Here is a 125,379-nt window from a genome sequence, read left to right as displayed (position 1 = left end):
AATATGTAAAAGGAATTGGAGTAACTGGTGTCCAACAAAACTTTATTTACAAAAGTAGATGGGGGGCTGGAGTTGGCCCATGGTCTGAAGTTTGTCAACCTTGATTTGTACACTAAAGCCAGGGTGGAGAGAGGCAGGAATTAATACTAAGAGACAGAGGAAGATAAAATTTTTATCTTGTGACTTTTGGCGTTGCATAAAATTTTTAAAAAACTCTCTCTATATGTATCTCTTTAATTTTTCAAAATGTGATTATTAAGCAAAGAGATCCCAGTACTCATTTGGGAGGCAATATCATTGGTCAGATTTTTGGATTTGCAGACTGGCAATGTTCCAGATTCATTTCTGATATATATAGACCAGTTCATACAGGGGACACAGGCTTTGCTGGTGAGAAAAAATCTTGTGGCACGAGCTTCAAAAAAACAAATTATTTCTATTAGGACTTCAATGGAATTATGGTCATTAATTACAAGTAATTTAAATATTAGCTTAGGGCCATTGGGTTTTTTTTTTAACTCTACTTATAGAGTTAGTTTTAAAACGTACAATTCAGAGAAGCTGAAAGACAAGACAAAAATTGGAAACTATTTCCAGCTATGTGGCAAAAATGTTGATGCCCTGTATACAGACAGAATTCCTCCAATCAGTGGTCCCCTGCCCCACTGTGGCCTGGAAACCAGCTAAGATAACCTGGAATTTAGATTCCACTATGGGGGGAGACAAGTGAAGGATGGTTACAACCTTGAACTGAGTTTAACTCTGGTTGTCCTCATTGCTTCTGAGTTTCTCTTAAAGCAACTAAATTGTTTTTGATATCAGATCAAATGGGTGCTCAACATAGAAATAAAAATTCAGTCAGAGAAACATTAAAATTGCATATTTTGCATAGAGATTGTGTAAGGTTTTTTTTTGGTATAATCTTATCCCATTAAAAAGAAATATGTATGTGTAAAATCATTCTTAAGGAAAGACACCACTGATTTAACAATTCATGGAATTACAGGGGATTTACAATCATTACTTTATAACTTTCAGTATGTAGCCTACTTTTTTTTTTTTTTTTTTTGCGGTACGCGGGCCTCTGACTGTTGTGGCCTCTCCCGTTGCGGAGCATAGGCTCCGGACGCGCAGGCTCAGCGGCCATGGCTCACGGGCCCAGCTGCTTTGCGGCACGTGGGATCTTCCCGGACCGGGTCACGAACCCGTGTTCCCTGCGTCGGCAGGCGGACTCTCAACCATTGCGCCACCAGGGAAGCCCTGTAGCCTACTTTTTAAATAATGATCTTGTCTTACTTTTAAAATCTGAAATTGTAAATAATAAAGTTAGTTGCATTTAAAAAATATTTATTTAGAAAGAACTTCAAAGATACAGAAAGGTTGTGAGAATAGTATAAAGAACTCTGTATAACCTTCACCCATCTTCACTGATTGTTAATATTCTCTCTATGTATGTTTATGGAAAGCTTTATTTTTTTCCCTGAACTTTCTGAGAGTATATTGGAGTCATTATGCCCATTTACCCCCCCAGAACTTTAAGGTGTATCTCCTAAGATCAAGGACATTAAGTCACACAACCACAGTCAGGAAGTTGGATGTTGATACAATATCATTATTTAATTTCCAGATCAAATTTAATTTTTTCTCATTTTCAATAATGTCCTTTAAAAAATATTTTATTTTCTGGGATGCAAAACAGAATCACGCATTGCATTAAGTTTTCTTTCCTCTTTGGTACAACAGTTCCTCAACCTTTACCAAATAATGTCAACGTTTTGAAGAGTCCAGGCTATTTATTTTGTAGGCTGTCCCTCAGTTTGGGTTTGTCTGATATGTCCTTATGATTGGCTCCATGTTCTGCATCTTTGGCAGGAGCACTACATCAGTGCCAGTGTGTCCTTGGTGCTTCACTTCTGGAAGCACAAGATGTTCAATCTTGCCATTATTATTGATGCCAAATTTGGTCAGTTGGTTAAGTTGGTGTTCACCAGTTTTCTCTGCTGCAAAGATAGTACTTTCTCCTTATAATTTAGAGGTTATTTGTGGGGAGATACTCGAGCCCCTATAAATATTCTGTTTCTCATTAAATTTTCACCTGTCTTTAGTATCCATTAATAATTCTTCCCTGATTCAATTTTTACTATGACAATTGCAAAAGGGTGATTTTAAAAACTGCCATTATTCCTTCTACATTTATTAGCTTTCTACTGTAAGGAAAAGCTTTCCCTTCTTATTTTTGTTTGTTTGTTTATTATTTGTTTCTTTTTTAAATTTTATTTTTAAGTTTATTTTTGGCTGCGTTGGGTCTTCGTTGCTGTGCGCGGGCTTTCTCTGGTTGCGGTGAGTAGGGGATACTCTCTGTTGCGGTGTGCAGGCTTCTCATTGCAGTGGCTTCTCTTATTGTGGAGCACGGGCTCTAGGCCAGCGGCCTTCAGTAGTTGTGGCTCACAGGCTCAGCAGTTGTGGTGCATGGGCTTAGCTGCTCTGCGGCATGTGGGATCTTCCCGGACCAGGGCTCAAACCCGTGTACCCTGTATTGGCAGGTGGATTCTTAACAACTGTGCCATCAGGGAAGCCCTATTATTTGTTTCTTATTTATATAGACTCATGGATTCTTTTTTATTCCAATTGATTAAAATGCACGGAATCATTGTTTAGTTAAGTATTCAAATTGCCCCAAATTTGGCCTGTGCAAGCTCCTACAGGTGGGTTCTTGTGTCCTTTTGACATATCCTCATTATTTTCTGAGCAACTTCCTTACTTTCTGATACCAAAAATAATGTTTTATTCTTTATTCTTTAGTTATCTTGTACTTATCTGTGCTAACTCTGGAATCAGCCATTTCTCCAAGGAGCCCTGGTTCCATTTACTGGGTGCTGGTACCCTAATTACTTCTGGCATATCATTGTATCTAGGCTCCTTTAGTCAACAAGAGTACAATCTATAGCTACATCTCTTTGTCTATGTGTCTCTATTTATATCTCTATTTATATTTATAATTACATGTGTAAAATGCAGTGAGTTCAATTACCATTCAGTACTACATGGTTCTTTCTAACCCTTTCCCATTTCATAATGGTATCTTCCTTCTCCAACAGTGAGAAACTTGGTTCCCAACATTATCAACATATTTACTCATTTGCTCAATCCTATAATACGAAGAATTACTAACCAACACCATTGAGAGAAACAAATCTACTACGTAGAATTCAAGAAATGTTTTTAGTTCTTTGTGTCTCAAGACTAAGAATTTATAATCACAATTCTGTGTTCCAAAATGACTTGTATTAATCTTTCCCCCTTCAGTGTAGTTATGTTATTCTTTCATGGATCAGGCCTTTGGTGTTGTATCTAAAATGTCATCCCCATACCCAAGGCCGTCTAGGTTTTCTGCTATGCTCTCTTCCAGGAGTTTTTAATTTTGTGTTTTACATTTACGTCTATGATCCATTTGGAGTTAATTTTGTGAAGGGTGTAAGGTCTCTGTCTAGATTAATTTTTTTTCTTTGCACGTGGATGTCCACTTGTTCTAGCACCATTTGTTGAAAAGACTACCTTTGCTCCATTGTTTTGCCTTCACTCCTCTGTCAAAGATCTGTTGACTACCATAGTTAATTAAGTCAATCTCCTATGTAAGGGCCTTTAACGGTTTCCAATATTTTGTAGTTACAAATATACAGCAATGAATAACCTAATCCATATGTAATTTTGTCCAAAGTGTATCTTCTGTGAAAATTCCGAGAAGTTGGTAAACATATATATGGCACTTTTATTTTTTAAAACTAAAAGTACTATATTGGCACAACTTTAATTCCTAAATTGGTATATTCAAAATCTGAATTTACTGAGATGTAGTTTTTCCCCACCAAGAATGGAAATAATTTATTTTTTCTAAATCATAAAAGAAACACATACTCATTGTAACACTATCTAAACTACATGTATATATTTATACTATTTAACTACATATATAAACATTTTATATATAAACTACATTTACATATCAAAAATATATAATATATATTACACATTATTAAAATCACACATAATCACAGCAACCAATGATTATAACAGTTAAACTCTATTAATTCATGGCCCCTGGGCATAGCTCGCCTTTGAATATAATATTTGAACATAGGATTTGGAGAAATGTCAATCCACATTACTTTGGTTCAGAGTCAAATGTTTTTCTCAGGTGAATTTCAAAATTTTCAGGAAAATACTTATGTTTTAAGGATTTAAAAAATCCTTTCTATCAGAAAATTTAACTTATTGGAGTAAGTCGGGAAATGACTACTTGATATTTCAATAAATGCCTTGATTTTTTACAAATTGGTACCCAAAATGTGTAGCTGAGAATTAATGGAGCCTTAGGTGGGTGTAGTAAGAATCCATGTTAGCATCCATGACCAGTCATCACCCCAAGTTTCTTGAGTTATTTTTTGTCTTTTGGCCAATAGAACTATATCATCTCTCAGGTGATGCAGTTGTCTTTCCTTTTTACTCTGCTGACATCAAAGTATATGATCAACTAAAGTTTTGACAAGTGCTTTGTATATAAATGATAATTTAATACTACAGAATTACTTGCTTTTTAAATAGAGGAAACTCGTATTACTTCTGTTTTTAGTTGTACGTGTTTTGGTAGACAGGCATATAAGAAGGACATTTTTGTGAGTTCCAGTGTTACTGAATCAAGGACTACAATTAATTCTTGTTTGTAGAAAGAGAACATTCTAACCCAAATGGGGTCAACTAAGGTCTTGGGAGCAGACTTGGAAAGAAGGGAAATTTTAAATGTTGGCTTATTTTCCAGATTTAGTTAAGATTATGGAAATTTATTTTTTCAATGCCTTTCTCCATTTGTTCTTCTGTTTTTTTTCTTTCTTTCCTTCATCTCTTCCTCTCTTTCTTTCTTCTTTCCTTTCTTTCTCTCTGTCTCTTTCTCTTTCTTTCTTTCTTTCCTTCCTTCCTTCCTTCCTTCCTTTCTTCCCTTCCCTTCCCTTCCCCTGCTTTTCCCTCCCATCCCTTCCCTCCCTCCCTTCCTCCTTTCCTTCCTTCCTTCCTTCCTTCTTTGCCTTCTTTTTATGGTTTTTAGTGCCATAGTCTGAATTAAGGAAGCTCAGATTCTGTTCTTCCATAAAATAATCAGAAACAAATGAGTTTTCTGGGCAAGTAGAAGCAGATGGGTGGAGATGAAGGGGATAAAGAGGTGTACCTATTTATGTGCCAAGAATTCATCTTTAGCCATTAACTTAGCTGGCATTTAGTATAAGAATGTCCATCAGTGTTTGATCATTTTAGAGTAAGTACATGAAATTTCTCTCAGTCTATATTTATGCTTATAGATTTGACTGATCTTGATGCTATAAATCCCATCTGGTTTTGGCACTTGAGTTTATTTCCAAATTACATTTGGGTTCTTTGAAAATCTTCTTGCCCTAGGGACATCTCTTTCCTTCCTCCACCTCCATCCCCACCCCTGCATCACCACTACCCTACCACTACTGCTTGTCATCTGTTTACTTTGAGAGGGCTGGGCCTGGGAATGGAGACAGGACATAAACTGAAACAGTTTTCAAAAACACAAACAAGGCTGTTGGAAGAAATAACTTCCTTTTTACACAGCACCCTTGGAAGACCACAATCACTCCCTCAATCAGTGGACTCAACGTTTGAACAAACTTCAAGAAAGGAACAAACCTCAGCCTTCCAACGACAGGATTCATGCAATTCTGACTTCTCCCAAATCCATGTTGTAAACGTAGCTGAATAACAACTAGTAAATCATGACACCAGACTTAGACCTAGGCTGGTTCTGTTATTCTATGATATTATGTTTCTCAGTGTGTAAATTAAAGATGTATAGGTGTAGAAGAAATCTGGAGCGGCTAGCTAGTTCATCTCATATGGCTCACTCCACTAAAGTATAATGTTTTATATGTCTAAGGGATAAACAAAGACCTTAAACAATTTTTCCTATTTCTTGAAATTAAGGAATTTTGCCTAATGATTTGCATAGTGTCTTCTCTATTTAATGTGTTAGCTGTAAAGTTTGTTTATAATAGTCTCCCAAGGAATCATCTCTTCTCGGTTGTGTTATGAGATGGTAGCGAATTGATAAGACCATGAATCCCTAAGTTACAGACACCGGGGTTTAAATCCTGGCTTTCTAGCTGTGTGACCTGGAGCAAGTTTCTTAAACCTACAACTTAGTTTTCTCACCTGTAAAAGGGGAATCATTTAGTACCTACCTCATAGAGTTGTTATGAGGATTCAATAAGTTACCAGATCTAGAATATGTGCAACAGAGGCTCTGCCGTGGTAGCATTGCCCTCTCTCAATCACATAGAAAGTTCTTCTTGAATGAACAAGGCAATTGTTTCTGCTTCACTTGGGTTTGGGCACAATTTCAGTGACTCAAATTTGTGGATTGTGTCAGGTTGATCTTTGCCCTGTGATTTGGAGGTTGGACTCCTATATTTCCTGCCAGGATGAGTTAGTCACATTAATAGCATCCTCCATTATGGTTTGTGGTTGCCCTGATCTTTCAATTTGGTCTGCCTCTATTACAGTCCTTATTCATTGGTTAGGTCCAAGAATATTTTTATCAGTTATGCACACATTAGCAATTTAAGGGGGAAGAAAAAGCAACCGTGGCCTGCTTAATCTTGTTACTCTGGGATACCGAAAAAACCAGAAACAGATTGTCCACAGTGTCTCTGATCAACTGGCTTTGGCAGTAGAGTCATATGTTTCCTCCTGATCTGTCTGGATGTCATCTCAGAAAATGGACTTATTCTGATGATTTTATCATCAGTTATCACCTCAGATTGTGACTTCAGTCTCTTACAGCATTTAAGCAGAGTTTTCCACAAATTAAAAACAGAAATTTAGAATCAAATGTGTAATCAATTACTTTGATACAAAATATCTTCCTCTCTTGCTGTCCCTTTGAGACTGGAACCAACTACCTCTTCCTAGTCATTCAACAACATGTCTTTCCTGTTCAAGATCTTCTCATTAAATTTATTTATTCAACTAATGTTTACTGAGTTCCTACTATGTTCCAGACACTGTTCTAGGGGCTTTGGATAATCAGTGAACAAAATCAACAAAGATCCCTGCCCTTGAGAAGCTTATATGCTAGTGAGGAAGATAAACAATAAATAATAGGTACAACAAATAAGAAAATTAAATTATATATGTTAGAAAGAGATAAATGCCATGGATAAGAAGGAAAAATAAGGCAGAATAAAAAAGGACCAGGACAATGGGTAGTGGAAATGTGGAGGATAGTTTGCTAAAAATAATATATAAGGTGGTCAGGGTAGGTCTCCTTGAGAAGGTGAGATCTGATAAAGAATTGGGGGACACGAGGTGTTAGCCAGGCAGATGCATGGGGGAAGCTATGAAGTAATGTCCCTGGTATGTTCAAGGAGCAGTAGGAAGCCAGAATGGCTATTAAGAAAAGTTTCTTGTCCCCTCAGACCTCTCATAACCATTTCCTGCGATACACAGTAAGAATAAAAAACTAGGGCTTCCCTGGTGGCGCAGTGGCTGAGAGTCTGCCTGCCGATGCAGGGGACATGGGTTTGTGCCCCGGTCTGGGAAGATCCCACATGGCGAGGAGCGGCTGGGCCTGTGAGCCGTGGCCGCTGAGCCTGCACGTCTGGAGCCTGTGCGCCGCAACGGGAGAGGCCACAACAGTGAGAGGCCCGTGTACCGCCAAACCAAACCAAAACAAACAGAACAAACAAAAAAAACCAGATAAAGGAGATTTTTTAAAAGTTGCCACCAAATCAAAAAAGTGATCAAATTTTTTTCTTTCAGCTCTTTTTGACACTCTGAGTCATTCTGTCCCAGAATAAGATCTTCTTGGAGGCAGAGACAATAATGAATGGGGCCTACCAAGCCCTAATTAGCAATAACAAGTCTGTTAGCTATAATAACCTCAAGTATAGCCCTGCATTTTACCACCTATTCGTATTAGGATAAACCAAATGAAATTGCCATTCTTGTAACTCAAAACCTGCTAAATGTTGACAATTTCATATGGTTTGACCTATACCCCACTTTGGTAACATTAAAATGACATGTGTTTCACTTTTGGCTAAAAAACAAAATGAATAAATATTGATAACAGAAAAAAATAACATGAAGTGTATTGATTTTCAGAGATATACTTTGACATTGTCATGGAGTTTTAATTGTTTGCTTTATGAAACATTTAAAAATTCATAAGTGTGTGTACCAAACACTTTCACATATCTTCTCATTTAATTTGATATACTTATGATTACTCCCAGTCCACATGTAACAAACCTGATAAGAATAGAGATTGAATTATTTCCTTGAGGCCACAAAGTTACTAGAATGTTGAGCCAGGATTGGACTCCACGTTTTTTGATTCTAAGTCCAGTGCTCATTCCATTTTATCATAATTACAGTCTTTTACTATCAATTAATCAAGATATTGAAGGATACAAGAACTTAAAAACCCAGGTCTTGCCTTTAAGGAGCTGATAATACAGCCAGGGCAGTGTTTTCTAAGGTGATTTCTGTGGAATCCTAACGTACTGGTGTGACAGTTAATTTTACGTATTAGTTTGTCTGGGTCTCTTCTGGGTATTTCTGTGAAGGTATTTTTGCCCCATTTAAATCTGTGGACTTTGAGAAAAGCAGATTGTTTTTCATAATGTGGTGGGCCTCATCCAATCAGTTGACGGACTGAATAGAGCAAAAGTCTGCCGTCCTCAAGCAAGAGGGAATTCTCCAGAAGACTTCCTTAAGACTTCCTTTACAACATCAGCTCTTTGGACTTGAACTGTATATTGTCTCCTCCCTGGGTCCCTATAGTGTTGGTGCACCCTGCAGACTTTGGACTCGCCAGCCTCCAAATTGTGTGAGCCAATCCTTAAAATCAATAGATCAATAAATATTACATATATTTAATATACATGTAATATATTATATATGTTATTTATATCTTATTAGTTCTGTTTCTCTAGAGAAACCTAATAGACCTGGAAAGCTCCATTACAAAACAGTCTATATGTTTAGAAAGTACTAAGCACTATTATGTCCTTTGGAAATATACACAGTACACATTAATATATCAGAAGCTTCAAGGATTAGTTTTACTTAAAAAAAACTTTAATCAAAACAGAAAGTACCAGCAACCTATGCATGTAGTTCTAGCGTTCTAAAGAATACACTTTGGTAAATGTGGAGCAACAAAGCCAATTTGTATAAACTAGTACTACATGGAAAGACCTGCCAAGTACTTTAGGAAAAGCACAGGGAAGAGGAAGTGTGCACAGTGGTCAGAGGCAGACTCTTGCATCACGTTGCGTGAACTCCGTGTGGTTCATTTTCATTGATAACATGGGATAATTTAATGCCCGTTGTAAGGATTAAGTGAAATAACACATGCAATATGCTTAGAAAAGTGAAAAGTGCTTCAATTATAGGTTGATACTTGCTCTGAAAATTTACAGCAAGCCTATAGGTTCCAATGTGATAGAATTTAGACTAGTCTTAAAATTAAGTTGCAGAAAAAAATGTATTTTAATGACCATGTAAAACAACCCATGAATTTTAAAATATAATTTTTTAAACCACAGTAGAGGTACTATTAGACAAATTATTGAGATTCAGTTACATTGTCAACTACAGTCTTAGTGAAAGACTGGCTGATAGATCTTTGTTCTGTTCTGATGGACCTTAACTTCAGAACTTACGATGACATCACTGTCTCTTAAAGTAATTTTAGTGCATATATTGTATCACAATGATTTACTTAGATGCTTGTGAGCAATTTGAGAGTAAGAACCTTGTCTTACTCATCTTTGTACCAGTAACTACCAATGTGTCTGATTGAGAAGGGCTCAATAAACGCTAAGTTAAACTTATCTGGACCCGTTTAAGCTTATGTTAGAAAAACGCTAAGAGTTTCGGCTACACTAAACTACGCTTAGAGAGACTTTAGATGTAAGGATGTAATAACATGATTTGTCCTGCCATATGTTTAAACCTGAGTGAGAACAAATTCTGCTCAATTCTGATCTTTCTTCTTTTCTCTAGCCACCCAGGTACCCTGTAGATTGCCTGTAGTTTACAAGACACATGGACAGCAGACTAAAAAATTTATCTCATAATTAATTGCATTATATTCAGGTATGCAGAGGAGTCACCATATGCTGGTTGACAGGGAAAAAATTTAACAAAATCCAGTCTTGTTTAAAACCTAGTGTGACCTTATAATGTAAGTGATATTTTTGGGTAGTGTTCAGACACTCTAGGATGAAAATATTTAGTTCTCATATAGTGTCTCCCCTCTTCTTCTCTCTTGGTTGGAGTCCAGGTTTAAAAGAAGTGGAGTTTCTGACCTTGTGGGGCTGCGGGGAGAGATCCCTGGCCTCCTGTTGTCCATGAGCATGCGCTGGCTGGCATCTTCTGGCCTCAGAAGTAAGTTCCTTTCTGCCTTTCATGGAATTGCCCTATTCATCTCCAGGCTTGAAATCTACAAGTGGTGATCTCAAGGTCCATCCATTTGGCCTGGCCACCTCAGTCTCTGAGTCTCTCACGACATCCTCCGTCTATCTGGCTGGCCCTGAAATCCAGTCTTATCCCCTATTGTGGGATTTCCTCTCTCACACTGCTGGCCCTGAGCTCAGGATCCAGGCCACAGGGAAACTGAGTAGCTCAGGAAAGCTAACTTCAGGGGCTCCATCTGTCTACCACTCTGCTCTGTGTCTATGACTGCGCCTTACATTGGATCAGGATAGCTTCCTCCCCAAGTTCACAATGCAAGACCACCTCCCCTGTACCCCATAAGTTATTGCCTCATGAACCTAACATGTTTTGGGTTGCCAGAGATATAAAAACTGCTACAAATATCTGATTGCTTCTTCTACTCGTTCTTTATTCTCCTCCTTTCTGCAGTTCACTGAGGCCCAAAAGGAGCAGTCTTTTCTCCTTCTGGAGCTTCCTCAATGGAAACTCTATGTTTTGGCAATCAAGTCAGTCCCTGAATATGTTAAAGGGGAGATGGAGGAATTTAGACAATCGTTTCCCCAAATAATAATCTGCCGTAAAGGTCTAGTTGTCTTTATGCAAAGTCCTATTTTTGAATATTAGAACATCAGCTTTTCTTTTGGTATTTGATAAAAGAATGCAAAACATTAATTTCTCCACTTCACCCGTATCCACATTTGGGCAAGTCAGGATGACGGCTTGTGCTCAAAATAGGCAAAAGAGAAAAATCACCTTAATGCTTTTCAAAATGAATTTTTTTGGAGAATTAAAGATGCTTCTTGCTTAATGAGTTTATGGGGGGTAGTTATTATTAGTTACTTAAAAATGTTGCACACAGTACTTAGGGACATAAAAGATACTGGAAATGAGGCAGGTAAAACTTTAGTATTTCTTTAATGCACTGTACCTTTCTAGGAAGACTTTAAAATCCTTTCTCACTTTTTTTCCACGCACACACAAAAATTATTTTTGAAATAATTATAGACTCACAGGAAGTTCAGAAAATAGTACAAGAGTCCAGTATACTCTTCACCCAGCTTTTCCCAACGGTAACATCTTACATGACTATAGTAAAATACCAAAACCAGGAAATGTCATTGTACGATATTGTTAACTAGCCCAGTGGCCTTATTCAGATTTCACATGCACTCATAAAATATTACTTGTTTATATTTACACAGTACCATTTTTCTACACAACCCTGAGAGTAGGTACAGATGCAGCAAGTAAGGTTCAGAGAGTGTAGAGTGTTGTCCCTCTTCCAATATGATACCCCCTTCTGAAGAGTATATGGTGGCCAACAGGGTGAAACCAACTGGTATTAAGGGCCCTGCCCTGAGACAATTTCCTTCTGGAGTCTTAACTATGCCCATCAGAGATTTGCTAAATTCACCTGAAAGCTTTGCGCCTTTTTTGAACTGCATATATTCCTAAGAGATTGACTCACTCAGTTCTTTATTTTTTTCTGGGATCTCAAGAAATGACAGATGCCCGAGATGTAGGTAACGCTTGGAGGATAAGATGCTGATGATAATGGGGAAGGACTAGCAAAGGGGAGTCAGAGGCTACCCAGGGCTAACATGCTCTCCTCCTTCACAGATTTGCTGTGGGAAAGCTGTATTCATTAGGTACTTCTGGGACAACTGTGGAATGTGGCCGCCTCAGACAGAGTGGGTAACTTGGGTTTTCAGATGCAATGGCATATGAAAAAGTCGGCTATTAAAACCTAAAATTGTGATTGTCTTTATTTTAAAATAAGAATAACGTAGATAATACATGAGCATAAAGTTGGAAACCCCCAAAACAGCAAGGATGAAAGTGGAAGAGTTACACTCATGTTTCAAAAGGCAATTAGGGAAAAACAGCACAGTGCACCATAAGGCTGGAAACCAGTGGTCTGGAGGTTTGAGCAGTGCCAATGAGGAGAAAAAATTTCCATAGAATTTCAATAACCAAGCAGAGTCAGAGTGACTCAAGACACGTCTGGAGTTCAGACTTATTTGATGGAAACTTTGTAGGCTGGGTTTTCCTTTTTCCCACTCTGACTTTACAAGCCAGAGCCCACATACTTGGAAACAGTAACTGGGCAATTACTAAATGGTTGCTGAGTGATGGCGTAAATAGTTGGAAAAAAGCTTGAATTTGGATTCATGACAGCTATCAAGGTAAGTCTTCCTACCCTCACGTTATAGTTTATATACTAATAGGACACATGATTATCGAAGCAAAGTCAAAGTTTGCTATGTATTTCCAGTTAAAATTCATCTTGATTTGTCAAGTGTTATACAAAAGTATAGAGGAAATTTTTTTTTTAGATTTCTAGAAAAGTTTTCTTAAAAAAATACTTTGCATTGGGAAGCTCCACGTGTTCTCGGAAGGCACCACAATGTGCTTTCTGAGAGGGCATACAGAAGGCTCCCACGTAGAGGGAACTTAAGTTAAGGAGTTAAGTTAAGTTAAGTTAAGTTCTGTCACCAAGGGCTCCAGGAATGGCCAGCTCTTTCTTCTCGGGAGCCAAAGCTTGGGACAAGGACAGGCTGAGAGCAGAATTGAAAGAGTCCTTGTCACTTTCATATTGTATATTTATTCATATATGTTTATGGGTATACAATGACTTTGTGTATTTATCCATCTGGTGGAAATAATATTCTCTTAGCTATGAAATTTCACTTCTATCACCACCACCACACACACATACCTGTTTTATTGGGTGAATATTTTGATAAACTGCCTGAGAAGGAACATAAAACACCCACGGGCCAGACTTAACCCGTGCTAAGTAGTTATTGGTCTGTGTTTTATTGCAATGGTGAGGGCTGTTGTTTGTGGAGGGTATTGCTGGCAACCAGCCCAAGGCTGGATTTCGGACAGTACCGAGGATTTTCTGATTGACACAGGAGAAGGGGGCAAACAGTGAAGATTAACTTTACTAAGTTTTGCTGGGTGATATGTGATGTAATTTCCTTTCTTCATCTCCCCTAGAGATCTTCAGTAAAATTGGCATTACTTATGAATGAATTTTAGTGTCGGATTTCTTTTGAGGATGTGGCAAAGAGCTGAGTTTAGTTTCAGAGTAGACACAGGGTGAGAACAGAAGCCACCACAGAATTTCAGGCACACCTGGGTTACTTAGACTTTCAGGCAGTGATCCATCTCTCAATTGAAAATGTTGTTATGATTATCAGGTTATCCGCTATTAATACTTGTTTTCCAACCTAGAATGTTGAAGCAAAAAATGACTTCTTTCTGATGAGAAAGTATTTTCTTTCATGTATGCTTTACGGTTCTCTCTGTGCGTCACTAACAAAAATTTAAACACATGTTAAACTTGTAATGCTAATAGGACGCTTTTTGCAAATGGGTATTTTGGACTATCCACTTAACAGGGAAATTTCAGGTGTAAAGAGAGATGAACTAATAAACAGTAGCATGGAATTTAAAATATTACCTTAAAAGCTAAAAATAACTTTTAAATTTTACTTGTTATAAACCTATAAATGTTTACTGTAAACAGAGAAATATAGAGAGGCAAAAGAAATAATACTCGAAATACTACCAAGCAGAGCAAATCACTGATAATATCTGAATGCATATCCTTCAAGTACTGCTTGTATAAGGCCATATCCTGTGTATTATTATTTGTCTCCTATATCCAAGTACTGAGCTAAGTGCTCTACATACAATATTTTATTAAACCTCTTTCTATACTATGAAATAAATGCAATCTTACATAAATGGAAGCACTTGGTTCTTCTAACGGGTAGAAATTAACCCCTTTGGAAGTTTTCCAAAGAGCATTCTTATTTATTTATGGCCTATGGTACATGAAATAGGTAAGCTTTGTTGTCACTTATGTTGCAGTGCTCACCATAATTCTAGCTGTCCAGACACTGGTCTAAGTTGAAGAATTCCACAAGAAGGTTTCAGGAATATAAAGAAATTCAGACCAAATCCAAATCTCCTAATCTACTGAGGAAAGAATTTGGGAATATCCAACATACAAAGAGTTCTCTCTTTGTTAACTGGAATTGGAGTATAATATCCTTATACTTGACTCACTTTCAAATATGAAAGTGTTAGGATTGCCAAAGGAGGAGCTTAGCCATCCCAAATAATCAAGACAGTGTGTTAGAACCTTATATATTTTGGGATATTTGTTAAAGCAGTTAGCAGTCCCATAATTAATGCAATTACAATAATAGTTGTGGTTAAGAAATGAATATAGAGACAACATGGTGATGTGAAAATATCTTATGCTACAAAAAGTATATAACATAACACTTTTTAGTTTTAACAAGCTATGCATTCTTTTACCGTGTTTCAATTTCTTAACAGACGCACTGTACATTTGGGAAACATGAAAACTTCTTTCCAAATGAAATTGTTAAAGGCAAAATCTATGAAATATGAGTCACCTGCCAGACTTCCAGGAAACCAATACTGGGTTTACGTACACATGGTGATTCACTCTTTCAGGATGTTTAAGCGGATGTCCTAGAAGGTGGGTGGCAAAGAAGTGAAGCTAAGAGCAAGAACAAGAATTAAGGAGTATAATGTGTCTTATTTCACACATATGGGTTCTCACCTGAATGTATGTTCCTGGTATTTTCACCCATTTTAGGGAACTACTTGATCTTTTGGTTTTTCTCGTTTCTACTCTGTGATCGGTGGTAATTTGCTTCAAGATGGAAGTTATCAGGAAACAATGGGACCACTGAGGGGCTGAGTCTTTTTAAGTAGCTAAATTTTTCACGTGCCTGGAGGTTTACCTTTAAAAAGCAATATTTAAAACCATGTAACCATCCTTGAAGGATTGCTTTATAAAATGTATTACAGCCTTTCCTGCTCCATTAAATAAGCTACTCTACACATAACCAAATATTTTCCTAAAGACCCTGTGTGTTTTCACGAACAGCAGTGCACGCTGCCCTTTGGTCGGTATCCTTTTATTAATGTCTTATGTTTGTTCTTCCTCCACCACTTATGGTCCCCACATCCACCATGTTCTCTCCCTTGGCTCCAGGTGGTTGGATATCACTTCTCTTTCTGCTGTTGAGTGACTGCTTAGACCAGACTTGCCTGCCATTTTTCTCATTAGCATGACAGAGATTGTTTTATAGGCTGAATTGTGTTTCCCCCAAATCCATATGTTGAAGCCCCAATCCCTGTTACTTCAGAATGTCATTTCATCTGGAAATAGGATCTTGGCAGGTATAATTAAGTCAAGATGAGGTCATTACGATGGGCCCCACTCCAATACGACTGGTGTCCTTATAAGCAAAGAAAATTTGGACACAGATACTTACAGAGGGAAGATGATGTGAAGTTAGAGAAAGAAGATGGCCATGTACAAGCCAAGGAGAGAGTTCTGGAACAGATCCTTCCTCCAGAGCCCTTAGAAGGAACCAACCCTGCTGACATCCTATCTAGGACTTCCGGTCTCCAGAACTGTGGGAAAGTAAATTTCTGTTGTTTAAGCTACAGAGTCTGTGGTACTTTGTTACAGCAGCCCTAGCAAACTAATACAGGTTGACTTGGAAATCATTAATACCATGAAAACTAGCTATAAATAGACTATGAGAGAATGAAAGAATATATCTTCTGTGAGTAGCTCTTATGAGCTTTATGATATGAATATTGGCTACCCTGAGGCCTAGTCACATTATGTTGCCTTCTTAGATGCTAATATTCATTCATCCAATTATGTATTTAATCAGTGAATGCTTATTGAACTCTTTCTGTGTACCAGACATTGTGCCAGACATGTCTAGCACAATGAAGTGTTTGTACAACCTTCAGAAAGGAAGACGGTCATGTATGAAACTAGTTACAGTAGAGCACTACAGGTGCATAGGATGTTGGCAAGATTCAAAGGAAGAAGTGATTTATTTTACTTGAAATCTGTCTATGGAAATGGTGATTCTTGAGCACACAGAAGAGAAAAGAGGCAATCCCACTTGGGGCATGATTTGGACTGAATTGTGTCTCCCCAAAATGCATAAGTTGAAGCCCTCATCCCTAATGTGATGATATTTAGAGGTGGGGACTTCGGGAGATATTAGATTTGGATGAGTTCGTGAAGGTGGGACCATTATGTTGGGATTAGTGCCCTTATAAGAAGAGACACCAGAGAGCTTGCTCACACTCTCTCTCTCCACCATGTGAGGATTCACTGAGAAGGGTAACCATCTATAACCCAAGAAAAGAGCTCTTACCAAAACCTGACCATGCTGGTACACTGATGTTGGACTTCTAGCCTCTGTAATGGGATAAAATGAATTTCTATTGTTTAAACCTCCCAGTCTAAGGTATTTTGTTTTGGCAGCCTGAATTGACTAAGACAGGGCATGAAGCACAGGGCATAAGCAAAGAGTCAAAAGAAACTCATGGCTAGAGGGCTTAACTGTTCATTAATTTGTTCATTCATGCATGCATTTATTCATTTGTTCTATGTGTCAGGAACTGTATTAAACCTTGGGAGGTCAGTGGTGAACTAGCAAAGTCTTTGCTCTTACAGAATTTATATTCTAATGAATATGTAATAAACTAGTAAGCAAATAAACAAGACACTTTGAGATTGTGAAATGCTATCAAAAAAAGAAACAAGAATGAGGTGAAGAGTAACCAGGGGCTACTATCGATAGAATGCCCAGAGAAAGTTTCTATGAATGAGTGACATTTAGCTAAGTTCTGAAAAATAAGGGTCAGGCAGCCATTCAAAGATCTGAGGGAGAGTGGTCCAGGTAGATGGACCTGCAAATTCCAAGGCAGAAAAGAGCTGCATGCATTCTAGGACCCAGAAGGAGGCCAGTGAGGCTGCAACACAGTGAATAAAGGGAGAGATAGGTGAGAAAAATTGGAGAGGTATAGAGTGGCGAGGTTATGGACAGTTTTGTGTGCCATGCCAAAGACAATCTTGTGGACAATGGGGAATGTTTGAAGATATTAAGCCAGGAATACCATAGTAAATGTTCTGCTCACTTTGATGACAATATCGAAGATGTGTTTGTAGGATCGCTGGATAAATTATAGTCTTCCCATCAATATTTGGAAAACATTTTCACTAAAAATATTGATTGTTTATCTGGAATTCAAACTTAATTGGGCATCTTGTATATTTATTTACTAGAATTGTCAGTCCTGGTTGGAAAGCATAGAGCAGAGGTAAGGCTGCTATTGTGTTTTCCCAGAGAGAGATGACAACGGCCTGAAAAGGTAGACAAGTGAAGGATTGAATAAAAGAGAAGGGAAGGGCTTCTCTGGTGGCGCAGTGGTTGGGAGTCCACCTGCGGATGCATGGGACACGGGTTCGTGCTCCGGTCCGGGAGGATCCCACATGCCGCGGAGCGGCTGGGCCCATGAGAAATGGCCGCTGAGCCTGCGCGTCCGAAGCCTGTGCTCCACAACGGGAGAGGCCACGGCAGTGAGAGGCCCGCATACTGCAAAAAAGAGAAGGGAAATAGACCTAATTGGATATGGTAGTTGTTTATTCTGGTGGGAAACAGAAGTGGAAACTGAGGGAAAGGGAGGAGTCAAGAGTGACTTTAAGTTTTTTTGACTTGAGTAGATGACATTGCCTGTCTCTTAGAGATACAAGAAAAAGAGATTTGGGGGAAGGAGTGAGTTAGGTTTTAGAAATGCTGAATTTAAAGTTCCAGTGGCCTATTCATATGCAGGAGGTCATTGGATATAAAGGTCTGGAGGTCAAGAAGAGAATTCTGTGTTCCTGATTTGTGAGCCATCAGCACACTGTTTTCAGTTTTAGCTATGAAAATGATCACACACGGAGTGCACATTAGAGTGATAAAGGGGCCAGGACAGATTTTATGATAATTCTGATATTTAAGGGGCAAGAAATGGGAAGAGAAACAAAGAGGAAGAGAAGCAATAAAATGTGGACACATCGAAGAAAAGGGAAGTTTAGAGAGAAAAAGAATAACTTCGCTTTTCAGGCAGTAAGAAGGACCAGCTAACCAGAAACATCTTTGCTAAGTAACACCTAGGTATGTTGGATAAGATATGACAAATAGGCTTTAAATGTGTAGCTAAATTTGCAAAGATTAGCTGCAACTAATAGGTGCGTGCGTGCACCTGTGGGCGTGTGTGCTCGTGTGTGTGCGCGTGTGTGTGCGTGTTTATGTTGAAAGAGACTGAGAATGTTTTGCTAAGTTGTGTAGAAGACACCAGGGCAGGTTTATAGAAGTGAACATATGAATAAATGAATGAAAAGTGGCCTTAACTTCCTCTGTCAACTGCAGAGAGAAAAGAATCCAGAAGACTTGCGACGTGTGAAATTTAAGAATAGTTCTGTGGGGCTTGGAAAAGAAAGATAATTGGTGAGCAGATTGATAGATAGATAGATAAATAGATAGATAGATGATAGATAGATAGATAGACCAACCAGGTGGTTTTGAGTTCTGGAAGGTGAGTTCCCCAGATGGTTGAATTCAAAATACATGAAATATTATGATGTGTGTGTCTAGATATTTATCTATCTATATAACTACCTATATCTTTAAACCTAGTAGCATGCTGCCTCACATCTTTCCTTAGTTTCAACATCTGCTGCAGGCTTATGGATGCTAGTAGCTAGGACAGAGTGGGGAAGTAGTGAGAAGCCATGCATTATGTCCTGCCTCTGTTATTTATCTAGCTGAGTGACCACGAACAAGTCACTTAGCCCTTCTAAGCCTCAATAACTTCCAAAGTGGTTGTTTTGGGGATTAAATGAGATGAAATATGTCACAGGGCTTTGCAAAGTATAAGACCTTACATAGTCCAGTTATGATTTATTAAAGAAAAACGAATCTTTCCAGACAAATAAATAGTTAAAATTAATAAGTGACAAATGAAACCAGGGCTAAATCAGGTACAGGGAACGTGTTGCTATCTAAAATTATCTTAGTTATTTTAGGTATTAAGTGGCTTTTTGTGTACAAAGTTCGGTTGTTTTTACTGTGTTGTTGTTTTTACTGTGTTGTTGTTTTTACTGTGGCAATACCAGTTAAACGGTGCTTCCTGCTTGATTGGAAAATTGAATGCTTACCACCCTTGTATAAGTGGAAGCAGTTGGAGATGCTCTTAGTGGGACTGGGGACATTCCCTGACGGGCAACATTACTTTGTAGTTAAGACTCACGGACTCGAAAACTATCCCCAACAATTTACATAACCTCCTTGTAAAAATGAGGCTAAAAGTGGTATCTGCCTTATTATGGGATTGTTAGGGGAATGACATGATGTGAGATTTATAAAGCACTTCGAGTGGCTGGCACATAATAAGTGCTGTGTAAGTATTTGATTAATAAATACTTTCTGCACCTCCAAACCGTCAGCTTTTATCAACTGCTGCCCCCGAGCTTTTCACCAAATGCTGGCTTTTCCTCTGTTTTCTTAACAACGCTGCGCACTGAAGCAATGCCTTCTCAGAAGGCCCCCGGGACTCTCCATTGTTCCGGATAATAATCTAACTCTGCTGCTTTCTCATTTTACAAGCTTGGGATGGGGGCAACAGAGCGACAATCATTTATATTATCTCAGTGAATTGTCAGAGCCCCAGTGGAAGGGCTTCCTGGCAAAGCAGCGGATCTGCCTCTTCCCTCTCCTAGGATTGTTTTTGGAATCACTGGTTTGCTCTGCTCTTTGAAAAGGCTTTATGGGACTTTTCAAACATTGCTCGTGAACTGTTGGAGATCATCTTTCTGGAGGACAATGTCTCAGAAACCTCAGTAAATGTGCCGGTTTGAGTCTGGCAATGTATTTTGAATAATTGGCAAGTGCTCGAAAATGTATGAATGATGCTGTTGTGTTGTCGCTTAAAGTAATAGTGAAAAATGAGGAACTACCTAAATGTTCAACAATATTGAACAAATTAATGAATGATGGCATGCTCATCTGTATAGATAGCAGTAAAATAAGAGAAATTTTAATTTGTATATGAAAAGATCTATTGCTAAGTAAAAAGCAAGTTACAAAACCATGTGTAGGATTTGACACTTCTTAAAAGAGTTAACTTTTATATGTTTATATTTGAATAGAAAAGGCTTGGAAGAATTGGCACAAAATTATTAATGATAATTACCTCTGGGTAGTGGTATTTTGAGTGGTTTTAATTTACTTATTTTCTTTTTGTTGATCTATATTTTCTAAACTTTCTTCAATGATCATGAATAGAATATACAAGGGCAAAAAAAGGAGAAAAATAGTTTAAAGAGGCATTTTATAACTTTGGCTAGTTTATGTCATCGAATTATTTGGGAAAAAAATGTCCATGCATCCCAAAAGGGCTATAGGAGACGAAAAACTTGCTTTTACCCGCCTAGGTTCTGTGGACTGAAATTGACAGAAGACAGAGTCGCAGGAGAAAAGCATACATATTTTTATGTGTATACGGGTGTCTTCTAAAGGAAAATGACAACCAGAAGAAGCCATTGGATCCCAAAGCTTATATGTCTTTTTAAGCAAAGAATGATAAATTGTAGGAATACAATAAGACAAAGGGGTTTGGGCTAGGGGGAGTAAATTGTGAGATAGCGATAGAGAATGTATGCAGGAACTGATGGAAGATAAGGGTTAATTTAGTAGGTTTGTTTGTACACCAAACCTACTGGTGATGAGGATGTTCTTCTCTTCCTGGTGTGGGGGGGGCACCTCCCTCATGGGAAATTTTATCATGTGCTTTTAGGTAGAAAAAGGAGGTCACAGAGCCCTTCCTGTACCTGCTATTTCCTGAGTGCTTTCAACTCAAAATAATCAGTATGTCAAAGCAGCATATTTTGGGGTGACATGTTCCGAACCCCTTCAGGGCCATCACTGGCCTTAGGATTGCCATGTTTTTCCCCTGACACTACTGGTGAGGGCCACATACCTGCGGGTTTAATGAAGGCTGATGGGGTAAACGCAAGTGCCGAGAAGGCAGTACAATGGACACGTACTTCTTCCCGCCTCCCTCCCCTTCCTCCCCACATTATTCTCAATGGGAAAGAAGATCTCTATTGCACAAGGTCAAAAGTGCTTTACTATCTAAGGTCTCAAGAGGGAAAAAAAGAGAGAACAATCTTTATCTCGACCTAGTAATCAATGGTGAGCTCTCCAAACCACAATGGCTCCCTTTTGCTAAACTAATTATCTTGGTTGAAAGAGTATCTTTGAGCTACTCCCAATGGACAAGTCTCGGTGATGAGGAGAGGATCTGGAAGCTTTTGGCTAACAACTCCTAGGGGTGCTGCCAACAGGTCTCCTAAGGCTGTTTGCAGGCTCTGCGGGCAGATTCCCAAAGCCCAGAAGCCTAAAAAAAATAAAAATGAACAGAAAAAGACTAGATTCTTGGGCTTCCCTGGTGGCGCAGTGGTTGGGAGTCCTCCTGCCGATGCAGGGGACACGGGTTCGTGCCCCGGTCTGAGAAGATCCCACATGCCGCGGTGCAGCTGGGCCCGTGAGCCATGGCCGCTGGGCCTGCGCGTCCGGAGCCTGTGCTCCGAAGACTAGATTCTTTTCTCAGGGCTTAGGCAGCCAGCCTTGCGCTCTTCTCTCAAGCCAAGGCTGGGGGGTGAACCTGCCAGAATAACTGATGTCACACGTGGTATTCTCTGATACTCCTGCCAGGGGGTTCTTTTTGTTTCTAGTGGCCAGAGATTTCAGGTTCCACTAACTCATTGCCTAGCTGGGATTTTCCTTTTCATTAGAACACTTCTGATTAAATTCAGGCGTCCGTGGACCCAGTGTATGCAGAAGGAACAAGGCAGAGAGACGCATTTTAGGGTAACAGTGAAGGACTAGGGCTCTGAGCCTGAGTCACTACTTACCAGCAATATTTTAAGCAGAGCTTCTAAGTCTCAGTCTCTGTCTTTGTGAAATGGGGATACAAACAGTACTCATTTCAAGAGGTCACTGTGAGGACTAAATTCAATTGTGTCCTTAAATGCCTGGCATATAATAAGTATTTAATAAAAGTCGACATTAGCAAAGAACGGCTGTGAGGGAGTTCAGGATTGGCCTGATTCTGTTTTGAGGGGTGGTGGAAGGACAGACTGGACTGAGTTGATGACCAGACTCCATCTCACTGGGGAGTGTGACCACCCTACTCCCCTCCAGTGGAGTCATCTAGGTACTTATGTCTTCAGTAAATGCACTTCTTTCTATTCCAAAACCCCAAACCATAGTATGTCAAACAGCACTACTGTTTGGAGGTTATGTTTGGATGTCTGTTTTCTTGAGTAGTTCATAAAATTTATGCCTGTAAATCTATGTTCTTTAACCACAGAGCTTCAGATGTGCAGAAATCTGCTGGGAACGTTACCAGGGGAAAAAAGAATGCTTCTTCTCATGCTGTCAGTTTCCTGGTAAAGCGAATACCAGAAAGCTCAGAATATTTAGGTTATTTGAGAATAGTAGGAAAAAGTGAACTATGAAACACTAAAAATAAAGAAAAGCCATTGAATCTACTTAAACTGATCACTGTGGCTGGCAGCAGCTCTTTGAAAGTCAGTTGCAAAATGTTATAGCTTTCAAAGAACCTTTTCATATATTTTCTGAGGTTTCCCTGAAAGGATTCCTCTTTTCGTGAACATTGCTATTTAGGAGATTTCTATAAACCAAAATGAATTTGAAGGTAAGCATGGTTCTTAAAGGAACAGAAGCCTGATTCAGAAATGTTTATCGAACTGGAGAACCCCAACTGACTTTCCCGTCCAGACACACCAATTTTTCTCATTTTCAAAGCAGACTCCATGTTTTAAAGTCCCATTTAGGAAATCTGCCAACAGCTCCTTGTACACAGGTTAGTGCTACGTGTCTACAGTTTTCTGTGAGATTGGGCTTCTACCTGTGACGTTTCAGGCGGCACACACAACCCGTGTCCTTTCAGATTCTGAAATCACTTTTGATGGCCGGAGTGGCTTCTCTACCTCTGCTTCTCAGTTAAATGTTTGCCTCTCAGGCTAAAAGCCCTTTTTTCTTCCTCTTTGGAATCCTCACTGACTTTAACTGTGAGGAAATTTTACAAACAATGAGATTCTGTTAATACAGAAGCAGTAATTCAAAGCCTTGGAAGATGAGCCTGGATGTACAGAAGTGGGGACTTGCAGTGTTCCCGATGTACTTGGGGAGAGATGTCAGGTGCGTGTGTGCATCAGGGATCAGGCACTTTAATGCTAAATATGCGGATTAGATGAGATAATGTACCTGAGGAGTGCCTGACTCAGAGGTGGGCCCCAAGTGTTCTGCCTGCTCCTCAAATTCCAGCCCACCCTGGCAGCAGCCTTTCTATACTAGAGGCAGCTATTATGTGTCCCCTGATCCTTCTTTCCTCTCAGGGCAAACACCTGGGGCTTTCTCCTTTTCAGTCACTCCCGATATGAGTCTCTGCACTTCCTCGGCATCTTTGTATTGTCCTCGGATTAACAATATTTCTTTCCATTTCAATTTTGGCACCTGGAACTGAACTCAGTACCCAAGGTGAGGTGACTTCCACAGAAGGTGGCCTTTCTATCCTTTCTGAACAGGATTTCTCTACCAAAGCAGATGGAAATCACTCTCTTGGTTCACTCAGTGTGCTACTGATCTACATCAAGTCGCAGAGTCTACCTACACATTCCACCATTCATCGGTCAGGGACTCGTCCTTCAGTCTGCTGAGAAGATAACTACGTAATTAGTATCCCATAAAAGGTGTTATCAAATGCTTTTTGGAGATCCAGCTCTGCTCTTATGGCATTGCCTTTATTTACCAGTCTCCAAAAAAAGAACAGGGTGTTATTTTCAATGAGGGTGGGAATTTTTTCTCATTCAAAAGACATTTATTGGGGCTTCCCTGGTGGCGCAGTGGTTGAGAGTCCGCCTGCCGATGCAGGGGATACGGGTTCGTGCCCCGGTCAGGGAAGATCCCACATGCCGCGGAGCGGCTGGGCCCGTGAGCCATGGCCGCTGAGCCTGTGCGTCTGGAGCCTGTGCTCTGCAACGGGAGAGGCCACAGCAGTGAGAGGCCCGCGTACCGCTAAAAGAAAAAAGAACTCAGGTTTGCTTCCTCAAGGCTTCTACTCATCCATTACATGACCCTGCCTACTGACTTTCGTTTATCTATTTGAAAAATATTTATTGAATGCACACTAGGTGCCAGGCACTGTTTTTAGTGCTCAGGATACATCAGTGAATAAAGACAAAGTCTCCTGCCCTTATGAGTTTTAGATTCCAGTGGGAGGGACAGACAAAAGAAACAATATAATTTCATATAAAATTATATACATGTTAACAGGTGCTAAGTGCTGGGGCAAAAAGAAAAAGAGCACGATCAGAGGAATCAGGAATGCTGGGCAGTGCGAGCCAGGGCCCGTTGCCATATTAGAGAGTGAGCCTCATTGGAAAGGTGGCATTTGAGCCAAGACTGGAAGGTGACGGAGTGAGAGAACCAGGCAGATCTCTGAAGAAAGGATTTCCAGGCAGGGGGAACTGTGGGAGCAAACGCTCTGGAGAGGGATGTGCCTGTCCAGTCCGAGGACCAGCAAGGAGGTCAGGATGCTGAATAGAGGGAGTGAAGGACAGAGGAGCAAGAGGTTAGGTCAGAGGGGAAATGAGGCTCCATGTTGGGCTGTGAATTTAATGGGTGGGTAGGAGGCACTGGAATGTTTTGAGCGGAAGCGTCATACATTCCGCCTTAACTTTGAGCAGGGTCACTGCATCATCCACATTGAGATCAGACTGTTAACAGGGAGAATGTAGAAGGCAGGCCATTTAGGAGGTATTGCAAAACCCAGGCAAGATTTACTATCACTTGTATTCTGATAACCCAGACGTCAGTGGGATCAGTGGAGGGAATAAGTGGTCAGATTCTGCATGTATTTTGAAAATAGAGCCACAGATCTGCTGAAGGATTAGATAAAAGGATTGAAGTAGAAAGAAAAGTCAAGATGACACCAAAGTATTTGTTCTACCTCAAAGGATAAAGTTGACATTAACTAAAACAGAAAAGGCTAGGGAGAAGACGAGGAGCTTAGTTTTGACATCTTGAGATTCAGATATTGATCAGACATCAAAATGCAGTAGCTGGGTAAGCAGTTGGGCACATCTCAATCAACTTTATGCATCCAAATACAGTTTATCAATAAAAGTCATTTACCATATATATGCTTGGAATTGTTGGTAAGCCCTGAGTACCTTTCCCCCATAGTCCTTATTTGCTTATAATTATATTGTTGGTACGATTCATTTATTAGCACCTTCATTAGACTCTAAACTCCAGGAGGGCAGGAATCACCTTTGTTTGTGCTCATTTGGTCACTCAGTAGTGCCTGGCAGGTGGTAGGTTTCAAGGCACATATCAACCACCCAATAAGTATTTGTTGAATGAATTGATATTTGTTAAAAGAATGATTTTTTTTAATTTGGAAGAGGGATGTTGATCTGTAAATATTTGGAGATAAGAACAAAATATTTTTTGAATTTTTCAAATCTCATTGCCATGCTATTTTACCAGAAGTATCCACCAACTTTAATTCAAGACTAAAAACACAATTTTATCAGAAATTATATTTGTCCTAGATGTGAGATTTCGACAAGTTTGAGGCATCAGGACATGTGACTATTAATATAGCTTGTAAATTAATATATGTATATTAAATATTTGCATATATAAAACAAAAAGATATATGTATACGTATAAATTGTCCTCTTCAAGTGAGATGGCATGTCTGAAATGACAGTGCATCCCAGGGAAAAACATTAATAAGATTTATAAAAATTGCAAATAAGCAAATCAGAACTTTTCTAGAATGCTACAAGCTTGTAAAGAAAGACTCACTTTATGTAAACGTTATGGATTTAAGTAGATGGTACTGAAGTAAGTGAACAAGGAAATGGTGTGGGGTGAAGTGGGTGGAGGATCTTGATGCAGAAACCACGGGGAGATTGGATTCTGAGATACTTGGCCTTCTGTGTGCTTCTGAGGGACTCGACCACAAGGAAAGAAAACAATGTGTCCTTGGATTCACCAGTGTCCCCACAGGGGAGTTTTCTGGAGTCTCAGAACCACTTCTCTGTCTGCTGAGGTTGAAGAAAGGAATGGCCAAGACCCAAGTGAAACAAGTACATCCTACTTGTTTCACTTCTTAGACATTTCTGAATTCCTCATCCTGAGATAAGGAAAGCGCAGCTAAATCCCAGAGGAGCAGTGCTGCGTGAGGCCCAGCAGGACAACGGTGTACCTCAACGTATCTCAGTTCATTTAGCTTATTTCCGTGATTTTTCCTGAAGCACACAATTCTGACCGTGGTTGAAACCGGACCCTGGTGTGGAAAAAGTGAGCTAATGTGTCTGTATCTATTTTTCCAAGGTTTTCAGGCCAATTCGTGGGTCTGTAAAACCTGAACAAGCCAAGATTTCCTACAGCTTTCCTGACCTACACCCAGCTCCTAAGGGAATGTCTCCCTCATGCATCAGAGAAATCCATCAGGGACTAAACTCTTGATAGATTAAACATCACAGACAGAGCTAATGACATTGGTGTCATTATCTAATGATAATGGTATTGCTTATTGCGATTTGAATATATTTTACCAGTTCTCCATGCCTCCCTCTGCAGAGTGAAGGAAAATGTGTGCCTTTGGCAGTTACGCATAGCAACGCAGTGAAAATTTCTGTAACTCTCTAAGCATCGATTGTTTCATCTTTAAAATGGCATAATAGAATACATCAGACATTTTTATGGATTAATATATGTAAAAATATATGCTTATCAGAACATCTGGTACAGATTAAGTGTTCTAAATAGTTGCTTTTAATACAGAGAAGTTGTATGAAACATCTTTGTGATGCGATCTAGGCACCGGGGATCCCTAGCAACAGATGTAAGCCCATTGTGTTCCTTTTAGAACGCATCACCACATTTCCCATATTCTGTGGGTCACTATCTTACCTCAATATTCTTAGTGACGTGCCTGAAAAATGCATATATCTCTGGTTGTGAATCCTCCTATATACTTCCTTTGACCTTGAATTAATTGACTGAAGAGTCAACAGAAAACAAATCTCCACATATTTCTATCTTTATGGCAACTGTGAGCAAAACAATTCCTGACAAAACCTATCAATGTAACTGCCATTGAAGGAACCAAGAAATGCATAAGTGTTTTGCCTTAAATTGGCAGAGGTTCCAAGTGGAGGGCAGAATGTCTAGAAGTGAACAGCAAATCCTCTGGCTGCTCTCAGGTATAAAGGATATAAAGTCCCTGTGGAGGGCTCCCTAGAGGAATGCTCCACGTTTCTGGGATCTGGGGATGGTCAGAGTTGTTTCTCACCTCCAGGACCCATCATCTTTACCTCTTCCACCCCATCTGCTCTGATCTTCCCTCACTAACTCTGTTCCAGCCACACTGGCCTCCCCAGCATCCCTGGGACTGGCCAGGCAGGCTCCAGCCTCAGGGCTGTGCACTTCCTGCTTTCTGCAACGCTCGTCCCCAGATGTCCCCCCTCTTCTCCTTCAGGTCTTTACTGAATTGTCAGTTTCTCTGTGAGGCCTTCCCTGGCCACCATGGTTAAAACTGCAGCCACCTCTCTCTCCCCACTTATTTATAGCCACAGAATTGACCCCTTGCTAATATACCAGATATCGTATTTATTTATTTTCCTTGTTGTCTGCATTCCCTCCACTAAACTGTAAATGCCAGGAAGACAGGGATCTGTGTCTCTTTCAGTCGCTGCTACATTCCCAGTGCCAGCCATGTAGCAGTCTCCCAATATCTCTCTGTCTGATACATGGATGATGCCCAATAAAAAATGGGTGTAAGGGCCTTGATGGTGGTGGTGATGGTAATAGTAGAGATTCAAATAGGTATCAAGGTGGGCAGATTGATCATGAGGTGGGAAGACTGAGGGACTGAGAAGGTCTGATGGGCCTGCTGAGATTAAACATATTTCTGACCTAGTTCTACAATGGATGTAGATTAGACGTCTGGTGACAATTCCTGGGCCACCATGTCACTGATATTAAGTAAGAGCACAGTTTTCTGAAAACAGAACCCTGAGGAGGACAACCCAGGAATCCCAGGGTCATGGGGATGGAGGACATTATAAGCTGTCGGAGTGTAGATGTGACAGCCCTAGGAGGGTAGGAGAGCAGAGAGAACACTGAGATGCAGTAGAAACTAGGGCAACCTGAATACTTTGGGAATATGGATCATCATTTAATGCCAAGGCTGTGTGTGTTCTTCGAGCGTTTCCACGTGTGTCCTCTGTAACACCTTCTCCAGGTGTGCCTGGCCACTTATCCTGGATTTTTTCATCCCTATTGACCAAGGGATATTCCATTTTGTTCCACTTGCCTCATCAGATGCGGGATCCTGGTTCATCTAGCTCACTAGTTTCTGCTTTCTTTTACCCAGATAACGAATGTTATCGTGAAGGGGGAATGCTGTCAGGGAGAGGTTCAATGAAATAAGGCTGCTGTATTTGTTTCCTAGGGCTGCTGTAGCAAAGTACCATACACTCGGTGGCTTAAAGCAATAGGAATTTATTCTCTCACAGTTCTGGGAGGCTAGAAGTCTGGAATCAAAGTGCCAGTAGGTCCGTGCTCTCTCTGAAAACTCTAGAGGAGGATGCTTCCTTGCCTCTTCTGAGCTTCTGGTGGCCCCCAGCAGTCACTGGTGTTCCTTGGCTTACGGTTGTGTAATCCCAACCTCCATCTTTACATGATGGTCTCCCCTCTGTGTCTTCATATTTTTCTTCTCTCTGTGTGTTCATGTAGGAAAAGCCTACACTCATCTTCCTAGGTTTCTCCTTTACACTCACACTACTACTGTCCTCACAACACTTCTGACACCAGATGTGTGTGGGGTTTTCCCACATCAAGCAATTCTGTGACACCCGCTGGGTCTCTTATGGTAAAACTCACTTCTGACGCTGTCTCTTTGGAGACAGTATCAGGTCCTGCAGGTTACGTGCTCAGTCCCAGAAGACTCAATCAACCCCACCTGAGATGGCAATTGCAAGTAATAGGTTCCCAGGTTACCCCAAAACTCTGTCCGACTTAGCTATGAATTGGAGGTTCCTGTGACCTCCTCCTCTGGTTAGATTAATTTGCTACATAGGCTCACAGAACTCAAGAAAACACTTACTTAGGTTTACCAGTTAATCAAAAATAGGATAAAGGATACAGATGACCAGCCAGATGAAGAGATACATAAAGTGAGGTCTGAGAGGGTCTTGAGCATAGAAGCTCCTGTCCTCGTGGAGGTGGGGTGCCATCTGATACATGGATACATCTGATACATGATATGTGGATATACATGGATACATCTGATACATGATACATGATACATGGATACATCTGATACATGATACATGGATACATCTGATACATGGATACATCTGATACATGATACATGGATACATGGATACATGGATACATCTGATTCATGATACATGGATACATCTGATACATCTGATACATGATACATGGATACATCTGATACATCTGATACACTAATCTGGAAGCTCCCTAAACCTTACACTCTTGGGATTTTTATGGAGGCTTCCTCACATGGGCATGATCAATTATTAACTTCATTTCTAGCCCCTCTCCCCTCCTAGAGAAGTGAGGAGGGCAGGACTGAAAATTCTAAGCTTCTAGTCATGGCTTGGTCCTTCTGGTGACCAGCCCCCATCCAGGAGCCCAGCTAGAGTCAACTCATTAGAACAAGAGATACTCCTAGTGTTTCTACACTAGTAACTGGGGGCAGATATATATATATATATAATGTGGTTTTGACACCTCACTTCTAGAGGTGGATTCTGTGTTTCCTTTCCTTGAATCTGTTTTATTTTTCTTTTATTGTCCATTAGATTTTATTCTTCATTCTGCTTTTGAACACTAACACATTTTTACTATGTTCTGTTTTTGCCACTCCCTGTCTCATTTGGGGGTTGTTTCCTCCAGGTATATTCCTTTTGTGTTAGTCAAAGGGGTAAGTTTGTACTGACTTCTTAGGCAGTACATGGGGTGGCTTCGTGCCTAATGTGGCAGTGACACTACATGACTTACCAGCTAGGTCATAAAATTCAGTAACTGCCCCCTGGCTCTCCTGGGAAGTTTGCTCTCAGAATTCAGCCACCATAGTCTGAGGAAGCCCACGTAGACACATGAGAGAGCACAAAGAGGCATTTTGGCCAATAGCCCCAGCTGAGGTCCCAACTAAGAGCTAGTACCAACTGATGAGTGAGAGTACCTTCAGATGATTCCAGTCTCCAGCTGTCCAGTGACCCCAGCCCTCACTTCTTTACGACTGAGGCCCCAAACACTGTGGAGCAAAATAAACTTTATTCCTGTGACATTTCTGAATTCCTGACCTAGAGAACCTGTGAGCACAATATAATGTTTTTTTTATTTACACCACTAATTTTGGGGTGGTTTATTAAGCAGCAATGGTGACTAGAACGGGTAGGGGAAAAATAGAGTATTCATTAAATGGTTCTGGAAAAAAGATAGGTGGCCATTTGAAAAATAAAACCCATATCTCATACCAAAATAAATTTCAGATGGGTCAAAGAGTGAAATGCAAAAACGTAAACAAAAATGTTACTAGGATAACATTGGAGAATTAAAAAAAAAAAAAGCTTAGAAGGAAGATTTTTCTAAGTGTGATATAAAACCCTGAAATTATAAAAGATCAATAAATATGACTACATACAAAAATCATATGTTGCTTGGGAAAAAATCATAAGCAAGAGTCATAAGTAAAGTCAAAAGATCTTGACTATATTATGGGTCAGTAAGAAGAAAACTGACAACCCAGCAGAAAAGTGGACTAACAAAAGGAGTAAACAGCCAACTCACAGAAAAAAGAACAGCAAATTCTTATATAAAGAATGTCAATCTTACTCATTATCTGAGAAATGCAAACACTACAGTGAGGTACCCCTTTTCAGCCAACAGACTGACAAAAATAAAACTTGAACCATAGAATGTGGGAATTAAAAGTATGGGCCCTGGAATCCAAAGCTGCCTGGCTGACCTTCAGCAAATTTGTTAATCTTTGCCTGCCTCAGTTTCCTCATCTGTAAAATGGCGATGATAACAATAGTATTTATCTCTTAGGGTTTTGTGAGGATTAAGTGACTTAATGTATGTAAGCCTTTTAAAACAGTGTCCAGCATTATAATAGACATCAATAAGGGACTGCAGTTATTACTGCTAAATTGAGAGGCTGGGGGTGGGGACTGGAACACATGCATTGCTTGTGGGAGAGTAAATTCACTTACTCCATGTAAGGGCCATGTGCCAGGATCTTTAGAAACGAAAAGAAGTGACAATCCAGCATTTCCATGTGTTTAAGTATATTCTACAAATGTGGTCCACATTTGGGAAATAAGGTGTATGCAGAGGTATATTCATTGTAACATTGTAGTGGCGAGACTGGAAACAGCCTAATATCTCACTCCATCCACAGGGAATTGGTTTAAAAATGTGGTTCCTTGGTACAATAAAATCTTGTGAAACTACTGAAAACCTTTCAGTCTCCTCAGAGTAAACAGATAATGAGAACTGCCTCATGAGTAGGGAGGGAGGGTGAGGGCACAGCTCTCTAGCTGTCACTGTCTTGTAAACAGTGAAGGGAAGGGAGCAAAAGCAGTCTGCAAATTGCACAGCTCAGTGCCTAGCGTATTGTAAAGGCCCCCAAAGTGGTAACTGGCATTGTTTTATTATTTGTCATCATTTATTTTCTCCATATAATAGAGCCACATTGCCACGGGCCACCTGGAGTTGTATCAATGTCTATTAGAGATATCATTGGCTTTAAGCCTTTGCTCAAAAAAAAAAAAAGCATCTCTCAGCTGCTTGCCAGACAGGTTTGTCACAAGCAGCTGTTTCCCAGCCAGTCCCAGTCATGGCTTACAGCCAGGGAGCTGGAGAGCATGCTTGAGTGAACCCTTAAAGTTCTTTTCATCTCTGCTTAGGATTGCTTCACTCTTGTTTACAGTACAGCAACTGCTAGAGAGCAGGGCTGCCCGTTCTGCTCACGCGGTAACCTCCGCTCCCAGCTGGGAGGCCAATCGCTTCCCTGAGGACAAAGGCCTAACATTGTGACCCACAGAGTCCGCATCCCCCAACCCCGGTTGGAAAGACACATAATAATTTACGGAAATAAAATTTTGATACATTTTACAATCTGTGAGGAGGTTCAAATACTTCTAGTCTGAAGAAAGTGTAAAAATAACCAGGATGAATCTTTATGTTGTATTTTTTCATTTTGTCAAGCACGCATTCCTCTGAAATGTTTTTGCAAGTTTAACTGTGTAAAATTGAGGAGAAAAGGCACAACTTTCAATTTCCTTATAACCTATTATAGATCACCTGTTACTTAGAGTGTCTTAGAACTCAAGTTAAAACAAGAAATATTTTTATTGATTTCCTTCCTCAACATCATTCGGTCATTTGCTTTCTTTTCAAATCTCTTTTCAGAGGTACAACACCTCATTTACTGGGATAAAACCTTATTTTCAAATAGATATTTGAATAGATTTTCTAATTTACTGTTTCCTATGTTCAAAATGTACATACCTGAATCACATTTCAAATGTATATTATTGTTATCATCCCTTTCAAGTTTTTTTTTTTTTTAACTTGTCAATTCCAGTGCTTCCCTGTTCTCTGAATTACCAAACTGTTTCTGGCATTGTCGGGGTGGTGGTGGGGGATCTTGACTTATTCTCATTTAAAAAAGGGAACCCATAAAACTGGTGGATTAAGAACTGATGTCCGAATAGTTTCCAGTTTATGACTCATAGTCCATATGTCTCATTTCTTCCTATACACAGATCTTACACAACTAGCAAAAGCCATATTTCAAAATCATCTAGGTCTGTGGTCTTATTTCTACTTCTTCCTTATTTTTCAAATCTCAGCGAAAGCATTCCATCCTCAAGGACCCCTTCACTGACCACACATCCTACTCCTACCACAGATTGGTTCAGACATTCCAGTTATATATTCTGCCCTCTTATACTTCACCATAGTGTTTATTACCATTTTTTATTATAGTTCTCAGCATTTATTTGATTATTATCGATCTCCCTTCACTAGACTCTTAAATTCCTTGAGGAGACTGATATTCTCTTACTCATGTATCCTGAGTCTAGAATAACGCTTGGCTCATAGTAGGGATTCAACAAATATTTAGTGAATAAATGAATAAATAGAGATGAAAAAAATGAAGGCATGACTAAAGTCCCCAGAACTGTGACCAGTATATGGTGGCATTCAATAAAATGATAGTTGATATGATTATTGCTGGTCTCCATTCCAGATCAAATCAATTTGCTGAGTATTTTAGTTTGTTGAAGTCTTGATGGTGGCTTCAGAAACAAAGTTATGTGCTCTTTCAAATAACTTTCTTACAGTTGAATTCTTTTCTGTAGTTATGCAATAGACAAATATGTAGATAGAGATAGAAAGAGACACGTGTGTGTATGTATACACGTGACTGTGTTAATAAGGAATAAATCAGGGCTTCCCTGGTGGCGCAGTGGTTGAGAGTCCGCCTGCTGATGCAGGGGACACGGGTTCGTGTCCCGGTCCGGGAAGATCCCACATGCTGTGGAGTGGCTGGGCCCGTGAGCCACGGCCGCTGAGCCTGCGCGTCCGGAGCCTGTGCTCTGCAACGGGGGAGGCCACAACACTGAGAGGCCCGCGTACTGCCAAAACAAAAAGAAAAATAAACCTACTAAAATCAGATCATGGCCAAAAGGAGGGGCATTCTTTTGAGAATACAACAACAGGTAAGATCCAAAGACAGTAAGTAAGGTAGAGCTGAGCCACACCGGTAGTGGGTTAGGGTGTTGAAAATCAGGAGGTCACTTCACGTTTTCTCCTGACTCTGCTTCTCTCCAAGTGCCCACTCCATACTTCCCTGTCTGTATCTACCAGAATCCTCTGCTGACTCAGCTTGCACGGTGAGTCCAGCGTGGTCTCTGTCAGCTGCTCTTTCTACATTGTGACTTTTGGCTCTGTCTGATTGCAAACTTCTCAAGCCACAGCAAAGAGCTCAAGCCAGAGAAAACCCCGGTCACAGCAGAGTGAATGGATGGGCTGGATTTCTGTGAGGCATCTGATCAAATCATTCGTGACCGCAAGAGCAGGGCCATGTCCCAGGATATGTAAGGCTGTCCTTTCTAGTGGCTCTCAGGAGAATAGGTTTTCTAAAGTAGACTACAGGAGGTATAAGCAATGATAGTCATAAGGACTATAGCCCTCCAATTTGGGATTTGTACCTTTCTATGGGCTCCCAATACATTGTGCTGCCCTTTCATAGTTCTCAACATACTGTATTACAATTAACTGTGAATATTTCTGGCTTCCACACTGGGCTAGGAGCTTCTCGTGAGGTTGGACCATTCTTGTTTTTCTTTCTTTATCCCATGTTTCTGGTACAGTCCTTGGTATACAGTAAGTAATCAATAAATGTGTGTTCCAGAGCGCAGGCGGATTAGCATTCAGTATGCATATTTGCAACCTATTTTTCACACTAAATATATATTTTGGGTAAATATATGGTAATTAGCCAAATATGATGATATGGTAATTTCTCGCCTTTCAGTTCTAGAGCCCTAGAGTCCAAAGGTTCTGTTTTATTTTCTCCACAAAATAAACCTCCAGTTTTCTGCTGACAAGGGGGAAGAATAGTCACCAGCTGCATGGAACTGGGGAGAAGATCTGGCCCTCTAACTGCTTCTTAAACAGACTTTGAACCAATTTGCCCGTTTTTTAGTCCTACCTTCACAGACTCTAACAGAAGTACCTGGTGTAGCCCATTTTGCATATGTCTGGTTACATCTTGGTTTTCTTCACTTTTGGTTTAGGGTTAGGCTTTCTTTGGTCTGTTAAAGCATTTATCAAGTGTCCACCTGTTTTTCCATCCACTCTTGTGTTATTCTTGTCATGTCTTGCCAATTCTCTTTGTCCCCGAGGATTTATGCCTTTAAAAAAGGCATTCTTTTGTCTTAGTATGGTCTGGGGAGAAAGTGAAAGCAAATGTACCCATTTGATCCATCATCTTTTTCCAGACGTCCCTGTTTGCATGATTTCCTTTTTTTAATTTTTAAAAATCACTTTTATTGAGGTACATTTGATACATACTAAAATTCTTTGATTTTAGGTCTACGATTCAATGAGTTTTGACAGATATATGCAGTCGTATAACCACCAATATCATAATGTAGAGCATTTCTATCACTCCAAAAAGCCCCCTTGTGCCCATTTATAGTCAATTTCCTCCTCTCACCCTGATCCTAGCAAACACAAGCCTGCTTTCTGTCACTACAGTTTTGTCCTTCTAGAATTTCACATAAAATTGTTTATAATATTCCCTTATCCTCCTAATGTTTGTAGAATCTGTAGTGTTTGTGCCACCTGTTTCACAATATTAGGAATTTGTTTCTTTCCCAACAAGTCTAATTAGAGGCTTATCAATTTTATTAAGCTTTGCAAATAAATATCTTTTGGTGTCATTGAGTTTCTCCATTTCTTTCTGGTTTTGATTTCATTAATTTCTATCCTTCACTATGTTTGTTTCTTTTATATAAAATATAACAGTCCTTAGCTACCCATTATTAATATGATGAAAAGACATTTTTAATATGTTTTGTCTAATTTTATTTTATTGGTAATATAGTATTCCTTTGATTGGCAGTTCCCTATTATTAGTTAGGGCATTGCTTTGAATGTTTTCTTGGCCATATGCTTTTCTATTTCTGGTAAGTGCCTTTCTTTTTTAATAAAAAGAGTTGGGTTTTTTGTCATTTTTTTAAATACTTAAGTTTTTCAAAATATCATTAACTTTAAATGATTATAAACTCCCTTGTATATTAAGAAAGATCATACTTCATCTCTCTCATTTATTCATTCTTTTAAAAAACGTTTGTTTGAAAAACCAGGAGCTATGAGGTAATTTTTGATAATCACCTATATTTTTTTTCATATGCATTTGAGGGGTTTTTGTGCATGTGTTTATGTTCACGTTTTTATCTTTTAGAAGTTTATACTGGAATAACATATGAGATATCTTTTTTCATACTGTTTTTCCAATATTTTGGCTTTAGGGGGCTTAAGGTATAAAGAAGTACAAAGCTTTTTCCCCCACTATTCTCCATATTACGAGAATGAACAAATCTGTCTCACACTGGGCCAGACTTAAGCATCTGACGTTCTGGATGATGTCACCAGCACAGTGAGGAAGAGGAAATTCTTACTCTTTGGGGTTCACAGCTGCAGTATTCCTCCTTGTCTCCCAAGATTTTAGACTATCCTGCAACTATGACATCTTTGTAGCAAATGTTCTCTCAGATGAGTGAGAAGGAAAGCCATGTGCTTGTCTCAGTCTTGGTCCTGTGTGTCCCATGATCATACCTAACCAGCTTTGATGACCACATCAACAGAAAAAATGAGATTCCCCATATTGATGAGTCAAAAAAATGTCAGGAGCTTTCCTATATACGTGTTATATGTGATTATATACTTGTGGGGGTAAATATGGATAATAATTTTGAAGAGAATGGTGAGTTAAATTTTTTTTTTCTGTGTGAGGGATCTGATACCTGACCAACTAGAATTATCCACTTGCCTCAGAGCTGGGAGAGGAAGATAAGGTGGGCAGCCTTGGCTTTATTATGTCCAATATACAAAGATAAAGGAATTGCTACCAGTTTTCAACTGCAAAAATATAATTGTAATACCTACTTCAAGGATATGTAACACCCACTTCAAAGCCAGGTGTCGTTAAGAGACAAAACAATTTCTAAATTTTTTAAGCTCTCACAAACAAATTAAGTGTGAAGCCTGAAAGACTTGAATGTTCAGTGGACTATAAACTGTGGGAATACAGAACTCAGGAGATGATGCATGAAAAGTCCCTGCTACACTGCAATGAGAGAAAGTTGACTCTTGGTTTCTGTGGAGTGTGGAAAGGAGAAAGGTGAGAGGGAAGTGCTCAGTTAGACACCTTTCTGATGGCTTTACCTTTTGTGAGCTGAAATCCTAGATGGGAAGGTAAGTGTTAGGCAGGTTGAATAGAAAGGCTGAAGCAGAGATGCTTCTACCCTACTTCCTGATTGGGCCTCTGTGGGCAGAACGTTCCCCTCATCGATATGGAGGGCCTTCGTCCAAATGAAAAATGTTTACACCGTGTGGCTAGGCAGAATCTGATGTAGCGGATGAAAGCTGGCTCTACTGTAGGAAGGGAGCAATACTGAATTTCTCGCATGCTTTTGGGGATGTGGAAGTTACCTGAGTTGAGAGCCAGTGGAGTTACCCAGTGGGCCTTATAGTCAAAGATAAGATGACCCTAACAATCATCTCAGGGTTCCGTAAACTGACCAAAGGCAGACAATTTGAGAAAGCATTTACTCTTGAAAAACTGCTAGGGTTGGATAAGAACAGTGGGAGTTTGTAGCCTTTAGCCATCAGAGGGGCAGACTTGATTTCGTGAGATGATGGTGGAGTGTGAAAATGGCAAAATCTATAGAAAACAGCAGGAACAACCTGAAGTTTTAAGTCCAGGAGAGTACTGAAAGAAAAAATTCTCAGAAAAATAATCAGAATCCAGAGTAGCTATAACATATTACCTACAAGTCCAGTTTTCAACCAAAAATTACAGTACTTGCAAGGAACCAAGAAAGTCTGACTCAGATTCATGAAAAAAAAATCAGTGTGTGTGTGTATGTGTGTGTGTGTGTGTGTATGTGTGTGTGTCTGTATGCATACTCTGTTTTCTTAATTTCTTTAAACAAACCTAAGGTTTAAAACAATGATTATAACACTGCATCATTGGCTTTATAACATATAGATTAATACATATGATAATAATGGCAGAAATGAGGAATCAGAACATGGAGATCTATTACAGAAAACAATGTTATATTTTACCAGAATGAAGTCAGTATTAATCTGAAGTAGATGGTAAATTAAAGATGCATATTATAACCTCTAGAGCAACTACTAAGAAAGTAACTCTTTAGAAAAGGTAAAATTCAACAGAGGAATTAACATGGTATAATAAAACATATTTGAAATACAATTTTAAAGAAGTGAAGGAGAAACAGAAGGACAAAAAAAACCCCATGAGGCATAGAGAAAACAAATAGTAAAATGGCAGGCATGAATTCAGATTACTTGGTAACCCCAGGTTTTGCTTGACATGAGGTATAAAAGAGACAATGTGGGGTGGCAGAGGCCGTGGACAACCAAAAAGTGAAGACTGGACAGCAGTTCCCTTTAGATGGGGTCTGCATTTGCCATTTTTCCACAGTTTCTATGACTCAATTGCATTCACTTTCTGCGCTCACTTCACTGACTTTGTTACTTGACAACGAGGTGTGTTTTCTCCATCACAGACGGGTCAGTATCCCTTCCTGATCCCATGGGCTCTCCCTTTGCAGATGCATATATCCAATGGGAGCTCTCAAACCTTCCCAGAAGTTATATTTAAATCATTTATAGTTATATTTAAATATTTAAATCATGCATAATTTATGTAAAAATTAAATCATTTTATTCTCTTTCTTAGGGGTAGGGATTGAGTGATTTAAATATGGAACGATCTATTTAAATTTTTATGTAAAGTTAGGAAAATTTTGTTGACATTTAGAGATACTAGTGTAATTTTATGTTATTATTTGTAACACCAGTTTATAAATGAGGCAACCAAGGCTCAGAGAGTTCTCGAACTCTGTACATGGTCAAATTGCAATCCAAGCTTCTTCCAGGGGAAGTATTTTTGCACTTACAAAAAAGAAAGAGAAATCAGGAAGTCAGGCAAAGTCTTAAAAATAAATTAATGCCATGGAAACAAAATTTTTTTTCTAGATCTCATAAAAATGAAAGAAACTTGTTTTTTCATTTTAGACTGGGCTAGATGTCTTCCATGTTCCACTGGAGAATTGGAGGGATTTCAGCTGGAGAAGCTCTGGAGCCGGTGCTAAAATAATTACTCTATAGTATATTTCATTTTTTAAAAGCTGAGAAGAGAGTTGTTTCTCAACTTCGAGAAGTCATAGTTCAAACATAGATAACAAGTTGGTTGTGTTTGCTGTTTTGGCCTTACTCATATCCAAAGTTTCAGGCACCGAGGGGCAAGTGTTTACATATTTTTGTACAGTACAACTTAAGGAATCATAAAATCTTCCACCCTTATCTTTTCTGCTGTACTAGATTACAGTTCTTAATCATTGAATGACACATTCATTGTTCACCTTTACACTAACCGGAGAAGTTTTGTTGCAGTTTCTGTCTCTTGACCTTATTGTGCTTTGGAGTGTGAAGCTGTCCCTCAGATCATTTTGAATATAAACAAGATGGAGACAAGACTTGTCTATAGCTCAGCGTGTGGCTAAACAACATGAGTGGCCCACTTGATCCACTTTTATTCTAATTTTAGGGTTTCAACTGGATTTTTATAGTTACCCATAAAAGTCCCGGTTGGGTGCTTCCCTGGTGGCGCAGCGGTTGAGAGTCCACCTGCCAATGCAGGGGACACGGGTTCGTGCCTCCGTCTGGGAAGATCCCACATTCCTTGGAGCGGCTGGGCCCGTGAGCCATGGCCGCTGAGCCTGCGCGTCCGGAGCCTGTGCTCCGCAACGGGAGAGGCCACAACAGTGAGAGGCCCGCGTACCGCAAAAAAATGATTTTTTGACTTGGGATGCAGACAATACACTTATTTCATTTGTTTTCTCAAGTTCAAAGCCACTTTGAATGACTCTGTTGAGTTGCTTTTAGAAGTTTTTACACTCATTTGACCAGTCTCCGTAAATCTTTGTCCTTGACTCTGATTTTTGGAAACAGTCAAAGGAAAATTTAGAGCCACGTTTGGGGTAAAAAATTGTGTGACTATGTGGTAGTGAAAAACTGTTTCTCTTGGGTGGTTTGGTTTGAAAGCTACTCAAAGGTAATTTAAAAAAAAAAAGAGCTCAATAGTGCTTTGAGGGATGGCCTTTATTTCTTCCAGATGTCAGTTACCCTTTCCACTAAGCTCTCATAATATACTATGTGTGATTCTATCACGCATATATAATTTGGGTTTTAGTTTTTTGTTTACTGCCTTCACCCTGTTTGATCAGCCTGAGAGCCACTTGGGAAAGATATACTTCTGTGCATCTTTGATATTGTTGGAGACCACTGACATTGTTGGAAGCCAAGAGATTGAACTGAAGGATTCATTATTAGAATGAATGAATCAATCAAGCAGTATAAATGGAAAGCATCCCAAGTTAACTATTTTAAAGGGGACAACACACACCTTATATGTTAAGCATCCATTCTCATTAAAAAAAATATTTGTATATATTCCTGAAATCAAAATGAATTGAAAATTAATTGATATTGGATGGTATAACTTTCCTTGGTCACTAAAGTCAGTTCCGGGTATGGAAAGTCATTGTTTTCCGCTTGACAACCAAGACTCACGTCACTACACACTTGTGGTTTTTCTAATTGATGAGCAAGGAAATGTAAAAGTTGTAGAATCAAAGGTGAAGCAAAACCCACCAAGAATTATAGCCTACTGTTCTTGTCCTAGTTCAAAAACAAAGTATCAAAGTATTCCAGACTGTTGAAATTTTTGACGGTGCTAACAAGTACTGGCGGCAATCTCAGGAGAGTGCAGCGCGTACACTTTGAAGCTTTCGATGTATAAGGTCTAAAAGAACTAATAAACAAATAAAGCAAGAGCAGCCCTCGCCCCCAGCACAGAAACCACAGAAAATTATCTCTCTTTTATGTGTGCATTTGTAAATTCAGGTATTTTAAGGTTGGATAATCCTGAGTAGGTAGGTAGTGGATAGCAGGGCTTTGAGCGAATTCTTGTCTGTTTCTACGTAGGAGACAAAGATCGCTTCCCCCAACGCTTGACCCCATAGCGTCTCTGCTTGTCCATCCAGAAACACACAGGTCTGTCCTGACTGCACTCTCCCGCCTTTGAGAAGCTGCACTGGCCCGGAGGCCGGATCCTTCCTCTCCTACGCTCTATTTTGAGGCCCCATGATCTCATGCCCTCTGCAGACCACGCTCTGCAGTTCCAGTCCAGCCCGCGCCGCGAGACCATGCAGGGCGATTCCTCCAAGTGTTCGGCTGGTGGCCGGGGCGCGAGGCGGGTAAGGCTGGGGGGTGGGAGGTGGGGAGTTAAAGACGCGTCCACGTAAACGACCCAAAATAACCCACACGCAGAGCGACCGCCATCAGACAGGAAGCCAAATAATCCGGGGCGTTGAGCTGCTTTCCCCTCATTCGCAGCGCCGGGCTGCGGGGGCCGAGCCAAGGGTCTGGCGGCGAGGGGCGGGCGCGGCGGTCGGGGCGGGGCGGGGTGAGGCGGGGCTCGTGCGGAGCCTATTAAAGGCGCGGCGGGGCAGTGAGAGCCGAGTGCCCAGCGCTACGATGGAGCGTGACGGCTGCGTTGGGGTTGGGAACCGCGGCGGCGAGGGCGGGCGCGGCTCCCGGGAGGGCCCTGCGGGGAACGGCCGCCACCTGGGCCGTGGCTCTACAGCCGAGGCGCCCGGGGAGCCGCTGGCGGCCTCGTCCCTGCTGGCCCCCATGGACCTGGGGGAGGAGCCGCTGGAGAAGGCGGCGCGCGCCCGCACGGCCAAGGACCCCAACACCTATAAAGTGCTCTCGCTGGTAGGTCCCGGCCGGCCCGGCGCGCGGGAGGGCGGGGAGGGCGGCACCCGCTCCTGCGCTCCGAGCGGGCGCGGTCAGCACCCGGGGCCCGGAGAGAGACAGCTTTTGTGCCGCTCCTCTTCGCCTTCTCGCTCTCCTCTACCGGCTTTATCGGTGCTCATCACCGCCGAGCCTTCTCTTCCCCCCGGGGGAATAGTTCACTCTCACTTGTATTACTGATGCTCAGAAGGGCCTGTTTATGAAACCAGGCTGTTAAAAATCGAGATCTTTAGAAATCCCATCTTTCCCCCGCCCCAAGAGAGCACAAGGTTTTTCGTGGGGAAAACTGACCAGCCCGAAAATTGTTGGTCTTAGGAAGGACGGACAAGGTGTTTTTGTTTCGTTTTGTTTTTTTAATTTTATTTTTTAATTTAATTTTTTACCTCTTTTGGGGGAATCTGGGTGCAGTATTGATGACTTTCCTTGCATTAACCGATTCCACTTGAAAAGATTTAACAGAGCTCTTTAAGTTGTATCAGGAACTCTAGAAAATACTTTTTCTCTTGGCTCTGTGTAGGAATTTCCATGCAGCTGTTCAGAAATTCCGTCAATATTCATGTTATGTGAATGTGAAGAAAAGTTAATGATTCTTCGTCTACTCTTTCAATCATAGGTTACACGGTTTTCGTTGCTAAAAGAAGTACTCACTCTCCCTCTGCTATTTTGTCGTGACAGTTGCAGGATCCACAGTCAATTTTATGAAGTGTGGGGTGGCTTTTCATTCTACATGTATGGTAGGAAGTGCTGGGCTGAGAGTCAGAAGCCTGGGTTCTTGCTTTCATGGCCGCTATTAATTGCTGGGGCCTCCTATAACTCTCCCCAAACCTCAATTTCTTCTATGTTAAAATGAGGACAACATCACTTCTATGTGCATCAGATAAGATTATTGTGAGGGTCACTGTGCAACATTGCATGTGGAGGAGTAAATTCGAAAACTACAAGGAGATACAATCATTTTACTGTATTATATGCAAGTGACAGTTCTATGTATAGTGTACCTTAAAGCATATAATCACTTACATATTATGATTAAACAATGCAGTGTAGAGGATATCTTTTCTGATTTTTGAAATCTTTCCTTTCATAAGCATTTCCATTTTCACTACGTCTTGGGTATCGTGGAGATGATACAGTGCTCTGAGGAACCAACATTCCTAGACTAAAGAGATGGTGTCATAAAATTAGTACTTAAAAATAAGCCTAAGATTCAAAGGGTAAGTGTCCCAAAACACATACTGTTTGTATCTCAAGATACATTTCTGCATCATATATCACTGTTTAAGAACACCTGATATTGATGAGAACTTAGTTTTAGTCTTTTGAGTCACGTTTTTTGTTTTTGTCAATGGAAGACCTTAGGTTTTGCAACACTATCACTTAACTTAGTATCAGTACTTTTCAGTGTTTGGCAGGCATTCAATAATTGTACGTCGAATCTGTAACTCCCGTGTGAAATCACTTCAACGTGCCAATCTACAGTCTTGAAAGTTTGGTAAATTGCCAGTTGCTAAATTCCATTTTAAAATCTTTCCTATTCATTTACCCATAAATCCACAATAGGTATCAGCAGAGATCTGCCTTTGGAACATGCATTTCAGTCTTTGACACCTGCAGTCAGCTGGTCAAAAAGCATTTCTTTATGCTCTGATGATGCAACTCTGGGCTTTGACATGGAAGTGTCTTTAGTACTTTTACAAGTAGGACAATCATGAATATTTTTTATGCCATTAGGAGGGGGTCTCTTGCTGTAACACACGTTGAGTTGGACAGAATTCTTACTTCATGACTTTTGATGAAATACAGTGGGCCATTAATGTACACCAAAACTCATTGCTGTATTTTTGAAACTCTTAATTAATGGTTTCAGGTGAAAGTGAAACCTCTTACCCATTCTTCTTTCCCTTCCCTACTTCAATACCCTTCTTCCCTCTAGACTTTCCCAAATGATGCATTTCTAAAGGGAAACGTCTCCAAGAGGAGCCTGACAGTTGTCATCAAAGAGCTCTGGGACATGTCTTCTAGAGAGAAGCTGTAATTATGGGATTCCTTTTTCAGGTGAAACATCAGCACACTTTTCATAAACCTGAAGAAATGGGTTGACTAGTTGCATCTGGGATTGGGATTACAAGAGCCCAACCACTGAGGTGGTCCTCAGCCACACGGTTGTTATCTAGTAGGATAAACACAAGAGTTGCCTTCTGGAGAGATAGGCAGTAGTGACACGACTGTTGCATTTTTCTGAAAATGTTTCGGATAAACTTAAATGCCGGAGGTATGTGAGAGTAGATGCAGACGGGACGATCCCGCCCTACGCTGGCTTCTCCCCATTTGATCCGTAGGAAGACCACAGGCTCTGCTCTGGAGGCTTTGGCCCTGGGCTCTGGAAGTACTCATGCCTAGGCACTAAGCCAGACTGTGGAAAACCCCAGAAGGGCAAATAAGTACATGCTTCAGTAGATATGTTAGATCTGGATGCCTTTACTGGTTCCAAGTTAAGTTTTGAACTGAAATGTCAGCTTCCACTGAGGTTGGCCACGGACATTTATTTGAAATAACTTTCCTGTTCCCTGGCAGGTATTTTCAACCACGTTGCAGTACACTTCTCCACTGTACAGTAAGCTCTTCCACGGCATCATTTTGTGTTTGTGACCTTCTGCTGTCCTTATGAATACATATACCTGTGTGTGTGTTCACAAGGGGCCTTGTGTGTGGGTGGCTGTGAGTGAAGACAACTTTCACCTTTTGATGAAACAGTTCTTTGTAAGTGGCAGAAGTTGCCTTGTTTATTAGAAATTTGAGTGTGAAAGTTATTAATTCTGTTAGCTTTTCTCTCCCTCTTGCATCGTATCATCTTATTTCTAGAATACAGCATGGAGAATATTCAAGACAGTCCTCTGCTCTTAATCTGACTCAGAATTGACATTGCTTTTTGGTTTGTAAAATTTTATATCTGTCCAGCTATAGTTGAGCATTTTATTTCAAAAATGACCAGAACATCTTAGGGGCCAGAGACATCTCCTGTTTTTCCTTATGGTGTTTGTTGCACGTGTTCTAATAAAATGTACCCAAGGTTTTTAGGAACCCAGCAAGACTGTTGTGTTTACTTCTGGGCCTAAGATGGTACCTCACACTCAGTGTCAGCTTTTGGTCGAATGAATGAAGTGCACTTTTACTTAGACTGAGTAACACTTTGACTTGGAAAAGGACAAGATGGGAAGACTAAATACACAACCACATACCCATATGGCCAGTTGAAAGTCAGGAATCCAAATACAGATGCATTAATAGAGATGACATTGGGTATCAATTCAGGGATAAGATCAACCTGAAATATCATTTGTTTAGCACATAGGGAGACGGAAGAGGCAGTGAATGAATGATAAACAAAAGTTCCCAACTAAGGCCAGCATACTGAAGAGGCCAGCAGGGCCTCCACGATAACTTGGATTCAGAATCAAGATCTAGCTACTGGGCACGCCCTCAGAAAGAAACAAGGCAGGTGCAGCCGTTTGGCAGTACAAATAAGGCCATCCTTCAGGTACAAATGGGTCTCCCTTGCTTATACCAAGGCATCTTCTGTTTTGGTGACTTTGCTGTCACACCCCAAATGCAGTCCTTGTGGCTCTTGTAGGGAACTGTTTTCTTCAGCATTGCTTTCTGTGACTTCCTTTCTTCTGCTTTGAGTCATATTCTGGTGTTTCTCTCTCTCACCATTTATATTTCAGCGGTTTCTACTTCATGCAGCCTCTTAGGAATACACAGGCACCCTTTCAACCCCCTTTTTTTTTTCCATTCTATTCCACTTTTTCAGTTACCTCTGGGCACTCAGTTTTGCTGTCTCCTGCCCCATCATATCCTAATCATGACTGTGACTCATGACTTTCGCTAGAGCCATGTTGAGAGACCTTATGCATTTTGTATAATAAAGATCTTGGGACCATTAGCCTTTTTAGAATATTTATAGAAATTTTTTTATCAGCTTCTTATCTTCCTGCAGGCAACTCTTTTTCTCAGATATCAGCATTAAAGGCAAATGAAAATAGTTTTAAATTCAGTTTTGTTTTTGATCATTTCCATTGCAAAATATCTGTGTTACTCTTAAGACATAGCAAATGTATTTCATCTCTATTATGGACATTTTAGACAAGCCAAAGAACTTAATCATGATTCATAACTTTTTGGGAGGGTAGGTAGGGGGAAAGCCACTTCAAGTTTCAAACAACATAGGAACAAAAACCTTTTGGAATACAACTTGTAATTAGAGATCTGCCTCTGGTTAAAATAAACATGCCTCCATCAACCATGAAATATCCCCCAAACAACAAAAATAAACAAGAAACCTTTTAGCAGATGAGCCCAAGGCCGAACATAGGTTACTCTTCTAAGTTGTGTGCAACAAGAACTGATACTCAGAGTGCTGACCCAATATGAAAACCCTTTGGCATCAAACGAGAGCTAAGTTATGTATTTACCAAGGAAAGAAAGTATAATAATATATTTAAAAGGGCTTCTCAAAAGAATGACCCGAATGTTCAGCTAAATATTAACTGGAACATTCTGTTTCCTGAGTGTTTTAATTGTATGAGGTTTGATTACAAGAATTAAGATATTATCGCTATCATTATAGAAATCAAATAATGTGACATTTGTCTAAACTATGAAGTATACTAGAAGAAATAACTTAATAGTGAAAGAATACCACTATTAAAATCTAACATTTCTCTTTTTTTAAATTTCATCTCATAAGGTGAGATACTAATTTTACCTTGATCTTGAGCAAATTCAGAGACGAGAAAAATGTTATTATCAAGCTGCGCATCCGTAGGTAGGGGAGCGTGGGAAGATGCAAACATCTCATTATTAAGCAAGTATAAGATCAGTGACGTAGAAATCAGTTCTGAAAATCCTTTCTAGTTCCATGTAAGTCAGTCTGTCTTGTGCTGGGCCCCCTCCCACCTCCCTGAGAATCTTCATTAACAAATAAACAAACAAAAATATATTATCGATAGTATTTTTCATTTTATCCTCCCACTTTTGGGTTTTAGAATAACGTTTGGTGGAAAAGTAGGCGGTAAAAGTTCAGATGATTATTACATAGCACTTTGCACTTTCAGAAGCATTTTCTCATATATTTTTAATTGATCCTTGGCATATCAGCAACTCTGAAATAGGAAAGTATGGTGACAGTCAATCCTAGTTTACAGATAAGGAAACTGAGGCTCGCAGAGGTGTTTCTTAAACATTAGGGTGCATAGGAACCAGCTGGGAACTGTTAAAAGACCATAGATTCCAGGGCTCCAATCCCACAGACTGTGATTTAGAAGATCTGAAATTCTTATGGACTGAAGGGTTGTGTCCCTCCCAAATTCATATGTTGAAGTCCCAACCCACCAATGTGATGATATATGGCAGTGGGGCCTTTCAGAGGTAATTAGATTCAGATGAGGTCATGAGGATGGAACTCTCGTGATGGGATTTGTGGCCTTGTAAAAAGGGGAAGAGAGAGAGGAGATCTGAGCACACACACCCACCCATAGAGGAAAGACCATGTGAAGACATAGTGAGAAGGCAGCCATCTGCCAGCCAGGGCAAGAGCCCTCACCAGGAAGCAAATTGGTCTATTCCTTCATCTTGGACTTCTGAGCCTCTAGAACTGTGAGAAATACATTTCTGTTATTTAAGCCACCCAGTCTATGGCGTTTTGTTATAGCAACTTGAGCAGACTAAGGTAGGAATGGATCTAAAGAATCTGTATTTTTTAAACAAGTACCTCAAGTTGTTCAGATGTAGTTGGTTCAGTTATTCCACTTCTAGAAACAGTGGGTTAAATTTATAGGCATAAGTCACATCATTTGTAAGTAGTGAACTGTGATAACTGAAAGGACTTTTAACTACAGACTTTTATTCTGGACTAATGGCTAACCCCCCCTCCCCCATTTATTTCCCTTTTATCAATGTGAAGTCAATAATCATGTTATCGTGAGCTTCCAAAGTATACAGATTTGGGGAAAAGTGACTTCCTTCTTAATCTGAGTTTCCTTCTTAATATATCTTTAGATGTACTACAACAGGAAAATAGAGTCATGATAGTCGTTTTGGAGTGAGTGAATTTTCGCAAGCATATCTCATTTGTGGGTCATTCATTTTCTCACCATACCTTAGGACTTTACACAGATTTAGGTGGCAAATATCCTATCACTGATGTGGTTTGAGACCCTTAAAGATCACTCTATCTTGGTTTTCAGGGAATAGTCCTGAGAAAGTATTGGGCTGGCCAAAAAGTTTGTTCGGTTAATGAATATGTTGTTCAATAAAGTTCTTGGTGAAAATGAAAAATGTCTTTTATGTTTACTTAAAACCGAAGAAACTTTTTGGCCAACCCAATAGTTTATTCCTAGAGCTGACTTCTTTCCCTTGATAAGTTTTTTGGCATTAGCAAGCATCTGGAGCCTTTGGTCTCTCATGGAGAGAGAGAACTGAAAAACTCAACAGTTTTTTTATGATGCTATTATACAATAAAATAAATTTAGCTATTATTATGTGATTTTTTTTTTTTCCAAATAGAGTTTCATATTACTCCAGAGTACCTGTAAGTGATTTTGGATAAATATGAACAAAGCTTCAGCCAGAGTATTTCAAGCAACAGTTCTCAAAGTGTGGTCTGTAAATCCCTGAGGGGTCCCTAAGAGCCTTCCAAGGGGACTGTGAAGTCTAAACCATTTGAACATTGATAGACATTATTCACCCTTCTCACTGTGCTGCCGTTTACACTGCCGGAGAACTGCTTGCCCCTCAGCAGGAATCAGGGCAGTGGCACCAGTTGTACAGGTCCTCATGCATCTGCAGTTAAAACCAAAAAAGCCAGTTTCACTTAATGAAGAAGTAAAAATGTCCTCAATGAAGCAGATTTTATTAAATTTGAACCTAAATTACCTTCCTTTTTAATATTCTGTGCGACGACATTGGAAGTCTGCCTTTAGCACGTCTGCTGCAGCCTGAAGTACTGTTGTTTTCTGGAGGGAAAGCAGTTGAGCTGCTGTTTGAGTTGTGAGCTGAACTAGCTGCCTTTTTCATGGAACACCATTTTTATTGGAAAGAGCAACTGACAAACCAGTGATTCAGACTTGGGTATTCGGCACATACTTTCGCAAAAATGAAAAGCATTAGCTTGTCACTTCCAGGAAAACAAAATGAGGTACCTGCTGCCTGTGATAAAATTCGATCTTTTAGGTAAAAATTGAAATTTTGGAGAACTTGTTTCTGTCACTGTAAGCTTGACAGCGTCCCAATCCTTAAAGATTTTTCGGACGAAATAGATGGAGATAGTAAGGAATGTGATTTTTTTCATCTGGTACAATGACATGTGTCAACATTTGAAAGAAATACGTAGCTCAGTGAACCAATATTTTCCAAAGGACCAATGGATGATTTACAAAATTATGCATGGGTGTAAGTTCCAATCAAACTGCAAGATAGACTAATGAATTTTAATATAATGGTATGAAAAGTTCATTAATATTGTTTCAAGTTTCATGTTGCATTTCACCTTTAAGAAATTATAACTAAGAATTTTAGTCTAGTTTTCAATAAGAATGTACACAATTATCTGAAAAGGCTTCTTAGGGTCCTCAGTAATTTTTAAGAGTATAAAGGGATTTTGAAACCAACAGTTTTGAGAATATCTGCTTTAAGGAAAGGTGTGTTCATTCAATACTATTTTTAGTACTAGGGAGAGAGGGAAAGGAAATTAAGACATATAAAAAGAATCAGCTATTTACAACAGTTGTATCTTTATTTAGGTAAGGTCCTTTATGGATTTCAAAATACTTTTACATCTACCACCTGGTTTGGTCCAAACCACAGTTCTGCCATTATCTCCATGTTAGAGATGAAAAAATCATGCTCAGAGAAATTAAGGGGGCTTTCCAAGATCACAAGACTAGTATAGTTATTCTCTTAATCTCATTGCCGTAGCTTATTGAGAAATGAAGTCAGACAGAATTGGATTTAAATCCTGGTACTGTTCTTTTTGAAGGTAGGCAAATAACTTAAATTTCCTGAATATCAGCTTCCACAACCATAAGATAGGCTTGATAAAACCCTGTTAGGTGTTGTTAGGAGAATTAAATTAGATAAAGTATACAAAGTGGCCCATAGTGTGCCCCGAATAAGTGGTCATTTTTCTTGTTATTTTTGATAAGCTTCAGTGTTACTGAATTTTTAAATTTTTCCTTATTCAGAAGACACTTTACATCTTTGCTACCCAAAGTGTGGTCTGTAGACTAGCATATCAGCATCATCTCCTTGGAACTTTCACAGAATGCAGACTCTTGGGCCCCACCCCAGACCTACTGTACCAGAATCTATATTTTCACAATCCCCAGGGATGTGTCTGCACGTTGAATTTTGAGGAACAGCACACTCCATAGGGCTATGAGGAGGCACAGAAGGTGCCCCAACCTGGAATTCTTTAGCTGGGGGTTCCAATCAACCCTTATCCTGCCATTGACTTCATACATGTTGCTATGATTTAAAAAAGAAATTACTGAATGTTCCTTATTGACCTCAACTGTGTTAGCGTTGTGTGGAAGTGGTGCTGCGGCTGGTTGCATTTGCCCCTTTCCTACCTTGAACTTAAGAGGCACATTGATTAAAGTAGCCCCACTGCTTTTGTGTCTACAGGACATTTCATACACAGTCTGTTTCTTTAATTGCCTTTCCTTACCCTGCCTTGGCTTGTCCTTTAATTGCTCTTTATTGCTGTCCACTGTGCCAGTCTTCTGCCTTTGCTGTTATCTGATAACACTCTAATGTTCTTTCCAATTCAACCATCCATCTATCAGAATATCAAGTAGATTTCACTTTACATTGCTCCATCAATAGAACTCTTCAATTCAAAGTTTCCACTTCAGTACATTCTCAACAATCTACAATATGCTTGACATAATACCAAAACAAAGGAGTCTTAGACCAGGGCTTTTTCAAGTGGTGTTGATGTATTGAGTCAGGTTTGATGTGTTTGGCACAGAGTTTACTCCATAATACTTCATCGTCCAAACACACTGGCTTCCTGTAAAGTGCCACCCCGCACCATTTAGATTAGAAACTTCCGAGACCAGGAGAAATAGGTGAATGCAGTATATCAGGTGGGAAGGGTGTAGGTTAGGAGCACTGTGAATAGACTGTTGATCTTATCTCCTTTTGGATTAACCAGAGAAACAGTACAGAACAGCTCTGCTTGTACACTAATTAAATACCTTACTGATCAGCTCACAGGAAGTAAATGTGAAGAATGTTGACATAGGAAAGTATTTATGCCTTTGTCATTTCTTGGAAACTTTCAAAGGAAAAGAGAACACTGATTTTTCTGGGAAGCTTCAAAGATCTTGAGAGACGGGTCATGTGAAGGGTACTAAACCTGGAGTCACAAGAATTGTTTGCTGTGTGACCTTTGAGCAGTTGTTTCACTTTCTGTGACCATAATATGAGAGTTTTGGATTAGGTGGATTTCTTCTAGGTTTTAAATCTTTGTATAGAGAGCTTATAATATTTCTCCCTTATTATAAAGATACTACGTATTGCAGAAATTTCAGAAAGTATAAAGGAGAAAATAAAGATTGTGTACTTGTTATTATCTGTTATTAATATTTTGGTTTTTTCTCTCAGGACTTTTCTATGTGCATGTATCACTTTTTTTTTTTTTTAACAAAAATGGGATCATGCTGCATATACTGTTCTATTTTCTTTTTTAACTTATATTTCCATTATGAGATTTTCCCATTGCTAGATGGCTTTTTTTTTTTTTTAATTTTTGGCTGTGTCGGATCTTAGTTGTGGCACGCAGGATCTTCATTGATGCTCGTGGGATCTTTCATTGCAGCGTGTGTGCTCTTCCTTGCAGTGCGCAGGCTTCTCTAGTTGTGGCGTGCAGGTTTTCTCTTCTCTATTTGTGGCGCATGGCTCCAGAGTGCCTGAGCTCTGTAGTTTGTGGCACGCAGTTTCTCTAGTTGAGGCGCATGGGTTCAGTATTTGTGGCACTCAGGCTTAGTTGTCCTGCGGCATGGGGGATCTTAGTTCCCCGATCAGGGATTGAACCCGCGTCCCCTGCATTGGAAGGCGGATTCTTTACCACTGGACCACCAGGGAAGTCCTGCTAGACAGCTTTTTAATGCACCTTTCATGAATGGGATTTTGAGACTTTTATCAACTTTAGTTCATGGGGTAATCTTTGAAAGCATCTCTACTCATACCTCAGACATAATCATTCCCCAAGAATTTAAATATTTTTTAGGACACAGTTTTTGTTTTATTCATCCCTCAACTCCATCTCCATTGCCTATGTCTCTTCTTATGGTTCAATTATTAGTTTTCTGAAAATAATTACTTCCCTGCACTTTGTTTCCGCTCAGAATTTCTCAGAGACTGCCACAACACATGTGGGAAATTGTGTACTCCTAAATGCACTCTTCTTTTCAGCCTTATTTCTCATCACTCAGGTAACAGTGTTACCACTGAGGGCTTAACACTTACAGCTTCATCCATTCATAGCAATCCTGCAGGCCTGGGACGTAGATGTGTAGCCATTTATTAGTCCATATTTGTTAAGCACTCAGAGCAGACCCATCACATAGTAAGTGCTGTGTGTTTGTTGAATTCCCATATGCCTCTATTGAGTTTACTATATGTCAGACCCTATGTTAAGCCCTTCATCTGCTTAATTGGCACAGTTGTGTGAGGCAGAAGGGAGCAAACGTGTTGGCTGGTGAGTCTGGTTTGGAGCCCACACCTCAGGGGACTCTATGTCCCATATGTTATAGGGGACTCACACATGTTATATGCGTAACTTGGATTTAGAAGTTCAAAGGGTTCAGGTTATTTTTCAGCTTCTGCTCTGGTGGTACTTTCCAATTTAGAGGGTCAGAAAGGGTCTCAAGATGCCTATCTCACGAAAGTTCCAGCTGTGTTGAAACACACCTTCCATTACAGCTCAGATTTTTACTGTTCCCCAGATACACTTTACAGGGACCATTTCTTTTCTCTACCCCAGAAGTGGTCTTTCACCTCCTTTTTTCTCACCCAACACCAGGTACCCCCTGGAATCCAACTGAATTTATCCTCCCAAAGGAAACACTCCTTTACTGCTCTTTGGCTTGTATCCCCTGTCCCTGGATCACTTAACCACAGTTGCCACTTAATCATATAAAGGCCGTAGAGCTTAGAGGTTAAGGGCCAGACTGCTGGAGTTGAATCCTGTCTCTGCCCATAACTGTTGTGTGTCCTTGGGCAAGTCCCTTAACTTCTCTATGCCTCAGTCTCCTCACCTATGAAATGGAGATAATAATAGTAGCTACCTCACAGGTTTGTGGGTTTTTTTTGTGGTTTTTTTTGCGGTACGTGGGCCTCTCACTGTTGTGGCCTCTCCCATTGCGGAGCACAGGCTCCGGACGCGCAGGCTCAGCGGCCATGGCTCACGGGCCCAGCCGCTCCGCGGCATGTGGGATCTTCCCGGACCGGGGCACGAACCCGTGTCCCCTGCATCGGCAGGCGGACTCTCAACCACTGCGCCACCAGGGAAGCCCTCACAGGTTTGTTTTGAGGGTTATATGAATTAATCTATGTAAACTAATTAGAAAAGTGCCTGAAAGATAGTAGAGGCTAGATTAGGGGTTATTGTTATTATTATGGTTATGGTTAGTAACTTTTTCAACAAATATTTAGAGTTCCTATTGTGTGGGCAGTAATGGTTAAGAGGCTGGGGGCTAAATGGTGGTGAGGGGAGAGGAAAGACTTACTCCATGTTCTCATGGTCCATCCCCACAGGACTGGCTGTTTATGAAAAAATCCTGCAAGAGTGTCTCTCACTGCAGCTGTGATTGGTGTTGCCTAGAAATTATACGCAGGGCTGTGAGAGAGGGTAGTGAGGGGGAGTTGGCTTAGTCAGAGAGGTCTAAGAAGGTGTCCAGGAGGAAGTGACAGGCGAGCAGAAGAGGGTTCTGAAGGGAGGCAGCAGCACATACAAAGGGCCTGGGGTAGCAGTTAGCATGGTGTGACCCAGAATTGGGAGATGACCAGGTAGCTGGTAGGCAGAGAGATGTGTGATGGGTGATGAGGCAGGAAAGGTAGTCAGGGGCCAGGTCCAGGCGGGGCCTTGCAGACCATCTTAGGGCTTTTGGGTTTTGTTTTAAGAGCAATTGAAAATCACTGACATATTTTTCTGTTTGCTTGGTTTTGTTTCCACTTTTGTTCATAGTGACAAAGTCTCATTTACATTTTGGAAAGGTCATTTTAGCTTTAGCGGCAAGAACAAATTAAAGAGAGCATGTTGGGTGTAGAAAGAGCACCGTCTTATTTTTTAACCTGGCTATTTCATAACTACTTTCTCTTTTCTACTAGATTTTTAAGTTTCACATGTGACTATGCAAATTAAAATTTGCATGAATTAAAGTTCAAAAGCGTAAAAAGGAATTCAGTTCCTCCTCATGCTGGCCACTTTTCAAGTGCTCAGCAGTGATGTGCTGGTACCACCCTGTAGGGCAGCACAGACAGAGGGAACATCTTATCATCTTAAAAACTTGAATTGAATCATGCCAAAGATGGTGATATCATAGGGTTTTTTACTTTTATGTTTTTTTCCAGCAAGTAATAATGAAAATGTGCATAAAACAAATGTTGTTTGTTGAAGAAAAGAAGTTGCTTAAGAGAGCTAAGTTGTGAATGCTTTTACAAATATGATTTTAAGATTCCTTATCCAAATGAATGCATGTAATTTTGTTGACTTAAGCCTAAATATACACATTAAATGGTGACACTTTTCTAAAATTATGGTTCCCTCCTAAATTATAAACCTCTGTATCCATTACCAGATTTTAAGTTCTGTCTTTAAGTTGTGACTGTAATTGTGATTGAGTGTAATTGTGATTGAGTACCTAACCACTGGATCTTTGAAGAAAGTAAATGGTCATTTTAATCTCCCTGTTAATCCCCTTCTGTCCTCAGGGAGAATACCAAAAATCCTCTGGAAGTTTTTTTTTTTTTTTTTAAAGTGAATCATGCTGTATGGACACAGCAGGGTTTTGTTTGTTTGTTTTTAAGAAGATGTTGGGGGTAGGAGTTTATTTATTTATTTATTTTTGCTGTGTTGGGTCTTCGTTTCTGTGTGAGGGCTTTCTCTAGTTGTGGCAAATGGGGACCACTCTTCATCACGGTGCGTGGGCCTCTCACCATCGCGGCCTCTCTTGCTGCGGAGCACACGCTCCAGACGCGCAGGCTCAGTAGTTGTGGCTCACGGACCCAGTTGCTCCGCGGCATGTGGGATCCTCCCAGACCAGGGCTCGAACCCGTGTCCCCTGCATCGGCAGGCGGACTCTCAACCACTGCGCCACCAGGGAAGCCCTTGGAAGTTATCTTTTTGTTGTCTATTTCCACTGAGCTCATTTTTCAAGAATAAATGCAAGGTGCTCTAGTCATTATGTTCCAGAAATTGTTTCAGAAAAAACTAGAAATCAATCACATAAACTTAACTGAATATGATGTTCTTTCTCTTTTTGTGTTTCTTCGTCTCTGACGTACCACCTGCATAGGCAGGAAACCTGCCTAGGCAAGAAAAACAATGTCGTTTAGACAAAGCCCATAGCCCTTTACCTCTTAGTCCATCTGTTTCATCCTCCGCGTGAGGGTGGCAAGGGCTGTCCTGTACCATTAATAAAGTGGTTTCCTCTCTTTCCTGTCTTATGAGCTAAAACAAAACTTAAAACATTTTTTCCTAAAATGACTTAATACTCCTTTTATTTAGTGAGTCATGTCTTTCTTGATTGTAGCTTCTAATGAAACAAACTGTTTTCAGGATTATTTTGGCAGTGCTTTTGTTGTTTCCCCTTGAGATCCAACTGAAGCAAGATCTAATTAAAATATGTTTTGCATCTAGGAGACTGAGAATTAAAAACAAGTAAACTCTCAGAATGAAAAGTTCTTTGCCTATATTTAATTTAGCTTCGTTTATGCCTTGGGGTATGTGTATGTGTATATCTCATGTCTGATCATTTGCTGTACGGCCAATTAGAAAAAGAAAAGTCCATACCTGGTAATTTAATCAAGAGAATTTAATATAAGAAACCAGTTACAAAGGTGTTGGAAGAGCTGAAAGTCAAATATTGGAAGAGCCGAAAGCCAAACGGGATGGTGTGGCAATGTGGCAACGCAGGGAATAGTACCAGAAAGAAGCTTGTACTACCTTGAGGGCAGGAAAGGCAAAGGGAAAAGCTGATGAAACCCAGAGCTGGCAGCCAGGACTTCCCTGTAGGAGCTGGGACTCTGGAGAGATGCAGCCCCTGCCAGGGGTCCTGTCTGAGGCTAGAACAGGGAAGATGTATTCTGACTTCTCCCGTCCTCCCACCCTCCGATCTTCCGTCAGTGTTTCCCATTGGCTTATCCTGGTCTGATGCTGGAGCCAGGGAGCCTGGGCCATATACTGATATTTACTAAGAGGTCCTTTCTCTGAGATAGAAGCTCAGGAGAAAGACAGTGTCAGAGTTTGGGTTTCTCAGGAAACTGACTCTGAGATGGAGACTGGCATCCCAGGGGTTTTATCAGGCGTGCCCTTGAGATCAGGTCCTATGGAAGGAAAAGGACTGCGGGGAGGGTGAGGTGAGCTGTGAGGCAGTCTCTCAGTGGAGGCCTCCCCCCCCCACCCCCGACTCCGTGAACTCTTCCTCCTAGCGTGACCATTTAGAGCTGTCCAGGAGGGAGCTGGCTTTCCTGGGAAGGGGTGTGGCATTGGGCAAGTGCTCTCTTCAGTTTGAGGCAGGCCCTGCCGGCTGGCACCCCCAGCAGCCAGGGGAGTAAGTCCTTCCTTCCCGAAGGCAAATCCAGGCAGCTTATCACAGTCTCCATCACTGATGGCAGCAGATGTGAAAGCAGCATCTGCACATTGTTTAGTTTTAAAAATCATAAAGGACTGAAATATATAAAGCGGAGGTTCAGCTTTTTCACTGAACAATACCATGTATTGTTTAAATGGGTCCATATCCCAACCTATGGCTCTACCTAAATTTAATAATATATATATATTTTAAAGAGTTTATTGATAAAATAAGAAATGCTTATGAAATAGTATTACATGCAAAAAAGAAACAAAATTATGTATAGAATAATTTCTTGATTAAAAAATGCATATAGAAAAACTTGTGTACATTTACGTGTATGCATTTTTTTAAAAATTAAAAGTAGTCAATGTTTTTAAATAGTGGACATTTTGTGGTGGAATAATATGGATTCATGCCTATTTCTTTTTTTCCTTCCCTTTTTAAATAAACTTTTTATTTATAGAATGGTTTTAGATTTACTGAAAAGTTGCAAAGCTAGTAGAGAGAGTGTCGATATACCACACACCCAGTTTCCCTGTCACTAACATCTTATATTAGTATAGTACATTTGTCACAGCTAATGAACCAATGCTGGTACAGCCTTATTAACTAACGTCCAAACTTCATTCATATTGCCTTAATTTTTTCCTGAGTCCTTTCTGTTTGTTGTTCTGGTATCCAACCCAGGAATACCATGTTACATTTCAGTGTCACGTCTCGTTAGGTTCCTCTTGGCTGCCTTTCTCAGACATTCTCAGACTTTCCTTGTTTTTGGTGACCTGGACAGTTTTGAGGAGGCCTGGTCATGTATATTTGTGGAATGTCTGATGTTTTCCTCATGCTGAGACGGGTATCATGTGCTTTTGGGAGACAGACCACAGAGGTAAAGTGTCGTTCTCAACATACCATATCAAGAGTCTATGCTATTAAGGTGACTTAATCATCGATGATGTTAACTTTAATTACCTGGCTGAGGTAGTGTTTATCAGGATTCTCCACCTCAAAGATATTGTCTTTTGTGCCTTTCCATTCTGTACTCTTTGGCAGGAAGTCACTGTGTTCAGCCCACACTTAAAGAGGAGAGAGTTCTGTTTCACCTTGAGAGTGGGGTATCTACATAGATTGTTTGGAATTCTTCTGTACTGGAGAGTTGTCTACTCTTATTAATTTATTCAATCATTTATTTATATCAGTATTAACTCATTGATATTTATTTTACACTTTGGGTTATAACCTAATAATATGTTGTTCATATTTTTGCTCAAAATTATTCCAGCTTTGGCCATTGGGAGTTGGCTCCTGTGTCCCTTTGACATACCCCCATCATTGTGTATATGTGTTTAGTACTCCCTTACTTTCTGGTGCTAGAAGATGAATCTGAAAGTCTAAAATGTCATCACACATGGTTACAGTTTTTTGTCTTGTGATGAAAAATTTTAAGTTCTACTCTCTTAGCAACTTTCAAATATACACTATAGTATTAGTAATTATAGTCACGATACTGTATATTACATCTCCAGCACTTTATCACTTATTTATTATATAACTGGGAGTTTATACCTTTTGACATACCCCATCATTGTGTGGGCCTGTGTGTGTGTCTGTGTGTGAGTGTATGTGTGCCTCCCCTTATTTTCTGGGATAGGATTTTTAGGCTCCTCTTGTCCTATTTTTTCTCCCCTAAATGTTTACTAACATTCTTGCTGCTATAAAGCTAGTGAGTGTAACCAAAAGTCCACTTCTCCACCTGAAAATTAGAAGTGGACTTATGTAAACATATACGCCTAAACTCTCTGTGCATTTGCCAAAGGGAGAAAAGTACACATCACACCACTCACATCCCTTTATCACTCTGTGGAATAGTTTCCAGACATTTCCGTTCTCTGTGAAGTGATGAAGAACCAGGTGGTTACCTCTGAATGAAGCTGGCCAGCTGTGCACTTTCAGCAGAATCAGCTATTAGATTCCTTCATTTACCATTTTGCTGTGGAAATGGTTTAGGCATAAAGTCTGGGAGAAAGAAAAGCAAGCATGTTCTCTCATGTGGTCAGGAAGCCATGTTGGTTAGTACTACCAGCTTGATAAATTCATCTCTGTTCAGCATCTGGTCATCAGCTCTGTAGACTCAAAAGCCCCTAGTGGTTTTTGATGGGTCAGGGATTCAGGAAAGGCTTGGCTGGGCAGGTGTGGCTCAGGGTCTGTCCTGCAGTTGCAGTCAGATGGTGGCTGGAGCTGCAACAGGGAATGGAGCATCTAGATGCTGGCCAGGCATCTCTCTCCCACTTCATGTAGTTTCAGGACTTCCCCACTGGTCTCTGTGCCTGGGATAGTCTGGGCTTACTCACAACATGATGGCCTCAGAGTAGACTGCCAGCAAGGGGGCTGAAGGCTTTAAGAGTAAGTATTTCAGTATGGATTTACATAATTTTAAAGTAATTGGATAGTATTTTATATTGTTTGCGTTTACCATAATGCATTATATTAACTCAGTTGTTTATTAACAGAAATTTAGGTTATTTGCGTGTCTTTGGTATTACAAATAATGCTGCAATAAATAAATATCTCTATGCATATCCTCATCTGCTTATGTGAACCTTTCTATCAGATAAGAGATTTGGAATTGCAAGAGTGGAGGATATGTACATTTTGAATTTAGATAGATTCATCTAAATGACCTTTGAGAAAGACACTTATGCTTCTATGAAGACAGTGTGAAGGTGCCTGTCTCTCCTTATATCCTTGCCAGCACTTGTAATTATCAATCTTTTTAACATTTGTCAATTTCATTGGGTAAAAAAGGGACTCTTTGATTTATACTTCTTTGATTTTTAATGAAGGCGTATGACATATTTTTATTAGCTGTTTTATTTCCTGAAATGTCTGGTTTATTACTTTTGGTATTTTAAAATTGTGAGTTATCTTTTTCTGCTTAACTTTTATACACTCATAATCTATCATGGAAATTAACTTTTTGTCATATGTTGGAAAGTTTTACCTTAGTTTCTCCCACCCTGATTTTTCTTGTGTTAGGGGTTCTTTTTTTTTGGAATTTTTACAGAAAGTCCTAATTTTTATGAAATCAAATATATCAGCTTTTCCATTATAATTTTTGGATTTTGTGCCATGCTTGTAAAGGTATTTATCACCCTAAAAAAATAAAAATATTTGCCTATATTTTCTTCTAGTGATTTCATGTTATACCTTTAAATACTTATTTCAGATGTTATTTTGTTGTAAGGCAAGAGATAGAAATCCAGTTTACTATATACGTCCCTCAAGATCTCTTTTCTCAATAGATTGCTTTTCTTAAAAAGCTAAGGTAATTCTGAAGATTAGATAAAGAGAGGCCACAAAAATGTATTTTTCAATACTAACAGTCCTGTTGAAGACAGAAGACGGTTAAATAAGCCATCAGACTAAGAACAGTGTTGGTATTTAATAATTCTGTGATCCCTTGTGGGCATTACCCATTGGTGGATGTAAATAGAAATTCTCGGGGCAGGAGGCTATATCTGAGGAGTTACCCACCAGCTTTTTAAGAGGATCCTGCTTTGTGTTGAGGTGTTTGCTGTTACTGATCTTGTTGATTAGGTGCTTGCATCTCAGGATTCAGTGAGGGTGTGGGAGTCATGGAAGGAAGCTTGCCATCAGAGCTGAATCTCTGCAGAGACCATTACTTTAAACTACCAAATGGACTTTTATCGTTTGACCTTTAACTTCAGAGGGAAACAGAGGGAAAAGTCTGAAGGAAAGTCTTCAGAGGGAAATGTCTGTGAAAGCAGTCACTGCGATCTGGGAGAAGTGATTTGCTCACTCAAGCAGAAGTTATAAGTACTGGATGTTTTTTCCTTTGAAAACGTTTGGTACTTTTGGAAACAAAAATAAATGATCATGTTTTTCTTTTTATTGTACCTGTATGAGATGATGAATGTTAGCTGAGCCTGTTGTGGTAATCATTTCACTATATATTTAAATCAAACCATCATACTGTGCGCCTGAAACTTATACAGTGATACATGTTAATTATTTCTTAATAAAGCTGGGGGGAAAAAATGAACACTATAGGAAAGGAGAATTACTGGCCTAGATAAAGCAGTTCTCTGGAGGCCTTGCAGGGTCCCCAGGAAAAGTTCTGATATGGCTCAGGTGAGTTTCTGACCCCCTTTCTGCTTCACCTGGGAAAGTAAGGCTTGCAGGCTAGTGTTTCAGGTACTTCCTCATGACAGGCCTAATAGTTTATTCCAATGGCCTGTGTTCAACAAGAAATCTTAATACATGTATATATTTGGGGTAATATTCCTTAAGAGAGGAGGGTACAGGATGTGGGGTTAGGGGTGATCCAAATAAAGGTAAGATCAAATGTCAGGGGAAAGTAGATTCATAGATATTTTAGATTTATTAGGGAGAAGAGAAAATACCCAGTCCAACCCAATAAAGGGGCTACAGATAACGTGCTTTTCTCAGTATCACAAAGCTCCAGAAGTAACTCACATCTTAATTTGGATATAAAGGCATGAGAGTTATTGGTCTCTTTGAGATTAGGGCTACAATTCTGCCAGACTTATATTTTTAATCAAAAATGGATAGAATTTAAATAATTTACTTACAGTTTATGGTAAAGTTCTAACATTGTTTCTGTTTTCTTAAGCTAGAGTTTTAATTGGATATTCCATTTTAACCTGTTCTCCTAAAAAAATATTTTCCAATTATCATTACTAGCTCCCATGGGCCACTAATTTGAGCTTTCTTTGAGACTTTTCTTCAAATGCTTATTTTACCAGGATAATTCATTGAAAATTAGGGAAATGATGACATGACTATTTGCTTGAATATTAGAAGTGCCAAAACCCTTCTCTGGACTATTAGAGTTTAGACAAGACCCTCATAGTTTTATCTGCCCGGGAGACTGGTTCAACCAAGTGTGTACAGCACTGTGCTTATTCAAGATAATTGTTTTGAACTGCACTTTTTATTATCAGCGACTCCTAACAAATTTATATTTGATTGAGGGCATTATCTTCTCTATCTTTCATGTACATAGTGTCATATCTGAATGGTAAAAAATATGTCTGCCATTATCTTTCTTTCTCACTTAGGAAAGGGTTAAAAGCTCAGAGCTGCTGAGTGACAGATGGGGGGAGCCTTTAAGAGCCAGTGTTAAAAATAATAATAATATAAATATTACATTAAATATTTAAATATTAATGATATTTTGTACCTCATAAAACTGCTCTACTGCCTTCTAAGTTTATTTCTCCTGTGTTCTTTTTTAAAAGGATATGAGAAAAAAGAATACCAAGGAAGAGTGTGTAGTTTCTCGATGTGAATATATTTCTTTTTACTCATGACTAGAATTCACTTTGGTAAAGTCTATTAAACTCAGCCTGCTACTGATTTCCCCCATTCACTAAATATGAGAAGTAGTTTGTATCTTAAGAAATGTGCCAGATTTCATGGCAATATTTCTGACATAAATTGGAAGAAGTACTGTTGGAAATGATGGTATACATCCAGCAATTCTGTTAATCATTATTGTAAAAAATTGTGTCAATGATGAATTCTTAGAAAGTCAACCAAAATTTCTGTGATACGTCTTTGAAGCTTGTTTTTGTGGACTCCTGTCTTAGCATCTCTCATTTTAAAGGTAATATTTTCCCTTTTATAAAGTTTGTGGAAAATATAGTCTCCTCAGAGCAGAGGTTCCTTCTATCCATAGAAGTAAGAGTCTCTCTGAGGGGGAGTGCTACGGCTTGTGATCTTAGCTTGCTTATAACTCATACAGAGGTCCTAGAAGTGCTTTAGTAGCTGGGCTTGCGCAGGTAGTGACACGTTCTTCCCCACATGTATGGATCTGTCCAGAGTCAAAGGAACCCACCATGGTGTTCCTCTGCGTTATGTTGTCATTAGCCTTGTGACTGGTCCTTCTAGTTACTCTTATAAGCAGTGGTTTGATAGATGGCCTTGATCACCAAGACCCTGGATATTTTTGGGGTTTTGTTGTCATTCTTCGTGTGTGTGTGTGTGTGTGTGTGTGTGTGTATTATAGTTTAAGAAATTGCTAGTTATTGCTTGAACCTTCATAAAATGACTGCCCCATTACACTTTTATTTTAGCACCTCTTCTTCCCTCTGTCATTGTAATCTTCAACCTATGCTAGTCATAAGCTGGTATTGTGATAATGATTTCTGTGACTCCTAATGGAGACCTGTCAATAAGAGAATAAATATTATCATTATTTTCTTAATTGCCAATGCTGATGTAATTGTGAGGGTAAAGGACATTCAGCTTAATACAGTTGTCGTGTGAGATATTTCCTGGAATAGTACTGGCAGGGACTAATATTTCTTAAATTGAAATTGAAGAGGTTGAGCATGGGCCAGAGAGACAGAGATATAAAAGATATATTTTTGGAAACTATCAGAAATCAGAAATTGAGATATGGTTTTGAAGTCATAATTTCATTTTATGAAGAAATTGTGCATGCTTATATACCTTATAAGCTATGTATTATATTATAAGTGAATTATCTTATATATGTAATATGTTGTATGAAGTTGGAACATCCTGTGGAGGACATAGGTATTGTGTAATTTATGGCGTATCCTCCATATATAAAGATATATGCAAGCTGATCTCACTTTATCTACCTCAAGTTGTGAAGGTGGTCTCAAACTTGAAATTTCCCCAATGTTTTTGGCAGAAGCAAAACATAAATCCTTTTTGGAGGAAAACACCATCATCCTCAGCTTCAAAGAATCCTGAGAATTTTTAACATCAATGAACAGAACACAGTTAAAAACAACTAAGCACACAAAGGAAAATGGCAACATGAGCAAAACCCAGCAGAAGTATCACACAGCAGGAGCAAACAAACAGTGGCTTCAGATGGTAGCGTTATCAGACACAGATTATAAAATTCTTGTCCTTTTTAAAGAAAATATGGAAGAAATAATAGTGAATTGAATTAGAAGGATAATTTCTTGTGACCTTTCTTTGTGATACATGCTAGATAATGTCTTCCGATCTATTTTTCAGCTCACAAATTCTGTCTTCCACTACTCTACATCTCTTCTGATGTGAAGCCTAATCCCTTAATTAATTTTGTTCATTTTATTTTTCATTTTATTTCTAAAAATTTTATTTGGTTCTTTAAAAAACTGTCTAGGTTTCCTGATTACTGGTAGTATTATCCCTTTTACCTTTTATTTTGGACACTATTTGAAGAGATGACAATTTTCTAGAACTGATGAAAGACATCAGTCCTTAGATTCAAGTAGCTCATTGAATCGTAAGCAGAATAAATAAAAGAAATATATGTCAAAAAACAACAGAATAACATTGCAGAATACAAAGGTAGAAATAAAAATCATTGGAGGCATAGGAGAAAAATGACAAATTTTCTTCAAGTGTGACGGACTGACAGCTGAATTCTCATAGTATAATGAGATCTTCACTATGCCGAAAGAAAACAATTGCCAGACTGGAATTGTATCCCCTGCAGAAATACTGTTCAAGAATGAGAATAAAATAAAGACATGTATATACTAACAAACACTGACAGAATCTGCCATGAGGAAAATTTTTAAAGATTTCTTTATGCAGAAGGAAACTGATTCTAGATGTTTCCAGATGAAAAGTGTAAAGGAAAAAATGCATTAAAATGCATAAACTTGTAAATATTTGGGTAAACCTAAATGTACTTATAAAACAACAATGTCTTAGGGGTTTAAAAGTTAGAATAAAAGTAATATTAAAAGAGAATAAAGTCTAAAAAAGCTAAAACCTAAGCGTCCATATCAACAACTTAATAAAAGAAAACCCAGAAGATTAGACCTGGGATATGGAAGGAAAGAAAAAAATAAAGATAAGACCAGAAATCAGTAAAATAAAAAAGAGACTGACAAAGTAAAAAGCAGATTCTTTGAAAAGGTATGATCCCCCATGGTGAGCCTGATTACCCCAAAAAAGAGAGAAGGCACAAATTACATCAGGAATGAAAAAAAGGAACACAAATTCAGTGCTACAGACACTGAAAAAATAACAAGTGATTATTGTAAATCACTTTATACCAATGTAGTTGAAAATGCAGGTGAAGTGAAAAATTCCAAGAAAAACTGAGTCAAGAAAAATGAGAGAATCTAAGTAATTCTATAATCAATGAAGAGATTGAACCAGAAGTCAATAAACTTCTTGCACAGACCTTTCTAGGCCCAGAGAGCTTCCACAGTTAGTTCTATCCTTCAAGGAAAAACTAACTCTGATCTTATACTTCTTTACTGCTTATTGTGAAGTGAAGTTGGCATAGCCTTTCACTTGAAGATCTTTTTATTGTTAGTGTTCTGGTATTTTATAGTGATGTGAATAAGTATGAGCCTTTGATTTATTATTCTGGTTACTTGATATTAGTAGTATGAGCCTTTTGATTTCAAGATTTGTATGTAACTTCTTGAATCCTATTGAGAATACTATTTAGATGGGTTTGTTTTAAATGTTTATCTCTCTTCTCCTTCCTGTTTTTCCTTTGTGTTGATCTTAGGCCTTTTCTTTTTGTTGATCTCATATTGTAGGCTTACCTCAAATGACTGGTGAATCATGGTGATTCATTGATATTTAAGAATGAGGGATTAGGTAGGTTAAATGGAGGCAGAATTTGTTGATTAGAGTTTGCTTAGAGTAAGTGGGCAGGGAGGACTTCTTGTTATGCTGAAGATCACTAAAATGCCAGAATGAGGTAAACTTTACTCTGGGTCATTAGTATCCATGCTAGCCCCCTGGGTTCTCCAGTATACTGATTCTAAAAGTATATGGGTTCATTGTGGAAACTGGAAAATAAAGGTAAGTACCAAGAATCACTGTGAGCCCATCAGCCAGAGATAAGACTATTTGTAAACTATGTATTATGTGTAACATAAAATTAGCACCATATTGCCTATTCTGTTTTATAGTTTGCAGTTCATACTCAACGGTGTCTTTCCCCAGGTCATTAAATATTCTTCTAAATCATAACTGTTAATGGCTGTATAATACTCATATACATAGTCCATATTTTCTTTAGCCATTTTCCTATTATTAGACATTGTACATATGTCTGTTTTTGTTATAAATAGTACTGCATGTATATATTTGTATCTAAATATTTGTACATAATTTTTTTGCCTTAGGATGAAGTGTAGGAAGTGTAGTTTTTGAGAAGTATGTATACTTTAAGGTGTTTGTTTCAGACTTTTTCTAGAGATTTTTATATGCACAGTGCTTGGATCAATCCACAGCTAATCTTTGTTAAGTGTGCAGATATGAATCTGTAGTAATCTCTAATACACAAATTGGTGTTTACACGGATCCCTTTTTCAGTGGCAGGGGTTGGAGAGCTGCTGTATAGGTACAACTGAAGTTACCAGTACAGCCATTCCCTGCAAAATAATAATTTGCTTTTCTTCTCTATTACACCTTTTTGACATATTTTCTTTACCAGTGCATGGTCTTCAACCACTGTTAAACAGATTACTGCAGAATTAACCACCCCCCCCAAGAAAAAGGGAAATATTAGTATACTAGTTTATGGCATTTCTTTTAACAGCAAATAAGAAAGAATGCCCTGAAGTTTGATTAAACATTGATAAGGTTATATTGTTCCTGTGGAAGAATCTGTAATGTCTCAGTGCTCTAAGTGAGTTGGATATTCTTAGTAGGAACTGTCATTTATGGAGTACCTCAGTGCCCCAGTCACCAATCTGGGTACTTTCTGTAAATTATGTCCAAGGCTTGTGCCAATTTTTTGAGGTGTGTATTATCACCACTTCATAGATAAAAAACAATGTTTAGCAAGGATATGAAACATTTCTAAGTCACATAGTTGGTGGTTGTCTATAAGTCACAAGAAGGTAAGCTCCATGAAAACACTGAAATGTTTCCATTTCCTGGTGTATACCCAGCACGAGACTCTTCTTTTTTTTTTTTTTTTTTGGTACGTGGGCCTCTCACTGCTGTGGCCTCTCCCGTCGCGGAGCACAGGCTCCGGACGCGCAGACCCAGCGGCCATGGCTCACGGGCCCAGCCGCTCCACGGCATGCGGGATCCTCCCGGACCGGGGCACGAACCCGTGACCCCTGCATCGGCAGGCGGACTCCCAACCACTGCGCCACCAGGGAAGCCCACGAGACTCTTCTTAACACGTGGTAGCCTCTCAGGAAATATTTGTTGAATGCTGAAAAAAAGGAATGAACAGAGGTGGGATTTGAACCCTCACCATTTTGAAACAGAACCCCTTTCTGTCAGGTAGATGTCAACTTCTTCAGCGTGTTCAGGTTTCACGGAGAGGTTGAGCGTGAGGTTTGCCTCTAAGTGATGTGCTTGTCCAGTGCGTAGTATCTCCTTCCCCCGTTTCATTTGACCAGTTATATAAATTGCTTCACATAAAATTTCACTGCCGTTTGGGAGAATCTTCAGTTAAGTCAAATGTAACTAAAACGATACTAAGTATATAAGAGGCCAAGCAAAAGTTAGAACCTTGTCTTTAAAAAACTTCTCAATACACTCAAGCAGTTGTTCTAACTTCTACACTGAACTTTGTAACACTTCCAAGTTCTTCAAAAACAAGACATTATCTTTGAGCGTGCCATCCCTCTGAGCCGCCGGTGGGAGTTTCTTGGCACTGGGCTTGTTGCATTAGGATCTAATCCTTATCCTCTAGGAAAGGAAATCCCCCGAAGACCCCAGCAACGCATAGGTCTGAGTTCCCACAGAGTCGTTTCCAGAAAGCATGCTGCTTGAGTAAAAGGTCAGAGGACTGACTGATAGGCCATGTGGTCAGCTAATTCATCTTCAGATTGGAGAGGCATCTGTCACATTTGAATACCAAATCCAGCAGTTGTCCATTTCCTGAAAAAAATGCTTTTCCCCTATATTTATTATAGGCACCCTCTATATAAAGGCACTTAACAAACTGATTGACTTTGTCAACTCAGATGAAGAAAAGGGGGAGATTTATAGTTTTCCCCCAAGTTGTTTAATTAAATCAGTTTACTGATTTTTCAGGCCAACAGTTATTTTGAATGTCTATGCGCTAGGCGCTCTGCTAGACCTAGAAAATACAGAGATGAGTCAATAAATCCACGCCTCCCTGGAGCTCACAGTCCAGTCAAAGACAGACAGATAAACAAATCTCCCAGAGCATGGTCAGGGCTGCAGTAATTGGAAAGACCCAGAGGAGGACAGAGCATCTCCTGAGAGAAGACAGGCAGGTGAGTGGCTTACGGCACAGCCCTTCACAGTGTCACCAAAGGATCTTTCTAGAATTTATAAATCCAGTCATGTCACTTTCATGTTTAAATCCGCAGCAGCTCCACACTGACTGCCCCGGAAGGCCACAGCCACCTTTCAGCCACTCCCGTGTCCACCCTCCTGCCCCACTCCCTTTACAATCTGACTGCTTAAGTCCTAATCTTGCCCATGTCGCTTATCAACTCTGTGATCCTTGGCAAGCTGCTAACCTCTCTGCGGCTAAGTTTCCTTAAACTGGGTAAATACAATAATCTGTGTCACAGTGTTATTGTGAGGATTAAATGATTTGATAGAAAACTCTTAGAAAAGTGCCTAGCACATAGGAAGTACTACAGAAGGGATGGTTGCTGTTGTTCTGTAGAAGTGATGGCTACTACTCTAATCACTGTTATTCTGTCTTTCCCAGACTGGTGTTATTTTCTGTACTTCCCTGGCTTTGCACAAAGCACCACTGCATAGATTTGTTACTGAATTAGACACCAGGCCCCTCTCTTGGGGCGCTAGCTGAACTGAGGCCCCCTGGCTGGATCAGGGAGTTCTTTCCCGCGCTCAGGTTCACGCTGCCAATAACGAAACTGAGTTTGGTGCAAGCAAGACAGGCTTTTATTCAATGGCCAGAGAATGGAGAAGGGGAGCTCATGCTCTAAAGGCACCATCTCCTCTAAGGGAGGGGAGTGAGGGAATCTTAAGGGTCAGGAGGCAGACAGGTCATCAGGGCACTAGGAAAGGGGTGGAGATTTCCAGGGGCAGCCCGGGCATGTGCGGTCTTCCACACTCCTTTGCACACGGCACCAGTTGTGCGAGCAGAGTACCAATCCCCCTATTGGGCAAAGATCTTAGCATGGTGACGAAGCAAAGGTAACTCTTGGACTCCTCCAGGTTTCATCTGCACAGATGCGGTCCTGTGGTCAAGTCAGGGCCGGGTTCTGAGCGGTTGACCACTGTGTATCTCTCAAAGCATGTATCTCTCCCAGTAGAGCTGCAAACCATCGGCCCAACACCAGGTACTTTTGAAACAAACACAGAGATAAATCAGGGCAAGTGTCCTTCAGCTCTCAGGTGTTGATATGGAAACACAGAGATAAATCAACTCAAGGAAAATGGTGACCATTAGCATACTTTGTCTGCCATCTTGGATCTAGCTGGTTCAGTCTGGTTTTGCCGCGGGCCTTTGTGGCATCTTGTTGATAAAACACAGCTAGCCTGTACAGTTAAAAAATAGTTTCTGTACCTATGCATGGGTGCACGGGTAACACATTGTCACTATGTAGTTTAATTCTTAGGTTACTTCTCACTGTCTCATGTCTTTATCATCAACAAATTCTAGAGTTGTTGCCCTGAGTAGATTATCAACTCAGATTAGGGATTTCACCACAAATTCTTTTTGTTTTAATTTTGTGCTTCTCCACAGAGTCGAAGTCCAGTGCATATTGCAGGCACTCCAACATTTGTTTATTGATTGAAGGGGAAATTCCTTTTTTCCCCCTTTCTCTTTGTGAAGCCTTTTGTAACCATTCTCTCCTTTTCTTCTCTCCACTGTGCTGGTAGCATGTTAACATTTTTTACATATTTCAACTGTAGCTCTTTTCCAGTTCCATTGTAATCATTCATTTTAATGTCCACACGCTTTCTCTGTCAGGGGAGGAATTGCTTTCATTTGCATCTCTGGCCTTTAGCAAAGGCCAGTAGACACATTTGTATGAATACTTGATAAAGAAAGAATAATATTATGTTAACGCCACTGTGTTTGACGGAATTTGTGAGAAAAAAAATTGAGTGATTTCTTTATATCTGTTTTGGTTCACTAAATGTCCAAGAAATGATTCAGGGACTCTAACGAAACAAGCAGGAAACTCCAAATAAATATTGTTCTAACATAGAGGCAAAACATTCCAACAACTTTACTTTTGCTTATATGTCTCCAAGCTTCATGTTTTCTAAGATAAAATATTTTGTCTATAGCTTCTAAGAAAATATCAAAACTTGAAAACTACCTAAATTGTTATAGAGATATGAAAGGATGGTGGATTTTGACATTGTTGGATTAAACTACTTTGAGAAGAAAATTCAAATTGAATTAGATTTCACAGCTCTGATAATCGTTGGAGAGAAATTTCCTACTAAAAACTATTCTGATTGGGTGTTGTGTAACAAAGTAGTAGGTAATTTAAATTTCATCTTTTTTTTTTTTTTTTTTTTTTTTTTTGCGGTACGTGGGCCTCTCACCGCTATGGCCTCTCCCGCTGCGGAGCACAGGCTCCGGACGCGCAGGCTCAGCGGCCATGGCCCACGGGCCCAGCCGCTCCGCGGCATGTGGGATCCTCCCGGACCGGGGCACGAACCCGTGTCCCCTGCATCGGCAGGCGGACTCTCAACCACTGTGCCACCAGGGAAGCCCTAAATTTCATCTTTTACAGAGGTGAAATGATTGTTTCTATGGTCATACTTCAGTTTCAGTTTCATGCTATGCATTATCTAAAAGGTAAATCTAAATAATATATTTTAGTAACAAAGAGGTGATTAAAAAAATCAGCATGCCTCTTCTGTAGCTTAACAAGAGGGCAAAGATTTTCATATATCATGTATGCTTTAAACTCATGGTTGCAATTTAAATGCTTGCTTACCACTAAATCTTTTCATAGTTTTTTTCAAGATGAGACTTATTTGTAGCAGAACTGTTCACAAGTTTTGTTTTATATTTAGTTAGAACAGTAAGGTTATTGGTAATACATCTTCATGACTGAATTTCTTCAGCAGTGAGGGAATATGTATTGTAAGTCAATAAATTTGAGAATATAAATAACTTCTCTTATCATGATTTTCATTCATTGTCAAAAGGTTAACTCCGATTACTAGTAAAAGTAGTAGAACTTTTTCGTCTTCTTACTTCCAGCAAGTACCTTACGCCAATTTCAGGTTTGTACTTTTGGGTTCACCTCCACTCCAAACCGTCCCACTTCTGAGAACTCAGACTCTGAAATTCTCTTCAGAGTCCATAACTTCTGTTCTTCTTCCTTCCTCACTCCCTCCCTCATTCCCACTCCTTCATTCGCTCGATCCTTCACTTCTCACGGTTCTCCAGGCAAATACCCATGTTCACATGGTCCTAACCCTCCCTGTTCAGCTGTTGCAGTCACACCTTGACTCTCTTGTTCCCTTTTCTGTTTCCCCTCCCTTCCTATCTCCCCATGCCATGTTATCTTTTTACCCCACTCCCCCACTCCCACTCCTGGAATTCCAGGCCTCTGGGTCTTATTACAAACAATTCATAATCTCAGTTAAGCTGGGCCCCCAGAGCTGGAGGGTCTGTTCACTCTTCCATTATTGACTCCATCTCTGTTGTCCCTACTGATTTGCTGCCATCCTTCACGTGGGGTCTCCTAAGCCCCCTTCATCACTTCAGAGCCCCACCTTGGCTTCCTCACTCTCCACAGATGCTTCTTACTTACAGAGAAGGATTGAAGGGCTGCTTCCAACTTCCTATGGCTACCCCTCAGCTTTTTTTGGTTTTTGTATCTTTAAGCCTTCTTCTCACCCACCTATCTCTGAGGCTAATCCCCTGAGAGTATTTTATTGTATGATTAACCTGACTGTTTAAACCAGTTTCTTATAATGAACTTAGGTTGTTTCTGGTTGTTTTTTTTTTTTTAAAATACAAACAGTTCTGAATTAAACATCCTTGGATATATATATTATTATGTTACATACTATATTACTGCCCACTTATGAGAGTACAGGCAGTGCTAGCTTTGCATGGTTCTCTGACATGTACAATTTCAGTTCCCACAGTTTAATTAAATAACACCAGTCTCCCAACAACATGGTTCAAATTTCAGTAACTAAGATTTATTGACCATGAGTAATTGCAAAGTACAATCTTTGCTACTAGCTTTTTCAGTCCACAAAACACTATGCAAATAGCAGATGCATATCATGGTCAGTGACCAATGTCACTTCTTTTAAAGTGTGTCAGTGATTGGTTACTATGCATCTGTTGGTCAGTTCAGCACAGACAGAAAAACAAGTACTTGTGTTGCTTTTTTATCTGCCAGTGGTAGACCTACATCACATTTTATAGAAATGAGTAATTGAAAGAGGGAATTGGCTGATAAAGTGCAGTTAAAAAAAGAAAAGTGATGGGCTTCCCTGGTGGCGCAGTGGTTGAGAGTCTGCCTGCCGATGCGGGGGACACAGGTTCGTGCCCCGGTCCAGGAAGATCCCACATGCCGCGGAGTGGCTGGGCCCGTGAGCCATGGCCGCTGAGCCTGCGCGTCCGGAGCCTGTGCTCCGCAACGGGAGAGGCCACAGCAGAGAGGCCCACACACCACAAAAAAAAAAAAAAAGAAAAGAAAAGTGATAACGCTGGAAATGAAATTCAGATCAAATGTGGATGGGGTTACGGAAGAGATAGCTGACTGTGGGTAGGCTAACACTGCCGCTGTTCAACAGACTCTACATATGCAGCCAAAGGAACGTAGTGACAGCGAATTTATTGACATGAGAAGCATGGTTGTGATGGAAAGGATGAAGATGTCCCAGAGGAAGCGACAGTGATACAAAGGTTCATATTAATGGAATTTTTGGAGCTATTTCATGATATTAAAAGTACAAAGGTTAAAACGTTGGAAACTTATCTAAACTTAGAAAGGAATGTGACAATTTGCCAAGGCATATAAAAGATTCTCACTCTGTATTGTGAGAAGTGGATAAAACACTGTTCAAACTATTCTTGATAGGTTTATTACAAAGAAATAAAACTTTAATTTTCCATGGTTTAAATTACAGGATACTAAATACAGATTAGTTTTACTATTTTTTCATTTCCCTATATATTTATAATTGACAGTAAGAGAGTTTTTATTGTTTTTGATAGATTCTTTAGAATTACTCTTCCATAAGTTTGTGTTAGTTTACACCACCATTAAAGGCTTAGGAGAATCCATTAGTACTCTTACGACATTGTTCTATTTGCCATTCTTTACTTATTTGTTCAAGCTCTTCTTCTGATGCCTCTTTATTTTAATGGACATATATACATTTGGGTTTTTGATTTCCTAAAAAAAGAACCTGACCTAGACCCTGTTGTATTTTAGACCCACTGTACTTTCACTCCTTTTTCCTTTACCTTCGTTTTCGTTTGAAATGAATTAGACCTGCTTCCTCAGTTTATTTGCCATTCACTTCCTCTTTAGTTCTGCAGTCCCTTGACAGTAGGCATGCTGAGGACAGAGGTCATGTCTCTTTTATTACTGAGTACCCAGTACCTAAACTACAGATCAGCATACAGTCAATACTCAGTATGTTTTATTGGAGGGAATGAGTTCAGAAAACATAAAAACGCCTCTACCCACCACCCACCCTGTCCCATTCACCCATCCCTCCTGTCTTTAGTATCTCTTCATCTTGGCTTTGGGGAAATGCCACGCCACCTTTCCGTACTGTGTCCATTCCCCTTTTTCATATTCTGGGTTCCAGCCAAAGTAGGCTGTTCATCATTCATCTGCCACCTCCCATATGCCTTCCTTCCTGCAAGCCTTTCCTTATACCGGCTTTTCTCTGCTCTGCCCTCTCTTCCCTTCCATCAGCTCTGCCTGGCAATATCATGCCATCATTTCCCCTCTTCAGAGTCCAGCCCAGAGGCTTCCTCTATGAAGTCTTTTCTGATCTCTTTCTCACCGGCCACCGCAGCCTTTCTTCTTTAAACAGCGATAGAACTCTGCAACTAGAGTCTACCAAATATGAACCATTTGTGCTGTTGCTTTTGCCTTTTCCCAAAAAGTAGAAGCTCCTTGGGGGGTCTCTTATTCTTTCCTTCAATGCATAATATAGTCTTTACACATAGTTGGTGCTCAATGAATATTTTATTGAATTGTCCTGAAATGTGACATTCCAGAGAGCCGCTCCATTCCACTGAAAAATATTGAGGACTATTTTGTAGATTATTCTGCTTTTTTTTTTTTCTAACTCATAAATAAACTTCTGTCATTGTTCTTGGGAGTTATATGGTGTAATCGCTTACACCATATTCACCAAATGATCTAGTTAAAGTCAAATGTCAAAGTCCAGAATAGTGGAGAATGAGGAAGTTGCAAAATGTTAGAGCTGGAAAGATTTTTAGGGATCCAAGGAGTCCAGCCCTTTAATTTTATAAGTGAGTAAATTGATGTCTGGAATGTTAAAGTGACCTGCTCCAAATCTCTACACACCCAGTTTGTGGTAACATTTGGGTCCGGGATGTAGTCGTCCAACCCTGTCTGTTGCTCATTCCCACAAGCTGTCACAGTGAATATGAGAATAGTGTTTAGGTTTGTGTAATTAAACTGTTAAAAGAGGCATCTGATATTCTCATATTGCCTTTTATGGATTAACAAGTAGAGAATTGTTAGGTTTTCTTTTCTCCCTACCTTAATTATTATAAGTTTTTGGACTGGATTCATTTACATCAACTGGGAAATTTCTGGCAACATTAACCTAGGAAGGCATAGATTTGTTTGCTAATATTTAAGTAAACTTTGTTGAAGTATGACGTACATAACAGAAAAGTACCTGAAGCAAAAATGTGGTTTGAATTTTTCCAAGGTACACACATCACGTGACCAGCACCAGATCAGGAAACAGAGCAGCACCAACAAGTTTAGAAGTATTTAAAGAAATAAAACATTTGAAGAAATAAAAGGGCTTGGAAACTACATCTTTTTTTTTTTCTCTCCACAGGTATTGTCAGTCTGTGTGTTAACGACAATCCTTGGTTGTATATTTGGGTTGAAACCAAGCTGTGCCAAAGAAGGTAATTAGTACAGTAATTTGTGTGTGTGTGTGTGTGTGTGTGTGTGTGTGTGTGTGTGTGTGTGTAGGGGTACTAGTCAGCCTTTTTCAGAATATGATTGAGATAAGCGTTATGTCCTAATCCCTTGAGTACTCCATAGATAGTGCAAATTTGATGCTGGTTTGAGCCTTTTTCCTTGAAGCTCTTTTATTATTTTAGCCATATACTATTTTATTTACTTGCAGAACTTCATCCCATAATGATGAAGAGGGGCTATGACCAAAAAACCAACCAACCAATCAAACAAACAGAAAAACCTCAAAACAGCAAAAAATAAAGAACAAAGACACAAACAAGCAGCTGGCTGACAGGTTCTGGTGCTGTGTTCCTGGAGCCTGTCTCCCTGACTTCCTCCAGTGACTCCCAAACACTTTTTCTCCCTAAGGAGTTAGCCCTGGAGGTTACTAGGTAACCAGTTAGCATCCCTGGGCAACCAGAAACTTATCCTTACATGCTTTTAAGTCTTTTAAAATTGCAGACATTTCAAAGCAACAGTGATATTTTTAAGCTAATATATATATATATATATATATATATATATATATATATATATATTTTATTGAGTGCAGAAATCTAGCCAACACTGATAAGATTACTATGAATAATAAAACTATGAATCACAGTACACTGTAGCAGTCATTATTTTGGCTCTGAGGTAGTTTTTATTTTTTCCCCATTAAAATCACTGATGGTCTTCCTAGGGAATTTGGTTTTGAAAATTGAACAAATCTTTCTGTTCAACTATTCTGTAATTGTAATATTAGTCATTTAAAAAATTTTAGTGATTGTTAAGCTGTCATTTATTGTTGAAATGAATGAAATGTAATTTTATATATTTAGTCAGCAACTATTCAGAGCAAACTGTCAATGTTTAATAAAATTAAAAAGCTATAGACTTTAGTGTTCAACTGTGTAGCCTTTAGACACAAAGTAATTCCCCTTGAGTTCAGTTTGGCATGTAAAAATAAAACCGAATGATTGAAAACAGTAATTTTAATCTAAACTCAACATGGAATGCATATTATTTTTTAAATGACTAGGAACATATTAGTGAGCTCCAAGTAATAGCTATTATTATAATAGCTTTTTCCCCTTGGGTCAGGAAAGTTAATATTTTTGACCCTAGAAATTATTATTGTCATTTCATGTCCTTAAAATTGCCTAGTTTCCCGGTGTTAAATGAGAGTTAAACTCTGTGGCAGTGACTTCTTGGGTCAGGAGACCATTGCAGTCAAGAGCTAGGATTATTCATTTTTTTCTTTTGGACTTCCATTATTTTATAAGTGGATTTTTTTTCTTACCACCCTGATTTTTTAGTAATCCAATAAAAACCTAGCTTATTCTAGGTAACTAGTAAAGAGTTACAATGTAAAATTGTTTTTAATGAAAAGTATTTTCCTTCCATATCTGCCGTTTATCCATTTAACAAAAACTTATTAGTACCAGCTATAGTCAAGGCTCTTGCTAGGCACCAGGGATACAGTGTAGTGGGTAACTTCCAGATGTGGTCTTTGTTCTTAAGAAGTTTGTGCTCTAGGGTGAGACTGGGGTATTAACCAAACGATCTAGTTACAAATGGAAGTAAGTGACTGAGATGAAGGGTAAGGTTTTATACAAACTTAAGAAAAGGAAAAAGGACCTAGACTGGGAGTTTGGGAAAGTTTCTCAAAGGGAGCAGGCTGGATCTGAAGGTGCAATGGACGTTTTAGGTGACGGTGGGAGATGGGTCCCGCAGAACATGTTCTGTACAAACACATTACTTCTCCTTTACACCAGACTGAGAGTGATGTAAGTCAGGTATTCTCTGTCTTTCTGAAATATTCATAGATTATCACTTTTTAGAGAACTCTGCATAAAATCTTCAGAACAAGCTCTTCTTATTTTTCTTTTCTTTATTATTCAAAAGTATTTAAGTTTTATTACCCCCAGTAGGGTTTATAACATATAAAAGAAAAAAGTCATCTTTTTTTCCTATGGCAAGAGATAAAATTGCAAACTCTGTAAGGTTACTGCCTTATATACTGCCTTACTGTGTCACTTTCTACATGTATTTGTGAAAAGATTCTTGGTTAACTTTATTGCCCACCCCATCTGTGTTTTCTAAAACAATATTTGAACCTGACTATAACTAACTTAGGTGTATTAATTGATGTTTGCTTTGTCATTATATAATGATTAGAAACATCTTTCAATATTTTCAAATAGTTAAAAGTTGCAAAGGTCGCTGTTTTGAGAGAACATTTGGGAACTGTCGCTGTGATGTTGCCTGCGTTGACCTTGGAAACTGCTGTCTAGATTACCAGGAGACGTGTATAGAACCAGGTAAAAATATGCAGGGGAAAAGATGGAGTCATGGGCCTTGGTAAAAGAGCAAAGAAAAGTTCTGCATCTTTTAGGTATGTGATTTACCTAACCCATTTGAGATTTTTAAAAATTTGGCCTTTATATTTTCTGAGAGAAAAAATTTACATATTTTGCCTTGTTAAAAGTTTTATGGATAGCAAAACTGCCTGTTTTTAATATATGCTGACAGCCTATGTAGTCTAATTTGCATTTCACCTAAGTTCAAAAAGGCTGCTTAAAATGTATGAATATTTCTATGGGCTTATTAAAGCAAGAGTTCTTAAGATGTCCACTTAAACTTCAAAGTAAAACCATCAGACTATGGAAATTTTCTGTTTGATTTGGTCTTCTCTACGTATGACATGGAATAACATTTAAATAGGAGCGAGCCAGGTTTAGATTAAATTTTGAGAACTCTGACGATGACTGGTGGAGGAAGCCAAGATGGACATGGGAGTTGTATAAGAAGAATTATGTTTGTTTACATTTTTAAATGATGAGATTCTGGCTTTTTAGTGAATAATAATTACTGCCTGAATATTTTCTCTCAGTTCAGATTGACCACTGTGGTGGCAGGTTCTGTGACTGACTAAGGGTTAGAAAATGGTCCATTGTCTCTTCATGGATCATGTTCCAGAGACATTTCTGTATTCACTTTGGACATGTTGAATTTGGACCATGAAATGTATTATGTTGATATTTGTTTCTAGAACGGATATGGACTTGCAGCAAATTCAGGTGTGGTGAGAAAAGGTTGTCCCGAAGCCTCTGCTCCTGTTCGGATGACTGCAAGGACAAGGGCGACTGCTGCATCAACCATGGCTCCGTGTGCCGAGGTCAGGAGGTCATGCCCTCGCCGGGTTCAGAGGCAGGCTTACATGTTCCTAGGTCCTAGCGGGGTTTAGCACAGATGTATTTTTTACATTAGAAGTCATAGTTATTGACCCACCATATTAGCTGATAAAAATATTTAAAAAACATTGTATGAAGGAAAATTTCAAACATATATACCTGAATAGAGAGAATATGTGATGAAGCTTGCATCACCCAGCTTAATAATTACCATTATCTAACATGGCCAGTGTTGTTTTATCTGTAGTCACTCACTCTTCTGCTACAACCCCCTCATGTTATTTTGATATTAGCTGCATATTTAACGCTGTACTTGTGGAAAGATCACTTTTGCGGTCCTGGCTGACTATATAACAGGTTCCTTTATAGTAAGTGAGGGCGATGTCTGCTGTGCATTGAGAGAATGGACGTGAAGTTAGGCCATAAGATTCTGTGTAAACTGATGTTATGATGATGTCTCGTCTAGGTGTTACAGGGTTCCTTGAAATTCTTTGACAGAACCTGGCTCTGTATGAGAGGAACTAAGACATCAAGGATTTAATACCAGAAGATTTTGTTGGGTGGATAGAAGGAGGGTTGTAAATTTTGGCTGAAAATATTAACAATTTGAAAATGGAAAAGGTGCCTTCAAGTTCTCCCAAATACAGTAGTATGTTTTCGTCTTGCAATTATACATTCATTTTTTAATTCCTGATATCAGCTAACTTTTATTTTGAAACAGAATAACTCCCTTTATTTGTTTTGTTTCCCTAGAATCACGTCCCATATTATCTATGTATCTGTTAACATATTTTGTTTTTGGAATCTGTCCTAATGTGTCTCACAGGCATCACAATCATTGTTTCTATTGAGTATGTTTAACTCATTGTACTTCTTGAAAATGTTTTAGGTGAGAAAAGTTGGGCAGAAGAAACATGTGAGAGCATTAATGGTCCACAGTGTCCAGCAGGGTAAGATTATATTCTGAGATACTAATTTTTTTTAGGAGTACCATTTTTTTCTCTTTCCAGATAAAAATAATAATTATTCATTGCTTCAGTAAATATTATTTTTAGTTAAGCCTTCTTTTGGCACTGGTGGTATAGAGATGATTATGGCATGACTCCCCACTGTGGAAGCTAGTGGAAAAAAGAGAGGTCATAAATATTTTGTATTCATGAGTGTTGGGTGAAAGTATTTGTGTTTTCCTTCTTAGGAAGGAAGGATCTTTACATTCATTTGAAGTTTTTCAAGTTGAACTTACAGCAAATTACAGCTTCTTCTTATTTTTTTTGTGTGTTTTGGTTCATTTATATATTTTTGGGATAACATGTCTGTGAGAAGATGTTACATAATTTTTATAATTTATACTTGTTATTTTTGTATTTAGAGTATTTTTATAATACCTTATGTTTACAAGGTCATCAAAAAAAATTTGTGTGGAATTCAGAAGGTAGAAATTTGGTGACAGTATTAAACATAATCATCTTTGCTTCACTTGAACAAAGATATATGAATTCAAATTCATATAATTTGAATTATTAATCTTCAGAAATATATTTTTATGTCTTTAAAATAATGATTTTTCCAGACTGTTAAACATTTTAAAGCTGTATTTTAGCTTACTTATGTATATAATTTATTTTTGTTTTTTAAATATGTATTTTTGTTTTCTGTTGGATGGAAGAGTTCTTTTCTGTTTAAAACAACAGTAATAGCAGCAAAAACTAAACCCAAAAAATTCCAACAGAAGAGACTTTTTTCAAAGAGGACTTCTCATATATCCTAAGATGTCTGTTAAGTCCAAGGTATATTGGAAATTTTACACTTAATGAATTTTGAATCTTCCTTTTCCTTCTAAACATTGACTATTATTTTCCAATTGTAATGTTGACTCTGTTAGTGGAAAATATAAGTCCTTCTTTCTTTACAAGAAGACCATAATTTAGGACACATTTTATTATACAGGAAATTATTATACCCGTATATTTACCTGGAGGCCCAGCAAACTGTTTTTATGTTTTCTGTTGATTGAATAGAAATAATTTTATACAGACATGGACCATTGAGACTATATGCAGCTGATTCTGCAGTCTCCCAACAGAACTCTGGTACAAATACTAGTTAGTGGAAATTATACACAAATTTCCTCCTTTTTCCATTTGTGTTTGGGTATGAGAGTAAGCTGGGGAGGCAGGAGGGTTGGAAAAGGCAAGGTAAGGTAAATCTTTGTGCTCAGATTTTTAAATTACTGAGTAAACTTTCAGTAGAAAGTTTTTTCATGGTTATCCAATGATATACGACTTTCCTACTGTCTGTCTATCAGATGTCATTAGAAGCTGCAAAATTTCTGAACCATGCCTGTTTTGCTGTAGCCATGGAATGGTTGTCCATAGTTATTCTCTTTTGTTGGGAATATCATTATACATTTTTTTTTTGCTTCCCTCTTTGGATTTCCATACCACACATGTAAATCTGTGTGTGTGTGTGTGTGTGTGTGTGTGTGTGTGTATGTGTACCTTCATTGTTTGTTCATTTCTAGCTTTGGATCATTTCTTTGTTGTTTATATATTTAAATGTAGTAAATACCTCACCAACTTCTCTATTAAATATTAATATCTTTTAAATATGGTAAACTTAAAAGCTAAATATTGTATATAATTTATGTGATATGAGATACTATCTACTAGTTTCAAGTAGAGACAATATCAGAAAATGCTTTTACAGAAAAAAAATAGTGGAAACAAGAAACATAATTTAGAACATGCTATTTGTTAACATTTATTCTCTTGCAAGTTGGGAAAATATGATTACATTTTAGTTGCCTTTGGTCTAGCTTTTGGAATAGCAGGAATCATAAATGATGGTCTCTGTGTGGTGGCTCAGAATGGTATGAGTGCTTAATCAGTACTATTTGATGATATATATGATAAAATATAAAAGCATATATGTGAATATAGATGCTGACAAAATATTCTTTATGAGGATGTTTGCTGAGCTTGTTAGTTTACCTAAGATTACATACCAACCTCAGTGGAAAATCTTCACTGAATCTGTGTCTTCTTTCTTCTTCTTTAAACAATTTTTTTTCTTTCTTTCTCATTATCCAGGTTTGAAATGCCTCCTACCCTCTTATTTTCTTTGGATGGTTTCAGGGCAGAATATTTACACACTTGGGGTGGACTTCTTCCTGTTATTAGCAAGCTGAGTGAGTAACTTCAGAGTTTACTATTGGAGTGCCACAGTTTCAGTGAGATAGACTAAGGAAGGAGTCTTTTTTTCGAAAAATACTGGCAGAATCTGTTTTACTAAACTCCTCTATTGAAAAAGAGTTAAACCTAATGATAAGGAACTAGTGTTTAATATTGTAATTGTTCTGAAACTGCCTTTTAAATAATTCTGAGATAATAGTAGTTATTTTAGGATTTTTATGCCTTGGTGATAGATGTAGATATAAGGATGAGATAAGATATACTTTTTTTTTTTTAGACTTGGATTCCTTTTATGGACAAATTATTTATATATTTATCTAATATGTATTACATCTTAAAATAGCATTTCAAAAACTGAAGATATTTCTGCTATGTTTCTAGTAGGGTAGATATAGAATATTTGTTATTTATCTTATAGTATCATGTAGCATCCTTCCAACTTCTTTATCTCAATAAAGCCTTAATTGAATGATTATTGTATAAGTTACTAATGCAATAGTAAAATTGTCTTTTCTTAGTATTAATGCCAAAGTTTTAAATCACATTAACCACCAATAATATGGGCATCACTTGTATCATCATGGTTACTGAAAAAAGAAAAAATTAAATATGGGTATAAAAACTGTAGAACATTGCTTATCAGTGATCAGTATTTAAGTAGCCACAGTGTAATGCTGGACTGAACTAGAAGTAAGTAAATACACTGTTTTGGTGTTCTTCTGGAGTTCTGAAACATTATTTACTAGACTTGAGTATATGAAGTTGGTTTAAACATCAAAGTCACTCTCAGTAAATACATAGGTACATTTATTGTACTTCTTTTATGACAAACCAAAATAATATTTGGAGAACTTTTAAAAACTTCAGTTTCCAATTTCTCCTGGGAAGAAAATAGTTTTTATAAATAATCATTTGACATAAAAAAGTCTTTAGCAGAGAGCTTGCATGGGCAAGGAAGGCTCTGTTCTTACCAGCCAGGCTCATGAGCTTTGAGGTTTGAATATGGCCCTTTGTTATCATCAGGAGGAAAGTTTGTTTCCATAGCACCAAATATGAGTTCAGAACCTGAGTTCAGAATTAAGGAGCTGTAGGTACCTATACATGAAGTTGAAAGGAAATCAATACACAGTTAGACTAAGTCCTCTCTTTGGGTAGTTGGGGAATGTAGCTTGTAATTCTGAACTATTTGGAAGGCAGTGAGATAGACAGACACATGCCAATCTGAGGAATATTTTCAGGCAATGGGGTATTGATATGCTAGAATCATTAGTTATGTATTCCCTCTTCAGTGGTAGAGGCAGAAGATGAATGTGACACTAGGGCTAAATCAGCAACAGTTTGACTTCTGTCCTTTCTTGTACTTGAAGCCAGAAGATGCTTTTTATCTTTAGAGCAGTGTTGAACTTGTCTAGAGTTAGCTAGATTGGATTTTTGGGGTGGGACACTGTCATCCCAGCTACTGCTTCATTCTTGTTTTAATTTTGCAGATTTAGCTACTAGTGCAGTTTTTTGTTGTTAAAATATAACTACTTCCTATAATTTGGTATGTTACCACCAAGTAGTAGCAGACAAAGATCTAGCAAGAATCATTATGGTCCATCTGGAACTTAATGTTATTGATAAGCATGGGATAATTATTTCATTGGCTTAACTATTTTGTTTAATGATTTTCTAAGTAAGAGAAAAACTAATTCTTAACATTGAATTCGAATCCAAAATGTTGCTTTGTAATTCACCCTGAATTTTTATATGGTTGTAAATCCCTTCTAGGTTCACTTTTTAGTACTATTTAGAAGTCTGTGGTATCAAAGCTAAATGAGGGAAACAGATTGTTAGTTGTATTTAATAACAATATTTAATTTTTTTCCCTTGTAGAAACCTGTGGAACATATGCTAAAAACCTGAGACCAGTATATCCAACAAAAACTTTCCCCAATCACTACAGCATTGTCACAGTAAGCTCTGCATTTCAACTGTTATATGTTCACAGAAGTGAGATGTAAATGTAATATTTTTCAAGAGAATAAGTAGATTTCAGATCAGAAAAAAATAACTTCTTTTTCATTGTGTAGTTAAACAAGGAAACCTAGGATCTGGTCTTAGCTTTTCTACTAACTAGTTGTGGCCTTGGGCAGGTCACTTTACTTTCTGGGTCTCCATTTCCCATCTGTGAAAAGAGGTGACTAAAGACTCCAAGAAATGATTTCTTGGTTCCCTTTCAATTTAAGAGTCTCTGATTCTTGGGTCCTGTTTTTTCTCATTAGTTTTTATCTTACTTTATTTGAGCCCCAGACTGTCTGCACTCACATGTTCTCAGCTGTCTTTCCAGTCATCTTGATGTATGAGTTCTAAGCAAGCCACTTTGCCTGACTTTAGGTAGGATTACAGCTCTGTTTTTGTTTTACTCAAAGTTTGGAGATTTAATTTGAATCCAGAAAAAAAAAAGTAGAATTCATTAGGCCTTAGGGTTGAAGCCAGAGAATTAATACTTTAGCTTGTGTTGGTACAAGCTATTCTTGGACCCAACCAAAAAGGAGTTTGTTCTGAAGAAATGTTTCACTGAGCAATGCAAAAGGACAACACAGTACATTTTTCAAAATTAGGCTGCTTCTTTATATAGAACTTCATCCATATCATTCCTAATTTATTTTCTCCTATTACATAAATTAAAACACAAATACTCCATAAAATCTCGAGTGGTTGGTTGTGTTTTAACAATACCCATTGTTTTTTTCTCCTCTCCTTAAGCTGGATTAAGTTCTGTGTAGCTAAAGTTGTCTATTTCTCTTTGATGATTTTGTTCTGTAACTTTAAAAACTTAAAACCTGCATAAAACTTCTATTTTATATTTTTTAGGGACTTTATCCAGAATCCCATGGCCTCATTGACAATAAAATGTATGATCCCCAAAGGAATGCTTACTTTGCACTTAAAAGTAAAGAGAAATTTAATCCTGAGTGGTACAAAGGAGAACCAGTGAGTTGTTTGTTTTATCTATTAAAATTATTTTTATTATTCTCATCTGTTTCTATCAGAGTAAAATCCCAGATTCCCTGGAGCTTTTAATAACTCATTTCATTTACTATGTTTTTTGCCATCCTTATGCAAACAGAGATGAATTCAGGTAACTCTAAATATAGCTTGTATCATTATGTAGTTTATTCCAGAGTGGGGTTTGGGTTATGCTGAGCCAGTTCTCTTTTCTGCTTGATCTTACCTTTTTGTCCTAGTAGCGAAGAGCAGTAGTCTGGGGGTAATATTTTGATCTACACAAAGCTAACTGTTTCTACAGGTGTAAACTTTGACTTTGTTTGCATTTGCTAACTTAGAAGATTCTCTCTGATTGTGATTTAGATGTGCTCTCCTTTTGAGTTTTTATAAATTGCCATGACAATTCTATAAGGTCTATTTGGATAGTCTTGCTATTCCTCTTGGAAGGAGAAGAGCATTTGCAAGTTATAAATTCAGATTTTAGCTCTGACATTTAAAGCTGTGTGACTGTGGGTAAATTATTCTTCCTGTGCCTCAATTTTCTCATATCTGTACTGTAAATAATACTGTAAATACTGTTAACTACCTCATAGAGTTATTGTGATGATTAGTTGAATTGATAATCTAGGATGCTATTAGTTGAATTAATTCATTGATTAGTTGAATTAATAATCTAGAATACTATTTAGAACTGTAATTGGCAATAATAAGTGCTTAATAAATGTTAGTTACATAAGCGAAAATGTCAATAAGTTAAAGATATGTATATTTGTAAATTTTTCTTTTCTTTTTCCTTTCATGAATTTCTCTTCTTTTAAGAAGGAACCTATTCTAGTGGGAAGCAGCCGCATAGCACAGGGATATCAGCTCGGTGCTTTGTGACCACCGGGAGGGTGGGAGGGAGGGAGATGCAAGAGGGAAGAGATATGGGAACATATGTATATGTTTAACTGATTCACTTTGTTATAAAGCAGAAACTAACACACCATTGTAAAGCAATTATACCCCAATAAAGATGCTAAAAAAAAAAAAAAGGGGGCTTCCCTGGTGGCGCAGTGGTTGAGAGTCCGCCTGCCGATGCAGGGGACACGGGTTCGTGCCCCGGTCAGGGAAGATCCTGCGTGCCGCGGAGCGGCTGGGCCCGTGAGCCGTGGCCGCTGAGCCTGCGCGTCCGGAGCCTGTGCTCCGCAACGGGAGGGGCCACAGCAGTGAGCGGCCCGCGTACCAAAAAAAAAAAAAAAAAAAAAAAGAAGGAACCTATTAAGTAGAAGTATGACTATAAAAGTTGCAGGAGTTACCAACTGTTCATATTTTTTAGGTTAATTTCTGATTATTTAATTTCTCTTTGCTGCTGTTCACAGTCATATTACATTGTTAGTTTGTAGTCTAACTGCTGGAGCTTATTAACGTCAAAAACACTCTAGCATTTGGGAGGAAAGCATTGGGGTTGCGTGAACAGATGTTTTCCTAAGAAATGAATGCTTGCATAATTTCCTAACTTTCCTTCACTGGCTTCCCCAGATTTGGCTTACAGCTAAATATCAAGGCCTGAAGACGGGCACATTTTTTTGGCCAGGATCAGATGTGAAAATTAATGGAATTTTCCCAGACATCTATAAGGTGTATAATGGGTATGTATAGCTGTACTTTTTCTAGGACCTATAACATAGAATTTTTTATTTTCTTATCATAGCCTGAGTTCTCGCATTTGAATGATATGTTGTTTGAAAAATGAGACCTGTCAGAATAAGAACTCTGTCTCAAAGAGTTTTAGATGGATGATAGATAGACAGTAAAACTATGACGAGTTTTTTCCTGGAGGTTTTCTAGAAAGCACTGGTAACATGTTAGAGTTTGCATTCAGATCTTTGGGCAGGAATAAGATAAGTCCTGGTGAAAGTAGAGGTCCTGCACATTTTCACTCTAGGGAGAAAGAACGAGGAGAAGGAGGTGAAAGTATTAAAGGGACACAGGTAGGAGTGACTCTCTGGTATCTGGAAATATTATTTAAAAGAAGATATTAATGGTACCCCTGGATTTGCATTTTCAAATTACTTTGTTAAACGTTCCATTTAATGTGAGAAGTGATTGAAGTAACCTCCCTGTGATATTCAAAATCCATGAGGTACCACGAAAAAACCAGAAACTTCTTTTCTGGAAAACTCTCTTTGGATCATTTTAGGGAGACTAGCAAAATAGTTTCGTCTCTCACTTGGGAAATTATGTCATAAAATCAATACGATAATGGATTTGAGGGACGAAAGGAAAAGTTCATAAATTCCAAACAAGAAATGCATAATGATTTTCTATGGTGACCTTATGCTGTTGTTTATTCCTTAGGGTACACACGGGCACCTTGTTATTTGCCGTTAGTTTCATTCCATAGATGGTTATTGAGATTCTATGTGACAGGCACTGTCCTAGGCCTGGGGGATTTGAAGAGTAGTGATATATGTTCTCTGGCTTCTCAAGGTCTGATAGAGACCTTCTCAAGGTACAACTAAGTGTACTTGAGGTTGGGCAAGCACTCTGATGGAGACGTGTAAGCAAAATCCTGTGCCCACAGGAAGGTGTTGTTAATTCTGCCCAGAAATTGTTGCCTGGAGAACTGTCTGCTCATTAGGTGTCCACTTCCCAATCCTACTAAGAGTCGTCAATGAGTGAGTTCTTCGTGAGGTCCTCTTTGAAGAGTGTATTGACGCATGGGTTATTCGTGCCATAGCAATTGCTATTCTCAGGTCCAGGAGTAAGATCCTGAGGTAGAGTATAGGAAGCAAATCTTTTAAACCTGGCTACAACTTCCATATGTGTAAAATTTAATGTTCGTTTCTTTGTCGAGAAAACAATTTTAAGTTTTCAGATGAAACTCTTACGTTGCTTGGAACACATTTGATGCCTTGAATTGTTTTAGTCTCTCTGAATGCAATTTTCAGTGAGACACACATTTATACCTTAAACCCAAACAGTTGTCACAGATTTGTTTTCATTTTGTTTATCTTTCATATTAGTTCAGTACCATTTGAAGAAAGAATTTTAGCTGTTCTTAAGTGGCTGCAGCTTCCTAAAGATGAAAGGTATGTAGACGATTAATTTCTGTCATAAAATACTCCTTTGTTTTATAAAAACGTCAGAATATTTTAAACAGATGACAGGAAAACTTTGCTATTGGCTATGATGTTTTATATCCAAATTAACTCTTTAGTGTCCTATTACAGCCACCTTTTGAAGAACTCTAAACATGTAAATCATTTCTCAGCAATTTTAGAAATGTTACCCCAGTGTTGTATTAACTTTTATTCACTATCAGTTGTTGAATTATTCTTTCTATTCTGTTTTACAATGTGTTCGTAAAATATTACATTTTGATACTGTTTGATTTAGACCACACTTTTACACTCTGTATTTAGAAGAACCAGATTCTTCAGGTCACTCTTATGGACCAGTCAGCAGTGAAGTAAGTACATTTTTATCAGTGATTACTTCATTAAACCTGGTAATATCTAACTGAACCTTGCTTTGAAGCAGGTTTCTAGACCATTCTATAAGAATCCATGATTTCTGGAAAGAGTGAGTATTAAGCACATTTTTATTAAACCAAAAGATGCACTTTAATCAAAAAGAGTTGGGAGCATTGTTTTACGCTATCTACAGTGTTAAATTGAACCAGTGATGAGTTAAATTCTATATTTTCAATTTCAAATGAGACTTGTCACACTCCACCCTTTGTACTCTTTCCATCAAAACCTATCTCCAGTAATTTCAGTGTAGTTAACAACCCACATGCCCTTGCTTTGATTCTGTCCTTCAGCTAAGTAGAAATGCTCCTTCTTAGGGGTGGGAGATGTGTGGCCGTCAGTGCGGCCATGTCATAATTAGACAAATGGAAGTTTCCTGTAGTTCTTATCTTGGTTCGAACAATTGGCCAGATGCTAGTATAATTTTTATTCTTTCACTATTAAGACCTGTGTCTAGGTCAGTTTGGCTATAAGAAGTCTAAGGATCATTTTGTAATTGATTATCAGATCACATAAGTTTTAAGACCAGTGCTATTTTTTCTATTCACTAAAGATTTCCCAAAGTACCTGCTTTTCTGTTTCATCTTCAGTCAAGGTCGAGCCCATCGCTTTTCAAATCATATTCATCAATTTATAAACTCAGTTAAACGCTAGTATTATTGGCTCATCGAAACCCACTTTATCTTCATACTTAAAAATTCCAGTCCATGTTGCTTGGATATCTTTGAGTGAAAGAAAGACCATGTTGAAAGAGGTTGTTTCATAATACAGTGAAATACACAGACTATAGATAAAGGTTAGACTGTTTTGATACAGTACCGAAGACACAGGCAAAACTGCACAAGAATTTGCCTCCCGTGGTTTTACCCGGAGAGAGGAGGAGAGAAGAGCCAGAGGTAATTTGCCAAAATCATACACCATTCTGTGTCCTTGTGATATTCATATGCAAAATAATACAGTTTGTATGGAAACAATGGGCTGTATTCCTAGAATTTTAATTTTAATTTTAAAAAATTAAGTACATAGAACTATAAGAAGCATTTCATGAATACTTTTAACTGCATGACATGAGGTTATTTCCCTTTCTTAGGTCATCAGAGCTTTGCAGAGGGTTGACAACATGGTTGGCATGCTGATGGATGGTCTAAAAGAGTTGAACTTGCATAGATGTTTGAACCTCATCCTTATCTCAGATCACGGTAACCTGAATTTGCATCATTTTTCCTTCAGGTTAAATGGTGCCCCCAGAAGTTTACTTGATTGATTATTGTTTTATTATTTCCTCTGACTTTTGTAGTTAATTCTTTCTTTTAAATGTGATTTCTTGTAGAAAGCCTTTAGAAAATACTACATTAAATATAAATCACAAGTGAAACGTAGAATTCACAGAAACCTAAGAGCCTATTAACCACAATGCACTCATCTCCTGATTTGGGGTGGGATTACACCAGGAACTTGGAGAGTTAAAACAATTTTTTTAATATTAAATTTTGGTAAATCTACTCTAAAAATTTTAGGTGTAATTTGAATAGATTATTATGTGCTGCTTCTGTTTTCTCTAGCATGATAAAGCTGACTTTTAAAAGCAGTATGTATTAATTTTGGCAATATTTTAAGTTAACTTTTACTTACTGTGACCTTTAGAACATGTATGTGTATAGCCTTGGGACTGTAAAAGCAATGTATATACAAGAAAATAGGAAAGACGTTCTTTTTGTTTGTTTGTTTTTGTTGTTATTATTGTTTACTTCAGAAATAATTACTGAAAACTATTTCTAGAAACAGTCCTAAGAAGCTGTATCCTAAAGAAGCCCCCAGTCCTGGAATGAGGTTGAGAGTTTTATACTCATAGTTAATATGCTAGGTGATTCTGAGAAAGTAACTACGCTTTCATATTCAGTCTAAAACTGTGATATTCCTCATCACTCACATAAAGATACTGTAATATATAAATAAGAAGAAACACTAATTTTGGATGAAGGAAAGGGAAAATTTTTTTTTTAAGTGACGTGGTAGATATACATGAAATTCTGTGTCTTACCTATTAGATGTTCAGCTGTCATGAGTGCTGACCTCATGTTTATTGATTTAAATTCTGGAAGGGAAAGAAATTCTGTCCTACATGTTAAATGTTTTTTATTAAAGTTGTAACATGTTTGGGGATTTTTTTTCTCCTAGGCATGGAACAAGGCAGTTGTAAGAAATATGTGTATCTGAGTAAATATCTGGGGGATATTAAAAATGTTAAAGTTATATATGGACCTGCAGCTCGATTGAGACCCTCTGATGTACCAGATAAATACTATTCATGTAAGTATATCTCTATGCTAATTTTGAATATGATTATATTCACAATACATTCCTCAGAATCATTATGTCTCTAAATTAAAGAGGATCAGTTAATTTCCTTTTCATGATTAAATCTCCAGGGCTGATCTTCTGGGATTTTATGGAACTAGATGTGAGGGCACAAGTCTAACCGCTTATCTGTTATTCATGGCTAAGAATATTATTTGATGAACTTGGTACAATTTTATGTTATCGTTGTATCTTTTGCTTGTGTTGGGTTCAAGATTACTTGTACTAGAAAAATAAAAACTTAAGAGAAAAGTTCGACTACATTTATTCAACTTTAATTAATGTCATTTCATTAAAATAATTTACCGATGTTATAGGATAATGTTCCATTATGAGGAGGAATGCTGGCAGAGATGATTAATTCTATAAGCAACTAATTTCTATTCTCAGAAATGACTTTCTTAAAGTGTTCCAAAAAACAATGAGAATGTGTTTTTTGAATAGAGAAGAAGAAATTTCACATTCTCTCTTGACCCCATGTTGTACTCAAACTAAACTACCAAGAAATTTTAAATATTCATTCTTTTGAAAGTCAAGCCTATTTCAGAACTGATTGCACCTCTATTATACCCCTCTTTTTGATTACCATCTTTGGTAATTCGCAAATACTAAGGGCAGTTTTGTTTATCTTTTTGTTACAATTACCCTTGAAATGGAAAGAGAAAAGAGCTTTTCTGGCAGTCGTCAGCATTGGATTAGGTTTGGGTATATGCAGTGCTATATGTTTCAGTAGATACTGTTGAATATTCATGAGAAGAAGTAGATTTCCCTGCAGGAAAATAGTTATGCAAATATATTAACATAGTAACCCAAAGCACAGACACTAACTTGTACAATAACAAGTTTTAATTAGTGTTTAAAAAATTTATTAAAGTAGTACATGATTGTTAGAAAACCTGTTATAAAACTATACGGGCAATGGCAGTCCCCAGAGATGTTTAGGATAGAATGGCTAAGCTTAGCCACACCCTTATCTCAATTAGGCCCCTAAGTTTCCCAATTTCAAGTAAAAATTACATATCTCTGTATCTACATTCACACATTAAAATATATATACAGTACATATTCTTTTATCTGGATAATTTTCTCAAACTTATGTAAAGTATAGCTAAAAGAATCGTAGGGAGCTGGGCAGTTACTGTTTGCATCACAGCGTACACTAAGTAAGTACACTGTGGGCTTGCTGTGAAAATTCAGTTTCAGAGCTCTTCTACCTGCCCTCACTTCTAAATCCCCCTATGTCCTTATTTGGAAATTCTGGAATTATCCTTGAATATCAAGGTATGTAAAAAGTAACAGTTTTCCACCCTAGATCCCCCTAATTCACAGCTCAGTTCCTCTCTCTAGAGATAAATACTTAGATTTGGGATGTATCTTCCCAGGTATTTGCTATGTATATGTAAAACACATTCATTTTAATTTTTACAAAGTGACATTATACAGGATCTAGATGGGTGGATGGAAGGATGGATAGATATTTGGATGCATGGACAGATAGATGGATGGATGGATGGATAGGCAGATGGACAGGCAGATGGATGAATGGACACACATATGAATGACAGATGGGTGAACTGATGTTCTATAACTTGCCTTTTCACTTAACAATAGGACATAATTTCACAGGCATGGTGGTAGTGGAGGTTGGGTGGTTCCTAAAGATCTGTCTTATTCCTGTCAATGGCTAATATATAATTGAAATCAGTGGTCCCCAACCTTTTTGGCACCAGGGACTGGTTTCGTGGAAGACAATTTTTCCACGGATGGGGAGGGGGGAGAGTTCAGGCAGTAATGCGAGCAGTGGGGAGCGATGGGGAGCGGCAGATGAAGCTTTGTTCACTAGCCCGCTGCTCACCTCTTGCTGTGTGGCCCAGTTCCTAACAGGCCGCAGACCGGTACCGGTACGTGGCCTGGGGGTTGGGGACCCCTGATTTAAATGATCTGTTTGAAACCAGCTTTGGTATTTAAATATAGGGTTTGAGTCTGACATTATATATTTTTTGTATTATTTTTATTTCTAATGGTAGCATACCATTCAACTATTAATTCTTACCTTTGCCCCCCTTCAGTTAATTATGAAGGCATTGCCAAAAACCTTTCTGTGAGTATCTTTTTTCCCCCATTACTTTGTTATTACTAGTTTTGTATAAAATATATTTAGAAGAAAGTTTCAGTATTTGTTCTTGGGATTGTAGAATTTAATCTAATTTTTTGAGTATCTGGGCCAACATTTAAATGCTCTGTAGTTTTTAAAGATCTTTAAGGACATACCCCAATAATGTAGGTTTCTAAAATTTTACGAATTTATTTATTGGCATTGTTAAATTTATATGACAGTACAAGAAATAACTGAAAACAATAGAAGGGAAAGCCCTAGAGCTGTACTACCATAAACACTGTTAGCATTATGATGTATTTTCTACCAGTCTTTCTTATGCCTATTTTTTAAAATAAGCTTTTGTCCTAGTGCTGATTTATCTATACTACATGTTTTTACTTGATAGAAAATTCTTACAATTTTAAAGAAAATTCTTAAAATTGTTATAAGTGTGTTTGAAAATATGATCATCAGTAGTAACACAAAGGTAAACGAGTGACTCAATCTAAGCATCCTGGGACTCTTATGTAATAATTATGATTTTTCTAGAAAAATAAGAATATTCAGTAGTTGGGAATATTCAACTTGTACTTTATATCGCTAGTAAGAACTCAGGTTATTTGCATCTGACTTGTTGGGCATACTGATTAAATGTTTGTGAGAAAAAATTCATATGGAGTTAGGAAGCAATTTCAAGGGACGTTTACACTTAAGAAAATATGGAAATAATGGTTTTTCTTTGCCTTCTACAATTTCAGTGCCAGGAACCAAACCAGCACTTCAAACCTTACCTGAAACATTTCTTACCCAAGCGTTTGCACTTTGCCAAAAGTGACAGGATTGAGCCCTTGACATTCTATTTGGACCCTCAGTGGCAACTTGCATTGTAAGTTCTGACAATCTCCCAGGTAAACTTAGCTTGATCTTGTAGTAATTCAAGGTAACGATTAGGCCCTTTCCAATGATGTCGTTATATGAAAACTACAAATATGATTCTCTTCACTCTATCCCAGGGTCTCTCAACCTTGGCCTATTGACATTTTGGATCAGATAATTCTTTGTGGTTGGGGAGTTGTCCTGTCTGTTGTGGGATATTTGAAAACATCCCTGGCTTCTACTCACTAGATGAAAAAACACCTTTTCTGTAGTTGTGACAACCAAAAATATCTGCAGACATTGCCTGAAGTCCCCTGGGGAGGGGAGTCACCTCCAGCTGAGAACCACTGCTCTGTCCCCTCACATCCGTCTTGATTATTTCTTATGCTCCACATTTGTGTAACCACTTGCCATTGTATCTCTTCTGCATGTTACAGTTGTGCCTAATAATACCTTCAGAGTCTGACAAATAATTGGCAAAACTCTTTATAATAATGAGCCATTACCTTCTTCATTAGACAAAGCTGTTTTTTCATTCTTGTTATACTAGTCCATTAATAAACCTCAGTTTATTGGTGTGTTCAGCAAATTATTTGGATGGTTCGTATTGTTAATATCTCAAAACTTGATCATTAACTCTGTATGGTTGCCAGGAAGCCAGGGATGATAAATACCCCTGTCCAGCAAAACCTAAGCAGGGAACCAGAATTCAGTCAACAGAACTGCACTGTCTCTGCTTTATTAGAGAGCTGTGCTTTCAGTGTTTAGAAAAAGAATATGAAAGAAGAGGAGGTCCTTACCTTCATGGGAGAACTAATATTAGTGAGCATCTACTGTGTTCTAAGCACTTCTTTAGTACAAACCGTTTAATTTTTATAAACCCAGCATGACAAATTGAAACCACGAGAAGATAATTAAATCGCCAAAGTCACAGCTGAGTAAATAGTACGGTTAGGGTTCAAAACCATGCTAATGGTTTTCTCCTTTATACCATATTGCTTATAATTGATTCGTCTACAAAATGAAAGATAAAGGTGGCTGTCCCTTAATGCTTTTCAAAGACAAGTGGTTTTACTTACTTTTTTTTTGATTCGCTTAACAATAGTTACTTATTTTTTATCAAAGAATATTAAAAAATGTACAAAAATATTAAAGAAATATATTAAAGAATAGTTACTCTTTATTAATGGAAATAATGTCATGATTGTCAGTTTTGCTTTATGAATGGACTTTACATTGTTAATTTATATTATGTGAAAATTAGGAATCCTTCAGAAAGGAAATATTGTGGAGGTGGATTTCACGGCTCTGACAATGCATTTTCAAATATGCAAGTAAGTAAACCTATTATACAGTAAAAATTATAGTTTACATCTGAAGAAAAAAACTGATATATAAAGTTTTAGACTTAAAATCATAGACTGTCATTATATGTCTTGAATGAGAATTAATGAAGCTTATAATTTCATGTAGCTGTTTTACTTTGGACATTAAATAAATTAATAGAATTTTGTTAAATATTTATATTCATGTTTTATGAATGTGACTTATACCTCATACTAAATTTCTAGTAATTATTTTGTATGTATTTGTGCTTCATTAAGAATGTTGCTCCACAGTAAATGAAAGCCAGTAATTTAATAGGTGAAAAGATATCATAGTTATGTTTCAAATAAAGATAATGCTGGGAATTCCCTGATGGTCCAGTGGTTAGGACTCCGTGCTCTCACTGTTGAGGGCCTGGGTTCAGTCTCTGGTCAGGAAAGTAAAATCCCACAAGCTACGCAGCACGGCCGCCCCCAAGATAATAATGCCTTCCATTTACCTGGCACTTTAAAAATTTCAAAATATACTCATAATAATTTTCTGATTTGATCCCTACGGCACTGTGTGTGGTGGGAAGAATGAGATTTAGATCCCATTTCACCATTGAAAAAAGATTTCATCATCATTCTGTTCTGATTGTCACGTTAGGAATTATAATGCAGTTAAGAAAAATAACCTAGATGTCCTTGGATTAAAAGTGCAACAGGGGTTAAAATAATATCCTAGAAAGTCCACTGGGCACAGTATTTTTCCACTTACCGTAATATAACCAGTTTATATATGTACAATGGGGAAGATATAAACTACCTCTTTGGTGACCAACTCCATACATAACTGAAATGAGTAGATAAACTGTTTCTTTTCTGGCCAACGTAGGCCCTCTTTATTGGCTACGGACCTGGATTCAAGCATGGCATTGAAGTTGACTCCTTTGAAAATATTGAAGTCTATAACTTAATGTGTGGTAAGTGTGAACAGGCATCTTTTCTCCCTTCTGAACACAGAGCTGGAATAGGATTATCAAAAGTAGGTCACATGTTGGGCACCTTTCTGGAAGTGATGATACGGCAAGACAGACCCTTATATTTCCACCTTTCTTCTTCCTGACCTAGAGTCATTGAAAAAATGTGCAGAACATAATCATCTGATGACTGACCTGTTCCTTGCACTAGACTGCACAGTGGTAAAGTACAGCACTCAGAGTAGGGAGGTCTGTACATCCCAAGCGCCCAGTACTTTGCCAGGCCCTGGACTTCATTAAATGACAGTTGAACCAGATCAGGGTGGAAGCCAGAGAAAAGAGTTTGGGGTTGTGAAAGGTAGACAAAACAGGTGGATCCTCTGGTAGCAATAATAGTTGAATGGATGGCAATGTCAAGGTTATAGAAATGGAGGAGGACATATGGAATATGTTCTTAGTTGACTCTGTACCTTCCAAATTAGTACTTTTATGGTTGAGTATTGCATTTTAAATATTACTTCCTTTTTCTGATAACAATACTGGGCATTTGTAAAACCTTAAATATGTTCTAAGTATAATTATTTTAGTGAGAGCCTGTGTACTTAAATGAGTTAGTATATCCTAAAGCACTTAAACAGTGCCTGGCATATAATAAGCGCTTTAGTGTATAAGTGTTTGCCATCATTATTTTCAAGAGCGTGAGTCTTAGACTTGGACAGAGCTGGTTTTGAATCCTAGGTCTACTATATTAGTAGCTTGAAATCTTGAGCTAAGCACTCTGGTTACAGGCACACCTTAGAGAAATCGCAGGTTCAGTTCTACACCACCGCAGTAAAGTGAATACTGTAATAAAGCAAGTCACGTGATTTTTTTGGCTTCCGAGTGCTTATAAAAGTTACATTTATATTATACTGTAGTCTATTAAGTGTGCAATAGCTTCTGTCTAAAGAAACAATGTACATACCTTAATTAAAAAGTACTTTATTATTAAAACATGCTAACCATCATCTGACAATGTGGGGTTGCCACAAACCAATTTGTAAAAAATGCAGTGTCTCTGAAGTGCAGTAAAATGAAGTACAGTGAAATGAGGTCTGCCTGTACTCATCTACCAGGTATTGACAATCACTTATTAAATTGTTTTGAGGATTAAGTAAGAAAAATATATTAGCATACTGATCGGCATATAATAAGCATTCAACAGGAGATAACTATATTTATTGTATACACTAAAATTTAGAAATTTTTATAGAGAAGTACAGCATGCGTATCAGTATTTCCATTGAGAATAGCATGGTCATAAATACTCTACAACCTAAGAGAGAGAGAGTTATAGTTTTATTTTAGGTAAAGAGTTAAGGACTCTTAAATAGATTTGGCTTTAAAAGATAAAATTCATAGTGCAAGTCTACTATTTATTTCGTTTGGAAATTTCTAAGTAAATCTTTATTTACCATTCTTGAAATTATGCAGATTTACTGAATTTGACACCAGCTCCTAATAATGGAACTCATGGAAGCCTTAACCACCTTCTAAAGAATCCTGTTTATACCCCAAAGCATCCCAAAGAATTCCGCTCCTTGGTCCAGTGCCCCTTCACAGGAGCCCCCAGGGAGAGCCTTGATTGCTCGTGTGATCCCTCGGTAAGTAGTCCCAAGTTTAGCCCAGTGGGTATGATTTTTTAACACCCTCTGCATAGCATATGTTGTAGAAATACATAATGATTAAATTAAAATTTATGAGTGGGAGTAAACATATATTTATTTTCAATTCCAGTGACACGTGCCGACCGTCTTATTATTTATTTTTCCTGCTCCGGGTGTTTGCACTCTCGCTCTATTTTTATTCCCCTGTGTCGAGACTTGAATTGGCTGCAGGCTGGGAGAGGTCTAGCCGAGTCCTGTAATGTCCTGAATCCCAGAATCCGTGCTGATATCCTAGCAGTGAGGTCTTTTATGAACCAATCACAATATTCCTTTTCTAAAATACATCCCAACCTATTTTAAATTTAGAGGGAAAATATCAGTTTTTGGCATGAAATGGATTTATGACACTTGTCCTTTTTTACTCCTATCATAATATACAGTTGTTGTAAGGAGATGAAAATATATGACAAGTTATGAACAAAATTGATAGTGTCCATAAAAATAGACATTTGAGTAGTTCATCTTATGCTTTCCATTTTGTTTTAGGTTTAATTTTAGGTTTAATTATAAAGACTGTTAGAGTAGAGATAAGAATTATAAAGCAGCAAGTACATTCTTGTTTTCGATGACTTGTGTTATGCTATGCTAACAATTTTGTCTTTTTGCAACTGTTATCCCTATTCTTTTATCTCTTCTTCAAAAAAAATAACTTTCACTTGCACAAAATGATTTTAAATTTATCTTTGTTCTATGGTGGAATACTGTAAAATTCATTTATTACAAAATGAAAGCATGTTTCTCAGTCCTTAAAAATTGTATCATTAATTTTTTAGATTTTGCCAATTGTGGATTTTCAGACACAGTTGAATCTGACGATGGCAGAAGGTAAGGCATGCTTAGTCTTGAGCCTGGGATGTGGAAGCAAGCTTTTTCTCAACAATGTGAACCACAGAATTAGTTTTGGGTCATTGTTTGGGAATAACCAACAAAATAAGGTGGTAATGGAGGACCACCTGATGAACCGGAGAGATTTCTTTGCTTGATAGTCTAGACTATTAGTCATAAGGAAAGAAGGCGTGTTTACAGTGGAAACAGCATGTAATATAATTAGTGGAAGCTGAATCACTCTTTATGAACTTAGTGGAGTGTTTTGAGATTTTGAAGATATTTATAGGTTTATACACTATTATAATAATAGATCCTCAGATTTCCATTTAAAATACCCATTAGCTTTCTATCTTACCTAATTCTTAGTTAATTATAAGGGAGTATAAATTGATTTATTTATCTAAAGTTATTTCTTTATAACTTTTGAATGAAAGTTAAGAATATGCAGGCAGCTGATGAAATGTGGATATTAAGTATCACTTTGACACAGTCTCTGACCCTTAAGTTACTTGGCTCACAGCTTTTTCTTGCTGGAATAAAAAGGTGAATTATGCATTCATATATGCAGAATGAATGAAGTTCTGCATTCATTTATATGAATGAAGTTCTGTTCATATAGAACTTCTCTATATAAAATCTCTGTAAATGTTCAGATTAGAGAAATCTCTGATGGCCCCATGGTGGCAAAGTTTTGTGGTGAAAAGTGACACCTTGGAACTGAGCAGATATGGGTTTGAATATGAGCTTAGGAACCGTATGTCCATTGAAAAAGCATTTACTCCCTATAAATTGCTGTTTTCTCATCTATAAAATGGGCATATAACCTTAATTCTTAGGGCTCTATAAGAATTAAATTCAATGATGTATACAATGAACTCTAAAAAAGCATCTGATGCTTGGAAAAAGGGGCAGTAAACGGTATACATACTACTGTTGTTTCATTCAGTGTAGTCTCATCATTTCAGTTTTGAACTTTTGCTTTCCAGGTACACACATCATCCAGAAAATTTTCCTTCTGTAGTGTATCCTGGAAAATAAGTAATAAAGACAATGTTAAAGTATTTTAGTAATATAATTTAAGTCCTAATTGCTGAAATTCCTAGCAATTTCATGTAGTGTCCTGTGATATCTTAGTATTACATTGATCTTTCAGAATCTTCATAGGCAAAAACTGCAGTGAACTCCTTTTATCGTAAATTGTTTATAGTTCTGCTCTTTGTAATTAGTTTAATTTTATAGTTACAAATAATTTTTCAATAGGGTTAAGTAGAGGAAAGAATTAGATCAGTGTATCATTATGTATTATCATATCAGGCACACTAAGTATATTTGAATGGTGGTTTCATTTTCCCCCTGTGACCCAAGAGAAGGCCATTAAGCGTGGCACTCTACCTTATGGAAGACCCAGAGTTCTCTGGAAGAACAGCACTGTCTGTCTGCTTTACCAGCACCAGTTTGTGAGTGGTTACAGCCATGACATCCTGATGCCCCTTTGGACAGCCTACACCGTCGACAGAAATGCAAGTATTTGTCACCTCTTTATCTCTGTGTGGTTATTTTGTATTATCATTAAGCAAAACATTGAAAGCATAGTTTCTCACTGTCAATCTTGGCTCTGTAATCAGTTCCCAAATTAGAAGATCACTGAACTGAGAGTCAGAAAAATTAGATTCTGGTTCTAGCTCTGCTGCTAACTAGCTACGTGACTTTGACACTCAGAGCAAACTTCTTTTGTGAAATGAGGGTGTGCAGTGAAGATTTCTCCCTTGCTTTTGTTTTTTCTCAGTTTTAATATTTGATGATTCTAATTTCTAATTTAATGAACTCAGTTTTACAATCAATTTATCTCAAAATACATAGCTGTGTAAGTACAAGGATCTCCCTTGGCTGCCCAAATCGTAGGGGGTCCTCAGTGATGGAGAAGGCCATTAAAGTTCACTTACCTCACTGTGTATACCACCTATAGGAAGACACCCACACCAAACCAGGGAAAGGTCAGGGATCCTGTCTACCACCCAGACTAGAAGAGTTTGGCTTTGAAAGAAGTAGGGGAAAATATCCCAGAATAAGACCACCATTCCCCCTCACTCTCATCCCTTGGGTGCAGTGGTAGAAAGATAAATGATGAAGGAAATAGGCCTTGAGAAAGAGAATGGGGGGAGGAGATGAGATTTAGATCTTATCCGGAAGTGAAGTTTTAAACTAGGCTGACCAGATTTTCAAAAACTGAAAATGTCTGGCAAGCTATAGGATGCCCTTAAGGGATGGAAATGGGATTTGAGAGAGCTTAGTTGACTGTAGCAGTTAGATTTTAAAAACAGAGCTTTTGTTACTACTCACTAAGACTGCTAAATAAAAAGATAGGGAGACGTGTATATATATGTAATTTCGGTATATTGAATACACACAGACATTTCACATATTAACATGTTTTTACCTTAATTTGATTTTTAATTTTTAAAGAGCATCTTCAAACACTTTAAACACATTTTACTTGACTTTGTAGTATATAGCAGTTTACCCAGTGTTTTGTAGGTCCCCATCCTATTTATTGTTGTTTAATACCTTAATTATGGTGTTCTTGGACTCTGAATTTTCAGTCTTCTTATATAATGAAAGCTGCAAAAATTCAGAGTCATCACTACTCCTGAGATTTTCATATCAAATTGCTGTTCAGTGGCTTTTCTCCACCCCCTAAGCCCCACTACTTTTGTTGTTGTGGCTGTGTTGGATATGAAAGAGTCTGATCTCTAAAAATCAGCAATTCACTACACAAAAGTTTTGAAACTGAGCAGACAAAAACATTATAAACAAAATTAGCACAACATAGTAGGAAAATATTTGCACATATATGATTAATACCCTAATATTTTAAAGAGTTCTTACACGTCGGTTAGAAGCAAGATGAATACTCTCGCAGAAAAATGGAAAATGATGAAGGACATGACCGGCAGCCAGAACTCCATGATTTTATGTTGTGGTTCACCTTTAACTATTTATAAAACTCTCTCTTTTTCTTCCGTATGCCTGATCCCTGATGGTCCTTTTCATTTTGTTCTTCAGGATAGTTTCTCTACAGAAGACTTTTCCAATTGTCTTTACCAGGATCTCCGAATTCCTCTTAGACCTGTCCATAAATGTTCGTTTTATAAAAATAACACTAAACTGAGTTATGGGTTCCTTTCCCCACCACGTAAGTCTCTTCCTCTTTGGCCTTCCCTTTCCCTTATCTTCTCTCTCTCTTGCATTTCCTTTTCTTTCTTATGGGGCAGTGTACGTCTTGTTTATTTATTGGTGAAAACTGTGAATGGGAGATAGAACTATTAGGGAAAATTGTCAAGTGTCTAAAACTTGAGTTTTGGAAACCTTTTTACTTTTGTTTGGAGGGTGATGGATTTAGTGCAGGCCCTGTAGGTAGAACATTCTTCACTTTTCCGCATTTCTTTTCGACAGAATTTGGGAAAACTCAGGTCAGAAGGCTGCATCAGGGTTCTTAGGAAGGAGATATCATTTTGTTGTTTGAAAAGAAGAATGTGACTTGTCAAAGAATTAGGTAAAGGGAGAGCCTAAGTGTGCTTGTTCTTTCACTGATACAAGGCCCCCAGGGAATGGCTTTTTTGGAAGTTAAGTGTTCTGTGTTTTCAAGTGGCAGACTTGTATGTGAATGAGAAGACAATTTGAATCTGTCCTAAAAAGGCAAAACTCAGAAGCCTCCAGGTGCTCAAGTACACTCAATATCCAATCGAGTCCCCAGAGCAAGCTTCCGAAGTCAGAACTTGGCTATTGCATTATAAAAATAGACAGGTCTAAGCCAGAAGTCCATACAAAGAAGCCTTGTACGGCATTTTGGGGCAGACATCCTGTGATGTTTTTTCTAGTTAGTAGGTGTTGTTCTGAAGCCAGATATTCTCTTTTTTTCTTTTCACTCTGAGAGAGTTTAAGGAAAGAAGATTGTTAACACTATATACTTTAGTCGAAATAAGGCAAATGAGGTAAAATTTGAATATGTTTAATTTGGGAGCTTCATGTTAAAGATTCTGTTTCATTGATAAATTCATCTTGAAGAAGAAAAGATCCAAATATTTTGTTTTTTTTAAGGGACTTGACCAAACACATTGCATTTCCCCTTGACCCAGTACCTGGGAAAGTTTTACAAGTTTAAGATGATACTCAGCTGATGTTTTTAAATGCCTCCCATGAGAAAGTATAATTCCTGGTGTTATTTGTGAAGAATGAAATAGTTGACCTTGTTATTTTCTTTGTAGAATTAAATAAAGGTTCAAGTCAAGTATATTCTGAAGCATTGCTTACTACTAATATAGTGCCCATGTACCAGAGTTTTCAAGGTAAAAAATTTTAATCTTATATCTCATAATTTCAATGAATTTCCCTAAATTATAGGTATGATTTATATGTAATAAGACTGATGCTGTAAATTAAATGACTAAACATCAGATATGTTCTTATAGGTTTGTTTAACTTTGAGAATACCAGTACATAAAAAATTCTACAAGTATTAGAATTATGATATATTCCTATAGTTATTATTATGCTTTGTACTTAAGTGTTTACAAGCATTTCTGGTGGAAAAAGTATGTAATGTTCTTCCTAAGTTATGTAGCTAATACGGTCTACTAACATATATTAAATTTCAGTCTATTGTACTATTTAACTGTTTGGAAGTTCTTGATAGTTGTTTTTTATTTTAAAAGGAATAGATTTTACATCATTATTAATTATTGCAATACTTGACTCTTATAAGAATAAGTACACATTTATACTTTGTGACATATAGAATTTCAAAATATAGAGCATATGAGGAAATTTTTACTCTAATTTACATCTAGAATGCTTTTGAATATTTCAGAAAAATTCAGATATTAACAATAAATTTGAATAACCTGCCTTGTTTGTGTTCATGATTTTTTTTTTATGCTTAATGATGATGTGTGATCACAGCTTCATGATAATGCACATGTTTAAGGATGGCTGAAATAGAGTTGAATTCAGCATTTGCTGGTTAGTCCTTCCAAGGGCCAAAGCTGAACAATGTATTTTTGGCCAAACTTGACTTTATCCCTAATTATGACAGACGCTAATTCGGAATCATGGTGTTGATTTATTTCACATGACAACATGGCGCCTTGTTCTTTTGAAACTATACTGTCCTCCTCCTTGTTTCAGTTACATGGCACTACTTTCATGGCACCCTACTGCAAAGGTATGCTGAAGAAAGAAATGGTCTCAATGTTGTCAGTGGTCCCGTCTTTGATTTTGATTATGACGGACATTATGATTCCCTGGAGACTCTGAAACAGTAAGAACGTATTTCATTTCCTCTTAAAAACAGCTCTCAAGTGAGATTACCATCCAGCTGAGTCAGCAGAACCTTTTCTATCTGATACTGTTCATATTTATGTACATGACATTCCTGATTACGCTGGAAGCCCCTTGAAATATCTGATTGATTTTGATGTTTTGCTCAGTGTTAAATATTTTTTAGATGAAAGTAGTGTTTATCGCCCACTCAGCTCAGATGAATAATTCTGTAGTTCCTATTAAATACTGAACTCTGCCTTTGTTAAGAAGATAACATCAGTGTTGAAAATCTCTCTGTGTGGCTGTTGTTAAGATACTGTCTCAACTTGCATACTGCCAATTAGAAGATGAAGAATGATATAGTGTGGCTGGAGGCACCCCGAGTCAAGGAAGCAGAAGGCTTATAAAGCGGTAGTGCCCCAGGGTTGCCCCTGGTCTAATGTCACAGCTTTTACCCAAGTCTGCCGGGAGGGGAATGATACAGTGACCTTCTTGAGAAGCCATCAGTGGTGCTGTTTTTATAAAGGAGAGGGGAAGAACATTTTAGAGACTAGTTAATCTTTATTAAAACAATAATTAACAATATTTTTGGGAGCAATTTTGTTGCTATTCAGACTGTAAGAAAAAGAGAGTGAAACATCCACTGAGATTCAGCCCCTTTCTGAGAACCACTCTCTCAGGCAGATTTAGGGATTACTGTTACACACATACACCTGTGACCACTTTAGTTTGTAAAATTACATTTTTCTTGTTGTTGTTTTTACTATATCCCTTGAGGCATAAGGGTCCCACGTAAATGCCTCAGAGATGACAGCAGTAGAACGGGTAAAGAAGAGAACTTATACCTTTCCCATTCACAGCTTCAACCAACGCGCTGTTTCCATCTATTTTATGTATCATGGTTCCACATACGATTATGTTTAAAAACAATGATACCACTACCTTAAATTTTGAAAGATGCTAAAATACCACCCAAACAAATCTAGGTTGTCTTTTTTTAAAATTTCAAACAAGTCTAGTTTTGAGACCAAAGGAAATGGCAGAATTAAGATGAGGTAAAAGTGTCACTTGGGACACCTTTGAGAATATGCTTCAATTTAAAAAAAAAAAAGTTATGGGATAGGAAAGAAGATCCAGGTAAAACATAGGAGAATTCATAGGTTCTCTGAAGGATCTAGAATAAAAAAGTCCCAGACCAGTTCTCTTTCACTCTCTGTTCATAACTGCCTAGAATATAAAAGACTATCAGTAATGCTTTAGAGTCTTGGTTGTACATATTCAAAATTGATATTTTTCTCTTTAGTGTCTCAATTTCAGTTTGTTAATGTAGAATTACCTCCCCAAAAATCCAAAGTTTAATAAATTTCTATAGAAATCACATTATTTGGATTGTGTTTAGCTGTCTTCTAATTCTTATTCTTTCTCTATCTGGCAGAAAATGTTGAGGTATTATGATAACTAGCTTCTTACAGTATGTTTAATTATTTGACTGAATTTTATTTTGGGATGTATTATATTAACAATATACTTGAGTGAAATATTCAATAAGAGGAAGATAGATATTTCTTTCTTAAAGTGAATATCACCATATTTTACAGAAACAGCAGAATCATCCGTAATCAAGAAATTCTGATTCCAACTCACTTCTTCATTGTGCTCACAAGTTGTAAAGATACATCTCAGACTCCATCACAGTGTGAAAATCTAGATACCTTGGCTTTCATTTTGCCTCACAGGACCGATAACAGTGAGAGCTGTGCTGTAAGTAACCTTTTTCAATTTACCTTAAACATTGATACATAAATATGTTTGTGTGTGTCATATCTAACATAACTGGTACATACATGTACTTCGAAATTATAGGGTGGTTTTAAATTTGACCCTCTAAGATGACATATCTTCAGAGAAGATCATTCTTGTCTCTTAAAAGCACTAACAGTAAGATCAAAATGTCAAAACTTAGTGACTTCGTATGGCTTAGCCATTAAATCCATGTATGAATTCTGGGCCCTTCCCTGCAAAAAAAGGCAGCAATAGACTTATGCTTACATTTCACTGACCACAGTGATGTTAAGTGCCATGAATTAGTCACTGCGTTTCTTTTCCATCTGTACATTCCAAAAGCTATGGTACCGATATCTTAAATACAAGCGTTTAACAAATTCTATAACGGCAGTGTAATTAGAAGACACTAAATATTGAACGTGATCCAGAAGGAGGATTATTTGAAGGTGTATCACACATACTTACAGAAATGGTGACTAAGGATTAGCTGGATATTGGCCTGAGAGAACAGATCCCTTGTGTGTACTTTTTATTTATTCCTGTAAATATTGGAACAGATGGCAGATATCTACTGGCCAAGTAGTCTATTGAGTCAGAGAGTGAGGACTGCTGCAGAGGAGGAGACTGATTGGAGCAGCAGTTTTGGGTAGTGGATGATTGGAGGCTAATGGGAAAGTGGAAATTATTGGTCTGTTCCTCTTTATGTGAAACGTCTATATTTGCCATTTCCAACTAACTATCTTAAGGGTACATGAACCTTTATTGAAGTATGCCTTTAAAGTATAATCATAGCACACCAACCAGTGGATATATTCTTCATCTGACTTTCTCCAGTAGCCATTTTCAGAAAAATGTATACCAACACATGGATGTATGATTTCCATCCCTGTTACCTGCCTTAGCTACCATCTCTGCTTCCATGTGCCAGAGCCTAAGGCTTTAATTCTTTTTCGATCTCGTATTAGCTAAAACTTCACCACCTCACCAGAAATGAAAGTGCGTTTTACCACTTCCCCTAATCCTTTCTTCATCACAACCACATAGATAACTGAGTCGGATAAGAACTAGCGTTTGTACAGTGCATTTGCACACATCATTACATTTGATCTTCAGAGTAACCCAGTAAGGAGGGTGCAGGTAAGAGAATTAGGATTCAGATGTTAAATAACTTGCCTCAGTTTACCTGGTAGGATAATGGTAGAAACAGGACTTGAATCCAAGTTTCTTTATGGTAATTTCCATATCCTTTCTACATGGCATGTTGCTTCTGTTTTCTAACATTTTTTAACCCCGTACTGTTGACGTTTCTTGCACCAAAGTAATAGAGGAACATCTGTTCCACATATACTTTTCCCAGATTTGATACATCTATTAAACAAGCATGCATGGTACATATTAGATAGCGAGCTACTCAAGAGCAGGGATTATGCCTAACAACTCTCGTGGTATATGCCATTTAAAAGCCAAGGTGTCACGGCTGATTAAAATGGGGGAGATGGAAAGTTCATAGGGAAGGTTAATTGACTGCTCTCCAGTGACTTTTCTTCCTTTCCCACGCTCATAGCATGGGAAGCATGAATCCTCATGGGTTGAAGAGTTGTTGAGGCGACACAGAGCTCGAATCACAGATGTTGAACACATCACTGGACTCAGCTTCTATCAAGAAAGAAAAGAGCCAATTTCAGACATTTTAAAGTTGAAAACACATTTGCCAACCTTTAACCAAGAAGGCTGATGTTTTTTATTCCGGAACCACGCCATAAATCTTTTTGAAAGAACCTTCTATTTTATACATCCTCTATTTACACTATTGCATTGTTTGGAGACTGTTGACCAGAGTTAGAACTGGGAATCCTCTTGTGATACACAACCATCTCAGGGAAACTTGTGGCCTCCGCATAACAGTAGGAAAGTGTTCCTATTGAGTCACGCACGTGTCTGAATGTGTAAGAATTGTTCAGATTTGGGAATAAAGACAGACCATACCTAAAACTGCTCTTCTACTTCTCTTAAGGGCAGAAGTAGCTGTGAACATTCTCTGGACACCAGATGTTTGAATCTTACTATCATTAATAAACTTCTATGTTGCTGGCAAACACTACACTAATGAGTAGGATTGGAATAGGCCATGTTTCATTCGTTTCTTCATAAGAATTGAAAAGTGATTCTGGATTCTTTTTAACTTGGAGTTTATTTTAATTTTAATCATAAAAGTTAATGGAAGCAACGATATTTGAGGCCCTATTTCTATCTTTTCTGTACAGCCCCTCAAAAGCCAAAGTATGTAATCCTGTGTTGTTTTTTAACTGTGACTGGGCTTCTTCAGACTTAATGATTCTTTCAAGTTAAACTTTGAGGGAAGACCTGTATTGAGTACATCTTTTTTATAAAATTTTACTCAACATGTGTACCAAAGAAGAAAAATATTCCCATCCTTCTCACTGGTATTTAACATAGGTTGAAAATAACTCCCCAAATGGTGGTTTTAGACTGTTAAAAGTGTGTCTTGTCTTAGTGAAGCTTCACAGAGCTTGTCAACTCATGCAAGGTGGCATTTTTCATCCAGATAGTAGGAATGTTTTCCTCTGTGCACAAAAAACGATGCTACCAGCAGCAGAGCTATACTGTTCTGAGCTGTTCAGTTTGAAGTTCCATTGATTTGAAGAGAATGTGTTACCATCATTTTATATCTTCTCGGTAGTCATGATAAATGAACTTGATTTCTCTGCTTCGTAGACTATACCCTTTAGTACCAACCTGTGGACTTTCAAAAGCTACATTCACTTTTAGGCTACTTGGGTCTGATATAAGTGCTATATTAATTCAACAAAGATCTGTATTTGTCCTTCATATGATACTTGTTCTTCAAAAGCATAGGGGCCACAAAGACCTAATTTAGATAATACAATTTGCATCTGAAAATTATTTACTAATTTAGAAAGTCTCATTGGTTTTGTTTTAGTCCCACAGATCCCTGAGTTTCTGTACATTTTTTTTCCCCAGTCTGTTTTTTTCTTTGTTGTTCAGATTGGGTAATTTCTATTTCTCTATCTACAAGTTCACGGATTCTTTCCTCTGTCTAATCCATTCTGCTGTTGAGCCCACCCACTGATTTTTATATTTCAGCTATTGTGTTTTTTTATTTCTAAAATTTCCGTTTGATTCTTCTTTGTAGCTTTTATTTCTTTGCTGAGAAATTTTATCTCTTTGCTGAGACTTTCCATTTTTGCATTTGTTTCAAACATGTTCATAATTGCTTCCTGAAGATTTTTATGATGGCTGTTGTAAAATCCTTGTCAGATAATTTCTACGTGTGTCATCTTTGTGTTCGCATCTATTGTCTTTTTTCATTCAAAAAGATTTTTCTGGTTCTTGTAGTGAATGATTTTCAGCTGAAACCTGGATATTTTAGGGATTATGTATGAAACTAGGGATCTTATTTAAACCTTCTGTTTTAGCTGACTTTCTCTGTCATCACCCTAGCAGGGGAATTGGGGGCACTGTTTCATTATTGCCAGGTTCCTTACTCAGCCTCTATTGACATGGGGTAAGAGGGGACCCTTGTTACTAGGCAGGGTGAGAATTCAGCTTCCCACTGGGTCTCCATTGATGCTTCCCTGGCTGAGATGTGCAGGGCACCTTGTTACTGCCCCCATGTGGTCTCCACTGATGTTGTGGACAGGGGTGGCAGGGAAGACTTTATTGTCACTAAGTTGGAATGAAATTACCAGTTTCCTACTCAGTCTTCTCTGATGCTATCCTGGCAGAGGACTTGGGGCACCTTTTCACAACCTGGCAAACCACTGTCTTTGCTGGCATGGGTGGGATCATGGTCTTTTATGTGGTGTGTAGTTGGAGTGGAGCAGTTACTGTTTTCTCCCTTGCTAGGCCACTCCTCTTCTGGTTCTTTGGCTGGTGAGATAGCAGGCCTTTCTTGGGACTTCTTTTTGTCTGTACTCATTGACATTTCCAGGTTGCCGACTTCTTCAGCAACAAGTCTGGCATATATGAACTAAAAGAAAACCCAGCAGAACTCATTACAGTGTTGTTCCTTGGGTCCCGAGATCCCTAGCCTGTCTGCCTTCTCCTCTCCACCTTTCAGAATCTTCCTATGTTTGTTTTATATATAATAACGAAGATTTTTATCTGCACTTAGCAGAAGGATATCTACTTCTTTATAGAAGTGTCTCATTGATTTTTATATATTTTTCAAAACACATGCAGACACAGTTACCTCTACATAGAGCATCTTAGCAGATCTTAATCAAATGGATAGATGCCTTTCTCCTTTGCCAGACAGCAGGAATACAGAGAAAAGCGAGTTACGATCCTTCCAGTCTTGGTGAGAGAGAGGAGGCAGCAGAAGTGTAAGTGATCCCTAAAAGATGGTAAATGTTACGATGGAGCCATGGGCAGGGTGCCAGGGAGTACAGAGCAGGCACTGGGTGCTGCTTGCCAGTATCAGCAGTGGCTTCCCAGAGGCGGTAATGATTGGGCTAGGACTTGAAGGACGCATTGGAGCTCTGCAGGTGAATAGGTGAAAAAACGGCATTCTAGCCTCCCTTGGGTGGATACATTTGGGGCATTTTTCCCTTGACTGCTACTTCTGATACTTTCTAGAAGTGTCACTGTGACCAACTTACAATATACAACTATTTCATTTTTCTTACTTTGTTAATCTCCCGTTCTTAAAGGAAATGTCAGACTATAAATTCTGTGCTGATTCTTTAAAGGAAAAGGCATCCACATCTGTTCCTGCTTAGCTTTCGGTTGCTCTTATACAATATGCTTTTTTTTCCTCTTGTCTTGAAAGAGACCCTTTCTTGCACTCTTTCATCTACTTAAGACATGTGACTAGTCCCCAGTTTGAATGGTAAATTCACATGATCATATATGGAAAAGTATGTATCCTACTTTTTTCAATAAAGGCTATTCTTTCCTTTTCAAATGCACAGCAAAACCTTTATTTATCCCTAATTTTGCTGCCATGCCTCCAGTCAGTACTTCTTAAATGAGGTAAGTAACTCTCATGCATAATTTTCTAGCTGGTTAGTTTATTCACGGCAGAGCAAAAAATCAGGTGAAACCTAAAGATATTTCCAAGAATCAGAGAAAAGAGGGCAAACCTTAGGGGGAAGAAGGCGAATGTTCACATTCTAGCAGGGTAAAGATGTATGCAGAGCATGGTTAGGCCAGTTGGCCTGGTTGGTCCTGTTTAAGGAGATAAGACCCACCGGGATAGAGCTGAACCACTGAGTCCTCCAGGATAGGCTACGGCCACCCCCCCCCCTTGACTATTTTCTGCCACTAGCTGCAATAACTGTCCAGCCCGGATCTGTGGGTACGTGTTTATCTGTAATTGAAACTGTTGTTTGAACTTCGAAACTGAATGTGATTATACTTCACGCTGAAGCCTGTCACAGGAATTTGGTGTGTGGGTGCTTTCATAAGCACCAAGTTAAATTTTATCATGGCTGTAGTCCAAGGGCATTTTCCCTGATTTTTTGGCCAGTCTAAATATTGTAAGGTAGGGAAAAAAAAACAAAACCCAAAAACCAAAAACTTCTATAGAATAAGTGTTTCTAAGCTAAGAAATGTGAATTTACAAATAAAAGTTGTATATACAGAATCTTGGCTGCTTTCCTGCGTGGGTGTGTGTTTGGAGGGTGGGGTCAGGAAGGGCGGGTGGTGGTGTTTCTCCAGGGATTGCTGCTCAGTACAAGGGTTGTAGACAAATAACTCCAGCTGTGTTGTCAGGAGGAGGAAAAAAGATCTGAAGTTCATTTCAGGTTCACAGAGTTGACCGTTTCTGATTTGTGACCTATATCCTTGTTTGTGTTATTTTAATTACATTTAGTCATACTTCTAGGTAACAGCGAGTGACAGGCATATATAAATATCTTTCCAGTATTTCAAACGGTCTGAAACCAGGAGGAAAGTCTCCAACTTGTAACTTCCATAGATTTTTTTTCAACATAAAATTTTTGCATTTATCCTTTCTGTGATAGATAAATAATGAGTGAAAGAAAAGATATTTGCTAGAAATCATATCTGTACCAGAAACCGTAGAGGTATGAAATACGTTTTAGTGTACTAGAAATGAAAGAATCTCTGGAATAGGTATTATACCCATGGGATGGCAGAAGGAAGCAATGTAATCCTACCCCAACGTGGTTGTTTTAAATTTAACTTCATACTTTCACTCAAATCCTCAATTCAAGGGACTATTTGAGGATTTTAATAAAGATATCTAACACATTACTTTAAAAACTCATATCCAATTTCATTATATATCAGAAATTCAGAACTCAGAATCGACTTTGGCTTTCACAGAATAGAGATACAAAACAATTCAATAAACATCCAGGAAATGAGATTTTTACATCTCTTGATAATTTTGTCCCATGATGTCCAGGTATTTTTCACTATCAAAAATCATTTATGCCTACACTTAGATGGCATTGCTCTGGGTTTAAATAAAGGAAGCAAAACAGGTCTCAGAACTGAATGTTGATAAGCTAATAAAAACTTGAAACAATTTTAAATAAATGAGAACAAAATTTTCTCAGTCCAATGAGTAGATCTCATTGCTCAAATTTTCACAATTTAAAAAATCTCAAAATTCTCAATCATAAACTATTCTATACCTTGACACAATTTCACTCTTTTGAAGAGTTACTCACTTTTATTAAGGTCAAAACAGAAACAGGCTGGTAGATCTATGGGGCTTTTATTTGTGGACTTGTTTGTTTTTAAGATAACGCCACTCTTTAACTTAATAGCACACTTTAAGACACTGCAACTAGATTAGATTCAATTAGATCAAGATTGACAATAAATTTCAAAGCTGTGCTTACTCTGTGTCAAGGAATTAGGCATTAGAGATAAATTGGGGAATAGGACAGATGGGATGCCTGCACCCCTGGTACTTACTTATCAACCTCTTAAGTTCTAGCCCAATGCACATGTCCTTCTGAAACCTCGTCTCTATCCCACTAAGGGATCGATCATGGGATCATACCCTCCTAGACTTTGGAGATTATAAATAGCACATGCCCTCAAGGCTAGACATTCTTAGGTAGTTGCACCCAACTTCCCATGTTCCATAACCTGGGCACAGTGTTGCTAGACGGCATTGAGACCTACTAAGAGATTGTCCCCAACCCCTCTCTTCCCCCACCGCCCCGCCCCCCCCACCCCATGCTAGGTCTAAATACATGGCTTGCTAAAGGCAACCTGCAACCATAAAAGGAAATAAAATGATTTTAAGGTGATGTGGTTATAGGTATAAGAGGATTGTTGGCTTCTACCTGGGGCTTCCAGGGAGGGACCTGGCAGGATTGTCTCCTAAAGAGAACACATTACCACAAACCATACAAGGAAAATGAGAAGTCCCAAGAAGCTGCATCATCTATACTTTTCCCAGCCTGTGATCTTCTGTTAAATTTGCTAAGACTGTATCCTTTGAGCTTATCTCCAAAAGCTATAACTTTGATGAGATATATGTTGAGTGATGTTGAATGTGCTCTTTCGCCAGGAGTGCAACTCTATACTGTGAGATTTCTTTCCTCCCAGTGGTTGTAACCGTCAAAGAAAATTAATCAGTCAATCTAAGAAAGAATTGGAACATTTTATTGGAGCCAAATTTGAGGATTATAACCCGGGAAGAGCATCTCAGAAAGCTATGAGAACTCTTCTGCCTGTTAAAAGTCAAGACACAGTTTATATAAGTTTTTTGAGACAGATGGCTGTACATTAAATGATGTATTATTGACAGTTTACATAATCCAGATTTAAGTGCCATGATGGTGGGTCATGTGATCCTTTACAAGATTAAGAAGGAGTGTTATCTTCTAAGGACTTGTCTTGTTGATGCTAGGAGAATGTTGCTGTTTATGGTTGAGCAGGTATTCCTGCTGAAGGGGAAGGTTTGGTAAATGCATAATGCTGATACACAATGCACAGTGCGGGGAGAGGGGAGGACAAAGGGCAGAAAAGAATTTTTATGTTTAAATTTTTCCTGTCTTGCCATAAATACGAATTTTATTTCACATAACTCTCATTTGGTATTTAGCATGTTTCTTAAATTGATATATTCCTTTCATGTATTTATTGTCTTGTCTGCAAAGTCATCTGTCACTGAGAACAGAAATAATCTTTGTATCCTCTGTTTCTAGCACAATGCGTGGCACATAGTAGTTGCTCAATTTAAAAAATGCCCAGGTGAATAAAAACCAATGAGATGATCCTAGCAAAATATCCGTTTACGATAGCCAAGGAATCACAGGTTACAGAAATGCAGCTGGAGGACAATCACACTGAAATTAATTATTCTTTGCATCCCTAGTTTTTAAGCACCAGATGGAATTTTCAATGGGATATTTTTTAAAAAGAGTTCATCTATAGATACGTTTCTAGTGCACAACGCAGATTTAAAAAAAAAATAATAAAAGATCAAGAATGCCTTTCAAGGGTCGTTCACAGTTGTTTCATTGACTACATCCTGTGGAAAGTATGATGTCTGGTGAACTGAAAAACAAAACAAGGAACTCTTCAGAGTTTTGACATGTCAAACGAAAACCTCTCCGTAAAGCACACAGCGCTTCTCCAGTAACAAGCTGCTGTCATAAACATTCAATGGCAAAGGTGAAGGTGCACGGGAGTGTCATCCATGCTATGTAGCCCAGGCCCCAGGAGCAAAAACTGTTTTTTTAACCATACAGGCTAGTTGTGTTTTATCAACAGGCTGCCACAAAGGCCTGGGGCAAACCAGACTGAACTGGCTTGATCCAAGATGGTGGACAAAGTAGGCTAAATGTCACCACTTTCCTTGCCTTGATTTATCTCTGTGTTTCCATACCAACACCTGAAAGCTGAAGGACACTTCCCCTGACTCATCTCTGCTTGTTTCAAAAGTACCTGGTGTTGGGCAGAGGTGCTTTGCAGCTGTACTAGGAGAGATACATGCTTTGAGAGACACACAGCAGTCAGCTGCTCCAGACCTGGCCCTGACTTGACCACAGGACCACACCCGTGAAGATGAAACCTGGAGGAGTCTAAGAGTTACCTTTGCTTCATCCTCATGCTAAGATCTTCGCCCAACGGGGGCATTTGTACTCTGCTTGCACAATTGGTGCCGTGTGCAAAGGAGTGTGGAAGACCGCGCATGCCTGGGGTTCCCCTGGAAATCTCCACCCCTTTCCTAGTGCCTTGATGACCTGTCTGACCCTTAAAATTCCCTTACTCCCCTCCCTTAGAGGAGATGGTGCCTTTAGAGCATGAGCTCCCCTTCTCCATTCTCTGGCCATTGAATAAAAGCCTGTCTTGCTTGCACCAAACTCAGTTTCATTATTGGCAGCGCGAACCTGAGTGGGAAAGAAGCCCCTGACCGAGCTCGAGGGTGGCGGTGGGGGGGCGGGGGGCTTGGTTCAGCTAGGGCCCCAAGAGGGAGCCTCACATCTCATACAGGAGAATATCTTAGTTCTCATGTTCATCAACTCCAGGTAACACCTTCTGCTGTGGGGGAAAGCAAATCAGCCTGGAAGAAATAAGTAGGTGGCAGCAACCACACGAGAGCTTCTGGAACAGACAGACTTCAGGCAACGTCCCTTTACCGAAGAGGAGAGATTTTCCTCTTTCCCACACCTTCCTCCTATCTTTGAAATTTAGGGCAATGGAATCTAGCATTGGCTAAGAGAGTAGTGAACCAAGAAGTGTTAGAAGCGGGTGAAATCATCCCATCCATCTCTGATGGAAGGTTGACAAATGATTAAACTTAAATTTAAGTTTAATTTAAATTCAAATAACCAATGAATCAGTAATATTATTACGATAACAAAGATCTTGAGATCAATCAAATATGATGTTAATTATAATAAATACCCATTACTGGGTACTTATTTTGTTCCAGACATTGTGCTAAATGATTTACATATATATTTTCAACAATCCTGTAATGTGAAAATACTCATCTAACCATAGCTAGTGGGTTATCCCTGGCAGGGATTTGAACCCAGGTCCTGGCAAAGTTCATACATTTAAGGAGTATGTCATATTGCCTTCTTAATAAACACAATGAAGATGTTCAAGTTCATCAAGTTGTACTCCATCAGTAATTGAACTCTGAAACAGTTCTTGAAATAAATTTATTAATAGTGTATTAATAGTACGACATATCACCAATTTTAAAAAAAAGCACTTAAAATAAAACAAAGATACGTTAACCCTCAATTGAAAAATGGGCAAAAGTCTGGATTAAGACATGCACAGGAAAGAAATGAAAAGGGCAAACATAAATTCATTAATTAATGTATTTTTGTGCTTACCACGTGGGAAGAAGATTTAAAAGATGCAGATCTCCAGTGTTTCAAAGTTATAGGCAGTCAGACCTTGAGGAGGGCAGCACAACATAAGATGCTATGACTTCTCTGACGTCAATTTGATAACTGTGTTCTGAAAGTCTAAAAATTGTCCACAAACACTTCAGTCTTCGGTATGAAGAACTTTTTAGTTCTTCAAATTTGTTCTGAAGAAGCCATGATTCAACTGCTGGAAGATACAAAGTAATGCTCAGTCTAAATGGTTGACTATTACTAGAGAAACAGTAATGGTGTAGTATATTCATATAATAGAATAAACTCTTAAAAAGTGATGCTTATCTAAATTTACTAAAGTGGAAAACTTCACACCATAGGAATTCAAAATGACAGCTTCTAAAATAGCATATGATAATTTATCGATTCTGGTGAAAGGAAAAATAAAATCCCTTTTCCTCCTCTTTCCCCTTCTTCTTTCTTCTCTTCCTTTTCTTCTCTTTCTCTCCTCTTCAGTGTCACCCCTCTCATTGTTCCCTCTGGAAGTTAATGCCCTAAAATATTAACAATATTTGTATCTGAGTGGTGGGATTTGGGGTGATCATCAGTTTCTTGTTCCCCTATAATGCATTAATTTTATAATCTGGAAAAAAAACAGTAAAATTCATTTAGGCAAAAAATATTTTGAAAATTCATCAAGTATTAGAAGTGTCTTTACCCATGTCTATATAGGTGGTAATAAATGTCTGAACAGCAGAAAGGATCCAGTACCAAAGGATATTGACTAGGTACAGATTAATAGTGTGTATGTGCCATTCCCTCATTACATTGCTGTCTGCCATGGCGATGCTAACGCAATTCCAAGAGGCCCATTCTGACTTGAATTCTGCCATACTGCACAAGACATGTGTCTTTTATCATCTTCCTTCCTGTTTTCTGTGTGCACACCTGGTCCAACTTCCTTCTAATCCATCATAGAAGAAGTGTGATTCTTTTTTTTTTTTCCCCAGACCTGACTCCTCACTTCCTCCAGGGCTTTGTTTTCTTAATGATTAATTCTTCTTTCTCACACACACATCTGTGATTCCTGCCTCTGAACTGATTCCACATCTCTGTTTTGACTATGCATGTGTCCTTCTTCTATTTTTCTAAAGTATTTACCCTGTGGCATCTGTTCCCTCTGGCTCCCTCAATCTTCTCCTCTCACTGTAGGAAAGGACAGATAAGTGATTGGTTTTTATTTCCTGTTATTTCTTCACCAACCTCTCCCCTTTTTTGGAAACTCCAATAAATTGGTTTCAGACCACCTCTCCAAACTTCACTACTTCTTATAACCTCTCTTAAAAAAAATAACAATTTCCTAATTGACAGATTTTATTTTTATTTTGGCAATTTAAAAAATATATTGTAAAGTATAAGGAGGAAAATAACAATCATCCAATGCAGCCACGCACTGTTAACATCCTTTCTAGTTTATTATTGATAATTGCATTAATCTTTTTGTTTTATATTTTCAAACACTATGATTATCTTAAGCCTCCTTACATGGCCCAGATTCCATTTTTCAGTAATGTTTATTTTCTTCTTTCTTATTTGTAATTTATTATTTCTATATTATTACTTCTTTGAGCCTACTATCCCCTCTTTTAAAATCTCCTCCTATTGTTTTATTATACCTTCCTTAAGTTTATTTTTATTTTTTGGATTCACATTTCTGTTAACCTGTTCTGTAATGGGAAACATTTCTTTTGACCTATGTGTTTTTCTTCTAGATGGGATTGATGTAATGAGCTCTTCCTTTCTTCCCTCCTTCCTTCCTTCGTTCCTTCCTTCCTCCCTCCCTCCCTTCTTTCCTTCCTCTCTCCCACCCTTCCTTCCAGCCTTCCACCTTTTATATCCCGTAGTAATTTGCTGAGCTTAATGCCATTTCTTTTCATATTACTCATCCTATTTTGTTCTGAGATGAAGCAATCATCTTCCAGTGGTATCTGAGAGTTGTTTGTGTTTTCCTTTAAACTGTGTCAGGGAGGAATATTTTATGTGCTATCCAATTTTCTGAAGTCCAAGGGGAGTGTAGGGATGGGAGGAAAGATGGACTGAGGTTGTCTTAGACTTTCTAGGATATTTGAGATCTTTCCTTCTTCAGAGATTGTGTCTCAGAGAAAGGTACAATGCACCTTAGGTTAAAAAATCCTATGTTGGATAATTTTAGACTTTGACTTATTTCTCCAATTTAGTGCATACCAAAGAGATTTCACATATCTGTCAACCGTATTTTCTCTTTCTCTGTTTCACTGGTTTTCCTCCCATTATGTCCCTATTTAACCATTATAATAGATGGTTGGCTCTTTCCATTCCGAATGCCTCTTTGCTATGTGACTTTGCTGCTCCATCCCTTGAATGTGGGTTAGCCTTGTGACTTACTTTGACCAACAGAATGTGGCAGAAGTGACACTTCTCCACTGATGAGGTTGTCCACCAATGAGGTCACCTTGCCACTTATGCTTCTGGCTCTGAAAATGCTCCTACTACCATGTAAGGAAGTCAGTGCTTAACTACTGAATGATGAGTAACTATGTAGGAAAGAGGCTCAGCTCACAGTCTGTTCCAAGGGCCCAAATGAGAGGATGGCCTCTAGCCCCAGTGGAGCTGCCAGATGACTGCAGGTGTATGAGTGGCCCCAAAGGAAACCATCAGAAGAACCACCCAGCTGATCACAGTCACAGAATCATGAGAAATATTAAATCATTATTTTAAGCTACTATGTCTTAGGGAGGTTTTTATGCAAAAATATATAATTGATACCTGAACATGGATGGTATCATAAGGCCAACTTGAGACATGTGACATTGGCTTTGGGACCAGGCAGTGGGCAGAGGCTGGAAATGGTAGAGACTGTTGAAGGTAGAAGAAAGGACTACTTGTGTTATACGATGTTGCTGTTCTTCAAAATCTGTCTCCAGTTGTTTGTGAAACACTCTGAAGGGGACAAGGCTGAGTGAAAATTGAGACATAAGGCATTTGTGTGCGAGTGTTGATTCCATATTTGAAAGGACACATTGCTGCACATCAGTGTTCATTGAAGCATTATTCACGATAGCTGAGAGCAGCCCCAATGTCCATGGACAGATGAATAGATAAGCAAAATGTTGTCGATACATACAATAAAATATTACTCAGCCTTAAAAGGAAAGAAAATCTGTTACATGCTCCAACATATAGGAACCTGGAGGACATAGGCGAATAAGTCAGTCAACAAAAGACAGTATTGTATGGTTCCACTTATACGGGGCTTCTAAAGTGTCAAATTCACAGAAACAGAAAGTAGAATGGTGGTTACCAGGGGTGTGTAGGTGGGGGAAATAGGGAAATGTTAAATGGGCATCTGTTTTGCAAGACAAAAAAGTTTTGGAGATCTGTTGCACAACAGTGCAAATATATTCACCACTACTGAACTGTACACTTAAAAATGGTTAACACGGTATTTTTTCTTTTTTTTGTGGTATGCGGGCCTCTCACTGTTGTGGCCTCTCCTGTTGCGGAGCACAGGCTCCGAACGCGCAGGCCCAGCGGCCATGGCTCACGGGTCCAGCCGCTCCGCGGCATGTGGGATCTTCCCGGACCGGGGCACGAACCCGTGTCCCCTGCATCGGCAGGCGGACTCTCAACCACTGCGCCACCAGGGAAGCCCAACACAGTATATTTTAAGTAAGGTGGTTTTTGTTTGTTTGACCACATTTTTTTTTTTTTTTCAATCGAGGGGTGAGGAAGGACATGGTGACAAGATAGGTGGTAAACCCTGATTGTAGATGGGGAATTTGCAAGTTTACAGTTATGCTTCACAGCAAAAATAAATATAGCAGGAGCAAAAATAACAAAAAAAATAGTCATTTTAGAAACATTGTTAGCTCTGTAAATGTAAACATGGGATAAAACTGAATATAGGAAACTCCTGTAGCCACGGTACTCGGTAGATTTCAGCACTAAACTAAGGAGCAGTTCGCCTCCTGCTGGCCATCTTGGAATTGTTCCATTTTAGGAAATAACCAGGACTGATGGAATAAGCATGTTCCCTGTAAGATTAGGTGCTTTCATTTACCAAAATATTTCCGGTGGAGACTCTAAACTCCCATAGCTGTTATCTGCAATTATTCACTCATTCATTCTTCCATTTTTTAAAAATGAACGTACAGTTCATTTGGATATAGCTCACTCATTCACCAACCTTTATTTAACCCCTAATAGGTGCCAGGAGCTGTGCTATACTCAGGTTTCAAAGATGACACTGGTGTAGAACTGAATTTGGCATCTAACAGAGTGACATTGACACGTAAATCATTAAATTCAGTAAAGAGTTATAAATGTGATAGAATTTGTCTGTGTATTAGAGAATAAAAATTGGGGCATAAAGCGACTCAGCAGAAGTATAATTAGTAAATGGGATCCCTGCCCTTAGAATTCACTAAGAAGAAGTAATCTGATCATACAAATATTAATACATTAATTGTACATTAATACATTCTCTTTTTTCTCTAGTTGGCTTTTTCAAGAACGGCTCTTTATTTTGAAATAATTATAGATTCACAGGAAGTAGCAGAGGCAGTACAGATAGTCCCACGTATACCTCATCCTGTTTTCCCAGAGACTGCATCTTCAAAACAGAAAGTTGATAATGGTATAAAGTGTGTGCATAGTTCTGTGTCATTTTATCAGATGTTTAGATTTCGTAAGTGCCACTGCAATCAAGATTCGGAAGTATTCCATCACCACAGACCTCCCACAGCTAACCCTGGAGAGTCACACTCACCTCCTCCCTCCATCATCCCTAACTCCTAACAACAGTTCATCTGTAAAAGATGACATTGGCCCCCAGAGAGAACAACTAATAGAAGGATATAGACAGGTAGATCATGTAAATCAAATTCAGGAGATATATACATATATTAAGGTAGTTTGTCATTTCAGGAATGTTATATAAATGGAATCATATAGTATGTGGCTTTTTGATATTGGCTTTTATCTCTACACAGTACAGTGTCCTTGAGATCCATCCTAGTTGTTACATATATCACTAGTTTGTTCTTTTTTTTTTTTTTTAAATTGCAGAGTAGCATTCTTGTTATGGATGCACATGGTCTGTTTAAACATTCATCTATTTTGATTATTTCCAGTTTTTAGCTACTACATGTAAAACTGCTATGAACAATCACGTGCAGGTTTTTGTTTAGACATAAGTCTTCATTTCTCTGGGGTAGATCCAGCAGGACAATTGCTGGGTTGTATAGTGAGTGTATGTTTAGTTTCTCTGAGAAACTGCCGAACTATTTTCCAGAACGACTGTACCATTTTACATCGCCACGTGTCATGTATGAAAGATCCAGTTTTCCCTCATCCTTGCCCACAATCTGGGTGTCAGTATTTCATTTTTGCCATTTTGAGAGGTGTGCAATATCTCATAGAGATCTTAATGTGCTTTTCTTTATTTGCTAATGATGTTGAATGTTTTCATGTCCTATTTGCCATCTGTATATCCTCTAGTGCAATATCTCCTCCTGTCCTTTGCCCATTTTTTAATTGGATGGTTTATTTAATTAATTTTTTTACTGTTGTGTTTTGAGAATTCTTTTAAAAGTCTGTATATGAATTCTTTATCAGATATGGGGCTTGGAAATAGTTTTCTCTTGGTCTGTAGATTGTCTTTTCAACCTCTTAACAGGGCCTTGTGAGGAAGTTTTGATGCACTTACTTAGCAAAATTAAAATGCTTTTAATTTTGATGAAGTCTAATTTATCCTTTTTTTTTTTTTTAAATGAATCATGATTTTGGTGTCAGGTCTAAGAACACTTCACCAAGCCTTAGGTCCTGAAGATTCTCTCCTGTGATTTCTTCTAAAGCATTATCATTTTATGTTTTACATATAAATCTATGATCCAAAACCTTGAATTAATTTTTGTACAAAATGTGTGTTTAGTTTATACTTTTGCCTGTGAGTATTCAATTTCTCTAACACTATATGTTGAAAAGTCTATCCTTCTTCCCTTGCATTGCTTTTGTACCTTTGTCAAACACTAATTAGGCATATTTTTGTGGGTCTATTTCTGGGTTCTCTATGTTTTTCCATTGATCTATGTTGTTTACTGAACCTATATAGTAAATGTTGAAATCAGGTAGAGTGAGTCTTCCCATGTGATTCTTTTTTTTGTTTTTCTTCAAAAGTGTTTTAACTATTCTAGTTACTTTACCTTTCCATATATATTTTAAAATAATCTTGTCCTTGCCAACAAAATATCTTCTGGAATTTTGACAGAAATTGCAATAAACCTGTATATCAATTTGAAGAGAATTGACATCTTTTCTATGTTGTTTTCCAGTCCATGACAGCAGTATGTCTCTTCATTTATTTAGATCTTTGATTTCTTTCATTTATATTTTACAGTTTTCATCATGTTTTTATTAGATTTACACCTAAGCATTTTTCTTTTTTTCAGCAGTCGTAAATAGTATTGTATTTAAGATTTTGATCTCCAAGTGTTCATTGCTAGTGTATAGAAATACAATTAGTTTTTGTATATTGATCTTGTATCATGCAATTTTGCTGAACTCTTTTACTAGCTCTAGGATTTTTTTGAATAGATTTCTTGGAATTTTTTATGTAGATAATCATATCATCTGCAAATGAGGACAGTTATATTTCTTCCTTTCCAATCTGTATTCCTTTTATTTCCTTTTTTGCTTTATATCACTGGCTAGAACATACAGTATTATGTTGAATAGCGGTGGTGAATGGGCATCCTTACCTTGTTCCCAGTCCTAGCAAGCAAACATTATTTTTCACCCTTAACAATAATGTTAACTGTAGGTTTTTCGACAAATGTTGGTTGATAGAAATGCCATTTTATTTAATTTTTCTCAATCAGATTAAATCTGAACGTTAGTTGCTACGTTTTTGATGAGCATCCACTTTTTATGTTTATAAAAACAGTAGGTTTATATAAAACAATTAGAAAAAATAATAAATAATACTGTGTGGAGAAAGAATTTTCCCCTACTCTTCAAAGTTTCTTTCAGCTCATCTAATAATCAAATTGATGTGAAACAGATAAACAGGAGAAAAACAAAGTTTAATTTTGAACATATGAGGACTCCACATACATGAGAGGTTCAAAGACAGAAAGGTAAAATGAAGTCTCTATGCCATTCTGAGCTAAGGAACGGCTTAGGGGCCTGAGCCTTCCAAGGTTAGGGGGGTCATTCACAGGACAGTGAGAAGAAAAGCAGATGTTGGGTAATTAGATGTTTGCCCTGCCACACAGATGGGCCACTCAAATAAAACTGATCTCTGGCAATAACTCTAATTCTGGGAAAAACTCCTAATTTAAATTCTTCCAGGTACTCACAGGAGGGGCAAAAGTTTCTCTTGAATCTACAAGTTCTCCATTGTCTTTAGTGCAAAATAATCCACATACCACAGTGGCACATTTTGGGGAGACTTGTTCTGAACCCCTTCAATACAAAGAAAACTCATACTCCTGGTAGAATTTTTCACCTTGCAGTGATTATATGAAAAGCAGTGATCACATTAATAATTATCTGACCAATTACTTTAAGATATCTTTTGTATTTTCTCTTGGTTATTGTTTTTCTTCTTATAACAAAATCCTCATTATTATGAATTAGATTAAAGTAAGAAAAGAAAAAGTCAGCAACTATAGTTGGCCCTTGCCATTATGTTTATGTAGAATTGATAAGCCGAAATCACTTTGCCAAAAAATTGAGGTGACTCTCATTTTGTTGATAAGATAAAGTGGATAATCAAAACCTTTAAAATATTATTAGATCACAGTGAAATATCACCACAGGGTCCCTTCAGTTTGGGAAATATTAAGGGCATATGGTACTCATTAACTAAATATACAGATGCCATGGGAATTCCTTGGGAAGCACTGCCTATTATTTTGAGTATCCGTTAGAGCACTGACCACTGAGAGGAACTGTTTGCAAGAGTGTCATATAGGAGAAGTACCTCCCCTTGTATCTCACAAGTCACTGAAGTCTGGGCCAATCAGCAGAGACCTTCAGCAGGCATGTAGAAGCTCTCAGAACAGCCAACGATGGCTGCAGGTGTCCGTGGAAGATGCCATTTCTCTGAACTGTCTGTACTATCTTTATTCATCTGGCTTTTGCTTTAACAACAACAGTGACAGAGGACAAACAGCTCAGAAGATATAGCTACTTAAGAGTTCAGTTTGTCCTTGAGATACAATTTGTCCTTGAGCGCTGCTTCTCTTCATCCAGCAGGTGGCGATAAGTGATTATGGGAAGTACTGTAACAAGCATCAGTGTGAAGGACCTGGGAGTTTACTTAGGCTGCTTAGAAAGGGTAATTCTAAGGGCATGTGGGACATAATGCTAATCTGAAGGTATCTTTTAACTTGAATATCACCTGAAACCCTGTTTTATTTGGTGCCTCTAGTGAAGTGGTACCTGCTGCTTAAGCATAAAACAGATTTAGAGCTGAGCTGCTTTAGTTGAAGAGGGGCATGAAGCCACTCTCCCCCAATACAGCAGATCTGTGGGACTTTGAAGACCCTGCATTGGCTTAGCTTCTCATTGGAACAGTTGACCTGTAATTCTTACGACTAGGTGACTAACCTCCGTCTAGATGTCTGACAGTCACCTCAAATTCAACGTGTTCAAACCAGGCTGTTCTGTGTTGTGTCCAGCCTCAGGCTCATAAAAGCTGATTGATAATTTGTCAGAGATTTTGCAAGTGGGTTGACTTTACATTGGTAGCTTGAAATTGTCTATCACAGAAGCATTTACAATAGAAATTTTCTGTTGTTACAAACCAGTACCTTCCATCTCTTCCAGCTAGTTGTTAAATATTTACCAATATTCTGCTGATCCAAACACACTTGCTTTGTCCCTTAACAATACCTCTTGTCTTGCTCACACATCCTATCAATTCCCAAACCTCTGATTATGTCACTGTCCAAAGCCCAATTTAAATTCACTTCCTCCCATGGTCAACTAATATTTGACAAGGGAGCCGAAAAGACAGTCTCTTCAATATGGTGCTTGGAAAATTGGATATTCACACGCAAAAGAATGAAACTGGGCCCCTATCTTACACCACTCACAAAAATTAACTCGATATGGATTAAAGACTTAAATATAAGGCCTGAAACCATAAAACTCCTAGAAGAAAATATAGGGAAAGAGCTTCTTGACATTGGTCTTCACAATGATTTTATTTTTTGGATATGATACCTAAAGCACAAAGTAACAAAAGCAAAACTAAGCAAGTGGGACTATATAAAACTAAAAAGCTTCTGCACAGCAAGAGAAATGATCAACAAAATAAAAAGATAACCTACAGAATGGGAGAAAATATTTGCAAATCACATATATGATAAGAGGTAAATACTCAAAATATATAAGGAAAGCATACAACTCAATAGCAATAATAATGAATAATAATAATAGTAAATCCAATTTTAAAGTGGGCAAAGGACCTGAATAGATATTTTCCAGTGACCAACAGGTACATGAGAAGGTGCTCAAAATCACTAATCATCAGGGAAATGCAAATCAAAGGCACAATGAGAATGACTTTCATCAAAAAGGCCACTTTTTGATGAGAGTACAGCCACTGTGGGAAAGGTATGCAGGTTCCTCAAAAAATTAACAAGGTACAGCCACTGTGGAAAACAGTATGGAGGTTCCTCA

The 125,379-nt window shown here is 38.3% G+C and overlaps 1 protein-coding gene across 2 annotated transcripts; it reads left to right on the top strand.

Annotated features, from left to right (window-relative positions):
* The first annotated feature begins 34,190 nt into the window (after window positions 1-34,190).
* Window positions 34,191-110,966, top strand: ENPP1 (ectonucleotide pyrophosphatase/phosphodiesterase 1). Of its 2 annotated transcripts, none has more exons than XM_060029947.1 (25): window positions 34,191-34,300; window positions 75,077-75,149; window positions 77,394-77,510; window positions 78,242-78,367; window positions 79,273-79,333; window positions 81,473-81,570; window positions 83,450-83,529; window positions 84,431-84,550; window positions 86,087-86,196; window positions 87,574-87,639; window positions 87,947-88,019; window positions 89,171-89,279; window positions 90,259-90,390; window positions 92,508-92,539; window positions 93,295-93,422; window positions 94,677-94,746; window positions 95,615-95,702; window positions 97,173-97,342; window positions 98,179-98,230; window positions 99,599-99,753; window positions 101,297-101,426; window positions 102,499-102,579; window positions 103,418-103,550; window positions 105,151-105,313; window positions 106,902-110,966. In XM_060029947.1, the coding sequence occupies exons 1-25, from the start codon at window positions 34,259-34,261 to the stop codon at window positions 107,070-107,072; spliced, it is 2,580 nt and encodes an 859-aa protein (XP_059885930.1). In that variant the 5' UTR covers window positions 34,191-34,258; the 3' UTR covers window positions 107,073-110,966. The 2 variants fall into 2 exon arrangements, with proteins under 2 accessions (XP_059885930.1, XP_059885929.1); XM_060029946.1 differs by lacking the exon at window positions 34,191-34,300 and adding an exon at window positions 41,939-42,182.
* The last annotated feature ends 14,413 nt before the right edge of the window (window positions 110,967-125,379 follow it).

Source organism: Delphinus delphis, chromosome 14 (genome assembly GCF_949987515.2).
Source record: "Delphinus delphis chromosome 14, mDelDel1.2, whole genome shotgun sequence".
Taxonomy (NCBI): domain Eukaryota; kingdom Metazoa; phylum Chordata; class Mammalia; order Artiodactyla; family Delphinidae; genus Delphinus; species Delphinus delphis.
The sequence above is the reverse complement of the archived record's forward strand: the minus strand, read 5'-3'. Positions and strand labels throughout refer to the sequence as shown.

Bases quoted from the DNA above. Each gene is read 5' to 3' on its own strand.
- ENPP1 (XM_060029946.1), top strand. From the start codon at position 41,943: ATGGAGCGTGACGGCTGCGTTGGGGTTGGGAACCGCGGCGGCGAGGGC. The intron at 86,197-87,573 runs GTATGTATAGCT...CTTTCATATTAG, and splicing joins ATCTATAAGGTGTATAATGG to TTCAGTACCATTTGAAGAAA. The intron at 87,640-87,946 runs GTATGTAGACGA...TGTTTGATTTAG, and splicing joins CAGCTTCCTAAAGATGAAAG to ACCACACTTTTACACTCTGT.